The sequence below is a fragment of the Heterodontus francisci genome, chromosome 25, assembly GCF_036365525.1.
Source record: "Heterodontus francisci isolate sHetFra1 chromosome 25, sHetFra1.hap1, whole genome shotgun sequence".
NCBI classification, from domain to species: Eukaryota; Metazoa; Chordata; class Chondrichthyes; order Heterodontiformes; family Heterodontidae; genus Heterodontus; species Heterodontus francisci.
In genome coordinates this window covers 36487096-36612164 of record NC_090395.1, presented here as the reverse complement: position 1 = coordinate 36612164, position 125069 = coordinate 36487096, and the positions used below count along the sequence as shown (strand labels likewise).

General features: G+C 42.9%; 1 protein-coding gene across 1 annotated transcript; it reads right to left on the bottom strand.

The window, feature by feature from the left end:
* Positions 1-18476: 18476 nt before the first annotated feature.
* Positions 18477-105814, bottom strand: LOC137383823 (zinc finger protein 76-like). The gene is made up of 15 exons (XM_068057093.1): positions 105713-105814; positions 71746-71831; positions 67248-67328; positions 64670-64750; positions 59051-59250; positions 50477-50551; positions 49150-49266; positions 37657-37732; positions 33868-33993; positions 31953-32132; positions 30298-30534; positions 28556-28707; positions 27075-27239; positions 25143-25277; positions 18477-20651 (listed from the first exon to the last, which is right to left on the bottom strand). The coding sequence occupies exons 2-15, from the start codon at positions 71819-71821 to the stop codon at positions 20547-20549; spliced, it is 1806 nt and encodes a 601-aa protein (XP_067913194.1). The 5' UTR covers positions 71822-71831; positions 105713-105814; the 3' UTR covers positions 18477-20546.
* Positions 105815-125069: the final 19255 nt, after the last annotated feature.

The window sequence follows — 125069 nt, the reverse complement described above, 5'->3', positions numbered from 1 at the left end:
GAAATAAAAACAAGAAATGCTGGAACCACTCAGCAGGTCTGGCAGCATCTGTGAAAAGAGAAGCAGAGTTAACGTTTCGGGTCAGTGACGCTTCTTCCGAAGAAGGGTCACTGACCCGAAATGTTAACTCTGCTTCTCTTTTCACAGATGTTGCCAGACCTGCTGAGTGGTTCCAGCATTTCTTGTTTCCATGATTTCCATGATCTTTGTTCCTGCTGAGGTCTGCAAGGTGGGGGCATGGGGGTGGTGGGGGTGAGTGTTAGATTTAATTAGTCCTAAGTTGGAATTTTTTTCTCTCTGGAGATTCAGTAGTTGGCAGGTCTATCCTGAACTCTCTCTCAGTGCTTTGCTGAGTCATGCAAAGGCTTTTGACTTCAGGGGATGGGTGGTTCTCTTTTTTTCGGACTGTCGGGGAGGATTCTTTGCTAATCTCCCCTTTGTCTTCTGGGATACTCCTGCCTGCAGGTATTTGTGCAGACTCTACTCCACTCCCCTGTGGCACATTGACTCAGTGAGGCATCACCCTCACAGTTTCATTGCCCCCTAGAGGTCTTTCTTTGTCTCTGCAAGTTCTTGTAAATGCTGTTAGCAACTCTGGTGGGGTGCTTCTAGTGTCTGCATTTACATAGGAGGATGTGGGGTCTACCTTTTCAAATTTTTCTGGTTTAGCTGACCGCGCAGTAGGGGTTTTCATCTGGGATTCCTCCCAGAATCCTTTAACCTGCCCTCTTGGTCGCTTTTTCCCCTTCCCTTTCTAACCTTTTGCCAGCCTTGTTCCTGCACGTCCCCTTTTGTTCTCGGCGGGGCTCCCTTTTAGTTCACCAGCTCTCTGCTGGAGGATCCTCCAATCACCAGTACAGAATGTAGGGGTACCGGTTTCCCTGTAGGTTGGGATTTCCCCTCAACCTGGCACATGTGGCAACTCCTACAGTAGTCCACCACATCTTTGTGGAGTTTTGGCCAGTCAAACCGCTATCTTATGCGGGCTTTGGTCTTTCATATACCGATATGTGCAGCCACTGTAGCCTCATGGGCCCTTCTTACTGTTTCTCTCTGGTACCTCTGTGGCACCACGAGCTGGTGAACCACTGTCCACTCCTCTCAGGTCTATGAGGAGAATTCCATTTCCTTATCAATATTTCATTCTTTAATTAGTAGCAATCAAGGACTCCCTGTGCTTCACTTTCAGACTGGCTAGCCTGTGCTAACTCTTGCAATACTGGATCGGCTCGCTAAGCCTCAGCGAGGGAAGTCTTATTGAACTCATTCCCTGGGTCTCAAAGAAAGTCTCAGGCAGGCAGACCTCATGGTAATCTTCCTGCAGTGCCAATGCAGTCTGCTCTGGGGGAGCTGGTTTGATCATGGCCTGAGCCACGACACATTCAGGGAAACTGCAGGGGTCCGTCTCCTGCCACTGCCCTGTCTCTCTGACCTCCTGCGGTCTTTCTTTCACTATTGCGGGGGCTACCACCTTCACCCTTGCCAGATCATTACCTAGGAGCAGGTCAACCCCGTCCACAAGCTAGGGACAATCCCTACAGTCATCGGTCCCGAAACTAGATCACACTCCAGGTGCACCCAGTGTACAGGTACAGGCATACACTGCCCTCCAATACCATTCACCACCATTCTGGTGTTCACTGCACTCTCTGGGGGAAAGGTCAGGCCTTTTCCCAGTAAAAGGGATCTAGTGGCCCCTGTGTCCCTGAGAATTACTATGGGCTTGCTTGCCCCACTTGAGGGGTATGGGGTTACTTTCCCTTCAAACACAAAACCCTGATAACCTTCAGGAACCCTATTAACTTTTCCTGCACTTGCAGTCGTAAGCTTCTTGGGTCTGCAGTTAAATCCACAGCTTGCTCTGTTGTGCTCTCCTTCAGGATTCCTTCTTCAGTGAGCAGATGTGACCTGATTAACCCTACAGGTTTTACCTTTCATTTCCAGCAGTCAGCTCTTAAATGCCCTATTTTATAACAATGGAAGCACACAGGTCTCCGGGTCTCACGCCTGCTCACCGCACCTTCCTTTTTGGCTGGAGGAGGACCCCCTGTGTCTCCTGCTTTCCTTTTTCTCCCAGGACTGCTTGGGCTCCTATCACCTTCCCACCCTTTGTCCCTTTCGGATTTGTGGGGGTGATTAGAGCAAATTAAAGCAAACTCATCAGCCAGCACGACCACTTGCTGAGCTCTCTGGACCCACTGCTTCTCTACAGGGGTCTTTATGGAAAGTGGGAGACAGTGTTTAAATTCCTCTAACAGAATTACTTCTCTGAGGTTCTCATAGCTGAGCTGAGCTGTACTTTAAGAGCCCTTAGCCATTGTTGAAAAGCCAGAGGCTTACTTTCAAACTTCAGATAAGTTTGATTAGCTTGCTTCTTGAGGGTTCTAAACTTTTGGCCATAGGCTTCAGGTACTAATTCATATGCCCCAAGGATAGAACTTTTTGTTAGTTCATTATTTGATGAACTCTCATCTGGCAACAGGGAATAAACCTCATGGGCTTTTCCAGTTAGTTTGCTTTGTTGTAAAAGATGCCAGGTCTCAGCTGCCCATTTTAGCTGCCTTGCCAGCTTCTCAAAGGACACAAAAAATCTTCTACAGCTTCCTCATTGAATTTTAGAATTAATTGAGCTGTTTTTAACAATTCTGTACCCAGCCCAGAATTATGCTCCTCCATATTGGCTATGCTTTCACTGGGGTTAACTCAAGCCCCCTGAGCTCTCTTTCTTTGCATTCTTTCTGGCATATTCTTTCTCTCTCTCTCATTCCTTCTCCTGTCTTTGTTTTTCTTCACGTTCCTCCTGGAAGGCTCTCTCTTTCTCCCTCTCCTGAATCTCTCTTTCTCTTTCCCTGTCTTCTAATTCAAGTTTCCTTTGTTCCAATTGTATCTTTAATTTTAAACACACCATGTTTTTTAGCTCCCCCTTGGTGAATCCTTGTTCATCGCTTTCCAATTATAAGGCAAAGACACCAGCACAAACAGGCTTTCTTAGGTTTAAAGAAGAAAAGTTGAAATTTATTAAACTTAAACTCTAATTCGGTTAACGCCTATGGATACACGTTGCACCCCACGCTTGCACGCGTACGCAATACACACATGCAAATTGAGACAGAAAAGAGCAGAAGAAAAATAAAGTGGTAAAATTTGAGGCAATATCTTAAGAGTTGTTGTTACGGTTCTTTGAGCTCACCGTAGAGTCCTTGATTGTATGTAGATCTTGCTTTTTGTTGGGACCCAGTATTCTTCTTAAACCTTGTTCGCATGTAGGAGACTTTTCTCTCTTGGGGTTCATGTGTCTTCAGTGGATTCAGAGGCTTGTGAGAAAGAGATGAGAGCAGACAGGAGAGAGCTTCTCAGTCCAGGAGCAAACAGACTTTCTGAGTTCAAACTCTCTGTGGCCAGTTCAAAAGAAAATCCTAAAACAGCCAGGTAGTCATGTGACCAAACTATCTAACCAGTCCTGGCCCTTGTGGATTGTATCCTCCTTAGCAGGCCCTGGAATGTGCTTCATCAACTTCGATGTCTGTTAGTATGTAAAAATTTTTTCCAGCCACAGCTGATTTGTTGAACAAGTCATTTCCTCGCTCCAACAAGTTAAAAATCAATGCTCGTGACAAAATTGATGCGCCTCATTCTTGGCAGGTGGGGGCCTAGCATGACATGTCTTCAGCTAAGTAAACAACAGGTGCCTTCTGAGTATGGAAGTGACATGTCAAGATTTATGTTACTCAAGAGTGGGTTTCATTGTTGAATACTGTTTTGAGTTAATTGGGTTTGTATTTTGCGGAAAGAAACACTCAGCTCATCTCGTCTCCACCTCTCTGAGAAACCCTGCAAAAAATCCAGTGTGTGATAGCTGTAACGCCTCAAGCTGCATTTTTCCTGAGAAGCTTTGCAAAGACTTCCTCTCGACATCTCCTGAACAAACTGCTTCTGAAAAGATCCCAGTGACCCATATATGTGTACTCGGACACCAGACTGTATGCCATCTGGAACATAACATATATTATCCTTTTTCTTCAAGAATAAACAAGTACTTTGATGAAAGCATCTTTATTTTTCCTTTAACTGGTGTGTGTGCATGTGTTGGGTATTTAGAAGGGAATATATATACTTACTGCCATATTTCAAACTGTGTATTAAAACTTTGCATCTTTATTGACTAAGCTTTTTTTATTAATAAATTAATACTTTTGTTGTTTGTTTAAGAAAACTGGTGGATTTCATTCTGAAACTACAATAGTTTTAATAGTTCAAAAGTTTTAAATAGCTTAAAATAGTTAACCTGTCCATATCTCTTTGCAGCCTCTCTTTGTCCTCCCCACAGCTTACCTTTCCACCTACCTTTGTATCATCGGAAAACTTAGATACATTACTCTCTGTCTGTTCACCTAAGTCATTAATATAGATTGTAAATAGCCGAGGCCCCAGCACTGACCCTTGCGGCATTCCACTATTTACTGCCTGCCACTTGAAAATGCCCCATTTATGCCCACTCGTTGCTTCCTGTCTGTTAGCCAATCATCTATCTATGCTAATACATTACCCCCAACTCCATGAGCCCTTATCTTGCCTATTAACCTTTTATGTGGCACCTTATTGAATGCCTTTTGGAAATCCAGGTACACTACATCTAGTGCGGCACAGTGGCGCAGTGGTTAGCACTGCAGCCTCACAGCTCCAGCGACCCGGGTTCAATTCCGGGTACTGCCTGTGTGGAGTTTGCAAGTTCTCCCTGTGTCTGTGTGGGTTTCCTCCGGGTGCTCCGGTTTCCTCCCACATGCCAAAGACTTGCAGGTTGATAGGTAAATTGGCCATTAGAAATTGCCCCTAGTATAGATAGGTGGTAGGGAAAATATAGGGACAGGTGGGGATGTGGTAGGAATATGGGATTAGTGTAGGATTAGTATAAATGGGTGGTTGATGGTCGGCACAGATTCGGTGGGCCGAAGGGCCTGTTTCAGTGCTGTATCTCTAAACTAAACTAAACATCTACTGGTTCCCCTTTATCTATCCTATTAGAGTTTTTTGAGGATGTAACTAATACATTTGTCAAACAGGATTTCCCTTTCGTAAAACCATGTTGACTTGTTCTAATCATACTATGCTTTTCTAAGTGCATTGCTAAGACTTCTTTACTAATAAATTCCAGCATTTTTCCAATGACTGATGTTAGACTAACTGGCCTGTAGTTCCTTGTTTTCTCTCTCCCTCCTTTCTTGAAAAGCGTAATATTTGCCAACTTTCAATCTGATGGAACCGTTACAAAATCTAAGGAATTTTGAAAAATCATTGCTAGTGCATCCACTATATCTGCAGCTACCTCTTTTAGAACCTTAGGATGTAGGCCATCAGGTCCTGGTGTTGCCAGATTTGAGTCCCTTAAGTGTCTCCAATACTATTTCTCTGTTGATATAAATTTCCTTAATTTCCTCACTCTTTTTAGCCCCTAGGTTACTGCCTATTTCTGACATGGAACTTGTGTTTTCTACTGTGAAGACAGACACAAAATATTTGTTCAATGCCTCTGCCATTTCCTCATTCCCCTTGATAATTTCAGCTGTCTCTGCTTCCAAGGGACCAATGTTTACTTTAGCTACTCTCTTCCTTTTGCTATACCTATAAAAGCTGTTACAATCTGTTTTTATGTTACTGGCTAGTTTACTCTCATATTCTATTTTTTCCTTTTTTATCAACTTTTTGGTGGCCCTTTTCTGGTTTCTAAATCACTCCCAATCCTCAGACTTGCTACTCTTTTTTGCAACATTATAAGCCATTTCTTTTAATCTATTACTACCCTTAACTTCCTGAGTGTGCCACGGATGGGTCTTTCTGGCTAAGTTTTTATTTTTCAAAGGAATGTATTTTTGTTGAACATTTTGAATTATTTCTTTAAACATTTCCCACTGTTCATTTACCGCCATAGTTTTTAGTCTATTTACCCAATTTACCATAACCAGTTCTCCCCTCATACCTATGTAATTGGCTTTAAGTTTAAGATTCTTGTTTGTGATTGGAGCATGTCACTTTCAAACTTAACATGGAATTCAATGATATTATGATCACATAATGCATGCATTAGGCCTTGGAAATGTTGAATTGCCACTTGTCAAATTCTCTCTAAGTCTTTCTGTGGTCTTCACTAGTTCTGGGATCGCACTCATGAACAAAGTGAATGTGCTTACACTACAATATTAAAAATTAGTGGTGCAGTAATTGTGAATTGTGGATACCCTATGCAGTCTTCAGCCAGAAGTGCCGAGTTGAATATTCATCTCGGCCTCCTCCTGAAGTCCCCAGCATCACAGATGTCAGATGTCAGCCAATTCAATTCACTCTGCGTGATATCATGAAACGACTGAAGGCACTGGATACTGCAAAGGCTATGGGCCCCGACAATATTCCGGTAATAGTACTGAAGACCTGTGCTCCAGAACTTGCCACGCCGCTAGTCAAGCTGTTCCAGTACAGCTGCAACACTGGCATCTACCCTGCAATGTGGAAAATTGCCCAGGTATGTCCTGTACACAAAAAGCAGGACAAGTCCAACCCGGCCAATTACCGCCCCATCAGTCTACTCTCGATCATCAGTAAAGTGATGGAAGGTGTCATCAACAGTGTTATCAAGCGGCACTTGCTTAGCAATAACCTGCTCATTGATGCTCAGTTTGGGTTCTGCCAGGGCCACTCAGCTCCTGACCTCATTACAGCCTTGGTTCAAACATGGACAAAAGAGCTGAACTCAAGAGGTGAGGTGAGAGTGACTGCCATTGACATCAAGGCAGCATTTGACCAAGTATGGCATCAAGGAGCCCTAGCAAAACTGAAGTCAATGGGAAATCAGGAGGAAAACTCTCCGCTGGCTGGAAAGCGCAAAGGAAGATGGTGGTAGTTGTTGGAGGTCAATCATCTGAGCTCCAGGACATCACTGCAGGAGTTCCTCAGGGTAGTGTCCTAGGCCCAACCATCTTCAGCTGCTTCATCAATGACCTACCTTCAATCATAAGGTCAGAAGTGGGGATGTTCGCATCTGATTGCACAATGTTCAGCACCATTCGCGACTCCTCAGAAACTGAACCGGTCCGTGTAGAAATACAGCAAGACCTGGACAATATCCAGGCTTGGGCTGATAAGTGGCAAGTAACATTTGCACCACACAAGTGCCAGGCAATGACCATCTCCAACACGAGAGAATCTAATCATCTCCCCTTGGCATTCAATGGCATTACCATCGCTGAATTCCCCACTATCAACATCTACCAGATGTTGCCATTGACCAGAAACTGAACTGGAATAGCCATATAAATACCTTGGCTACAAGAGCAGGTCAGAGGCTAGGAATCCTGTGGCGAGTAACTCACCTCCTGACTCCCCAAAGCCTGTCCACCTTCTACAAGGCACAAGTCAGGGGCGTGATGGAATACTCTCCACTTGCCTGGATGGATGCAGCTCCAACAACACTCAAGAAGCTCAATCCCATCTAGGACAAAGCAGCCCGCTTGATTGGCACCCCATCCACCACCTTAAACATTCACTCCCTCCACCACCGACGCACAGTGGCAGCAGTGTGTACCATCTACAAGATGCACTGCAGCAACGCACCAAGGCTCCTTAGACAGCACCTTCCAAACCCGCGACCTCTACCAGTGACGCCCACATCCCATGAATGACTTTTAAAAAGTCTTCAAAACATTATATAGCAGGAAAGGGGCTTTGCAATACATTTCCATCATGGACCATATAATACCTGTAGGTAAAACAGGAGTAGTGAATAGTTGGGGGAAAATTCAATCAAGTTACCTCAAATCAATTTTTGAGTCAGCCAGATATCTGATATTTGTGAAAACCTATCAGCATTGTTAAGTTTCCTGACCAAATTACGGAGAAACCAACATTTGCTTGACATTAAAGTTTCTCTCTTTTTTGGCCTTTATCTCAAACTCTGGAATAAAAAGGGGTGCAAATTATGTGACAGTTATGTAAAGACTTGGTTACCCATTTAGAGTTCTAGGTACCATCTCACAGGAAAGATATGTTGGCCTTGCAGGGGGTGCAGTGCAGATTCACTAGAATGATGCTGTTAAAAGGGTTAAATAATGAGGACAGATAGCATAGACAAGGCTTGTGTTCCCTCGACGATTAAGGGGTGACATAATTGAGGTGATTGAAGGAATTGAAAGGGTAGATAGAGAGAAATTATTTCCTCTAGTGGTGGAGTCTAGAACAAAGGACCATAACCTTAGAATTAGAGCTAGGCTGTTCAGGAGTGATGTTAGGAAGCACTTCTTCACACAAAAGGTCGTGGAAATCTCAAACTCTCTCCCCAAAAAGCTGTTAAAAAGGTCAATTGAAAATTTCAAAGCAATAGTTTTTGTTAGGCAAGAGTATTAAGGATTATGGAACCAAGGCAGGTGGAGTTGCTGAATGGCCTGTTCCCGTTCCTATGTTCCTTCCTATGTTTATTTTAAAAATCTTATCCCTGTGTCCAAATCCCTCCATGATCTCACTCCTCCCTCTTTCCATAACCTCCTTCAGTCCTACAACTCTCCGAAAACTCTGCATTCTTCTAATTCTAGGCTCTTGTGCATTTCGCCCTTCTTCGTACCACCATTGAAGGACCATGCCTTCAGCTGCCCAGGATCTAACCCCGAGAATTCCTTCTCTAAATCACTCTGCCTCTCTACCATTCTCCTTTAAGATGCTTCTTAAAACCTGTGACCAACCTCTGCTAATATCTCCTTTGGCTTGGTGTAAATCGTTGTCTTATTACACTCCTTTGAATCGCCATGGGGGATTTTACGACATTAAAGGGACTATGTTATTGTTATTACCTCTTTACTTATGTCCTGAAAACATAGGTGGAGGTTGGCAAGAGGCAAGGTTAAGGGTTCCCTAAGCATATGTTGAGGTATGCTGACATTCTATTGGCTAAAAACAGGTAGCTCACCAGCACAGAGCATTGATGGACTTCCTACAGTTTGTCTACATTGGCTATTGGCTTACAATTGGGTATCTGGAGCTTAGTGAGAAGAACCCCAACCCTGATGACCTGTCCACCTGCTAGGATCTCCTCAATGAGCCGTGCTGACTGGTCAATTATCAACAGTGCCCTGAAGTTCTGTGAACATGACTGACTCAGATATTGGATTACTGAGACTGACACAGGATTGAAACAGTTCCTGTCGCCCATATCATCTTGTAACCAACTTAATGCCAAAGAAATGATGTTTCCCTGTGTGGTAAATAAAAAAAATAGACACAACAAATTTAGTTCAGCTTTCCCCCAAAAATACAAAATCTTATTTTAAAGTGTGTGATATAGTAACTTTATATTTTCTTTAAGGCTGAGTTCAGGTGTTAGGATGTGGGTGTGCACCACCTGGTGGATTACTATTAGAACTACACATCCAAGACTTTTTTCCCTGCTCTTTTAACGACCGCTTGTATTTCTATTGTGCCTTTAACTTAGTAAAATGTCCCGAGGCATTTCATTAGTGTTTTCAAACAAATTTTCACCCTCAGCTGCATAAGGAGATATTAGGATAGGTGGCCAAAAGCTTGCTCAAAGAAGTAGATTTTAAGGAGGGTCTTAAAGGAGGATATTGGGGCAGAGTGGTTTACAGTGGGGATTCCAGAGTTTAGAGCCCAGGCAGCTGAGGCACGACTGCCAAAGGTGGAGCGATAAAAATTAGGGATACGCAAGAAGCCAGAGATTTTGGAGGGTTGCAGGACTGGAGGAGGTTTCAGAGATAAGGAAGGGCACAGAGGGATTTGAAAACAGAGATGAGAATTTTGAAATCGATGTTGCTTCACTGGGCCCAGTGAGTGCAGGGATGATGGGTGAATGAGATTTGGTGTGAGTTCGTATATGGACACCAAGGTTTTGGATTATCTCAAATTTACAGAGGGAGTAAGGTTGGAAATCATTACTTTAAACGTCAAAATCAAAGGTGATCCAGTCAGTACTTTACTAACATTTAAAAAAACTAACATTTTTTTCAGAATCTGTGTTAATCAATACCTGCACAGAGTTCCAATTTGCCATAGTTCTATATACATAAATATATATATGTGCAACCATTTAATTGTTCACTAATGTCCTTCAGGGAGTGGGGCCTGCCACTCCTACCTGGTCTGGCCTACATGTGACTCCAGCAGCACAATATGTGGTGATGGGCTGAATTTTCATTTGGTTGCGGAGTTAGGACCAGAGGGTGATAGGCCTGCAGTTTCCTGCTACCAGCTGGTGTCTCAGTGTCCCTCAGCTTTAGAATCAGGGTCGCAAGAGACAGTGGTGTAGTGGTAATGGCACTGGACCAGTAATCCAGGATAATGCCCTGGGGATACAGGTTCAAATCCCACCATGGCAGCTGGTGGAATTTAAATTCAATGAAATTAACTAAATAAAATCTGGAATTGAAAGCTATTCTCAGTATTGGTGACATGAAACTATCAATAGACGTAAAACCCATCTAGTTCACCAATGAGGGATGCAGTGGCGTAGTGGTAACATCACTGGACATATAATCCAGAGCCCAGGCTCATGCTCTGGGAACATGGGTTCGAATCCCACCATGGCAGATGGTGAAATTTGAATTCAATTAATAAATCTGGAATTAAAAAGCTAGTGAATGAGTGCAAATGAAAGCACTCATTGTTGTAAAAACCCATCTGGTTCACTAATGTCCTTGAGGGAAGGAAATCTGCTGTCCTTACCTGGTCTGGCCTAGATGTGACTCCAGACCCACGGTTGACTCTTACATACCCTCTGAAATGGCCTAGCAAGTCACTCAGTTCAAGGGCAATTAAGGATGGGCAGCAAATAATGGCCTGCCAATGATGCTCACATCCCATGAAAGAATTAAAAAAAAAACAAGCTAGTGAGAGCGCTGCACACATGCCTGTGAGGCTGAGACAGCCAAGGCCTCTGACAGTCGGGGACTGTGGGTGGTGAGGAGCCTCTGGTGGCAACAGCACAGGGCATGCTGGAGTTGCAGAGAGAGGTAAGAAGATGCCAGAGGCAATGTGCAGCCATGAATGCACGATGGAGGAGTCCATCCATGCCATGTCTCTGGCATGTGAGCACATGGCACCCTCTATCGAGAGGTTGGCAGCTCCGATGCCAGATCCCATCAATGCGCACGGACTTACGTACCATTACCTTGGCCATGAGCTCAATGCAGCTGTGGTAAGGTGAGAGGAGGATGAGGTCCCTCGAGTCTTCTCCAGCTCCTCATTCTTCCCTGGTGAGCAGAGAGGTTCAAGGTGAGCCTTGAAAGGACGAGAGGCTGACCTCCACAGCTGGGGACTCCCCTCAGGGTGTTCAAAGTGTGGACAGTGAGCCCAGCTCTGTGTCCTTCTCATCAGTGGAGGACTGGTGATCAATCATGCAAGCGGTGGGCTGCTGCCTGGGAGACCGTACACATGTCTGCAGTGGATCCTTGGAATAATCCAGACAAGTAAAAGTTAAATGCCACAGTGATCGTCATGCAAGGCCTCCCCACTCTGCGGTGCTAGATTGTGCAGAGCACAGCAGACCACCATGTTACACAAGACCCTCTCTTGGGCTTGCTGCAGGGATCCACCAGACCGGTCTAAGCATTGGAATCTCATCTTCAGCAGCCCAATGGCCTGCTTGATGGTTGCTCGGGTGGACCTTTGGCAAGTGTTGTACCTCGGCATTGCTGTAGTGTGAGGGTTCCTCACAGGCATCAGTAGCCATGTCTTCCATGTTTAGCCCTTGGCCCCAGGAACCCTGAAGGCGAGCGGGGGCCTGTAAAGCTGCGGCATCTGGTGCTGTCGAAGTATGTAAGCGTTGTGGCTGCTTCCTTGGAAGCAGGCACACACCGTGCAGGAAATGCTTTTGGAGATCGCAGACCAGTTGAAAGTTGATTGAATGGAAGCCCTTCCTGTTGATGAAGGCGGCTGGCTGGTCTGTTGGAGCCTTACTGGCCGCATGCCTGTAATCTATCACACCTTGCACCTGGGGGAATCCAGCGATGGCCCTGAATCCAATGGCCCTCTCTGCCTGACTGTCCAGGTTGGTCTGGTAGTGCACAGTCGTCGGCTCACTTGGACAGGGCATTGGTCACCTCCTTGATGGAGTGGTGGGCTGCTGCCTGGGAGACCGCACACATGTCCCCAGTGGATCCTTGGAAGTAAAAGTTAAATGCCACAGTGATCTTCAAGGCTGCGAGTATAGGGTCGCAACTTGTCCTGCAACAGGGCACAAAATTCAGTGACAGGCTCCCTGGAGAACCGCTGTCTTCGCTGACATTGCTGCTCTGACATTTGGAGTTAGCTGATTTGAGTCTGGTACATTCTCTGGTGCAGGTGAGCCCTTCTTGGCATGGCTGGCTGCTGTTCTCTCGTCATGGAGCTTCACGGGCAGGCACTGCTGCCTCCTGGCCCTCCCGCCATGGCAGGTGCCACATCATGCCATGGGGGTGCAACAAGACAAGGTGTATGAGACCTAGGCCAGGTGATTAGTGGGCCTCCAGAGCACTGTCCTTGCAGAAATGAATCTGCCTGGGCAGCTTTGCTATTCCTCTCAGCAATCCCACTAATGGTCCTCAGTGCGCATCTTGCTGATAGCCGATTCTGTCACTCAGCAGTATGGGCACCTGTACTGCCACCCGAGACCAAACCCCCCTAGGAGACCTCCTGCCACCAAGCCGCCCCCCAGAACTTTCATCCAACACCAAGCCCATCCATACAGAGCCCACAGCACTGTAGGCTGACAATGGCCTCCGCTCCCCCCTCTTCTGCTATGCAATGCTGGTCATGGCTGCCTACCCTGTCGTGACATTGAGGCCTCACCTCGCAGCTTCCAGCTTTCAACGGCCGGGGATCTGAAGGCACATGAGGGCCGCCCGTCCATTTAATTCTGAGCCCCACCCCATTGAATTGTGATCAATTACATGCAAAAGTATGAAAACTAACAAATTAAATTAAAAATTAATTTAAGTTTCAATCCTGTCACATTGGGGGCAGTGACACTGCCTTGGTGCTTTCCCACCGCTAACTAATTCAGGAACCAAGGACACAGCGTCCAATTTCCAGGTGCACTGATCTGACACTATTCTCTGGCCCCCCCACCCCATGCCTCCATTCCTTCTCCAAACTGGCTCACTAAATTCAGCACTGTGGCTGCAGTGTATAATCTATAGGATATGCTGCAGCAACTCACTGTGGCTTCTTCACCGGCATCTCCCAAACCCCCAACTTCCACCACTTAGAAGGACAAGGGCAGCAACTGCACGGGAACACCACCACCTCCAAGTTCTCCTCCAACTTGGGGTTGGGGAATCTAGCACTTAGGGGACAAAACCTAAAAATTAGAGCCAGGCCTTTCAGGAGTTAAGTTAGGAACCACTTCTACAGATAAAGGCTGGGATTTTACTCAGCTCCTGACGTTGGGTTCTTTGGCTGGGGGGCCGGAAGATCATTCGGGCAGCGGGCGACAGCTTAACATATTTAAATAAGGCTGCGCTTGCTGACAACGCAACCACTATGTGGCACAGTACTTGCACATGTGCAAATGCAGCCTCATGCACTGAAATGACACTGACTGACGTTTTAGGCAGTTGCCAGGATGAAAGATGGCGCCGCTCAATTTATCACAAAAAACAAATTAAATTCAATCGCTATGATCCCACCTCAAACAATATCCGGCTTCTCCCCCCACTTTCCCCCCCCAGCTCCCCCTTGCTTTCTCCCCCCACCACTCCCTCCTGCTTCTCTCCCCCACTGCTCCCTCCCACTTTCCCCCTGCTCCCCCGCACCACTCCCTCTTGCTTCGCCCCCACCCAGCTTCTCCCCTCCCTCTTCTCCCACCCCCCCCCCTCCACCCACCACTCCTGCTCCACACGGGGGAAAGAGAGAGTGGCAAGATAGAGATAAGCAGGGGAGGGGACAGAGCCTGCGAGTAAGAGACTGGTGGTGGGGGCGGGGGGCGAAGCGAGAGTGGGCCAGATGGTGGGGCTGGATGGCGTTCCAATACGGCTGCACGATAACGTGTTTGCCGCATGAGCGATTTAGTCCTCGCAAGAATGTAGGCTGCGTATGTGCAGCACCTTACTGACAGCAAGAGACCGTTGTGTGCATGTGTGCAGTTGGGAGTGCTCTGATGACGTTGGCGCACCGGATGAATTGTCAGGAGTCACTTTGTTTAAATAAAGGCATTGAATAAATTTAAATACTACTCACCGCAATCTTACCTTCCTCCTGAGATCATCTGGCGGCCGGCACTCATGAGCCTTCATTTTCCTTTCCAGGGAAAGCAGGTTACTGGGAGGGGTGTGGGGTGGGGGGGGGGGGGGGGGGGTGTGTGTGCGGGGGAAGGGGCGATAGATTGTTCAGCAGTATGTTCGGTGGGGAAAATTTTAAATTACCCAGCATTGCAGGCTGCCCTTTAAAAATGGCCCCAGTAGCAATTGATGCTGGGTCAATTGTTAATTTTAAATGAAATTGGTAGATTGCTGTTGATCAAAGGTATTCACAGATACGTAAAGATGAGTATATGGAATTAGGTCTCAGACCATCCATGATCTTATTGAATGGCTGATCAGGTTCCAGGGGCTAAATGGCCTACTCCTTTTCCTACGTTGCTAAATCCTGTTGTCATTCTCATGAAACTGCACTGTACTCACACTTCTTTCTGAGGGGTAGTGCATAAACTTGGCTTGTATTTCCTTTAGTTCCCAGTTTCTTGCCATTGAAAACAATTGATTTGTCGTTCTTGGATTCAGAGGATGACTTCATACTTCCCCACAGAGAACTCCATCTGACATAGTTTTACTCATTCACTTAATCTATCCTGTCTCTTCGTAGTTTCCTGCTCTGATCGACACCATTTACTGTGCCTCCTAACTTAGTGTCATCTGCAAACTTAGCTATACAAGTCATTGTACATCCAAGTCATTGATCTATATGGTGAAATGCTAAGGCATCAGTATGGATCCCTGGGGAACACCACTTATTACATTTCACTAAATCAGAATGCACTGCCTTTATCCTTACTCTCTGTCTCCTACCTCCCAACCAATTGTTGACCCATGTCATAGGGTTTTGCCCAATTCCATCAGCTTTTGTTTTTGCTAATAACCTCTTGTACAGGACCTCATCAAATACCTCTGGCACTCCATATAGACAACATCTATAGGCACTTCCTTGTCCACCATGTTTGTGGCCACCTCAGAAAATTCAATGAGATTAGTCAGACATGATTTACCCATCACAAATCTATGCATCAAGTCACTCTGTCCCTGATAAGAAGTTCCAGGAGCTTCCTCATAACTAACAAGTCTATAGCTTCCTGGTCTCTCCCTCCCTCCTGTATTAAATAATGGGCTTACCATTGCAATTTGCTATGCCAAATGGAAGTGGTGGTGTTCTTGCAACATTGTTGCTCTTATCCTCATTGCTGCTCTTGTTCTTCTCAGTTGTAGTGGGTCAGATGGGACAGAGGTGCTGTTGAAGTAACCTTGTTAAGTTGCAGCAGTATATCCTACAGATTATACATATTATAGCCACTGTGCACCAGTGCTGATCTTAGGTCTAGTGACATCCCAAGAACAAATTAAAGTCCAATTTTCACACCTAGAGGACTGAAGGCTGTGGTATGGAGGGAGGCATAATTTCTTTATACATTTTCTGTGATATTGGCGATAAAAATGACAGCAATTCCACTATGTGGGTTGACTCTCATCCTATTTTATATTTTCAACTCCAAACTTGTTCTGATTTAAAAGATTGCCACCCGAATAAATTGCACTAAAGAGTCCCTCAAAAACAACATTAACACACAATGTATTAAAATGGGATCTCAGCTTCCCTGATTGCCCATGGTTAAATGTACCACCCAATGTAGCACTCAGCTTTAAAGATCATGAAGATCAACTCTTGGTCAGAGTCAAGTTAGCTGATGTCTACTAAGATGGTACTGGGGAATAGGCCAATTTGCAACACTGTTTGAGGGCAAGGAGAGGGATGGCAGGGAGGGTGGCAGCTTTAAAATCGAGCTTGGTTCCTGCCCTGCTAGCCGTCCAGTAACCCCTGCTTAGTGTTTATATGTGGGCATTGAATGAGAGGGTTAGCTCAGCTATAACACCTTCCATGAATGAAAGGAATAAACTGTCTTGTAAGGATTATTTGGAAACCCAGCGTACCTTCCTGGCATGAGCCACTGTCTTCACAAAAGGGAGAAAATCAATTAAAAGGTGGGTACGGACCTCTGATAAATCTCACTATCTAAGCCCATAAAGAGCTATTACCACTGTGGCTTAGAAGTCACAAATGATGGAGTTATTGGGTATTTTTTTCTGATTTCTTGTTGAATTTTGCTCGTTACTTTTTCAGGGTTTGACTGGATCAAGTTACTGAGCTGAATTATCACAGCAATTCACCCAGAGTATTTCAGTAACATTGTTTTCACTACGCAAAATGAGCTTCCAATACCAATATAATCTAATCAAGATAATTAATGGGAAAGTAGGCCTAAGTTACCATTTGGTATTAATAATGGCTTACCATTGAGTAAAATGGCACCTATGTGAATAGTTCAAGAGGCCAAGGTCTGTACATAGGAGTTAAATTGATTTTGGAATAGATGCTGAAAAAGCAGATCCCTATTCCTGACAGCACATCAATCCTCAAACCCAGAACCTGGAAGAGGAATGGAAAACAATTGCTCACAATGGAATGTGGTACAATGTTATATTAAAACCATAGAAACATAGAAAATAGGAGCAGGAGTAGGCCATTCGGCCCTTCGAACCTGCTCGCCAATCATTATGATCATGGCTGATCATCCAACTCAGTAACCTGATCCATGAATATCAAACAGATGGCCAAGGAAACTGCTACACAAGGCTGGCAGAGGAACCACAGCTCCGAGACCCCCAGTATCTATTCAGGATTGTACGTCAGAATTTTTCTGCCATTACTGATTTGGAAGGGTTCGGTGGATATAAGTTTGGTGATAACACCACTGATGCTGCCAAGCTGATTTTAATGTTATTCATTTTATTGTATCGCTCAACAGTTTGAAAATATTGACCATCTGTACTTTAATGTAAATAAGTATCAATATACAACACATTAAAACCCATTTGACTTTTAACTTGTTCTTGAAATATGGTTGATACTAGGATGGCAACATTTATTGCTCAATCCTATTTGCTCTGAGAAGGCCTTCTAATAAGAAGGTGGTGAACGGGCCTCTGCTTTGTAGCAATTTTATGTACAACTGAATGACTTGCTAAGCCACATCAAAAGGCATTAAAAGTCAACAATGTAGTGTAGGACTGAAGTCCCGCGTAGACCAGTTAGAGGTATCCAGTTCCCTTTGCTGTATTAGTGAACCAGTACTTTTTTTGTATAACTATCTAAGAATCCAAGAGCTTCCACTTTCCAGGTGCTTTTCCACTAATGGTCATATTTATCGAATTCAATTCCACAATTTGCTGTGGTAGGATTTGAACTCACGACTTCTGGTGGTACCATAACCACCACACTTTTGTACTTGTAATAATGTTCTTGCTCATTTTGTCTGTACTGCAGAAATCTTTATATGTAAAAGTAGAGTTGAGAATAAAAACAACGGTCTTCTCCAAGAATAAGTGAACTCTGCAAATGGTGCAATGGTCCAAAGTTATAAGCTCATAAATCAAATGTTCGTATATTTTCTGTTAATTGATTTACATTTTTATCCACAGCTGACTACTCTTAAAAAGAGCCCTTATCGCATCTCAGAAGGCAGAAGATGAAAATATGGAGGAAATAATGGAAGAGACAGATATCACTGGCACTAGGAAAGGCCAGCCAAAATTCATGAAGCCCAATGTAGGCAATCACAAATAAAACCTGGGAGAGAAAGCCACACTTACCACTTCACAAAAGATAAAGGCATCTCAGTTGCTTGCAGCTGGAAAATATGACAATATCTATCAGCATCAGTAGTCTACTCAATCTTTCCCCATTCTCTACCTCAAGACACCAGGAGACAAAGTTTTGCACAAGTTTTGATGTAGTGGTATCATGCAAGATTCCCATCCTTGTGACCCCGGTTCTACAGGAATTGAGCGGGGGAGTGGCACTGACTGGATAGCTCCATGGCCTTAACAGATGAATGACTCTAAGCTTAAGGCACCAAAATGGCTCAAGTCCAGCAGCTCTTCCCTTTTGATGCTACATTCCCGTTTCATTGTGCAATGGGGGGTGATTCTGTCTGTGTCAGTTTCAAAACTACATAGGACCACAAGCAAACATTCTCCTCCACGCAGTCCAAGGCTGTTACCCATTAGAACTCACTGAGGTCGTGTGATAACTAATGTGACAGGTGGTTGGCCAGTGTTTAATGACACTGTGGCTGATATGTTACTTCTTTTATTCAGCTGATTTTGTGGAGGATCCTCGAGCAATTCCTCCTCCTCAAAATGTATATCAAACAAAAAGGTTAACAAGTACAACAATGATAATTAGTAACTATATTTATTTAATCTTTATTTCTGGCTCTTAAAACATATTAATAATGTATTTTATTGAAGACTTCACAGAATCAGAGTTGTTAGAGCACAGAAGGAGGCATTCAGCTTGCTGTATTGGTGCTGGCTCACCGAAGGAGCAATTTACCTAGTGCAACTCCCCTGCCTTCTCCCCGTAGCCCTGCACATTCTTCTTTTTCAGATAACAATACAATTCCCTTTTGAATGCCTCAATTGAACCTGCCTCCATCACACTCTCAGGCAGTGCATTCCAGATCCTAACCACTTGCTGCATGAAGACGTTTTTCATGTCCCCATTGCTTCTTTTGCCGATTACCTTAAATCTGTGCCCTCTCGTTCTCGATCCTTCCACTAATAGTAACAGTTTTTCCCTATCTACTCTGTCCAAACCCCTCATGATTTTGAATACCTCTATCAGATCTCCTCTCAACCTCGGAAAACGGTCCGAACATCTATCCACGTAACTGAAGTTCCTTATCCCTGGAACCATTCTCGTGAATCTTTTTTGGCACTCTCTCTAATGCCTTCACATCTTTCCTAAAGTGTGGCACCCAGAACTGGATGCAATATTCCAGCTGAGGCCAAACCAGTGTTCCATACAAGTTTAACATAACTTCCTTGCTTTTCTACTCTATGCCCTTAATAATAAAGCCTAGGATGCTTTATTAACCGCTCTCGCAACCTGTCCTACCACTTTCCATGATTTATGCACATATACCCCCAGGTCCCTCTGCTCTTGCACCCCCTTTAGTCTTGTTCAGAAATTTTTTCTTGATGCTGAATAATTGGTTATCATTTCAAATTAAATCAAAATGTAAATGGAACCTGAGATAGTCCTCCGTCCTGCACTTTAATTTTCTAGAATGTTCCCATAAACTTGCTGGGTCTTTTAATGGAACTTATTTCTTCACCAAATCATGTAGATAGTCACTTGTCATGTGCCAGATATTTTATAGAAGCAGCTGGGATGTCCATTTGTGCTGTATTGGCTATAGCCTATTTGTCTCGAACACACTTGTTGCGGCTTTTATCCACAGTTTAAAACCCCCCCCAGAAACCCCTTTGCTATTGCAGTCTGTGTTAACAAATTCCTATAGTTTTATAAACCACAGCTTTGTATCAATGCAGACAGATTTAGGACTAAGAATTGGTCTAACAAACATGTGAGATTAACACCCCAACACATTTTAAGCACACAAAATAATTATGGGGAATGGAAGCTTGACTTATCTCAGCCAGATCGCCCCTAACTTGGCGATTTAATTGTTATTTCCCCGATTCTCTGGCATCCAGTATGGCTACATTTAATTCAATACAAAGATTGCAAATTTTAATTACAGTAAAAGTAGAATTTTGCTGCCAGAATTAGCATATTGGTATGAGCAGTAACATTACTGCAGACAGGAGACATCGGCCTTGATTTTTAATAAATATATGCCAGCATTAACTCTCCCACAGCCCTCATCCCAATAATAAATCATCAAATGCTGCATAACACATTATTAAAAGGAACTCAGAAATCGTCACAGAGGTCATCAACTAAGCACAGTTTTCAAAATTTATTTTCATATATACATATACAGGTTCATATAGCATCAAGTGCGAGACTTCAAAATGCAGTGCATACATTCTGAAAGCTTGTCACTGATTGCCAATAAAATGTCCAGCCTGATGCTTGTTCCAACTCTGCAAGGAAAACAACCCTACACCAGCTTCAGTAAACATTTCATCTTTGATAAAAAGCAAAACTATGGAAATTTCAATAAAACTATATCTTATACTGTACAAGTAAATCCATAAGTCTATCGATCAGCACAGCAGCTCTAAAACTCCTTTTGATCATAAAACCCTTACCATATTGTGTAAAATCACCTGAGTTGAGATCAACATACACACAGTAAATTATTAGTCCTGAGAATAGACTCATTTAGTCTGTGAGTAGTTTATGTTTGGTTCCCAGGATTTCATTGGACAGTACTAGGTAGCAAACCACAGTTCATTCATTTCTGTATGTGGTACTTGTTTCCTGGTCCCCCATTTTCACGGGCCATTATCTGTCAGAACTGTATCCTGTGTCATTCCTTCATGCTGAATTGCTGCTGTTGCCATGCCAATAGCTTCTTCCAACGTCTGCTGTTCCTCCAACTAAAGAGACAAACATTGACGGGGGGGGGGGGGTCACAAAATTAGTAAGTGTGGTGAAGCACTGGGTTTCTGGTGATTTAAACAATACCATGCTGGATAATCTTTCTAAACTGTACAATTCTTTAATGAGAGAGGCTTTATGCTACTACTGAGGTAATCTGTCCTGGTCAAATGTTCTTCTCTCAACTAACTGGCCATAGATCTCATTTATTGTTTGTGAGACCCTGCAGTGCACAAACAACAATGATTGCACTTAAAAATTCATGAAACGTTCTGCAGTTATGATTAAGCAATACACAAGTTTTAAGGTCTTCATAAAGATTGACCCAAACGGGATGATATTAAGGTACAGTCACAGATCTCACATACTTCTCCTGCTTGCAGCCTCTGATAGATCTCAAACCCACTGTACTGTTAGATTAAGTACTTCCATTATTATGGTATCAGATTAGCTGCCCTGGCTCTAATATTTTAAATCTCTTGAATAAATTGGGTACCTTGTACCCAATTACTGTTTTTACTGAAACTGTTGGATTCAATGTCATACAATAGGTTTGACAGCTGTAAAAGCTGTGTGTAACTTTCAAAAAAATTCACCTGCTCTGATCAATCAACCAACCAAAATCATTACCTTCCTTTCAGTTTGGATATCATGCAGGAACCTTGCCCCATAGCAGAAGGCAGCACTCTTTTTTGAACAGTGTTATCAAATGGAAAGTATACCCTCCAACTACTTGTGACAATTATTACTTTAGTTAATGAATCAACCAGTGTGCTTGAATTTACCTGTCCACACAGCAGTCAGTAAATTCTGTGTGGCTATTGGCAATCAGAACGTAGTTCACCAGGGACAGCATAGATTCCCTCTAGCTTTATCTTTAATTAGCAATGGATTATAATTGAGATAGCTCAAAGGAGTAAAGGATATTTTCCAATTAATGGTCAACACAAAAAAAAGGACAGCTTTCATGGAGTTGAGGAATATTTTGATCCAGTGGGTGGTTCCTACACATAAATTGAGAGATGGATACAAAGGGTGATTGATTTAAACCTCCCATTTACCCTTGTTGGAAAGCATACTTTAGTCTACAATCAAACAAGCTACTGCTCAAATATTTTCATTTTTATTGTATGCTTAATGAAGGGTCATCAACCTGAAACGTTAACTTAGTTTATTTCTCCATAGATGCTGCCACCGTTGAATATTTCCAGCATTTTCTGTTTTTATTTCAGATTTCCATCATCTGCAGGTTTTTGATTTTGTTTTCATTTTCATTGTGTAAATGTACTAATATAACAGCATATCACAACCAGCGGTTGTACATTTACTTATTGAACAGATTGAAGGATGCTTTAAAAAAAAAATTAAAACAGCAAACTCAAGACTGAAAGGCAAGCTTTCATATTCCATTCTTTCACATTCATTAAAATAAATGTTCTCATTTACATGTATTTTGTATTATACATTACAGATGCACAAGACTTGTAGCCATGGTAAATTAAAAAGTCATTTGCGTTACTTGCTAGCCCAAAAATGTAAAGTAGAATTGAAGTAATGTTTTTCACATGCGTCAAGATTGTAATTAATCAATGGAACTACATTCCCTGATTTATCAGGATTTCCACATTTAATGGGAGCTGTGACTATCGGTAAGGTCATACCAAGCCTCGCTGATCTGTATAGTTCTGTTCAAAACTGAGGTCATGATAATTACTGTTCCCACTTTTGGCCATCGTAAACCCACCACATCATCCTCCACAGCAAGTACCACAATGGGTGTGGGCAGAACATGACAAGGAGATATTAAAGAAGTTGAAGAAACAGCACCAACAGAGAAACTCTATCCCATTCAAGAAAAGATAACCAACAAACAAAAGTGTACAAAACAATTTTGAAGTGTTGTACCGAATTTACTTCTTCTGTACAAACTTATCTGCTCTACTTCCTTGATGATTCTTTGTTTACATACAACCCTGGATCAAAACATATAAATTGCTTGTTTTATATTTTGCTTGGGACAGTTCCACCTGCACGTATGCAAGTAAATCAGGAAGGAAAAATAAAGTGAGAAAGTACTTAGTCTACAGGAAAAGTGTAAGCATCATATGTGAACTCTTACTGCAAATGTAACATATTTTGTAGGAGTAATTCTAGGATCAAATAATATTGGGATTCAGTCATTTCCCACATTATATGCTCTCCCCTGCGGCGAGTTTGGAAGCAGGGACAGCATTTAATCAGATGGGATGATGGCGGGTTGAGGGGTGGGGATCCCCTCCGCTTTCCGCCTCCACCCAATTAAGTCCGTGGAGGAAGGCCTGTGGACGGCCTTCCTGCCCCGCCACCAATTGAGGCCTTTAAGCAGGCAATTAATGCCCAATTAAGTGCCTCATTCTGCCTCCACCAGTATTAGGCCAGTGGCGGGTGGGCCTGTTACCAAACAGGGAGCACAGCAAGCAAACCCGTGCAGGTTGCTTGCCTGCTCCTGGTGGGGTTGGGGTGGTGTTCCTTTGTTCAAATGCACTTAGTGCTTGATCGAGGGATCTGGCATCAGGAAGGGGGAGGGGATTTGCTGAGAGCCACACACCCCATTCTTGCTACCGATCCCCCTCCCCTGCAACCCCCAGCCTGCGAAATCCCTCCCGCCATGACTCACCTGTGGCCTGGGTCCCTTGACGATCCTCGTCTACCGGTGGGTGCATTACCGGCAGCAGCTAACACCTCCACAATGGTGCTGCTCAGTAAAAGAGCTGCTGACCTCTGATTGCTTGGCAGCTCTCAGCAGGCGGGACTTCCGTCACCAGGGAAGGCTGTCCACTTAATGCCTAATTGGCATGTAATGCTGCTGGCCTTCTCACAAAGAGGCGACGCAGGGCTCTTGTTAGCTCGTCAGCCACTGGTCGAGACTTCTGTCGCCTACATAAAATTCCCCCCACTGTTTTTGATTTTAACTTCCGTCACCCTCTTTAGGAGCAGTTATGCTGTTACTTTGGGAACAATATGAAACAAGGTGGTTCATGTGTGCACTGATGCAGAAGTGGCAGGAAAGTGGGAGTTAGGTCGTTGGCCTGACCTTCGAGTGCACAAAAGTAAGAGAAACAAGATCAACTCGAGTAAGTAGTCTTACACTGCTTCAAGCCAATAGTCACTGTGGAAATCTCCATGGTTGCTAAGCTCAATACAGTGCAGAGTTAGTGGATTAATTCATCTGTTTAGACTGAGAATCTCATTCTACATGTACCCGTCTCGGATTGGTAGCTGCAATATAATGATACCCTTAGAATCTTTAACTTCCTCTGGAGCGTAAGGATGTAGTTTCACTTTTCTACTTTAATGCAAAAGTGACACATGTAACTCCAGAGTCAAGTCATGACCTGAAGTTTCACACTGCTTTGGCTTGGTGTATACCTCCAGTTCAATGTCAGCCAGAGTATTTAGGAAAGGCCTACTGAGCACTTCATAAACAAATCTCATTTAATTTAAATGTGATGAGTATGTGGATGCTCTCACATTGGCCTTCAGTATAGTTAAACTTGCCACCTGGGAGCAGAGCTTTGTGCATGGCAGAGTCAAATTTGCAACAGGCAGCATTGCTCAAGTTGATACTGAAGCAAATAGTCTGAGATCAATTGCTATAGTATACTGCAGCCTAAAAGCATTGGAACAGAAAGCATCTGCCCAATTTATGCGGTGACTACTAGTTTGGCCTCAATTTTAGTGACAACACAGCTATTTTATCAGTGCATCTCTGCCAATGTTAGTTTTCTCTCTTTTCCCTCTTACCCCATTTATGTACACTACTTGCTTACTGAAAGATGCAGAGAATTGAATCATTGTCACAGGAAATTAATGGTGCAATGCTCTTAATGAGACAACCCCCAAAAATCTGGCTTACTGCCACTGACATCATGAATAGAGCCAGACTCCCAAACTGTAATCTTAGACACTCAGTACACTAACAAATACGGTAGATGAGAAAGACGACAGTTTTTCTAAACTTTCTGTTGAGTAAATGTGACCCAGCAGCAAAAAAATAAGCATTTAGCAACTGTTATCCAACAGTTTATGGCAAAATTAACAAATTCCCACGTAGCCATGTTAACATAGCTTACACTTCGTGTTGTAGTTTGATTTATTCTGTTCCTCAAATAATGTTAATTCAGTTGCCCTAGTCCTGTTCTAACTATGGAGATGTCCTAAGTGGAATGTTAGATTGAGGTTTATTTCTTTGTTGTTCCAATTTCCTTGGCGTCTAGGAAGAACTCTTTCTTGGGACTTTTGCCTGTAGTTGTTCAACCCCATCAGGAGTTAAAAGAAGGTTAGGGGGTACTATGGCAGTGCTAATCATACATGGCCTCCAAAGAGTGGATTAATTGGATGAAACAGCCTTCAATTGTTTCATGGCTTATTATGTCTTTGCCTTTTTTTTTACATGGTATTACAGTCTTTGATACAGAAGTATAGTTTGAAGCATCATTACACTTATTCACCTGTACTGCTATCTGTGTACCATTAGCAGTTGCTACTAATGCTACTTGCTGATGGTGCTGTACCACCTCGGCTGCATGAAGAGCTGCTAAAGCAGAGTCCCCAGTTACCATTCCGTCTGATGTCACTATAGCGACCTGGCAAAATAAGGTTCACAAATGAAGGTAATTAAAGGCCGTCCAATGTATAAACATCACCAATCCATTAGTTTCATTCTATTTTATGGAAACTGCTTGTATATGCTGTGCATACAGAATTTTAAAATCTATTATAAATAAGCTGCTAATATGTACAAAAGAAATGTGTTGTTTTGGCTACTAACATTTGATTGATTGAGGGGTTCCAGCCCGTGACCATCTCCATGAAGACTGTCAACAGGAGATGTATTTGAGTAGAAGAAGAAAGGTACCCCCTTCAATTCAGCTACTTCTTCCCAACATTCCAAGTGACACAGTTGAAACCCACCTGCTAAAGGCAGAACCAAGTGCGCCCTGCCATGGAATCTGTGGTCTGAGGGACCCAAAGAGCATGTGCGAGCTGTCCTCTGAATAGATGACTTGTTGAATGTTCTGTTAGGTGCACTGATTGCAAAGGTTGTTTTTTTTTTGGAACAGACTGTGAGGTACTGGAACAGACTGTTCTAACACAAATTGAAACCAAAAACTTCAGGTTTCTGGGGGAACTGAAAACTGGTTGGAACCAGATAAAAAGGAGACAGAGTCATCCTCAGATGGCAAAAGGTGCATTTTACATGCAGGTTGAAGAAAGTGAAGGCTGGATCTAGGAGCAGTTTCTTTTATTTAGAGGAACTGCTTAACCAGACCTGGCCATATAGCGCACAGGGTTGTCACTGAAGGGCACAAATAAAGGTAATACTGGTGGATCCACGTTCAAGCCAGTCGTGAGCAGAACTGAGAAAGTTCTGGAGAAATACATCATTTTTTTGGTGAAGACTGTACCTGTGGAGTTAGGGATTAAAGGCAGACAGCTGTCAGTTTGGAATTGGTGGCTGCATCTTGGAAGACAGGATCTAGAGACCCACCTGAGGAATTTTAGAGTTTTGAAGAACTGTGACTGTAATTAGGTGCCATACATGGTGAATGAACTGCCCACTAATTCTGAGAGATCCATCTTTGCTGTATCTGATACTAAATGTGTAATTTGCAATATCTTGACTGTGATTTGTCTGATAATTCATGTTTAATTTATGTTGGCTTTGGTTTGATTGTTAAGATAAAAGTTATAAATGTGAAATCTTGTCCAGTTCTTTTTTATTGGGATTGTTTAGTAAATTTGTTTTATTTTGGTTTGTTGGTCTCCACGGGGATCAAAGCACCACATCAGAATGACCTACTGCTGTTCCTATGTTAGATGCAAAGTAAAGCTCCCACTACACTGCTTAGGCATCATAAAATCTCTGGGTGAAGCTGCCAATTTACCATTGAACTGGGGTCATTTTTGTGCTATAACTAAAGACTGGTTTGAGATATTCCAGACTCACTGGCAGTGAGGATAGTCTTTCATCCCAGTAGCTTGAGCTGGTTTCAACCCCAATTTGCTGAGGTGAATGGGCAGCCAGCCCACCAATTCTTTAATTCTTTGGAATTTTTAGACGTCATACAGCATACTGAACATCAAATAAGTCAATCACACTTTAGAAAATCTGAAAAACATTGCTAAGCATTTTTATGAATGGTTAGCAATAGTTTATTTTGATTCTCAAAAGTTAAGCTCTTACTAATATCAATGTAAGTGACATTCCCTCTTTTCATACTGCTTTCCATAAAAAAAAACTTGTAACAATGCTTAGTGTTTTCCCCATTAAAGATAAAATTGATCAGCAGGATTAACAATTAATTACAATACATATTTTCAACATTTTTGATTATGTGCATTCTCAATTAATGAAAGTAATGATTGAAGCCACGACATACCTGTTGTGCTTCTGTACCATCTGCTGTCACCATGGTAACTGTATGAGCACCCGGTGACCCTGTGAGGTCACCTTCATGTGTGGGTACAGCAATTGTAGTACCATCCTGAGTTACCATGGTGATAGCTGTTCCCAGAGCCTGCAAGTCTTCATGTGATAGGCTAACCTGCAATTAATAATGTTATTCTTTTAGGAAAATCTTGGAATGGTTACTGCTAGATAATAATAAACATTTCAAACTTACAAAAATGTTTCCATATTGGCTCTACCAAGTAGTATTAATTGCTAATCAGCAGGTACTCCGTTATCAAGTTGTTGATTGATGTGGAAAAAGGGATTAATTTTAGTGGAACAATACAGCAGTCTATTTTTCACCCTGCCAAAAAAAATGTTTTTAAATCTATTTGCCCAGCATTTCAATAATGATTTTACAACCCTCATCCACATGTACAATTTTGCTACCATTAGTATTAAGCATCCTAGGGAAAAAAGCTTGAAAGACTTGCATTTACATAGCACCTTTTGAGACCATTGATGTCTCAAAGTGCTTTTCAGCCAATGAAGTACCTTGGAAGTGGAGTCACTGTTGTAATACAGGAAACATGGCAATGAATTTGCACACAGCAAACATCCACAAACAGCGATGTGATAATGACCAGATAATCTATTCTTGTGATGTTGATTGAGGGATAAATATTGGTCAGGACACTGGGGATAACTCCCCTGCTGTTCTTCAAAATAGCGCCATGGAATCTTTTATGTCCACTTGAGAGTGCAGACAGAGCCTTGGTTTAACGTCCCATCCTAAAGATGGCACCTCCAACAGTACAGCACTTCCACTGTACTGCATTAGAGTGTTAGCCTAAACTTTTGTGCTCAAGTCCTGCAGTAGGACTTGAACCTACAAACTTCTGACTCAGAGGTGAGAGTGCTACCAACTGAACCACAACTCCAAATTTCTAACAGAACGAAACAACCTTAAAAATGTTTATTTTTCTCCTTCGATGTATTTGTGCGTAAAACCACCACCTGCTGTGGTACTGAGCTACACAGAACAGGTCTGAGGGTTAATCCCCAGTCTATGCTAAGTTAGTGGTAACAGTTGGAGAAGCTGAAGGAGATACAGTTGGTCTTAGTCTGATGAATTAAGGAGTAATATATTAGGCAGCTTTCCTGCTTTTGATTGCTATTAAATGACACCCCTGATAAATGCAAGTATGGTGGTATCAAACAGAACTCAGATTTGGCTCACTACTCAGGCTCACAGATGAGCAAGGTACAAGAGGACAGGCAGCACTAGTAGAAACATACCCCCTAATTAGGCAAAAGCTTGAGGGGGAGAAAGTTTGTAAAAATCTTTTAAAAAAAAGTTTATTTTCTTCTTGTATTCTGTGCTAACTCAGTATTGAATCTCACTGAATTGATATTAGGGGTAAGAGAATAAATCACCATATAGCCCAACCACCCAGGATTTATTCATACCTGCTGAGTGCCATCCTGTGATATAAGGGCTACCTGAGATCCCAGCCCATCTTGGGTTACCATGGTAACCTGGGTAGGAATTCCACCATCACCTTCAACCCCCGAAAGGTATGTGATGCGCGGCCTTTTCAATGCAGGTTCAATAACTGTTGCTAAGGTTGAATGAAATATATGGAATTAAAGAGCCCGAGTTAAACACATTTTTTAAAAAGCACATCATGCGCACATACATTCAGAAAACCTAAAGCTGCAGTTAAAACTGGTAAATATAAGATGTTAATTTTGTTGATTTTCACTCAGGATTCGACCACAGAATTGTAGTGTACTGTTTCCATTCATGCCAATTAGATAAGTTTGACCCAAGTGGGTGTACATGTCAACTTCCATTTAAATGACATCCATCTAAAGGAGTGACTGCATCGGAAGCTGAGACTGTAGCCAGGCACAGCTTGTGGGGCAGAAGGTATGGAATTATACAGCAGCCAATGGATGAGATCTATAAAACATTTGTGTATTTATTAAAATTAAAGGTTAATTGTTGATATTCTTTTGTCTTTGTTAGGGGCTCTCAATGGACCTTATGTCTGTAATCAATAGGTCACGTAACATTATCTTTACAGAGCAACCTACGGATGCATTTTTGCAGGACCCTGAGACCAGTCACCATTTTAAGCGTACAACAGCAAGCAATATATATGTTACATACAGTGGTAGTTCTCCTAATGCATTGCTTTCATTGAATCCTCTCCTCATCTATGTTTGCAAATTGCTAATTCTGTTGCCATGACTTCTTTGAGTCAGTGTCTCTTCTTTCCCTCCACATACTCTCTTTTGTCTCACATATCTCACTTTAACACAATGGGCTGAATCTCCCATGATGACTATATCTTTGTCTGTCACGTGATCTTTCACCCACTGTTGACATATGTACCTCTCCGTGCTCTCCTGATCACCCAACTCTACATACAAAATGCTCTCCATCGAGCATGTCTCAAACAGTAATGATGTCACTAAGCACCATGAGCCTCAGAGTTTACTCCCACCATCAGCCATGTAATCTTCTGGGGAGGCAAAAAAATATTAAAACCCTAAGCCAATTCAAAATAAAATGTGGGAAATTCCTCTCCAACTCCATAAGGTGAGTAAAACGAGTTCAGGAGGTGCATACCTAATATCCCACCTATCCTTTATAAACAGTGATATTAACCACAGCAGGAAACGTGTCCAGCTTCTTTGTGAACTGTTGCTGAAAATCTGCACTCAACACACAAGCCAGTAACTTATTCCAAATGTCGAAAAACCTTCTGCATGAAGAAAAACATCCTGAGATCAAACCTACTTCTTTGCTTCCATAACTTATGATTCTGACCACTTGTTTTCCCCATCATGTCTAGTTCAAAGAGACTATCCACATTGACACAGTCTAGTTTCTTCAATACTTTAAATACGTCATGAGAGAACAGTAGGTGTTATGTGAAAAGCAAGGTGTAGCACTTCTAACATTGGAAGTCCTTTTACAGGGACAACTAATGGAGTTACAGGTAATTACAAATCCATGAATACTTTTACTGTCCACAACAGCAAAGACTGAGATCTGGCCAATGATTTTCCAAGTATTTAAATGCTCCATTGTTACAGCTAATGGATCACTTCAGTTGTAGTGATCACTTTTCACGGGAAGATTTCTTAAACCATCAAAACACTACCAGAGAGACTGCATTGACTATACTTAAGGTACCTACCTTGCTGTTGTTGTTGCTGTTCGAACAAGGCCTGCTCACTTTCCTCTGTTGCTTCCATGTCACCATGTGCACTGCGTTTGTGTGTAGCTAATGTGGAAGTCTGCCGATATGTCTTTCCACAGTGGTTACAGTTATATGGCTTGGAATGTGTGTGGACCACATGGTGCTTATACAGGCTGGAGTATTCTGTGAAACGTTTCCCACAGCCTGGTACTGTACAAACATAGGGTTTCTCTCCTGAGGGTAAGTAAAGTTAATCAGACAAGATCAAAACTTCCCAACCACAATCAAAACACAAGAGTCTTTATTTCTTGTCTTTTTAACAATTTACAATCTGTAGCAAATAAAATGTTATGTGCCAAATTGCTCATAAATCCCTCAAGCTCATTGAAGATGAAGGATAAAAACAAACTGCACAGCTTAGTTCTAATTTAGAAAAAAATGCTTCACGTTCCATGCAAATTCCCTCTAGACTTACCTTTCTTACCCCAGTTTTCTGTCCTCCTGGACTGTTGCTGGGTTGTGCTTCCACAGGGGGTGCTCGGAGCTGAAATATGTGCACATTTCTACCACTTCCAGCAATAATTTCTGAACAGCAGTCAAAAGGTGGAATGCTGGCTGATTCTCCCTACCTCTTTTAGTGCCTCTGTTCAGATCAGCTAACTCAGCCATACCAGGAACTGAACCTGGAATCTTCTAGATCATATAGCTTGGTGCTCTACCAGATGGTGCCTTCACTAAACTCAACTTCAAATACATAGTGCAATAAATTCCCTTTTTCAACTATCAAACTCAAGCAGTTTATGTCTGTTTCTAAAGCAAAATCGGAAAGGGGGAAGCCAGAGTACATCTCAATTAGCAGAGTCCTGACAATCTACAACAGTATTTGTTCGAAACTGGAATGATGTGATAAAAGCAGCTTCTGATGGTTCAAAGCACTTCAATTTCACTAAAATGCCATTATATTTTAAAACAGCTTCATCAATCAACCAAATTTTAAACATTATGTCCATGTTTTTGTCAAACCAGCTATGAACATCTAAAACCCTAGATGACAACAAACATTTTCTAGATATGGCACAATAAAGGCCAAATTAGACAAACAAAAAAATGCTTAACACTTGTTTTAATGTCAGTGTGGCTGAGGGCACAATAGTTATATTGGTGGGAAATATCATTAATGCATGGATACTGGATTCCTTAAATTCTTTATTAAACATCAGGTTTGTAATATTTGAATCTGAATCAAAATGCTCAGCCTTTTCATTTGGAACAAGCACAGATGCCAACATACCACAAAAACATTTATAATGCAGTGAAATTGCATTGTGCAACATTAGCATGCCAACATGTTATCACATGCATATGAAATTCATCTGTGTCTTGTTCTAGCAAAAGGTGCTGATCCATTAAAGTGGGTTCCATTACACGATTCCATTAAAACAGCAAAGGAATTTCATACAAAAATGCACTAATGCAATTGTGTCCTGTCGCACATTTCAATTTCACCTCATAATCTAACAGTTTAAGCAAAAATACAACCTCATGAGAAACTATCTATCTATTCACTCAATTCAATCTGCTACACGCTCCATCAGCATTGGCTGCATAAATTACTTTAGCTTTAGTGCTTTGTGTTCAACACTGCAGTTTACCTGTGTGAATTCTCATGTGGTTCTTGTAGTTAGTAGCACTGGCAAACCCTCGACCACAGCCCGGTTCACAGCAGATGTACGGCCTTTCTCCTGTATGTGTTCTGATGTGAACTTTACGGATATTGGAAGTGGTAAAAGAGCGACCACAGCCCTCAAACGGACACTTAAAAGGTCGTTCGCCTGTTAGAAAAGCAAACACAATGTCACTTGGGGGAAAAACCCCTAGATTTTTCAATTTATTGCCAAATTAAGTGCATAGCAGCCATTTCAGTGATTTACTCAGGGCACCCTGAAGGCTCAGTGAGTAAATATCCAGTATGGTGTGGTATGGAATCATACAACGTCCTAGATTTGATCTTTGAATGAGTTGATCTTAGCTGGGACAACAAAGGGGGCATGGCAGTTAGCCTCAATCACTTCAGAGTATGAATGGAGAATATCAAGAAAGGTCATCACTCCTGATCACTATGCAGCGTGACCTTTTCAAATACTGAACCATATTCAGTCACTAATATGCAATGGCATGGTTCCTCCCCATAACTTCCCATTCTTTCCCAACAGTTTACAATTCCTGACCCAGCATATTGCAGAATTATAGAATATGTGATTATAACCCCAGTGATTTTCCATATAGTGAGTTCATTGCCACAATAAAGAAATACAGGGCAAAAGCGGGGTTCTTCCTCTTGAGGGTGGGGATAAAGAAAGGACAAGTCACGATCAGTTGTTTTATACATATCTAAGTGACATAACCACAGGCTGCCTTCCTGCCTGTGTTCAATGTTCAAGTCCAGCGTATGGACTCAGAGGGACAACTTCCATTTATATAGCACCTTTCACAGCCTCATGTTGTCCCAAATTGCTTCATAACCAATGATGTACTTTTGAACTGTAGTCACGGTCACAATGCAAGCAAAATGAAGAAAAGTGGACAAATATATCTGTAGAATTCCTATTTCAAGTTGAATCCTAATCTAAGTAAATAATACTCAAGTATTTAAATTTTCACTGATCAGCATATTAATTGTTTTCAATAAACTTATGGCACATTTTAGAAATATAACTGCTTTTGAGTAGAATATTGCTTTTGTTAGTACATGTGCTATTTTTCCACTGAATAATTGAATACATAATTCAAGGAGCTGCAAGACAACTATTCACAAATTGGTTACATTTTATCTGAAGTTTATACAAATATACCACATCTCTTGGCAAACTATTTATTGGCTTTATCAGAATCCAACTCCAAATAATAATAAATAATGTCAAATAAAGCAATTACTCGCACCATCTTTTAGCACCACATCTTAACTAATACCAGTAAGAAATTTGGACATTATTAACACTTGGCCAATGTTTCTAGATAATTTGCTCCAAAAGTCATGTAAGCAGTTTGCTGATCTGTATCTAAACAAAGAGATGAGTTACAGAAAAGCTCCTGTATATCATCAAAATTATTTTTTTCTTACCAAATATCTTTTTAATTCCATATCCCACAAAAATATTCTCCCATTTTCCTTCTCCTTCTGCAGAAGGTGATACTGAATGGAGTGGTATGATAGTGTCCCTGTCCACAACTTTCCAGTACCTCACACTACTAACTGATTGTTCTTTATATGTAAAGCTGCGCAATGGGTGTTGGAAAGCTATTCAGCTGCGGGGCCTCACCGTCAAACCGGACCCTGATCTCCACACTTACAGACTTTACATCATGAATTCACTAGGAAGTGATCAGGAGTGAGCCACAGCCAGCTTAGGCACAGTAAGACCAATTGTAACAAATAATGACAGGCTATCATATGTTCTATTTTAAATCAAGTCCAACTACAAATACAAACAAAAAGATGGTTCACATTACAATCCATACACTGAAGATATAACAATCTATGTAGGTGCTATAGAGCCATTACTCAACCTGTGTGAGTTCTAATATGTTTCTGTAAGTCTCCTGATGTTTTGAATGCTTTATTACACGTGTCTTCAGGGCATTTGTACGGTTTTTCTCCTGTGTGCGTTCTGGTGTGACTTTTCAATCCATAACCTGAAATTGAACAAAAATCACACTGAGTTTAAATTTCAGTGAAATATTTCTCTCATCCGAACTAAAATTAAATACCAGCAGAACATACAGAATGTATCATACAAACTGACCAGTAGTGTGGTACCACAGGTGGAACGATGGAAGTAAGACAGAAGGACAGAAGAAGAAAAAGAAAATAGGTCCAAAAGAAAGAATGCAACTGTGCAGAACCCAAAGGAGGGAAGCAAGCGGGGGTCTGCAACGTGCCCATACACGGACACCAGTGTCTGTGGTAAACAATTTTGGGGGTCCGTGACTGGTAATTTCACAAATGAGAAATTTCCCATTGGCTTCTTCAGTCCAGCTTTTTTAAAAATCCCAAGTGTCAATTTCACAGCTGACAGGTGCTGAAGCAGAACAGTGCTTTTGAACTTTGGACAGATTTGGGATTTTCTGGCGGGTTCTGATTTTTTAAAAAAAGTTCGCCGGAAAATCATGAAGCTGTCCAAAGTTCAAAAGTGCTGTTCCCGCTCTCAGCAATGGTCAGAGAGAAAGGTGAGAGGGGGAGCGAGAGAGATGGGATAGAGGTAGAGTGAGAGAGAGTGGGGGCGCGAGAGAGAAAGTGTGGGAGAGGGAGAGAGTGGGGGGTACAGACAGAGTGGGGGGTACAGACAGAGTGGGGGGTACAGGGAAAGAGAGAGAGAGAGAGAGAGAGAGAGAGAGAGAGAGAGAGAGAGAGAGAGAGAGAGAGAGAGAGAGAGAGAGAGAGAGAGAGAGAGAGAGAGAGATACAAACATAGAGAGGAGGGAGAGAGAGCAATTAAGATCACTCCTGACAGATGGACATCTATCCAGAATACTCCACATTAAAGGCCTGCTCAGGGCGGGAAAAAGAATCCGACCTGAACCCGACTGTTCCACAGCGGACCTGAGCCCGACCCGGCCCGAGTCCCTCCAATTTTGCCCCGAGCCCGACCTGACCCGAGCCCCCGACTCGACCCGACCATCCCTTTACTTACCTTCCGACTGGGAAGCTCCAGTGCATGCGTGATGACGTCATAGTGACGTCACTCGCTCACTGCGCAGATTCAGATTCGCCCCAGACTCCCAGCTCAGATAAGTTTTTTATTTTTAATACTTACCAGCAGAGCACTTACCTTGTGTATCTGGCCCGACTCGGCCTGACCCGAGTCCGAAAGCCGGACCCAGAAGAGGGGCCCTACCTGACCCAAACCCGACGCATGTTGTTGGGTCCCGTCGGGTTCGGGTCAGGTAGCAAGCCTTTACTCCACATCGCTACACAAGTGTGAGGGCAGAAATTGTCTACTTGTGCAAGCAAATACAACACTAGGTATCTGACTAAATCAATGTCCAACATAGCGACGAGAACATAAGTCAATAAATTAGTCTTCTCATTTAAAGCTTCTTCACAAAATGCACATTTGTTGTTGTTTTAATTAATAGCAAGATAAAATTTTAATGCCTTGATCTTTCCGAAATTGTCTCACTGGCCCCAGATGTGAGACAAAAATTGTAATGTGACCGCCCTCACGCAAAAAGGTTGGACACCCCTGCTCCGAGCCTTTAACCTTGTGTTTTAATATAACTTAGCAGCTAAGTTATTTTAAAACACAAGTTTAAAGGTTTCTGTTATGTAAACTCATTTTAAAATGGCAAAAGTCACTTAGGGGATGTCTCCATTTCTATGCTCTGGCACACATTACTTTAATTTGGGATATAAGCTCAGTGACATGTTGAAAGTTATACTTCTATATAAATGTCACAATTCCGCTGCTATCTATTTGGAATCACATTGTTCCAGAACTTGTATTGAGGGGAAAACAGGCAAGAAAATCCAAGGAATCTCCAGAGGTCAGCACTGTATGTTCTTCATGAATACAAGAGTACGGTTTATTGGGGCTTTGATATTGGTGAAATCAGGATGCTGCTGAACCATATACAATAGTTAGTAAAGACAATGTAACGGATAGCTTTAATAACCCTGAATCTATGATGAACTGTCTACGATTCCTTAACAAAATCCATGCTGCATTTGCAGTTTTAAAAACTGTCGGAGAAGACATAATAAAAATTTATTATGTTTCAATGACCATGTTAGAAAGTCATTAACTGATTGTCAAAGATCAGTAACTGCAATGCGCATCATTTACTATCCAGTTTGAGGGCAGATAACCTGAGTGGCCAATGTCATTTGAAAGCTGTCTGTATCATATAATTACATTACGTTATAAGTGCACCTTTGCCAATAGGTAAAAAATGTGGCTTGGACATAAAATTCTTAATCTGGAGTACAATCTAGATTCTGTTGTTTCTGTATTTTAGAATCCAAGACCTATTTTAACAGCCTGTCAAGATGAATAGTCTTGGCAATCTATCATTAATCTCTCTGTCCCTTCCTGTCCCACTCTGCTTTTCTGTTTTACATGACTGTTCTGAGAAGTACTATCTGCTCCATATTATAAAATTCTCCTGATTTGGAGATCACTGCCGTTTTGTTGGCTGCGCTGTCTTCAGACACATATTACAAGCAAGTGAAGAAGTTGCACAAACATTGACCACGGGTTAAATTGTCTTGTGACCTCAGCGGTGTGAGAAATGGTCCGTCTTCCTATTGCTGATTTTTCTACTGCCTCACCTCAATGACCACAATAACAATCCATTCTTTGCATTTTATGGTTTATTGGATGAATTTGCACTCCTGACACAGTGTGAATCCACAGAGGTCATCCGATAAGGTCCATCTACCACCCAGTGACATGGTGTAGCTAGGTGCACTCTGTCAACAAAAGTAATTCACATTGGCATTGCATACTATTTTGCTTACTAGCTAGCTATTACAGTTATGCTGCTCTCCATTGATGTGTGTATGCTTAGCTACTTTATTTATAGGGAGAGATGTGTTTTAAATAGGACTATATTTTGAAGGCATTAGATTGGCTGTACACTTTATATACAGATTAATTGCCCCCATGTCGGTGACTGACTCAATAATTTTATCAAATGTCCGTGATGTGACATATTGGTGCCTATCCCTGAAAGCAAGCAAGGCTGCCTTATTCTGCTAAATTTTCAGAAGTTTCAAGTTCAAATATATTCACGCAAATCATTAATTAATTTAAAAAATATTTCAGGGAGTCCAGTGACCTACTGCATGAACATATTTGTCCATAAATTCATCACAACTTACTCATCTGGATAAGATGTTAGAGGAGATGACAACAGGGTGACAAGACACGTACTGATCGGAAGGAAAGGAGACAAAATGGATTCAGAGGGCAGGAATAGGTCTCTCTTGACAGGTGAAGATGACACATATATTTTAGGAATGGCAAACAATTTAATTTGATAGGAAAAAATCCAAACATTTTAAAGACATTGAGATCACTTGCAGTACCCTGTTGAAATTAAGTAACTCAGCACAAACCAGTCATCAAACCTGCGAACTTCTTCATCTGATGACTCAGCTGCTCACTGGATAAACCCATTAAGCACGAGGGAAGTCAAAACCATCTCATTTTAACTGAAAATTGAGATTCACACCATTTATGTCTCAATCTCATTATCAACAGTCTAAATACCAATCCAAGACAATTTTCCCAGTTTGTTTGCTTTACGTTGTCTTGATAAACTTGATTTTCCATATAATAAATGCTTCTGCCATTACCTGTAGCAAATGCTTTTCCACAGCCTGGTTGCTCACACCGATATGGCCGATCCCCTGTATGGGCCCGTTCATGAACCTGCAATGTGACACAAAGAAACAGTGATTAAAACTCATCATACTTTTACACATATTTCACTGTGTTATATAAAAACTAACCACTAGTTTTACAGATTAACAGTGTTGCTCTAAATTGATATCAAATGCCCTTCTTATAGAATCATAGAAAGTTTACGGCACAGAAAAAGGCCACTTGGCCCATCATGTGTACACTGGCCAAAAATCGGGCCACCCAGCCTAATCCCACCTTCCAGCATTTGGTGCATAGCCCTGCAGGCTATAGCACTTGAGGTGCATATCCAGTCGCCTTTTAAATAAGTTGCAGACAGTGAGCTCCAGACCCTAGCACCCTCTGGGTGAAAACATTTTTCCTCATCTCCCTTCTAATCTTTCTACCAATCACTTTAAATCTATATCCCCTAATTACTGACTTCTCTGCGAAGGTAAATAGGCCCTTCATATTAACTCTATCCAGGCCCCTCATAATTTTGTCCATTTCAATCAAATCTCCCCTCAGCCTTCTCCGTTCCAAGGAGAACAACCCCAGCCTATCCAACCTTTCATCATAGCTGCACTTTTCCAGTCCTGGAAAATTCCTTGTAAACCTCCTCTGTATCCTCTCTAGTGCAATTACATCCTTTTTGTAATGAGGTGACCAGAACTGCACACAGTACTCAAGTTATGGTCGAACTAATGATTCATACAGTTCCAGCATAACCTCTCTGCTCTTATACTCTATACTTTGGCTAAGGAAAGAATTCCATATGTCTTCTTAACCACCTTATCGACCTGTCCTGCTACCTTCAGGGATCTGTGGACATTCACTCCAAGGTCCCTCACTTACTCTACACCTCTCAGTATTTTCCAATTAATTGTGTAGTCCTTTGCCTTGTTTGACCTCCCCAAAAGCATCACCTCACACTTCTCCCGGTTGAATTCCATTTGCCACTTTTCTGCACACCTGACCAGTCCATCGCTATCTTCCTGCAGTCTAAAGCGGTCCTCCTCACGATCAACCACACGGCCAATTTTTGTGCCGTCTGCAAACTTCTTGGTCATGCCCCCTACATTTACATCCAAAACCTTAAATTTATACCGCAAAAAGCAGAGGACCTAGTACTGAGCCCTGTGGAACCCCACTTGGAACAGCCTTCCAGTTGCAAAAACACCCATCAACAATTACCCTTTGTTTCCTGCCACTGAGCCAATTTTGTATCCAGCTTGCTACGTTTCCCTGGATCCAATGGGCATTTTTTTTTTTTAACCAGTCTGCCATGTGGGACCTTGTCAAAAGTCTTGCTAAAATCCATGTAGACCACATCAACTGCACAACCCTGATCAATCCTCCTTGTCACTTCTTCAAAAAATTCAATCAAGTTAGTCAGACAAGATCTTCCCTTAACAAATCCATGCTGACTATCCTTGATTAATCCGTGTCCTTCGAAGTGACAGTTTATCCTGTCTCTCAGAGTTGATTCCAATAATTTGCCCACTACTGAGATTAGACTGACTGGCCTGCAATTATTGTCTATCACGCGCTCCCTTTTTAAACAAAAGTACAAAGTTAGCAGTCCTCCAATCCTACGACAGAACACCTGTATCCAGCGAGGACTGGAAAACGATGGACAGATCCTCCACCATTTCCTCCCTGGCTTCTTTTAACAGCCTGTGGTACATTTCATCCGGCCCTGGTGATTTATCCACTTTCAAGGATGTTAGTCCCATTAATACTTCCTCTCTCCCTATGTTTATCATATCCAATACTTCACAGTCTTCCTCCTTAACTACAATATTTGCATCGTCCTCCTCTTTCGTGAAGACAGATGCAACGTATTCATTCAGAACCATACCAACATCTTATGCCACTACATATAAGTTATCTTTTTGCTCTTTTATGGGCTCCACTCTTTCCTTAGTTATCCTCTTACTCTTAATGTCACCTTGATTTTGTTTGCCAATATTCTTTCATTCCCTCTCTTAGCTTTCCTAATTTCATTTTTGATTTCATTCCTCCACTTTCCATACTCCTCTCGGCTTTCTGTAGTATTGAGTTCTCGGTGTTGGACATAAGCTTTCCTTTTTTGCCTTATCTTACCCTGTAAGCTCCTTGACATCCATGAGGCTCTAGATTTGGCCATCCCACACTTTTTCTTTGTGGGAACATGTTTACTCTGAACTTTTTGAACCGCCTCTTTGAATGCCCCCCACTGCTCGACACTGATTTACCTTCAAGTAGCTGTTTCCAGTCCACTTTTGCTAAATCACTTCTCAGCTTAGTAAAATTAGCCTTGCCCCAATTGAGAACTCTAACCCCTGTTCTATCCTTGTCCTTTTCCATAATCATGTTAAAACTGAATTATGATCACTACCATCAAAATGCTCTCCCACTCCTTCCAGCTGCCCAACTTCATTTTCTAAAATTAAGCCCAAAACTGCACCCTCTCTTGTTGGACTTGCTGCATACTGGACAAAAAAGTTCCCTCGAATGCACCTCAATTCTGCTCCTTCAATTCCTTGCACACTAAAACTACCCCAGTTAATATGGGGGTAGTTAAAATCCCCTACCATTACCGCCCTATTGTTTTGGCACTTTTCTGAGATTCGCCTACATATCTGCTCTTCCATCTCCCTCTGGCTGTTTGGGGGTCTATAGTACACTCCCAGCAGTGTGATTGCCCCTTTTTTGTTCCTTGGCTCAATCCATATGGCCTCATTTGATGAACCTTCCAACATATCATCCCTCCTCACAGCTGTAATTGTTTCTTTGAGCAAAATTGCCACCCCCCCCCCTCTTTTTTATCCCCCTCTCTATTGCATCCGAAAACCCTATAACTCGGAACGTTGAGCTGCCATTCCTGTCTCTCCTTAAGCCATGTTTCTGTAATAGTTATGATATCATACTGCCATGTGTCTATCTGTGCCTTCAGCTTGTCTGCTTTATTTGCTTTACTCCTTGCATTGAAGTTGATACCATTGAGCACTGCCAAACTTTTTTTTATTTTCTAACCTTTGTTTCCTCTGCCTTCCCGACTCATGCACTAATTTTCTGCCTTCCATTTTCATTTCTGATTTTGTCCCAACTGAGTCTACCCTCAGGTCCCCATCCCCCTGCCAAGCTAGTTTAAACCCTCCCCAACAGCACGAGCAAAACATCCCACAAGGAAATCAGTCCCGGCTCCGTTTAGGTGCAACCTATCTGGCCTGTACAAAGCCAGTACTAAAGTCCCAAGAATCTAAAGTCCTCCCTCCTGCACCAACTTTTCAGCCACGTATTCATCTATCTTATCCTTCTATTCTTGTACTCACCTGTGCGTGCCACTGGGAGTAATCCGGAGATTACTACTTTTGAAGTCCTGCTTGCTAATTTCTTACCTAGCTCAGTAAACTCTTTCTGCAGGACCACATCTCTCTTTTTACCTGTCTTTGGTACCAATGTGGACCATGACTGCTGGCTGTTCACCATCCCCACTCAGGATGCTCTGCAGTCATTCAGTGACCCTGGCACCAGGGAGGCAACATACAAACTTGGATTCATGTTTGCGGTCACAGAAAAGCGGGTCTGTTCCCCTGACTATCGAATCGCCTATCACTATCGCTCTTCTAGTCTTCAACCTCACAGATGCCAGTCTTTAGCCAATCCAATTCACTCCACGTGATATCAAGAAATGGCTGAAGGTACTGGATGTTGCAAAGGCTATGGGCCCTGACAAAATTCTGGCAATAGTACTGAAGACCTGTGCTCCAGAACCAGCCACGGCCCGAGCCAAGCTGTTCCAGTACAGTTACAACATTAGCAGCTACTGGGCAACGTGGAAAATTGCCCAGGTGTATCCTGTGCACAAAAGGCAGGACAAATCCAACCCACCCAATTACCGCCCTATCAAGTCTACTCCCGACCATCAGCAATATGGAAGGGGTTGTCGATAGTGCTATCAAGCAGCATTGGCTTAGCAATAACCTGCTCACTGATGCACAATTTGGGTTCTGCCAGGGCCACTCAGCTGCTGACCTCATTACAGCCTTGATCCAAACATGGACAAAAGAGCTGAACTCCAGAGATGAGGTGAGAGTGATTGCCCTTGACATCAAAGTAGCATTTGACTGTGTATGGCATTAAGGAGCTCTAGCACAACTGGAGTCAATGGGAATCAGCCATTCCCACAACTGGAAATTACTGTGCCTCTATTATTTAAATTGGGGTGAGCGGAGGCAGGAACCTGTCCAGTGTGCAGGATACAGGACATTACTGAATAGTGCGAAAGCAGCAGGGGCGGCCGATACCATGGTGCCTGCACCAAATTCCACCAATCAGCGCGAACGCTGTCTGGGCAGCCCCCGTCAGTCATGGAGTGACCAATCACAGACAGGGTCCCCCTGCCCGTCAGACACTGGTCCCGCCTACACCCTCCACCTGACGTACTTGGGAGCCGTCAATCAGAGCTGAGCCACAGGCAGATTCGTGAACCGGATGGAAACCTTCAGCGGGCCAGATTCTGGCTCGTAGACCATATGTTGGACAACCCTGATATACAATATGCACTGCAGCAACTCACCTAGGCTCCTTCGACAGCACCTTCCAAACCCGCGACCTCTACTACCCGGAAGGACAAGAGCAGCTGCAAGTTCCCCTCCAAGCCACCCACCATCCTGATTTGAAACTATATCGCTGTTCCTTCGCTGTTGCTGGGTTAAAATCCTGGAACTCCCTTCCTAACAGCACTATTGGTTCACCTACACCCCAATGACTGCAGCGGTTCAACAAGGTAGCTCACCACCACCTTCTCAAGGGCAATTAGGGATGGGCAATAAATGCTGGCCTAGCCAGCGACGCCCACATCCCCCGAACAATTTTAAAAAATCACAGCTCACCAGGCAGCAAGCTGGAGTGGAAGCCCGGTTAATATTATTCCACTTAGCAACATCTGCTGAGAACAGAGAAGCAACACAGATTAGGGATGGAACAAGACACCTTCCAGGTTTGAATGGCTCACTCACATACCAAGCCAATGGGTCTAGTTATTGTGTATTAGGTATAAATCATTACTGGTTTTCGGTAGTGTTTTATTACTTCCTTTCTGAAATGTGTTCTGCAGAACTTCCTTGACCAGTACGTTCTCAGTCCATCTAGGAAGGACGCATTGCTGGATCTGGTGCTGGGGATTGAGGTGGGCCAAGTGTCTGTGGGGGAACTTTGGATATGAGTGATCATTGTATCATAAAGGTTTAGATTAGTAATGGAGAAGAGCAAGGAACAATCTAAAGTAGAACATCTAAATTGTAAGAGGGCTAACCTCAATGTGATGAGAGGTAAAGGCCTGCTGCCCAACGGGACTCAACGACATGTGTTGGGTTCGGGTCGGGCCGGGTCGCACTTCCGGGTCTGGCATTCGGGCTCTGGTCGGGCCGGGTCGCACACGCTCTATCACAGGTAAGTGGCTCCACTGTTAATTTAATTTTTGGACTAGAAAGGTAGTTTTGTTACAGTTATTTTAAGCTTGTGCAGATCAGCAAGAAAGTGAAAAACGGAAGGTAAGTTAACTGATGGTTGGGTCGGGTGCAGGAAAAAATGGAAGGACTTGGGCCAGGTCGGGCTCAAGTCGGATGTGGTTCTGTCGGGCTCGGGTTGGGTTTTTTTTTTGCAGACCCGAGCAGGCCTTTAATGAGAGGGGATCTAGCCAGGGTAAAATGGAATCAAAGACTGACAAGAAAAATGGTAATGGAACAAAGGGTGATCTTTAAAAGAGGAGACGTTTCAGGTACAGGCTAGGTTCATTCCAACAAGGGCGAGAGATAGGGAACCCAAAGCCAGGGCTCCTTGAATGACGAGGGAGATAGAGAATATGATAAAACAAAGAAAGAGGATGTATTATGCATGTCAGATGAATTCTTCAAGTCAGAACCAGGCCAAATACAATAAATTGAGAGGGTAAGTGAAGAGGAAAATAAGACTAGCAAGGCCGGCATTTATTGCCCAGCTTTAGCTGAACTGAGAAGGCGATGGAAGGCCTTCTTCCTGAACCATTGCAGTCCATGAGGTGAAGCTGTTCCCACTGTACTGTTAGCATGAACTGTGATCACAACAAGGTCCAATTTTGTCTTCAAGTGATATCCACAGATAGCAAAGGTTTCTGTATAATAGTCAGGTACCTTTGTTGTGGGATGACCTTAAGAGAGGACCACCTTAAGAGTCTGTAAGTGAGGATCACCAGAGGAAGTGATGTCGCGTCACACATGACCGGGGGTTGTGGGTGTAGCCCAACACAGTAAGATGTTGTTGGTGTGGCTCATGTCGTAGCTATATATATATATGTTCTAGTTTAAGTTATAATAAAAACCCATGTTTTCTTTGGATATTACTTGCCGTCTTGTGAATCTTAGAATAGTTCACATACCAAGGGAACAAGTAATATTACAACCTTAATCGTCCTCTTTGCCCCAGGAACACGATCATCAGCTGCAACAACTCACTATTGCATTAGTTGAAATCTTCCAACTTTGCACACAATGAGAACTGGAGCTGCAGCCTTCATAAACCTATCCATTAAAGACTATCCATTTTTGCATTTAACCAACAAGGAACTCGTCAATTTAACTTATTCAATGGATATTATATATATATTTATGCCCACGTTAAAGCTGTTCTTGCTAAGAGATGCTCCATATAAAATGTTGATAGAAGGTGAGGGGTAGGGTGGTGGAGCCTGAGAGCGGCTGGCTAAACCAACTCCAGTCGTTCGGTGTAAGAGTACAAAAATGACAGGAACAAGGGAACAGGAGTAGGCCATTCAGCCACTCGAGCTGGTTCTGCCATTTAATGAGATCATGGCTGATCTGTATCTTAACTCTATCAACCTGCCTTGGTTCTGTATCACTTAATATCTTTTCCTAACAAAAATCTATCAATTTCCATTTTGAAATGTTCAACTGATCCTCAGCTAAAACAGCTTTTGTTGGGGTGGGGGAATGGGAAAGAATTCCAGATTTCCACTAGCCTTGTGATCCATCCCTGATGGATATGATTGGAAAACCACGGATAAAATCTTTTTCACATTAAATGTAAACTTTTTTTTGTTATTGCTGGGGTATAATATTTGAGGAAACTGGTTATTCCTTTAACAATTTTAGGCAATAAAATAAACTGCTAAAATTTGTATGTGAGCACACAGTGCAATTACAGTACCCGCTGTTGTTACTAGATGGTAACATGAGCTCCTCCATTGAGAGAGTGGCCAAACTCATGGAAAGCCATATGCAGCAGCACTAAATGGATGCGGGAACAGCGCACTGACGTGCACAGAACGCATGCCACACTCTGTCGCATTGACCGGTCAGTGGCGTTGGTGGCACAGAGATGCATGGAGTGGATGCCAGTTACACCCCTGCTTATGCTCCCCTCCATCCATCTGGAGTGACATCCAAGTGCTGAGGCAGTGAGGAGGATGAATGTGCCACCCCTCATGGGGCACATCATCGGCCTCCTTGGCCCCTCTGCAGCAGGGCCCAGTGACTGAGGCTGCTCCTGCATTGACGCCATGCAGCAGCCTCTGGAGGTGCCCCCAAAGGCACCTCCACGATGAGGGCGACCGCCACGTGTATCTCAGCCACAAGCAGAGACAAGCGAGCAGGCTGCTTCCACCTCAGCCGAGACCACAAAGGGAGCACTGTGTAGAAGTGGCTGAGAGTGTCGGGCAGAGTACTGAGTGGTGCACTGGGGTTTATTTCATCTCTAAATGTGAACTTTTTCTCTTTTTCAATACAATGTAAATATTGGCACATGACAACAGACATGTGAGCTTCCATTCTTTAATGGCGACACTGGAAAAGAGGGAAAAGGTGGTGAAGCAAAGCCAGCATCCTTGAAGGGGGGCAGTAAACCGATGAACAGATGTGGATTATTCATTTACGGTAAGAGTTGATCCATTCCAGGCTGCGCTTCAATGGAAGTGCTCTCACAGGCAGCTCAAAGTGAGCTCCAGACCATGCCGTCCTCCTGGGTTAGAAGGGCTCAGTTGAAACGTGCCTGGATCAGATGATCCCTGACATTGATGGCATTCTGAAGAGGCCAGTGAGCCTTATGCTGGCCCCAGCCATCTCCCTCTGCAGCTGGGGCACCTGTGTTCTGTATCTCCCTCCTCCTCTTCCACATCCTGCTCCTCCGATGAGCTGTGTCGTTCCAGGGCAGCACCCTCTTCAAGGTTCTCTCTGGAGTGCCATGTTATGGAGAGTACAGCAGGCCACCACAATGCAGGAGACCCTTGAAGCAGAGTACTGCAGGGCGCCACCCAACCAGTACAGGCACCAGAACCACATCTTCAGAAGCTGAACAGCCTGCTCAATGGTGGTCTTTGCGAGCAGATGGCTTCGGCTGTAGAGCCTCTGTTTTCCATCTTGGGCTGTCATAATGGGGTGAGTAGTCATTTTTTCAGGGCATAACCCTTGTCCCCTAGAATCCATCCACGGTGTTTGGGGAGCGGAATGAAGAGCTGTGGCACCCAGGACCTTTGGAGGATGAAGGAGTCATGGCAGCGGTCAGGACAGCAAGTGCACACTTGCAGGTAGCTCTTGCTGTGGTTGCAGTCCAGCTGAAGGTTGAGGAAGTAGAAGTTGTTCCTGTTGATGAATCTTACTGAGGGGCCAGTTGGCACCTTGATGCCACATGGGTGCATTCAGTGATGCCCTGCATCGGTGGAAATCCAGCGATGGAGGCAAAACCCACTGTCCTTTGTGCCTGCGAGGCCCCATCTCCGTGGAATTGAATGTACTGCCCAGATCTCACAAATAGTGCATCAGTGACATGCGAGATGAAATTGGGTGCAGCCTTTTTCGCGATGCCACCAAAGTCCACTGCTGATCCTTGGAAGGAGCCAGAGGCGAAGAAGTTCAAGATCACAGTGATTTTCACGGCTACTGGCAGTGCATGGCGAGCAATGCTGCGATGTGAGAGGGCCTCTGCGACGAGGGCACAAATCTCAGGGACCATCGACTTGGAAAGGCACAGGCTCCTTCAGCACTGGCTCTCCGGCATGTCCAGGTAGCTCCGTCTTCAGCGGTAGTTCCTATGATGAGGGTATGGCCTCCCTTGCCCCTCATCCCTCTCTGCTGCCCTCCTCATACCTGGGGCCCTGCCTCTCCTGATGAGGATGTTGCTCCTCATCGCCACTGGACCCAGAATCTGAGTCATACTGCCATTGCCAGCTGTTGCCTTTCTTGTGTCTGGAAGCCTTAAACCTTTCTCTTATGCCTCCCCAATTCCAGGAGGGTGATGACCCCCATACTGCCTGAGCACATACAGACCACCCTCCCTGCAACTGTGCACACCCGATAGCACCTGTTTGCCAATTGCTGAGTGTCCCTCTCAGCCGTGCTCCCTTTTATGAGCCCACCTAAGTTGATGGTGCAGCCATTACTTTCTCCCCATGACTGCCACCTCCATGTATCTAATCTTCCCCTGATCCAGCATGCAACCTGTGTGCCCCCACCAAAATCCCAAACTGGCCCTCAACAAGCTCCATAACTACTTTAACTGGCCTCACTGCAGAATTGGGCAGGTTGCTAGGGCCCACCTGCCCCCCTCCTGATGAAACTCGCCAGCGGCAGGAACAGCAATAGGAAACCAGCATGCTGGCTGGTGGTGCAATTTTTAGCGCACACCTACCTCCGTTCCCACTCCTGGTGGGACTGAAAAACCTTGCACAACTATTCCAATGCACTCCTGGCCTCCTACATTGTACCCTTCGTAAACCTGAGGCCACCCAACACTCTGCCACCTGTGTCCCAATTCACACCAAGTTCTTTTCACCCATCATCCCTGTGCTTGCTAGCATACTTTGGCTCCCAGTTAAGAAATGCCTCAATTTTAAAATTCTCATCCATGTTGTCAAATCCCGCCAAGGCCTCGCCCCTCCTATCTCTGTAATCTCCTCCAGCTGCACAAGTCTCCGAAAGATCTGCGTGCCTCTAATTCTAGCCTCTTGAGCATCCCTGATTTTAATTGGACCACCATTGGTGGCCATGTCTTCAGCTGCCCAGGTCCTAAGCTCTGTAATTCCCTTCCGAAACCTTTCACTTCTCTACCTCTCCCTCCTCCTTCAAGAAGCTCCTTAAAATCTACCTCTTTGACCCAGCTTCTAGTCATCTGTTCTAAAATTTCCTTATGTGGCTCAGTGACAAATTCTGTAAATTTATAATGCTATTGTGAAATGCTTTGGGACATTTTATTACGTTTAAGGCGCTATATAAATATAAGTTGTTGCTGGATCCCTGAATACACTAGTGTATCATGGAACATGTAGACCATGGTAAAGGAAAAGAGAGAAAAACGAGACAACAGATCACCATGTAATCAGACTTTCATATATGTTATATATGAATATCCTGCTCACAGCAAGTTTGCATCAATTTGGGCGGCGCAGTGGTTAGCACCGCAGCCTCACAGCTCCAGCGACCCGGGTTCAATTCTGGGTACTGCCTGTGTGGAGTTTACAAGTTCTCCCTGTGTCTGCGTGGGTTTCCTCCGGGTGCTCCGGTTTCCTCCCACATGCCAAAGACTTACAGGTTGATAGGTAAATTGGCCGTTATAAAGTGCCCCTAGTAGAGGTAGGTGGTAGGGAAATGTAGGGACAGGTGTGGATGTGGTAGGAATATGGGATTAGTGTAGGATTAGTATAAATGGGTGGTTGATGGTCGGCACAGACTCGGTGGGCCGAAGGGCCTGTTTCAGTGCTGTATCTCTAAACGTTACTTTCATACATATATATATATATATATATATATATATATAGATGCACATTTATAACAACTCCAGTTGAAGAGGTTAAATCCTGCACGAGGACACTTCTGTTCTGTGTCAACAAGTTCCAACTGCAGAAAGGCAGTGAGGTGTGCTAGGTGGCTACAGTGATGTTTCACTGCAGGACATGCACTATTTTGGAGACTGAGAGAGAAAGAATGCTGCATAAGATTTTTTTTTTTCTACAGATTTTTTTGTGTTCATGAAAATGAGAGGTGTCAGTGGGCAATGGAAGACTGTTTCACTTTTGATCACACCTAGTGCACATACTAGAAATAGCAATGCTCCCTCTACTTTGCTCACAAAACTCAGAATATCGCTCTTTACTGCAGCAGTGTGATACTTCCATTTCTCACACCAGCCATTATTATGGCCCTTCTGAATAAAACTGTTAATTAGTGTCAAATTATGGACAGTTCCATGGATAAGTATCCTGTAGGGTTAAGTCTGTGACTACCCATAATCATTTCATGTTGGATTCCAACAGTCTATACTGGAATCGTTCAAGTGCCAAAGGTCAAGGGACATTGAACAAAGCCCATCCCCAATACTTTATTTTTCAAATTGATGCAACATGCATGTAAATTAATTAGGTGAAGACTCAAGTGCCAAAATGAAACACAAGCCGTGTCAACACAGTTATCTACCTTTAAATGGTGTGCAGTTGTATACAGTCGGCCGCAGCCCTCGAACCCACAGCGGAATGCCTTTTCCCCCACCTGCTGGCCCTTACCACTGACTCGCACTTCACCGTCAATCACTAGCTGTATATGAAAAAGGGGGGAAAAAAATTAATTTTAATGTTAAAGCACTTTGGGTGGCATGGCTCATTAATCCACCTCATGTATGCCTCAGATAACACTGCTGCTTCAGATAACATTCACTCCTCAGCAGCAGCCAGATGGTAAATAAACTTCTGGTCTCAAGATTGCACTCAGATGAGACAACTCACCAGTGGAAAGCAAACTGAAATGGTAATCTGACCCTTATGAGTGAAACACACATGCTGGCAGCTAAGCGAAGGTAGTTTAGGTAAAACTAGAAAACCTGCCATAGTAATTTTATACATTACATTACTACTATAAAGCAAAATGACTTTTGAATTGCACTAAAAGATAAGTGAAATGATACAAATCAGATAATGGGCACAGTCAGAAATACTGGGCATTGGAATAGTTACATCAACAATAATATGCACTTCAGTAACTTTTAATTAAATGCAAATATGAAATGCCTGCAGAGATAAAATTAGTTGGATAACTCAAATTTGCACGTTTGTTTATTAAATTTTAACTGGAATCTAACTATTGACCCTACACAGAAACTGCCGAGTAAAGGATTGACTCAGCTCAATCACTTTCTTTTTAAAAAAAGAACTGCTCTCTGAAATGAATGAGAGTATCCAAGTCTTGGAATATTTCAACCAGAACAATTCACAGATGCGTTCATGAAAGTTTTCATTGAAACTTTAATCTCAATGATGACTAGTTAATGGATCAAACTACCGGGAGTATTGTTTTAATCTTGATAAATTAATGCATTTAAATAGGAGACTTTTACTTACGTTTTTAGAATGCTGAGAGAGATGTGTAATGTAGAGTTAACGCTAGAATTAGAGCAATTTGGTAGAAGTGTATGAAATATGGAGTAATATATAAGTATGTGCAATGTGTTAGTTAATTGTTAAGATAAGGTGTCCCACAGGTGAAATCAGTATCCTCAGAGGAAGGCTGTAATTATTTCAACATAGCAGTTAAACTGCTCCTGATCAAAACCAGATAACAGCATCGTCCAAACAGGAAGTGTTTAACTGCTACTGGTTCTGCTGTAATATCAACTGCAAAATGTCACCTTTGCCACTAATCAGGAAAGGTGTGCCATATTCACCACTTCCCAAGGATTTATTTGTGTACCCCAAGAGGTCTCACACTGATCCTGCATTGGTATGAAATTACGAACAAAATAAAGTGATACCTGCACAGGCTTGTCCTTGCTTATATCTGAAGGCAGTCCAGTAGTACTGCTGACCCCTTCATCTTCCTCAGACACCTGAAAAAACATATGACTATTACCATTTCAAATAAAAATACGTTAAAAGTATTTTAAAACAAAAAGGTTCAAATACTACAAATATAACGTTTATCTCAGATTGCACATGTTCGAAAAATACTATGCTGATCTCCTGTGGCAATGTTTAATGAGTCAGAGGATACATTGTTTTATGCCATCCAGGGGATGACCTCGGGATCAGAGACAAATTAAATTTTTATTAAACCATATTCTGGGATATTTACTGATGCTTTGGATTGAATTGCACAATTCTGTTCATTGTTCTGTGAACATAACCCTTAGTTATGTTCATCCTGTACTTTTAAAGCTGAAAATACACAGCAAAATAGTGTATCTGGTGGAAATGGATACCTGATATTCACCAACACTGGGTAGAGAGATAGGGCCTAGTTGAAATTTGGCTACCGTGCAGCTTGGTATCACTGGGGTCGATCATGGGCTTTGATGGCCTGGGGAGCTGGTCACTGGCCTGGAGATGGGGGGGAACAAAGGCCTTGGGGAGGACAGCAGTCAGGGATCAGATGCCAGGAGGGGTGGGACTGGAGGCCTGGTTGGGAGGAGAGGTGGGATCGGAAGCCTGGTGGGGTAAATCAGGAAGTGGGGGTGAAGGGGGTGGAGAATTAGATGCCCAATCACAATAGTTCCTCAGGCAGGCACACTGGATGCAGGCACACACTTCTTGGATCCACCAAGTCCTCGCCTGGATGTAGCTGCCAGGCTCCCTGCAGATTGGGAAACGCAACCAACCAAAAGTTAGTTGAAAAGCTGAATGACAATGTGGATCACAGCCTCATTATCATATTCAAAGTACTAACCCACCTCCTTGGAGTGGGTTGGCTGCCCGCCCACCTTTCGGTCTCAATTAAAGCTGGAGGCGGGTTTCAGTTGGAAATAAGATTTTTTAAGACTTTAAGCCACCACACCCTGCCCACCCCACCCACCCATTCAACCTAAACCCTTCCATTGTTTTAGCTTAAGATTCCCCTCATGATGTCTGTTAGCAGTGAGAGGAGGGCATCCTAGTCATGGTAGCAATGGCGTGGAATTTTTTTTAAAGAGATCTCCGCAAAAATTTAATTTGGCATTTGTGATTAGTTCTTAGAAATGTACGAGTCCATTTGGTCTCTTTCTTCATGGCTATCTTGCTCTCCATAGCTCACGAAACATCAACAACTAGAATGTTTACATTTTCTTATTATCAATAAAATGCAAGTGATAGAGACAATTAGCAGTTTTCTATTCACTTTCAAAGTTCAACACACTTTAAAAAAAAATCCAAATTAGATCAAGAAAAGAAACTCTTTGCTTCTCTCCTTTCTCTCATAGATATCAAACTATCACCACAAGACAGGTGATACACAAATTATAATTTGTGATTTCATTGACATTTAATTTATCGAATTTCTTTATACAAAAAAACTATAATCAAGATGAGAAAGACAGTCTGTTTATCTTTCTCAACAGCAACTTATATTTATATAGTGTCTTTAACATAGTTAAAAATGTTTCAAGGAGCTTCACAAGAGAGTTATCAAACAAAATTTGACACCAAATCACAAAGAGCTATTAGGACAGGCGACCAACATCTTGCTCAAAGAGGTAGCTTTTAAGGAGCAACTTAAAGGAGGATAGAGAGGTGGAGAGATTTAAAAAGGGATTTCCAGAGCATAGGGCATTGGCAGCTGACTCTTGGGGTTGAATTTTATGTTTTGAATTCCGGTCCCACCATTCGGCGCGGAGTCAGATACACGGGAGATGAAACGGCCAGCCACACACAATTCAGTGGCAGTCGGTCAATTAAGACTAAAGAACTGTGCACTCTGATCAATTGCGTGGTCGGAGTCGGGCCCGGAGGTGGGAGCATGGCGTCAGGTGATGCCTCGGCAGGGTCTGGCGCTATTTTTAAAGGGCTACCAGCCCTGCATTGAACTCTACATTGGGAAGGCCTGGAAGAGGAGTTGGTGACATCAGATGATTAGAGATGGCTGACAGGAGACTCCATGTGACCTCACGCTTTCCTGATGTCTCCCTCCAGGTGCTATTACAGGCTGTCAGGGAGAGGAAGGGCATTTTCTTCCCAAGAGATGGGAGGAGATGACCAGCGAGCCATATCAAGCAGGCCTGGCTCCAGATCGCTGAAGGTCAGCAGCCATGGCATAACCCTGCGCACACGGATACAGTGCCACAAGTGGCTCAATGACCTCATCCAGGTTGCAAATGTGAGTATCATTTAATCCCTTCATCCTCTTGAGACTTGCATCTGTTGAAGTAGGATGTTGCATTGGAACAAGAGTGATCTACCCCCCAGACGTCGGCAAAGGGACCGGGGATGCAACATGTCTGTCAACTTCCTGTCAAGGTGGCCCTGAAAATAGGCCCCTGTCATATTTGAATCTCACGAGATCCCTGGGAAGTGAACACATGTAGGAAGTGTCGGTGTGCCTATGTGTTGGGATTGACATTGCGAGGAATCCAACATTTCGTTTTCCTCTGTCTGCAGGAGAAGATAGTACATTAGCGTAGGGTGAAGACCAGAGGTGGGCTGCCATTGCTGCATATCTTTACACCGATGAAGTAGAAGGTCATGGAGCTTGCTGGACCGCAGGATGGAAGGAGTGTTGTGGACGGAGAGACAGGGGTACCCTCCCAAGATAGTAAGTAGATTTACATGGGGCACAACGCTGTATCTGCAACGATGGAGCCACGCTGCTCATCGGGCATTTGGTGCACACAGGGGTCAGCATTGAAGGGGTGTCTGCAAATGGAGGAATGGCAGGTCCTTGACCCTAAACATGCCTTTATTCTGTCATGCAGGGCAAGCTGTGCCAAATTGGACATCAGTAGAAAATGCTGCAGATTCTGCCACCTCTGAGCAGGAGGAAGGATCCTCAGAGAATCCAAAGGCACCTCATATTCCTCCACCCTCCACCATGCACTCGGTGGGTTTGCGTGTAGGTTTAGATCTGGGCACAGAATCTGGTGATCACAGCACACACACACCCGAGCAGCTGATGGAGGCGGTGACAGCCCATGCCTCTGAGAGTTGGAGGACTGTGGGAGGCCCGGCCCATGCTGAACTCCAGGCTCATGACGTACCTCTAGTTTCAGCAGCAACAAGGGAAATGATGGAGCTGCACTGAGAGGTATGGCAACATCTGGCAGGGATGCCAGCACCTACTCATGTCCAAGCGCAGTCAATGGAGGAGTCCATTGTCTGACTGGTGCACAAGTGGCCTCCTCCATCGAGAGGTTGGCAGATCTGATGGAGAGTCACATCCAGCAGAGCACTCAGTGTTGCTGGATATTCGTACAGCCATCCATATCCTCGTCCTCACCATGGGCGCAAGGCAACAGTGGCAAGGCGTGAGGGAAACTGGGGATCTCGAGTCACCACCAGGTCCTCTTAGGTCAGCATCGAGGCAGAAGTCTACCTTGATAGGAAGTAGGAGTGTTTGCCTCCCGCAGCTGAGGGCTCCAAGCAGGGTGATCTTGGTGCAGACAGCAGCTCCTCTGCCTCACTGCCAGTGTCATCAGTATATCCTTCCCAGCTGAAAGACGGTGGTACTGTTTCTTTGCAGGAGGCCCACAGCATGCAGGGGCTCTCCAGGCCCAAGGCACCCTGAGAACAGCCAAGGTCAGCCGTAGCCACAGGGCTCCAAGGTCAGCAGGCAGCCTCTACCTCAGCTGACAGCGCAGGGGCAGCACCACATAGGAGTTCATGTAAGTGAATTAAGAAATGACTTAGAATCACTGGGTTTTCACGGGTGAGCATTTGTCTATCATTACACTGTCTGCCTCCGTTATAACTGTAAATAAATCTTTACGGCTAGGCATGGATTCCCTCCCTTTTGCTTCCATCAAGGACTTGACCCTTCACTGCATCCCAGCCTCTGGTAAGAAGCTGGAGGCAATCACTGATGCTGCGAGGGCTTAACTCTACAGCTTTACTAGATCAGCTATGTCTGAATGTTCAATAAGACAACGCATCATTAAAGAAGGAATGGTGAAAGATGGCTGCACAAAGGAAGGTCTTTATTGGATAAGGTACAAGGGCTATAAAGGATCAAGTGAAACGTGAATGTATAAGGGCCTCCCTTGCGCGTCTAGAGTACTGTGTACAGTATTAGTCTCCTTATTTAAGGAAGGATGTATAATGCATTGGAAGTAGATCAGAGAAGGTTTACTAGACTAATACCTGGAATGGGCGGGTTGTCTTGTGAAGTAAGGTTGGACAGGCTAGGCTTGTATCTGCTGGACTTCAGGAGAGTAAGAGGCGTCTTTTAAAGGGTGGATGTGGAAAGGATGTTTCCTCTTGTGGGAGAATCTGGAAGTAAGGTCACTGTTTAAAAATAAAGGGTTGGTCATTTAAGACAGAGACGAGGAAAAAATCTTTCTCTCAAAGGGTCCTGAGTCTTTGGCACTCTCTTCCTCAAAAGGCAGTTGAAGCAGAGTCTTTAAATATTTTTAAGGCAGAGGTAGATTGATTCTTGATAAGCAAGGGGGTGAAAGGTTACCAGGGATAGGCGGGAATGTGGAGATAAGGTTACAATCAGATCAGCCATGATCTTATTGAATGGCAGAGCAGGTTTGAGGGGTCAAGTGGCCTCCTCCTGCTCCTAATTCGTATGTTCATATGTCTCTTATGTCCAATGCCATGTTGCCCCTGGGGTTCTTCATTTGGCCTAACTTGCCCATCTTCCACCTCCACATCATCTTCGTCCAAGGAGGCAGTCTGCTCCTCACTTTTCTCATTGCTTACCGGCTCTTCCCTCTGCAAGGCAAGATTGTGTAGCACAAAGCAAACCACAACAATACAGAAGACCCTCACCAGGGCATACTGAAGAGCTCACCTAGACCATTCTAAGCACCTGAAACTCATCTTCAGCAGACCAATGGCCTGTTCAATGGTAACTTGTGCTGTCTTGTGGCAGGCGTTGTACCTCTTCTCTGCATCCATGCGCGGGTTCCTCACAGGAGTCAGCAGCCATGTCCTCCGTGGGTAACCCTTGTTTCCAAGGATCCATCCCTGAAGGCGGGAGGGCGGAAAAGTTCAGGCGCCTTTGACTGTCTCAAAATGTAGGCATCGTGGCAACTTCCCGGGAAGCGTGCACAGACTGCAGGATCTATTTATGGTGGTTGCACACCAGTTGAGGGAATGGAAGCCCTTGCTGTTAATGAAGGTTGCTGGCTGGTGTTCTGGAGCCTTGATGGCTACATGTGGCAGTCAATGACCCCCCTGCACCTGGGGGAATCCAACGATGGCCAAGAACCAATGGCCCTCTCAGCTTATGATTTGGACTCTGTGCGGATGCGCACATAATCTCCGTCCCTCTTGAACAGGGCATTGGTGACCTCCTTGATGCACCAATGTGCGACTGCCAGATTCCGCGAATGTCCCCTGTGGATCCCTGGAATGATCCAATGACACAGAAGTTGAGCCCCACAGTGACCTTCAGGGCCACTGGCATTGGATTGCCACCCAGTCCTCTGGGCACAGCTCATTATGCATCATTGCACACAGGTCAGTGATGGCCCCCCCTGGAGAGCCTTAGTCTTTGTGGCACTGCCTCGCTGACATCTGCAGGTAGTTGAGCTTCGACCTACACACAAATTGGCTTAGTGGCAGGAGGCAGAGGGTAATGGTCGAGGGCTGTTTTTGCGATTGGAAGCCTGTGACTAGTGGTGTACCACAGGGATCGGTGCTGGGACCCTTGCTGTTTGTAGTGTACATTAATGATTTAGACATGAATATAGGAGGTATGATCAGTAAGTTCGCAGACGACACGAAAATTGGTGGTGTTTAGATTAGATTAGATTAGAGATACAGCACTGAAACAGGCCCTTCGGCCCACCGAGTCTGTGCCGAACATCAACCACCCATTTATACTAATCCTACACTAATCCCATATTCCTACCAAACATCCCCACCTGTCCCTACATTTCCCTACCACCTACCTATACTAGGGACAATTTATAATGGCCAATTTACCTATCGACCTGCAAGTCTTTTTTGGCTTGTGGGAGGAAACCGGAGCACCCGGAGAAAACCCACGCAGACACAGGGAGAACTTGCAAACTCTACACAGGCAGTACCCGGAATCGAACCCGGGTCCCTGGAGCTGTGAGGCTGCGGTGCTAACCACTGCGCCACTGTGCCGCCCGTTGTAAATAGTGAGGAGGAAATCTTTAGATTACAGGGAGATACAGATGGGCTGGTAAGATGGGCGGAGCAGTGGCAAACTGAATTGAATCCTAAAAAGTGTGAGGTTATGCATTTTGGGAGGACTCACAAGGCAAGGGAATATACAATGGATGGTAGGACCCTAGGAAGTACAGAAGGTCAGAAGGACCTTAGTGTACTTGTCCACAGATCAGTGAAGGCAGCAGCACAGGTAGATAAGGTGGTTAGGAAGGCATATGGGATACTTGCCGTTATTAGCCGAGGCATAGAATATAAGAGCAGAGAGGTTATGATGGAGCTATATAAAATGCTAGTTAGGCCACAGCTGGAGTTCTGTGTACAGTTCTGGTTACCACACTATAGGAAGGATGTGATCGCAGTGGAGAGGGTGCAGAGGAGATTCACCAGGACGTTGCCTGGGTTGGAGCATTTCAGCTATGAAGAGAGTGAAAAGGCTAGGGTTGTTTTCCTTGGAGCAGAGAAGGCTGATGGGGGACATGATTGAGGTGTACAAGATTATGAGGGGCATTGATAGGCTAGATAGGAAGAAACGTTTTCCCTTAGCAGAGGGGTCAAGAACCAGGGGGTATAGATTTAGGGTAAGGGGCAGGAGGTTTAGAGGGGATTTGAGGAAATTTTTTTTCACCCAGAGCATGGTTGGAATCTGAAAAGCATTGCCTGAAGAGGTGGTGGAGGCAGGAATGCTCACAACAGTTAATAAGTATTTAGATGAGCACTTGAAACGCCATAGCATACAAACCTACGGGCCAAGTGCAGGAATATGGGATTAGAATAGTTGGGTGCTGGATGGCCAGCACAGACACGATGGGCTGAAGGGCCTGTTTCTGTGCTGTATAACTCTATGGCTCTTTCTGGAGTTACTTCCCTCTCTCTCCTCCTTCTCATCCTGCTGCTGCGTTGTTGGCTGCTGAGGTCCCTCCTGTGGATTTAGTCTGTTGTGGTACTGCTGAAGGTACATAAAATCGCTTTCAACTGGCCATTTAACTAGCTTACTTACCTGCCTGCCGCGTCGCCATTAGATCGTCACCCTTCCTGTTTGCTGCCATAGACAATTTCGGGATGGGACGTCACAACGTCAGACCTCCTATCCAACATGTGCTGCCCCAATTTAATGTCTCCCATGCCTCCATACCCATCCACATCGTTCGCTTAAAATTCAGCTCCTGGTTTAATATGCTTACTGAAGTTTCTCGAGTATAATTCGAACACCAACTATATCTATAATTTAGACCAATATGGTTTTTCTCTTTCACTCACAGTTAAAAAAATTAATACAAATGTTACTTCTGTAAAGCTTTATAAATGCCTTCCAGCCTTTCTTCAAATAATTTTGAAAAACAACCAAATTAATGTTGCTAATGACTGAGAGTAAAGCATTCTTCTGATCTTTCGTTTGGCTAGCTTAAATACGACTAATGCATCTTGAGAAATTGTATACACTACATATGCTCAGACTGGAGGGCCTTCTCTCTACTATCAAATCACAGCTATGGGCAAAAACATTAATTCCAATTTAATTGGAAGAGTTTGAGGTCTTCAAGGAAAAACTTTAATGAAGGTATTAAAAGACAAAGGAACAGTTTGCCAAATTTAATCAAGTTTTCAATTTTTAAAATTTTTTCTTGAAACCTCATGTCGGGCATAAGAAATCTCAGTTGGAAAAAAAGATGGCATTATTTAAAAATGCATTTTGAGTAATTGGATTGGTATATCAACAAACTGTGAAAAGTGACATAGGAAAGTCGAATAGAAAATGTGAACATAGAAATTTACAATGGGTATAAGTGAGATAAATTGTGGCCAAAAAAATTAAATATATGCAGATGTAAGATTTTTAATTTAATACTAGTTGATATCCTGTGGTGCTGCATACAGAAATTGAAGACTGAGCATAGTCTTCAGGTGTAAGGTAATTAAAAGGCAGGTGATGATTGGATAAAGGCATGCAGATTCAATTCCTATTTTAAAGTCATACATTCTGCATGTATTTATTTTTATATAATAGTTTGACCAAGTTTACCTCAGTCTGAGAAGTAGAGACGTTGGCTGGATTAGGAGTTTCAGTGCAGTACTGGGTGAGGAGCTGGCTGATGCAAAACTAACGCACTATAATAAATCTTGATGCTCTAAGTTTGTTTTAACAGCACTGTAAACCTCCCAGCCGCAGAAAGATCGTTGCATGTCTGGATTGTGAACCACTGACCAATTAACACTTTAGGAGCAATTTTTCAATTGAATGAGCCAAAGGTTGTTCCAGATCATGGACAATAACCTACCTTGTTGGCATAATGCTCAAGAGCACTAATGGTCTCATGGTCAACTGTGCCGTCTGTTGTTGCCTGTAGTGCTTCCAAGCCTGCTTCTGTCTGCACAGCCAGGATAGTGTTGGAACCCTGCATGGAGACTGGGTGGTGAATATAAGCTGTTGTACCATCCTCCAGTTGTACAGCTTGTACTGCATCTGGGTCAAAGTCATCTGGGGAAAATAATTTGACATGTGTCAAGGTAAAATAACAGCCAGCTTTGCAGGACAATTTTTATACAACTATAGTAACTACATCATAAGACAGCATGGCAACATTAATACCTAAACAATTTCCAGCATGGTCCATTATTGATGGCAATTTTTATTTAGAGTTGCAAATAAATAATGTAGCAATCTCAGTCCAATCATTGGATCATTTCCCAGCTTCAGTACAAACAGGCTTGGAACTGGCGTATCATGTCGTAAAAGGTGTTACCCCAAAGGCTTGGGGGTTTCACAAGGTGCATATCACTGGGCTTACATCCACTCCTCCAACATCAACATATTTCTTGTTTCCAACTACATTGTAAACTATCTTTTAAAAAAGATTGACCTGAAAAACCATTAGAAAACGCTCTCCAGCTTAAGTGCTAAGATGCATACACATGCGGTCACAGGCGGAAGGGAGCGCACAGCTAGGGCAACTCCCAGTAGCAGATGCCAACTATAGCAGCATAAATTGTTGGTCTGGAAAAGGGTGGGGTAGGGCAGAAGGAGAGTTGCTCTCCGCCACTTCCCGAGCAGAAACAAAGATAACAGATCCCTTTGTAAAGGGATTTTAAACTAACTGCGTTTAAATCAGTGGTTCTCAAACATTTTTGGCTGAAGGACCCCTTTTCAAATGGATTAGTAATTATGGAAACCTCTCCCACCACCAATGCCCCCCCCCACCCCTCCCCAAATTAAACTACAATACTGTATAATACTCAATGCTGCATGTAGGGAATGTTTTCATCATGCACTAGCAGAGCAGAAAAACAGCAGGAGCACTGTGGGAGCACAGCATAGAGAGAGAGCAGGAGCCAGAAGAGAATGAGAGGAAGAGGGGAAGAGCAGGAGCACGGGGGGAGCAGAAAATTCATCCGGCTGCCGCTCACTTGCTTACTCTTGACCAGTCACCCACCTCTAAGGCCGAACCTGCATCGTGGACCCCATGGTGCTCAGCCCTTTGGAGGTCCAGACCTCACAATGATCTGCCACCATTGGTGAGTCTTACTTATGCTGGGTGTTGGGAGTTACCTCTAGCAAGGTTGTAGCGGATCTTGATTGAGTGCCTCCCAAAATCTCTTTCCCTGGCCCCCAACATCAATGTCTTTGTAGTGGCAGGTGGACAGCCCACCCCTATTAGGACATCCTGGAATCGCTGACTTAATTAAGGCTGGGACCCAGATCTGGCCCCAGTAAACTTTGCGCTAGACCTCAGCCAAACTGAGGGAAAGAATGTTCCAGAAAGACTGCAGATTTTGGGGGCATGATGATTGCAATATCGCTACACATTATGAACAGAACAATTCTTCTCCCAAGGTTGACAATCCTGTTTTTTTGTTTTCCTACAAGACTCTGTAATGTGTACTTTCACTTCAGTGCATGTGATTTAATCTGTCCCACTTCAACAAGTGTGAAAAATATATTCTTACAAACTTAAATTAACATAGAAACATGCACATTACCTCAATCACAGCTACTGTTGTGTTACCACGTTAAGGGCAAAATTTTAACCAAAAATATGGGCAGGCTTGGGTCTGCTATCAGGAGGAGATTCCTGAACCAAACCCACCTCCAACCTGCCCACTTCCAACTTTAACTGAGGCGGGAAGATGGATGGGCAATCAACTCACTCCAAGGAGATGGTTTGGCTCTTTAAATATGATAATGAGGCAGTGACCTCATTGTTATTCAGCTTTTCAACTGTGCTGGGGTGGGTTTCCTGAGCCTCGAGAAACAAGGCAGCTACATCCAGGCAAGGGTTTTCTGGATCCAGGAGGCAAGTGCCTTTACACCTATCTCCTGGATTCAGCGTGCCTGTCTGGGCAACTCCCTGTTTGGCCAGCCCCGTGTGACCTTCCCCAGGAGGCGTCCGACTCATCACCCCCGCCACCCCTCAGAGGCCTCCAACCACCCCCACCACGGTCTCAGTTCTCCCCCCATCACAGAACCCCAGGCTTCCAATCTCCACCCCGCCCTCACTAAGGCCGCTGAACTCCCACCCACCCCGCAACCTCTTCTCCCCCCCCCCCCCCCCTCCAGATATCAACCATCCCTCCTCCTCCAAAAGATCTCCTTTCCCCACAAGGTCAACTCCTTTTCCTCCCCGACGGACTCCCTCTCTGTTCTCCCCACCCTAATCCCCATGGTAAAACCCGCAATGCGCACTGCCAGTAAGGACCCACCCGGTCATGCGGCCTCCAACAACCAGTTCCTTGTCCAACTGGAGGTCAAGCCTGTCAATCAGGCTGGCTTCCGCATGGAGAACCGATCATTGACATCACGCATACACTGTCTAGTTAAAACCCCACAGGGTGCGGGGGAATCCTGACTTCCGGGTTCCCCATACCTTTCCGACTTCTCTTCCCCTACACTTCCGGTGCGTCAGGTAAATAAAAATCCAGTCCTAAGAGTCACTGCACCAACACTATAACTCACATCTACTTAATTAAAATTCTTGTATCTAGCCCACATGGGAAAGAGACCATTATATGAAAGGGCAAAGTCTCGATGCGCTCAAATATCATTTTGGTTAAAACAAATCATAATAAATTAACAGAATGACACTGATTGCTTCAAACATAACGAAAGAAAGAGTGTTCATTTATATAGCTCCTTTTCACGACCTAGGATGTCTCACGGGACTTCACAGCTAACTAAGTACTTTTGAATTGTAGTCACTGTTGTAATGTAGAGAAACAACTAAGAAATAAGCACTGCCAAATCTACTGATCAAACTGTTTTAATTGCTGGATTCTCAATGACTGTAGGGACATTTTTATATATATATATATTTTATTGATATATATATATATATATATATATATAAAACTTGCATAATCACGAAGCATAATTTTCCTCCTTTGGAGAATTTGTTACCTCCCGCAATTACGTGAAAGGTAATTTAAAAAACAAAGTGATTCCCGACCATGCAGCAGCCCGCTGACATCATCTGAGTGCACCAAGCTGCACACATGCGCAGCTACATCTTGCCAGGACTAAGTGGCGCATGCGCAGGATTACGTCATCGCATAGCTGGGCCTGGTCCATCTTCGCACATGCGCGATAAAGTGTCATCAGGTATCCAGCCCACCACTCAGCTGGAGGAAACGGCTGAATGGGAGACTTTGAGAATGGAGCTCGATCCCAGTCGCTTGCTGCCCCCCCCCCCCCTTGGCAACTCACTCCAGAACTCACTGCTCCCCTCCACTCCCCTGGCCGACTGTTCCTAGCTTTGTGCCACCCTGCTCTCCGGCCACTCACTCCCGCTTGTCGCCCCATCACCCCTTGCGGCCCGCCTTGCTTCTTCAGGCGGCGAGTGGTGACTGATCAAACGTGGGAGCGAGTGGCCGAGAGGAGGGAAGCAGCGTGGCCTATAACTAACGGTTGGGTGGGGGGGGTGGTGGTGTGGGGTGCGGCCCACCAACCGGTGGCGCGAGCGGGGAACAGTCAGTCGGTCAGGAAAGTGAGGGGGAGCAGCGAGGCCTGGAGCTAGCGGCGGAGGGGGGTAACGGCCAGTAGGGAGGAGGGGGAGAAAGCAAGTTGCCGAGGGGGGAGAGCGGCCAATGGAGCGGGAGCTAGTAGCTGCGTTCGGGTGAAATCAGTCCTGGTCAGTCATATAAACGAATCACGACAATGAATTGGCAGCACATTTTATACCCAGCCAGATTTTCTTTTCCATCGATCAGGGTCCTAGTTCACTATCTTCCAATGGAAATTCAATCATAAAATTCCTTTTGTATTTAATAGGATTACTGGAATATTAAATGGATCTGAGGATTACAGTTAGTATCCTATAACTACACAGTAGCATATTACTGGGCTTCCATCCAACTTAATGTAAGGTTAGTTTGCTAGAACGATCCAGTCATAAGCATTTCCTGTGATAAATTGGGCAGCGCCATCTTTAATCCTGGCAGCAGCCTGAACGTCACAGACACTGATGTTCCAGTTGAAGAGGCTGCATTTGCGCATGTGCAAGTACTGCGCCACCTAGTGGCTGCGTTGTCAGTGACTGCAGCCTTTAAAAAACAATGAAAGTCTGATTCGGATTACTGAAGTTAAAACAAGCTGTTTGTTATGGTACTTAGTGACTTAATTATATCTATTGGTATAGCCCAAGGTGGTAGGTTAGAGCCTGTACCACGACTAAGGAGAATATGAAACCAGGGTGTGGGAAGGAGTGTAAATGCCAATCTTAATTCTAGAATCAGGTCAGGACAAGTGACCCTAATATCAACCCACTAATAGAAAGAAAATCAAGTGGGTAGGTTGCAGGCAGTTGTAAGAATTGAGTAGCTGCATATGGGTTGGACAGGTAGTGGCTGTGAGGCCTAACTATCTTGAATAATAGGAGGGAGAATCCCCAAAATTGTGATAAACAAACAAAATAGTGAACCCATGCATTAGTACCATCTAGCAGTCGGAGGCCTGCAATTAAGGCAAGACAGCCAAATGTTGACATAGCCATTGTAAAATATCGATTTAAGATTTTCCTATCATAAATGTTGACATAACAAGCGTAACTCAAAAATTATGACACAGGAAGCGAGGGAAATTTTACAGCTGTTTATTAAGTACAGAAGGTACTTGGGCCTAATGGAAACAAGTGGTACCTATTCAGCGCTATTTAGCACTTTCAAGCCTCATAAAAATGACCTTATTGTTATATCGCTTACTGCTAATGATCCAGCATAGTGTAATTTAATGGATGAAACAATCTATTATGTATAAATTAATAGTATTATTTCCCAAACTATCAACCGTAGATTAAGTGAGAAGTCTGGAGTACTAATTTTCCAAGTCTTACTTCTCCAGGATGACCATCACATAACAACATGTGGCATCCTAAGCACCAGCATGCACAATGCCACCAGAGATAATGCTGAATATTTTGGTAAATACGATGTACTCTGTTAATTCTAACACTGTTTCTCTCTCCATAGATGCTGCCTGACCTGTTGACTGTTTTCTATTTTTATGTTTGTTTTATCAGGCTTGCTTGATTTCCTGAGCTAAATGATCTGACAGGAGACAGCAGAGCAGAGCACAGCAAATAATTTTCCAAAAAGCAAATGCCAAAACTACAGAAACAAAATCAACTGAGTACTTAATGATATACTCTTTCAGTACTTGGTGCTCTTTTCTTTCACCCTGAGAAATAATAGACTAAATGCAGAACCTTCAATTTTTTATCTAATGTAATTGTAATAAGTGCTGATTAGTCACAATGGGGAATCATTAATTCCATCACTTATTTAATTCACTTAAAGTATTCAATTCCATCATTACATAATTGACACTGGATATCTGGATCTGCTCCAGCTTGATGCTATCTTGCATAGAAATAAGATTTCAAAGAGCACTTTATGAGAATCACAGCTACCTTTAGGGGTGTGATGGATGTATGCAGTGCTGCCATCTTCAAGCTGTACAGCCTGGCCATCTTCAAAAGGCAGAGAGTCACCTGTAGATGTAAACACATTAAAATGCTTGAAATGCAGGAAAAAAATAAGGATTTCAAGCTTACAATTTCAGAAGTGCACACTAAACACTTGCATTTTTTCTAACCTCATTAAAATGATTCTCTCCCCTCTTGAGGTTCTCCTTCCCCCTCCACTGAAAGATTGGGCAAATATCTCCTTCCCTCCAGTTTTCCCTGTGATGTTCTGTAACAAATGACTATGGGAAGCACAAAAGCAGTCAGCACACATTTATCTGTTGATTATTCTTCCCTCTGCTAGCGGTGGCCTCTGTTCAACTGACTAACTAATCAAGAGCTCTACTGATTATCTGTTAAAACTTGGTGGAGTAAGAGCAGACAAGATAGGAGCACATGGGGTAGTAGGGAGTAACATATCAGCATGGATAAAGGACTGGTTAGCTAACAGGAAGCAGAGAGTAGGGATAAATGGGTCTTTTTCGGGTTGGCAAGCTGTAACTAGTGGAGTGCCACAGAGATCAGTGCTGGGCCTCAACTATTTACAATATACATCAATGACTTGGATGAAGGGACCGAATGTATGTTAGCCAAATTTGCCGATGACACCAAGATAGGAAGGAAAGTAAGTTGTCAACAGGAGGATAAGAGTCTACAAAGGGATATAGATAGGTTAAGTGAGTGGACAAAAATTTGGCAGATGGAGTTCAATGTAGGAAAATGTGAACTTGTCCACTTTGGCAAGAAGAATAGAAAAGCTGTATACTATTTAAATGGAGCGAGATTGCAGAACTCAGTCGTACAGAGGGATTTGGGTATTCTGGTATATGAATCACAAAAGTTTAGCATGTAGGTACGGCAAGTGATTAGGAAGACAAATGGAATGTTGGTGTTTATTGCAAGGGGAAGTGAGTATAGAAGTAGGGAAATTTTGCTGCAGCTGTACAGGACCTTGGTGAAACCACATCTAGTCTCCTTATCTGAAAAAGGATATAAGTGCATTAGAAGCAGTTCAGAGTAGGTTCACTTTGGGGATGAAGGGCTTATCATATGAAGAAAGGCTTCATAAGTTGGGCCGATACCCATTGGAGTTTAGAAGAATGAGAGGCGATCTTTTATTGAAACATATAAGATCCTGAGGGGACTTGGTAGAGTGGATACCAAGAGGATGTCTTCTCTTATGGGAGAGACTAGAACTAGAGAACATAGCTTAAGTATGAGGTCTCCCTTATAAGATGGAGATGAAAATTTTTTTTTCCAGAGGATTGTTAGTCTGTGGAATTTTCTTCCCCAGAAAGCAGTGGAGGCTGGGTCATTGAATTTATTCAAGGCTGGGTTAGATAAATTTTTGATAGACAAGGGAGTCAAGGTTTATAGGGAGCAGACAGGAAAGTGGAGTTGAGACCACAACCAGATCAGCCATGATCTTATAAAATGGCGGAGCAGGCTCGAAGGGCTGAATGGCCTACTCCTGCTCCTAAGTCCTATGGTGAACTGGATATACACCCATAGCAGCATTTAAATACACCTGGGATGAATGGAGAGATGTGATAGGGTGCTATATCAATATGAGTTTGTCATTCTTGCTTTATATTGTCCACAGTATAATACATTCTGCTTGCTAAAAGAAAAGTGCTAATTACTGCAACTCTGGCACTAACCGTATGGTGCTTCTGTGCATTCAGCAGGATATTGTTATGCTCCTGCTAAAATTCAAGGGCTTCAGCTTTGATTTTTTTTGTGATCATAATCTCACCATCGCACTTTAATGAAACTGCAGATTACAATCTAGTTAAATTTTGTGACTTTGTTTAAAGCAAAGCTATTTTTTTCTGATTTGTCCATGGACCTTTCCTTACCATACAGCCCCCGTAGACAAAAGGGTGGGTTGAACAGATACTGGTACCAAGGCCTGCTGTGCGTGGAACTCTATAACCAGCTGCTAAGAACTGCATGAGAGTTACTCGGATATCTTCGCCTAGCACTGCCTTACCTTTTCTGTAAGGAAGTGTCTGGTCTCTATTCAGCACCTCCCCATAGCGAAGTGGCTGGGATTAAAATTCAGCAGCATGGGAGAACATACACAAATACCTTCTGCATCCCATTGTGCATTAGTGTTACAAATAGCTCTATCTCTGTACTTTCTTTGCAACACATTAACATTTCAGCAAGTTTTATCAATGTGATATTTATATATAAAGGAGGCATTACTTTGTGGGGATAATATTAGTTGAACTCTTTCTATTGTGTCAAACTCTATTAGGCTCCAAAATATAAACCTGATCTCCATACATTTGTCAGTAACTTACTATTAAAACCAATACATATTAGCAATTACTTCATGCAGAAGGAGGACAATGACAGGTACATTCCTACTGAAAACACAAAGGTTGACATGCCTAATAAAGTAGACTTTACAGTGTAGAAAATGCACTCTACTCTTCTAAATCACACTGACTCTCATTCATAACATGGACATATGTTTAGAATTAATGGACGATCTGTCTGTAATTGCCATTATTACCTTTATGTACTGTAACTTGTTGGATGTAGGCTGTTGTGCCGTCTTCCAGCTGAATAGTTTGCCCCTCAACCAACTTTGCATCTGTTAAATATATTCAGATATCAATATATTGTCAGGATAAAAAGTTCGGAAATAATGTACTCATCAAACACTCTTAACACGAATGTACTGAAGTTGAATTATGCAATTCTTGTCCTGAACGTATTTATATAAACTTCCTCTGCCTCCTTCTTTAACAAAAAATTATCATCGCTTTTTTAAAAAAAGATGAAATAATTTCACATGACCGTGTTACATTAATTATTAATATTGCATAGTTCAGTTTCTACCCCCAAAATGTATCTAATATCTTACAGTTTATGTACACAATGATACATATTGGACTGTGATAATTTAGCTTAATGTTCATCTCCAGGATCCAAGCACAAATCCATGTAGTATGAAATGAGAATAATAATACTATAAGTTTATCATCTACATGGATTGAAGAAACTATGCTACAATGAAACTAATATAATAAAGGGCAACAGTATTTTTTGTATTAAAAGTGGAATTTCTGATTTGCAGTACATCAGAATGGACAAACAAATTGGCTTCCAAATCAGACTTGCAAACAACAGTTCTGGTGATACAAGTATTCCCTACACAACAAACAAACTTACTTAATAATTAGTTATCAGGAACAAATTTGACCTCATTGTTAAAAAGGCCAATTTACCATGGCACACGACAAAGTATTTAAAAATCTATCAACTTCAGTTTGCATAAGAACATAAGAAATAGGAGGAGTACGCCATATGGCCTATCGATCATGGCTGATCTTTGACCTCAACTCCACTTTCCCTCCTGATCTCCATATGCCTCGATACCCCTGAAGTCCAAAAATCTATCGATCTTAGCCTTGAATATATGCATTGATGGAACGTCCACAGCCTTCTGGGATAGAGAATTCCAAAGATTAAACCCTCTGAGTAAAGAAATTTCTCCTCATCTCTGCGAAATGGTCAACCCCTTTTCCTGAGTATACGACCCCCAGATCTAGACTTTCCAGCCAAGGAAACTATTTTTCTGCATCTACCCTGTCAATCCCTCCCAGAATCCTATATGTTTCAACCTCTCCTAAACTCGAGAGTGTACAGGGCCATTCTACTCAATCTCTCTTCATAGGACAATTCTCTCATCCCAGGAATCAATCTAGTGAACCTTCACTGCACCCCCTTTCAGGCAAGTATATACTTCCTTGTGTAAGACCACCAAAACTAGACACAGTACATGAGATGTGGACTCACCAAAGCCCTATTGAATTGCAGCAAGACTTCCTTTTGTACTCCAATCCTCTTGCAATAAAGGCTAACATACCATTTGCGACCTAATTGTTAGCTGTACTTGCATGTTAACTTGTTGGCCAGAATTTTACATTGGGCAGGAGGACCAATGTTTGGAAACATTCCAGCCAATAATAACGTTTACATTCTATTATTCTGAGAGACTGATTATAAATAGCCGTTTGGTAGTACAGAACTTGAGTATTGCTGAAAATAGAGACATGTTGTCAAAGCTTTTTGTCTTGCACTCATCAGGACAATCCGCTAGAATACCAAGGTAAGAAAAAACGACATTATACTATATGAGAAGAGAGTGCTGACTGGTAGAGGCATTGCCATGGAGAACGCACCAGTTTATGGTGACCGACAGTTAACTGCCAAGCTTTGTTTGAAATTTAAACCAGGCAGCTTGACTCTGATTGGTCAAGGTATTGCCCTGAGGAATGAACCAGCAAATGGCTATCACTTATTTTGTTTAGCTGAAACAGGTGCAATGTTTGTACATGAACTTCTTTCTGGACTTGTGTAAGAGCAATGAGCTGCCGGGTGACATATATGACAGGGTTCGTCCTCATGGCTCGCTACGTCCGCGTATGTATGGGCTGCCCAAGACACACAAAAGTGATGTCCCTCTACGCCTATCTTATCCATGACTCATTGTGCACAACATGAATTGGCCAAATGGTTGGGCGAAGTGTTACAACCAGTTTTGAGCAAGTTCTTCACATACAAGGTGAAGGATTCCTTCACATTTGCGAAGACCATACGGGACTTGCATATCAATAGCAATGCCGTGTCCATGTGCTCATTTGACATTGCTAGCCTATTCACCAATGTGCCACTTAAGGAAGCCATAGATATTTGTGCTGTAGCACTATTTCATGGCAATCTAGACCCGCCACCATTGCGTGAATCATTATCCAATGAACTTAAGAACTCGGCAACTCACGCAGCTGAGTTCAGTTTTAACGACACCATGTACACCCAAATAGATGGTGTTGCCACGGGATCCCCTCTAGGCCCTACTCTCTCAAACATCTTTGCTGGGTTCCATGAGAAACGTGTCCCTTTCCTTGACGTACTAGTTGAGAAATCTGCTAGGGGGTTCTCTGCAACGATCTACCCCAAACCTACCTTCACTGGTCAATACACGCGTTGGGATTCTTACAGTTCCACGCGCTATAAGATTGGCCTATTGGCAACCTCGTAAATAGGCCCCAAGCTCTATGCTCACTATGCAAGCTTGATGCTGAAATAGGGCGAATCAAAGACATCCTGCGTGACAATGGCTACCCTGATCAGATCATTTCTCGCTGTATATTGCGCAAACTTATCAACGGGCCTCAGGCCGTCATTTTCGGCCCTGAAAAGTGCCCAGTCTACCTCACATTGCCCTGGAAGGGTAATGTTTCCCAAAAATTTGAGCAACAGGTGAAACTAGCTGTTTCATGCTACTACTATGCAGTAAGCAACATATGTGGTGTTCGCCACTAACAGGATGCTGCCATCGAGCCAAAAAGACATCCTGCCTATCACACAAATGAGTAATGTGATATATGAATTTCAATGCCAGTGTGATGCTAGGTATATAGGCCGTACGTCCCAAAGACTGGCCGATTGTATCAAAAAACATGTCCCTTCTGCTGTTCGCAACGGGCAAGGTACAGGCCGTACCCAACCAGCCTGTGCTTGCAAAACTCAAATGATTCATCCTATTTCAGCATCAAGCTTGCATGGTGAGCAAATAGCTCGGGCCCTATTTACGAGGTTGCCAACAGGCCAATCTTAAAGTGCGTGGAACTGTAAGAGTCCTAACATTAGATGTGATTCCGTGATTGGAGAACATTTGCTAGATAATCCTCAGTGTGCTAAGAATTACGCTGACAACTAATTTAAGATTGTCAGTAGGGCTCGCAGTGTGACACATGTGCGCATACTGGAAGCTACATATATTAACACACAGGACCCTGTTCTTTGCAGACAGAAAGAACATGTACAAACATTGCACCTGTTTCAGCTAAACAAAATAAGTGACAGCCATTTGCTGGTTCATTCCTCAGGGCAATGCCTTGACCAGAGTCAAGCTGCCTGGTTTAAATTTCAAACAAAGCTTGGCAGTTAACGGTCAGTCACCGTAAACTGGTGCATTCACCATGGAAATGCATCTACCAATCAGAGTTCACTTGCCAACCAGTCAGCACTCTCTTTCCATACAGTATAAAGTTGTTGTTTTCCCTTACATTGGTATTCTTGCAGATTGTCCTGATGGGGGCAAGACGAAAAGCTTCAACTACACATCTCTAGTTTCAGATTGATTATAGATTTTGTTTGTTTGGCTTAGCCAATTTTTACATCCCAGTTATGCCATAACAACTAAAAATATGTAAATTATATTTAATAAACAATACATAAATTATTAACAGTAGTGCAGATGTTGGAACTCAGTAGGTGCTGCTGGGAGATGTAATAAACGGAATAAATAATGTGGCAGTGCATTGTCTTCAGTCTTTCACTTCACCTACTCTACAGCAAATCTGGTAAAACGTGACCCAGTATTTAATGTAGTAAAGTATAATGAAGTAAAGGAGCTCCGGAAGAAGATTTCTTCTCCATAAGTCATGCTACTTGCTTTAACAGCTCTGTTTAAAGCTTAGGATTGGCATGTTCCTTTCATTTCAAAATAGAATTAGACTTTCCGTGTGGGTGGGCAAGCATGCAAGTCGAATCTGAAATTGATTTTATATAAAAGACTTTTGACAAAGTTCAGATACTGTCCATCGCTGATTCCCCTCCCCCCTGCCCCACTTTCATGTGCTTATCTTTCTCCAGAAATGGTACAACTTAAAATTAACATATATACTTTGGAAAATGCATATCCAGTATATATGAATGTTAATTCCCCGATATATTATTCACACCTTTATCCCAGCTTCACCTCAATTTGGCAATCTTGGCCATGAACAGTTCAGCCACTCCAGGTCTTCATCTATGATGCTCTTTAGTCTGGATGATTTGCCAGCTGATTCACTCAGCTACGGAGAGATGCCTGGTCTCGAGAAGGAATGATACTAACAACTTAGAGCAGTGAGAAATTGAATCTCCATCCCAACACTCCATGGTTCGATATATTTGACCACAGTTATCTAAATAATAATTCATCACTGGATGCTCACCTTTCAGTGTATGCTGGATGTAGGCTGTCGATCCATCTGTAAGGGTCACTGCCTGTAGGCTCAAGCTCTCCATCATCTACTGTAATCTAAAACAATGACAAAACACTAGTATCAATTACTACTGAATGTAAACAACTAACATGTGTATAGTGTTTTCAGCATAACAAATCATCCCAAGATTTCACACCACAATACTATAAGTATGCAGAGAAGATCCTTAAACTATATAAAACAATACATATGGGCAGGATGTATAGGAATTGGAAACTTAGTGCTGGTTATAATGCATATCTTTTTGGGCGCAGAGGCCATGGTACACAGCATCCCTCACACCTGTCAGAAATGAGGTGGGTAAGATGGAAACTTTGTCCACCCACCTCATTTTCATGGTTGTGGCATGGAAAGCTGCAGCCCCCAGATAGCCCTGCTCTCCATTTTCAGCCCTGCAAACTCCAAGGAGCTGAGTAGTGTTTTGTAAAAAGCACATGTTCCGGGCAGCCTCCCCTATTTACAGGCACAGTAATTATGAAAGGGAAGTTGCAGCAATGCACTGCCGGCTGCTGAATAATTGTCTTTGGCCCCTCACAGGGAAGCCATATCGCAGCAATGGAGACAGAGGTATCCCAGATTCAGCGACGTGCATTGGATGCACTCTGCTGGGAGGCTGAAGCCAGGAGGGAGACTATGTTTTCAGTGGAGGCAAGAAGCCCTCCAGAGTGACCAAGAAGGGAGTGGGAGCATGTCACAAGAATAGTCAATGTCGAGAGTGTAGGACCACGGACCTGGCAGCAGTGCCAAAAAACTTTTAATATCCTCATCTGGGTGGTCAAAGTGAGTGAATACATCTGAACATCATATCTCTCAACCACCACACCAGCCACCTCTCACACTGCTCAATGCCCCACACCCCCATTACACACCCTCTGACACTCAGGACTCACCCTTAAAATCCTTATACAACACCTCGCCCACACATACCTGTGAAGCATATCAGCTGTACACACACCTCTCACTGCCTCCACATACCTCCAGCTAATCATCTATGACGGGCATCACTCAAACACACTGATTCACAGGAGAAGGTGGCACACAGCAGGAAGGAAAGCCAGAGGACTGGAGGAAGACTAGCATGTCTGCATCTTGTCAGCGCCCTAGAGGAAATGGTCCTGATAAACAGGGGTAGCTCTGTAATGGAGCCAGTGACATCTGGTGCAGTAGAGACCAACCTGCATGATGGTAAGTTGCTGCTTAATGCACCTTTTGCACTAACTTCTAACCATTCTCCTGAAAGGTGCCATGAAATGGAAACTATAGATGGAGTGATGGTGGACCTCCTGATTTTCTCCCCACCCCCATTCCCTTATGTTCTTGTGCTTTCAGATAGCCAGGAACTGCTGGCTGCTCAGCCCCTCCAAAAGCAAGTCGAAGGGTAATAGGAGAAGGATAGCCTGGAAGAAGAAGCATCGTCATTTGACCCAGCCAACTTACTGGCACAAAGTGTATCTTAGAGGCTAGTTTCGAGTTTGGACCTGAACATGGTGAGTCACCAGATGTGAGTGGATTGCAGCCAGGACAGGGGGAAAGGTCATCTCGTACCTGAACTCCCCAGAGGGTGAGGTCACAGACAGGTTCTGCTGCAGGGGACTCAGTTGAGGACCTCGCTGGGGCAGCCAATAGGAGAAGAGCTGATGAACATGCACACCAAGATGCTTGGTGCATTTGCAGGCCTGCCAGACAGCCTCCACTCACTGGCTAGAGAATGGAGGAGTCCAGCTTCACCATGGCATAAGGCACTGTGCAGAGCTTGAAGCCCATCCTTTTTGCTAGACTGGCCCATGATGGAGCACCTGATGGCCACTGTCTCAGCTTCCCCTGCAGCACAGGCAGAGTCCTGCCGATGTATCAGTGCTTCAGTGGAAACTCAGACAGAAGTCATAAAATCCAGAGATCCTGGCCTGCAGGCTCAGACTGCTGCCGTCGTGGCTGCAGATCTCAGTGCTCGACAGGACATGCAGGCTCTCACAGCAATCCAGCACTCTGTTCTCCAGAAAATTACAAGGATTAGGGGAGGCGGTGGCGTAGTGGTATTGTCACTGGACTAGTAACCCAGAGACCCAGGGGTATTGCTCTGGGGACATGGGTTCAAATCCCACCGCAGCAGAAGGTGGTATTTGAATTCAATTAATAAATCTGGAATTAAAGCTCGTCTAATGATGGCCATGAAACCATTGTCGACTGTTGTAAAAACCCATCTGGTTCACTAATGTCCTTTAGGGAAGGAAATCTGCTGTCCTTACCTGGTCTGGCCTCCATGTGACTCCAGACCCACAGCAATGTGGTTGACTCTTACATGCCCTCTGAAATGGCCTAGCAAGCCACTCAGTTTGGGCAATTACGGATGGGCAATAAATGCTGGCTTAGCCAGCGATGCCCACATCCCATGAATGAATAAAAAGAAAAGATTGCTGAGGTGCTGCCCTGAGGGAGTGGCAGTGGCTCTGTGGAGCACGAACCTGTTTTCCTCTCTCAGGATGACAGCAATTGTGCTCCCATCACTGCCACCTTGCCAGTGCCCTTGCTGGCAACTCTCAGCCAGCCTGCTGCTACCCATGCCTAGGTGGTGCAGTCAAAAGCCAAGCCATAAAGGTGCAGAGTTGTTCGAGGGCATCCTCCAAGGCCATGTGAAGTTTCCACCAATGAAAGACAGCATCCTTCCACCAGCCATGCTACTGCCACTGGAGTGCACTGCATAGGAGAACTAGGACAGGCAAAGACACCTGCAAGACAGGCAGTGAGGGATGCACAATAGTGATTAGTTTGGTTGTTTTTGTACTATTGGTATTGCTGGATATAGTTGTTGTGTTAAAGTTATTGCCGTTGGTCGACATCACTTAATAATGGCTAAGGACATTTTGTCATGGGGAGTCTGAAATGGATGTATTGTAAGGCGATGATAGGTCAATATTGGGGGTGGGGAAGTTCCATTCAATTGAAGCCTTAGTATGCAGTCCCTCTCAGTCCAGTTGCAGCTGATGCATGTGGTCTCCTCCCTTCTTCCTCCTCCTACCCGAGGTGGCCTCCAGATCCCAGGAGGTAGTGGTTGGGCCCTCATAATAGCAAGGTTGTGGAGGACACAGCACACTACCACAAACATGGAGACCCTTTTTGGTGTCTATGGCAGAGATTCCCCCTGATTGAACTAGACAGCAATATCTCTGCTATCCGATGGCTTGCTCCACAGTGTTGTGTGGCTCCATGGTTCTCATTGAAGGCCCTCTGACCCTGTGTGGTGTGAGGATAGAAGGGGGTCATGAGCCATGCCTGAGTGGGGTAGCCCTCGAGTCCAAGCAGCCATCCTGTTGTCTATCTTGGAGTCCCGAAGACAGTGCAAACTGTTGAAGGACGAAAGCATCGTGGCTGCTTCAAGGCTAGTGGGCATTCACCAAGATAAATTTCTTGGTGTGGTTGTATGCAACTACCCGTTGAGAGTGGTAGCCCTTGCAGTTGCAGCATTGCTCCCCATTGATGTGGGGAACCCACAGAGCACATGTGCAGTCGATGGTACCCAGTACCATTGGGAAGCCCGGGATCCTGGCAAATCCACATGCCCTTTCATCATGATCTTCCCTCCTCAGGGAGAAGAGGATGAAGTCCTCTCTGTTCCTATAGAGCTCCTCTGTTATTTCCCAATTACTTCTGTGGACAACAAACTGTAGCACGTTGCTAATGTCGCCAGCTCCTGCCTGGAAGGAACCAGCTATGAAGGATGAGAGGGCGACAAAGGTCTTCATTGGCACAGGGAGGGTCATCCTTGCCTGGTTTGTCATGAAGAGGGTGACACAACTCTGTCCTTGTAAAGACAGGCCTCCTGAGACACTGCTCCTGGTTCATCCCAATGCAGGACTGGTGCTTTCGGAAGACCCTCTCAGGGTAGAGCCTTCTAAGGAGAGCCATCCTTCTCCTCCCAGAAGTTCCCCTCTCTGCCTCCTCATCTGCCTGTCCTGCTCTATATGTCTTGGAGATCAATTTTTGATATGTTAATTTATATTTTCTCCATTTCACTTCATTGACCTCCCTGGACCTGACTGCAGCTGAGGAAGGGTTGGTGAAAATGTTGCCAATTTGTGCATGAATCCAACTAGAACCATTCAGACCCTATTTTCAATTAATCTGTATAGATTTCTCTGGGACGGATGGTGGACCCTAATTTCAATGGAACTTCCGACAAAGCTTTCCAATCTCTTCTTCGAACAATAATAAACTAGAATGCCAGTTGATTCACAGAATCTTTGTATACTGGAGGCAGGGTTACTGGTTTTGATTCTCACAAAACGAAATTACAGAACACAATCTCCAAAAACCCAGTAAGAATGTTGGCATTCCATGTAAAATTAAAGTCAATGGGAATGAGAGGAAAAACTCTCCACTGGTTGGAGTCATACCTCGCACAAAGGAAGATGTTTGTGGTTGTAGAGGTCAATAATCTCAGCCTCAGGACATCACTGCAGGAGTTCTTTAGAGCAGTGTCCTAGGCCCAACCATTTTCAGCTGCTTCATCAATGATCCTCCTTCCATCATAAGGTCAGAAGTAGGGATGTTCACTGACGACTGCACAGTGTTCAGTTCCAATTACAACTCATCCAATAATGAAGCTGTCGCTGCCTGCATGCAGCAAAACTTGGACAACATTCTGGGCTGATAAGTGGAAAATAATACTCATGCCACACATGTGCCAGGTAATTACCATCTCCAACAATAGAGTGTCAAACAATCTCCCTTCGATATTCAACAGCATTACCATTGCTCAATCCTCCAACATTAACATGCTAGGGGTCACCACTGGTCAGAAACTTAACTGGACCAGCTACATCAATACTGTGGCTATAACAGCAGGTCAGAGGCAACTCCTACATTTCAGGAACGAATAAAAAAGATCAACAATTCAATTTAGATTTACATGGCCAATTGGATATTTATATTTCAACACAACTACTGTCAGGTTAAGCTTTGACAAGATATGGTGTCCAGCCTAAGAATTGATCAAATCGATGCCAATTTACACTGTCCCAAAACTGTACTTTAACAGTAGAAATGCAATCCTCTCACTTTTTTAAAATCTAGACAATTCCCATTTTTGTTAAAAGCTGTCGGTTGTAATACTAGAGTGATTACATTTGACATACTCCATTAGCTGCATGAGCAACGTTAAATGCTGTACTGTTGATTCATAATTCCCTAATAATTGGACTAAAACTTTGAAGTATGTTTCATGTGGGCCTTTTGCATCCTTTAACCTGTTGGTCTGGCTGGGTGCATGAAGCCATGAACCGAGCTCCTCCCCTCTCCCATCCCCAGACAAGAACAGTGCTGTCATAGAACTCATTCTTTCAACAACTTACAATTAATATTCTATATATAAACATCTTCCAATGCTTTGTTCGAATTTGAAATTAATTACTTAATTGCAGTCTCTGTGATAAGTACTCTTGGCAGATGTTACTCAAGTATTATAGTAAGAGTATTATACTATATTATATTGAGTGAAAAGTAAGAAATGCTGACCTAAATTACTGATGTGAAAAAGGCAGCAAGTAGAAATAACAAGATTAGTGTTATGTGTGTGTGTGATGACAGACATTAAGTAAATTTTTCAAACCTCAACATATATTAACCTAGAAAGGACTGTTGGTGATATTTGCTGAAGAGGATCATATAACACTCCCTAATCATTATAGGCATTAACCCATTTATTTTAAGAGTTAGCAAGAAAGAAATGTCGAAATCTCATTCATATGCTAACATCACAATCATTTCTTGGCTATACAAATGTTAAGGTGGACAAACTTATATTATTATTCAAAAAGGAAAACTCATCAAAAAACTTGTAAAACGCAGTACTGGACGATTAAAGTCATGTCAATTTTGTGTTTTTGCTACATTGCTCATAATCATACATTATACTCTGCTGGAAGATACATCACAAATATATTATATGGTAGATAAGTGAAGGCACAGAAAGTGAAATTGCAGATGTATGGGCGGCACAGTGGTTAGCACCGCAGCCTCACAGCTCCAGGGACCCGGGTTCGATTCTGGGTACTGCCTGTGCAGAGTTTGCAAGTTCTCCCTGTGTCTGCGTGGGTTTTCGCCGGGTGCTCCGGTTTCCTCCCACAGCCAAAGACTTGCAGGTAGTAGGTAAATTGGCCATTGTAAATTGCCCCTAGTGTAGGTAGGTGATAGGGAATATGGGATTACTGTAGGGTTAGTATAAATGGGTGGTTGTTGGTCGGCACAGACTCGGTGGGCCGAAGGGCCTGTTTCAGTGCTGTATCTCTAAATAAAAAAATAAATAAATACAAGTAACGTTGCTGAAGAAAACAGAGGAGGAATTTGAGCTGTGATTCTTCTATTTTCCTCATATTAAACATTCTTCCCATTTATTGTTCACTGTTTTCTTATTTAAACAAAACATTATTGCAGTATTAAACAATACTTTTATTTAGCTTGCAAAGGGAAAAATATAATTGAAGTTTTACGAATCACACAAAACTTCAAAATATTGTGAACTGTGAAAAGGATAGTGATAAACTTCAAGTGGACATAGACAGGATGGTAGAATGGGCGAACAAGTAGATGAAATGTATTGCTGAAAAGTGTGAAGTGATTCATTTTGGTAGGAAGAATGAGGAGAGGCAATATAAATTAAAGCGTGCAATTCTAAAGGGGGTGCAGGAGCAGAGGGACCTGGGGGTATATGTGCACAAATCAGTGAAGGTGGCAGGGCAGGTTGAGAAAGTGGTTAATAAAGCATATGGAATCCTTGGCTTTATAAATAGAGGCATAGAGTACAAAAACAAGGAAGTTATAATAACAGTAATGAAAACAGTTGTTTGGCCTCAACTGGATTATTGTGTCCATTTCTGGACACCACACTTTCGGAAAGATGTGAAGGCACAGAATGTGAAATTGCAGATGTACTAGGGGGTGCAGAAAAAATTCATGAGAATGGTTCCAGGGATGAGGAACTTCAGTTATGTGGATAGATTGGAGAAGGTGGGGCTGTTCTCCTTGGATAAGAGAAGGTTAAGAGATTTGATAGAGGTGTTCAAAATCACGACGGGTCTGGACAGAGTTAATAGGGAGAAACTGTTCCCATTGACAGAAGGATCCAAAACCAGAAGCCACTGATTTAAAGTGACTGGCAAAAGAAGCAACAGCGACATGAGGGAATACTTTTTTTTTTACACAGCAAATGGTTAGGATCTGGAATGCACTGCCTGAGAGTGTGATGAAGGCAGATTCAATCAAGGCCTTCAAAAAAGGGTTGGATAATTATCTGAAGAGAAAAAATTTGCAGGGCTACAAGGAAAAGGCAGGGGAGTGGGACTAAGCGAGTTGCTTTTGCAGAAAGCTGGTATGGACACGATGGGCCGAATGGCCTCCTTCTATGCTGTTATGATTCTAAGTGTTAAATTTCATGTACATAAAATGCCCCTGAACTTTTTAAATATCTGAACTCATTATTTGATAGTATACAGTAAAGGCATGACTGCCACTAATTATGTTTCGACTATTATATAGAAGTCCTCAAGGCGGCCAACATCCCCAGCTTATACACACTACTGAGTCAGCGGCGCTTGAGATGGCTTGGCCATGTGAGCCGCATGGAAGATGGCAGGGTCCCCAAAGACACATTGCACAGCGAGCTCGCCACTGGTATCAGACCCACCGGCTATCCATGTCTCCGCTATAAAGACGTTTGCAAACGCGACATGAAATCCTGTGACCATGATCACAAGTCGTGGGAGTCAGTTGCCAGCGCTCGCCAGAGCTGGCGGGCAGCCATAAAGATGGGGCTAAAGTGTGGCAAGTTGAAGAGACTTAGTAGTTGGCAGGAAAAAAGACAGAGGCGCAAGGGGAGAGCCAACTGTGTAACAGCCCCGACAAACAAATTTCTCTGCAGCACCTGTGGAAGAGCCTGTCACTCTAGAATTGGCCTTTATAGTCACTCCAGGCGCTGCTTCGCAAACCACTGACCACCTCCAGGCGCTTATCCATTGTCTCTCGAGATAAGGAGGCCAAAGATGATTATAGGTCCTAGGCAACTTTGTTATTTTTGTAGCATCTATAGAAATGCTATAAAACATGGATTTAAGTAAACTACCATCAAACTTTAAAAAGTACAAAGCTCAGCTTGAAAACATTAAGCGCTAAAATAGTCTAGATGTGGCATATGTGATATTTTAAGTGAACACACAAAGAGGAAATCTTAATCTATGAAGGAGCACATTATGGACATTAATAGAGATGCTTAAACCCATTAAATCTGCTTGTGCGTCAGACAAATGATTGTGCCCAGGCATAACTGGCTGCCAGCTTTGCTGAAGAGATAACTCATCTTGCAACAGTGGGTCTCCACTTAATGTTAGAAAATCACATCAAGGATTGATCTCACCATGCTTATGATTAGATAATCTGCAGAGTTCTAGGTCTCAAATGATTCAAAAACAAACCTTCTGGGCCTGTTTTCAGTTAAACAGGAGCTTTTTTTTTCTTTTCAGAAGTGGGGCCCAGGAGACATTAATTAAAAGACTGAATAAAAAACTCTTAAGGAAACATAAAGCTTAAACAGTTTCTATTAATTATGGGGGGAAACTATCTTACACAACAAAAATAGAAGAGAGAAGTCAGAGTAAGCTGGTGTAAGGTTTTTCAATTAAAAAACAATTTAATCGCATAAGTTTATTACAGTTACAAAAGCTACACCTTCATGAGTACTTGCTTCTGTATCAATTTGTGAGCTGTAATTTTTTTTTAATAAAGGCCTGGCCTGGGTAGAATGGAATTTCCCTGTCCAGTCAGCAATCACAAAGGCTGTGTGAATAAATGCAACACTGAGCCACACAGTCCAGGAAGGAACCTGTTTCAATCCTCAATCAGTTCTGACAGAAAAAAATCTGATTTAACAAAAAAATAACAATGAGGTCAGTACTATCAGCCTTTTTTTGTTCCCAGGTTAAGGAGAGAAATATCAGCCAACATTCCCACTGTTGACTAATATCTAGTGACCCCTGCTGGAAAGCATGTGTTTGTGTGCATGCCAGGTCAAGACTGGGCTCGCCTGTGTGGCAAACCCCCTCACTTATCATGGTATCTCATGAAGGCTGGTCATCAAGGCAATCAACTGGAGGACTTTAAATGCTCATGGAACCATATTCCAACATGTCAACACCTTCAGGAGAGAAAAAAGAACTAGAAAAGGATCCAGCTAGAAAAACCTCTGAGAAATTTAGCTAACATCACTATTTCCTCTTAAAGAATAATAACAGGTCTTGAAACAATGCCAGTGTCCTGATTTTCAGTCAATGTTCAAAATTTGCAGATGACACTATATTGGTTGTATAGTTAATGCTGAGGAAGGCTGCAACAAAATACAAGATGACATTAATAAACTTGCCAAATGGGTCTGTGAACGGCAACTGAATTGAAATATAGATTTATCTATAGGTCACCTAATTGTGGAAGGGAGGTGGAGGAAGAAATATGCAAACAAAATTACGGAAATGAGAAACAAACATAAAATAATGATCATGGCGGTGGGGGTTTTCAACAACCAAAATTAATTAGCCAGAAGAGGTAGATAAAGGGGTAAAGGAATGAAGTTCCTACAATGTGTACAGGACTCCTTTCTAAGCCGGTATGTAAGCAGCCCAACAAGGGAGGATTCACAACTGGATCTAGTAACGGGGAATGAACCACAGCAGGTAAGACAAGTAAAAGTAGAGCAACATCTAGCAAATAGTGACAATAATATAATACAGTTTAAGATAATTGAGAAGGACATAAGCATGAAAAAGATTAGGGTAACATATTGGAGAAAAGCTGATTTTGAGGGGTTGTGAATAGAACTTGGGAAAATAAAATGGACAATATAAGCAAAGAATGATGTATATCAGGAATGGGAGACATGCAAAATGATATTCAACAGAGCCCAGGAAGAATATATTATGCTAAAAAATTAAGAATAAACTAAACACTAATGAAACACCATATATCAATAAAGACACGTGAAAATTTGAGGGTAAGTACATGAATAGCAGGGAACAGCAAAACAAGGGAGAGAAGTCAAAAAACAATAAGGAAGGCAAAGAGGAACTAAAAAATTTAATTATCAAGGAATATAAAACGAAATAGTAAAATATTCTACAGGTACATAAATAAAAAGGAAAATCGGAAGGGGAATGGGGTCATTAAGGGATTCTCAGGATAAAACCACAGGCAGCAATAGCAAAATGGTAGGAATATTAAATAATGATTTTGCTTCAATATTTACCAGAGAGATGGATCAAGTGGACATGACACCAGAAGATTAGATTAGAGATGATATAATCCTACTTAAAAAGAGACTAAGCAAACTCAAAAAGAGGATAGAACTCCTGGCTGGGATGGATTGCACCCGTGCATTTAAAAGAATCTAGGGAAGATATAGCACAGGTATTATCACCCATTTTAAAAATTCATTAGAAACAAGTGTAATGCCAGAGAGACTGCTGGATAGCTAACGCTATATTCAAGAATGAGGATAAACCATGTGCGGAGAACTATAGACAAGTCAGCTTAATATTGGTGGTAGGAAAAATAATGGAATTCCTAGTATAGGAGAAAACAGAAAAGCATCTAGAAAGTAAAAATATAACAATGAATAATCAACATGGAATTCAAAGTCTTGCTCGATCAACCTCATTGAATTATTTGATGAGGTAACAGAGTAGACAAGGGCAATGCAGTAAATGTACTATACCTAGATTCTCAAAAGACCTTCGATAAGGAACCACATAACAGACTAATGAATAAGGTCAGAGCATGTGGAGCAAGGGAACAAACAGCAGAATGGAAAGACAGAAAGCACAAGTTCGGGTAAAGGATAGCTATTCAGAGTGACAGAAGGTGGGAACACTGTTGTTCACAATTTGTATTAACGATTTAGACTTTGGAATCAAAAGCACAACTTCTAAATTTGTGGATGACACCAAATTGGGAGGGATAGTCAACACTGAGGAGGACTGCAACAAATTACAAGAAAACATTAATTTAAATAGGAGCAAAGGGATCTGGCAGTACAAATACACAATTCAATAAAAGTGGCAATGCAAGTTAACAAGGCCACAAGAAATGCACATAAACCACTGTGGTTCATTTCTAGAGGATTAGAATTGAAAAACAGGGAAGTTATGTTAAACTTGTATAGAACCTTGGTTAGACCACACGGAGTACTGTCAACAGTTCTGGCCCCCATATTATAAGAAGGATATACAGACACTGGTAAAGATGCAAAAAAGATATACAAGAATAATACCAGAACTGAGAGGTTTCTTATGTTCTTATAAACATCAAGGGATATGGGGATAGTGTAGGAAAATGGTGTTGAAGTAAAAATCAGCCATGATTTCACTGAATGGCAGAGCAGGCTCAAAGGACTGACCCTTATGCTCTTATAACAACTATCAGGCTGGGTGAGGAGAGATGATGTTTCCACTTATGGGGAGTCCAAAACTAGGTGGTATAACAATAAGATGGTCACTAATAAATCCAATAAGGAATTCAGAAGAAACCTCTTTACTCGGAGAGTAGCTAAATGTAGAATTTGCATAGATACTTTAAGGGAAGCTAGAAAAGCACACGAGGGAGAAAGGAATAGAAAGATATGTAAATAGAGTTAGATGAAGTAGGGTGGGAGGTGGCTCATGTGGAGCATAAACTGACTGCAAGAGACCAGCTGGGCTAAATGGCTGCTTTCTGTGCTGTAAATTCAATGTAATTCCCAGCATTATGCCATAAATCCAGCTTCTCTTTACTGAAGTTTCAAGTGCACCAGGTTAAAAAAAAGCTGCCTGCCTTCTCAGGTGAAGCACGTACATGTTGCGACAGGAATAGTTTTCAAAACTTATTTCTGACTTACATAGGCCAAGTTTTCCTCATCTGCAGTGACAGACATTACAGCTCAAATATTGCACCAAAAATACAGCTTTACATTTTGAGAGATGTTTTAACTTCAGTATATTAAAATGTGCCTATTTAAATATGAATACATGAATAAAACTGAACGATATGGATAATCACTCATATTTTACAGGCATGTTAAAATTGACAGCCCAATGTGGATAAGTGATAGAAATCAAACTTTCTGAACAAGCTGGTCACTTCCCCCAAAAACCCATTTCCAATCATTTTTCCTATCTGCAAATTTCAATAAAATGAATTGGAGGGATTCCCTTCCCCCATAACATTTTAACTTTCATATAGGTGCAAGCTATGCGCAAAGAAATAAAAACTAAATTTAAATCCAAATAAATTAACAAAGTTAGTTGGCTCCAGAACAAAACTGTATGCAGCACCAACTTCCAGAATAAACTTCCATAACATCTCATTATTTGTTACAGAACAATACTTTATTATTGTATTCGTGTAATTTAAAAGGTATGTATAAAATGTATTTTCAGACAATCCGGTTCTGAAGCAGGGAGAAGACAAGAGTTTGAATCACTGCCTCAGCTGACACTCACACTAAGGCATCCGTCAGATGGTGATTTATAGATCACGGCTGAATCGACCAGGAAACCACTGAGCATAAATAAGCAGTAAACAACAGAAAGAGAAATTCCCAGAGATTCCAATATTAGATTGCATCTTCATATTCCCTACCAACAAGCCACAGAACATCACTGGTGGAAAACAATGAGATTTCTGATTACTCATTTGTTTTTGTAAACCAAACCACAGTATTCAGGAATACCACAAAAGGGATTTTCTTCTCAATTAATTATTTCCAATAATTTTGAAAATATGAAGTCATAGGCATATAATAAATGCCTTTCAAATTCTATAAGCCACCGGTACTCAAAAAACAATCATCTGCCTACGCACCAAATAGGGGCAACATTAGGCTTAATGTTCCACCCACTGACTTTGAATGCTCATTTTCTTATAGACGCATATAAAATGTTATAGCAGAGGAACAGGTTATTTCATCCATCAGGTCTGCGCTGGTATTTTTTTCTCCACACGAGTCATCTTATCTAATCCCACTCCCATGCTCACAGCCCATACCCTTTAACATTTACTCTTTTCCAGCAACTACCCCTAATTCCCTGTTAAAAGAATCTATGGTCTCTGCTTCAACAGCTTGCAACAGAGTTCCACATTCTAATCAACCTCTGTATAAAAGATACTTTTAAAAATAGCTTGGAAAATTAAGCGAATAATGTTAAACAAACTAAATTAACTACCTGAAGCTTGCACCACAAATGTAATCAACAGTACTGCAGTAAAGACCGGCTTGCCTGTGACTTGAGATGGTGACCATTCAATCTGTTATTAAATTGTTCTGTGCAATTGATGCAACTTCAGTTGTAACTGGGAAGTGGCAGAATTTTATTGGGATAAAGTGCTTCCTAATACCTATTCCTGTTCCCAAGGACAAATGAGATTTTTCAAATTACTTCTGTGCCTACAGCATGGTATTCTGTTGGGAGTCACACAAACATGTTTGTCACACTGAACATTGTTAAAAAGCAATACTGTTGAATACTGATCAATGCACATTGCATGGTTTTGAATGAATTTTGAAATAAGATGTTGGCCTCCTAGAAATAGGGTTTTATTTAAAAAGAAACATTGAATATTCAAATAGAATATTTCAGAAGTTCAGAGGCCAGAGAATCAATAGGTGGCTTTAAATACCTTTTGTCCATTTGGGAGAACACCAATCCTTACTATAAGCAAAAGTGGATGAATTGCTGTACAATAGTAAAATTCAGCAACAATTTTCCAATAGCATTGTATCTGAACATTCAGAAAGAAGCTTTACTGAAAAAATTACAAAGTTTAAACCCTTTCAACTGAATGGGTGTTGTAAAGATCAGAATGACTATGGAACAATATTGTTTACAATGACAATGCACCCAGTAAATTTATTTGAAAATACAGTAATGCTACAGTGAACCAGTGGTTGAAAAACATATTTTTCCCTACTGCTAATTTTTGGTAGCTGTGCTCCAATGCTACAATGGTATTTACACAAAGCATCTCAGCTGTAACAGACTTCTGTGCTGAAACACTGGCTGCCACGCTCCTGTTAAACTCAATCATTGAAATAATATATTTAAGCTTCCATATTTTGGATAGTCAAATGAGAAAATTATCAAACTTTTTCTATTGCATATAAAAACAAAAAACAATTGGTCTGTTAATTTCTGCCTCGATAATGTAAAAAATGCAACAACAAAGGTATTGGATAGGGGTTGTGTGAAAAGCAGAGCTGAAACAATACAAAAGCAAATTCCACAAATGCTGGAAATCTGAGATAAAAACAGAAAATGCTGGAAATATTCAGCAGGTTTAGCAGCATCTGTGGAGAGAGAAGCAAAGCTAGTGTTTCAGGTCTGTGACCTTTCGTCAGAACTTCCAGCATTTTCTGTTTTTATTGCAGATTTCTAGCATCCACAGTACTTTGCATTTGTAAATCAAACCCAAAGTTGGAAACTAACACGTTGTGGGTGAGGGATGGAAGTGGCGTGTGGAAGAGCTGATCATCTACTTACCAGACCTGCAGCTAACATGAACAAGTTAAGATGGAAGGGGGTTTGGTCTAGCTAGTCCATATTAGTTTTCAAACTTGGCTCAGATGCCCTCCTTGGTTCAGTGATAGCATTCTTTCCTCTGAGCAATAAGCTCATCGGTTCAAGTCCCACTCCAGGAACTTGAGCACAAAATCTAGGCAGACACTTTAATGCAGTACTGAAGGTGTGCTGTATTGATGGAGGTGCTATCTTTCAGTTGAAAATTAAACCCAGGCCCCTTCTGCTCTCTGTTAGATGTAGAAGATCTCATGACACTATCTGTGTAGCATTCAATTTGTTTAACAAAGCACTCCATTCTCACACAGAGAGCTCTATTTAGCAACTGAATGTGTTTTAATGTTTTTAAATTTCAGCAATTCTTATGAAATAATTTTTTAAACCTGGAAGATTCATCTTTTTGCCAATGCAATGATTGTTCTCACTTAAAATTGCAAACAATGCAAAACAACTTCCATCTACCTGAATACAAATTAACCAGTGATCATTCTGAACACAGTATACCGTTATGAATGAGACGTTGATTACATTTTGCACAATTTATATACAATCAACAATTTCAATTACATACCTTTTGTTAAATGTTTGGCAATTTTTTGGCTCTTATTTAGAAAATGTTATATGCAGCATATAAATTGTCTTGAACTGGCATCATTTGATTACAATATTATATCAAAAATAATGAATGGTTCTCTACAACCCAAATAAAATAGTCTTTTAACACTTTGTAATGAAAATAGGCACAACAGTAAGTGCTTGTAGCCAAAAGATCAGAAATTAGTGTTTTATTCTATGGCTTTGATTCTTCGCCCCTTTGCAACTTTTGTATTTTAGAATATAAAATGACAACTCCGTATTCCACATCAACAGTTTTGAAACACAATCAATCACTGGAAAATGTTCAGCAGTTGAAGGGCTGCTCCATAGACACATCCAAGCAATTCATTCACACCAGAACAAACTGTGTGGAACTCACTAGAAAGTTCCATTACAGTTCAACATGTCTCACAAAAAAAACTGCTGAGTAACAGACTGTTCGGACAGTCCGTATTGTTTATTAATTCCATATGCCTGCTCTGTTCCCGTATCTCTTTAATCACTTATCTAACCTATTATAAAATGTTGACAAGGCCTCGGGTTCAATCACCATCTCCGGTAGTGCATTCGAGCCTCACAATCCTCTGTGTAATGAAATTTCTCCTGCTCTCTGTCCTGACTCTAAACATTTAACTTCATATTTATGTGCCCTCATTCCAGATCCCTCAATCACTGGAAACCGCCTGTTTCTACTTACCCTGCCTTATCCCTTCATATCTATAACACCCCTGTCAAAGCACCTTTAATATCCCCTGTTATAATGAAAATAGACCCAATTGTTCAAGTATTTCTTTGTATTTTCTCATATCAGCAGCATCAGAGTGAATCTGCATCTTTTCTATTGCCTCAACATCATTCTTAGGGTTGGATTTTGTTCCCAGCCCGACGTCGGGTTCCGTGGTGGGGGGGGGGAAAAACGGAAAATCGGAGCAGCAGCGGCCACCACAGAACCCAACTCTGCACTTTCTGTACAGGGAAGGGGGTGAAGGGGTCAATTCTGCACTTTCTGTACAGGGAATGGGGGTAGAAAGGGGGTCAGCTCTGCCCTTCGTTGAACTATCTGCAGAGCTGGCAGCCTTTTAAAAATGGCGCTAGCACCTGCTTCTGCATCCGTGATGCCATGAACGCCATTGCCAATGCCACCCCCGTCATGTGATTGGGGTGGGGGGCAGCTACCATGAAAATGTAAAGTGGCCACCCGCTGCAGAATTGTAACGGCGCGGGTCCCATGTGGGGCAGCCGCCATTTTCCATGCCCGCCACTGAGAGCAGTGGCGGGACCACAAAATCCAGCCCTTATACTGTCCAGCCCAAAATAGTACAGAATATTTTCTGTTTTGATTTCAGAATTCCAGCATCAGCAGTATTTTCCTTTTCCACTGTTTTAACTGGATAAATGTTAATTACTACCAATCAACTTCTCAAACACTGAAAATTAACTATTACAAGCATGGAGTCTCATTCCTTCATGCAGTAATTATTGGAGATTTTAAAAATGTAAAAGTTTAAACTTTTTCTCTCAATCCAATCTATCCTGCCCTCTCTTTATTTCTTTCTGATTTGATATTGAATTCACCCTCCCTAATTTACATTTCCTTCTCAGTCCTTGCACTGTTAATTTCAGAAGCCTTCGCTCTGATTGCTTATGATGATACACAATTGCTTGCCTTCTCACTCAAGCCCCAAATGCCCTGTTTCCCCTATTATCAGCTCGCACTTGCAGCAACTCGACACACAATGTTTTTTGAAAAACCTAAACGTTCAGGGCAAGTCTAACTCACAGCAGACGTGGTTAGATGTCCTGCAGCAGAAAATTCTGGTCCATTATCTTCCTCATTTTGCTCTCAACCATCTGAAACAGTGGATCATCTGAAATTATCTGAAACACTGGACCTTTTTGCTTTGGACTAGAATTACAATGATCAGGAGCAATTCTTCAGTCAGCAGTATACTAATTAAGTGTAAAACAGATCTGTATTATTACTAGAGGGTTTTTTTATTGTTGATGGTATAATGTCCCAGTAGGGAAATGATTATATCTATGCAAAAAAGTAGGAAGTAGGTATGAAGAAAATATATAAATTAAAATGTGCAAATATTTAGATTTGTGAACACTTGTGGCTATTATTTTAACAGTTTGTTTTCATGCAACATTTTTCTATCAACTCTATTTCCATTGCTTATGTGCATTTCCTGATTCCAGCATAAGACCCAACACATCCAAGAAAACAGTTACTGAATCCTAATTACTGAATATTTGTCTCTTCCTCTCTTTTCTCAATTGTTTTTACCTCTCCACGTCCACCAAATCATCTTTGTTCCTTCTCTCCTGTTTCAGTTTCTTCCATTCCCATTCTGTTGTCCCTTTTCATACATATCAGTATTTTTCCCATTCATCCCTTACATCCTTCATTTTTCGACTGAACATTTTCTCTCTTTCATTCAGTTATATTTGGGGTCTTTCAGGCCAGGAACTATTACAGGGAAATGTGCCATGATTTGTTTTTTTTCCAAATGTAGTTGCGTTCATACTAGACTTTTGTAACCAGAATGGCACTGAACTCAACAAAATATTCTGCATCAAAATGGTACAGTAACTGCCTTGGAACACACAGAATTAGAATATTTGCATAATGTAGCAGTTCCACTTCTGTGCCTAGGAGAACTGACTACAACTGCAAACTAATGGATTTTGACATAAATAAATGTAAAGCAATACAAATTGTGTGCACATGATGAAGGCTCATCCATTAGAAGAGCTCTAGATATGATTGTTACGAATTTTCCATCAACATGAAGCTGTTAACAAAACTAATCAGATACTAAGATGCATCTCAAGTCAAGATGAAAAAAGTTACTCAAATTTATATAGATCAGCACTGAGTTGACCTTTAGAACATTGTGTGAAGATTGGACCACCTGCCTTCCACATGATATTGATTGCTAGAGTTGACATGGAAAAGCAATATGATTTTGGAACTGACTACTCTTAAGGATGCATTCATACTGCATTTATAATGGTAGTATTGGTGCAGAGCAGCTTCACTCTGCATTGATGCTGCAGTTGTAGCGTAAAAGCAATCGGATTCCAGTATCAGGACTAAACTTGACCAGAACAAAGTGAAGAGGGATGTCCTGGAGGAAGGTATCTCACTCTGCTTCACTCTAGAGTAAGTTTGGGCCACGACACCTCATTTAACTTACAGAAGTTCAAAACCACTTCGCATCAACCCTGAACTTGTAAGAGGTGCCCTACCTGTGGAACCAGAACCATATGCCTCCAGCCCAGCTAATCTGACCCTTGAAGCCCCACTTGAACTTACATGTTTTATTTACTAGCTGACCCTGTTTGAATTGTGTGGACCTGGAGGTTCTAAAGGGCAATTTTTAACGGATAGATCCTAAAACAGAATCCAATGACCTATTAGAATCAGCAATTTGGTATATATGTAAATGAATGCAAACATGGACCTAAACTTTACAAGTGACCCCTGAGGCTCCATGATGTACACCCATACAACTATGAAGATAAATGATTGGTGGCCGCTGTTCGAAGTTATGAGAGTCTTAGAGGTTATTTTTGTTGGACCCGTAGAGGGAAACCGCCCAGAAATAAATTAAAGGCAACATTAACTCCATCAAAGTCATTGCCGAACCATCCTTGTACAGCTATCTCATTTGAGAATACAACTGTTTTGCTTTCCTGTCTTGAAAGGAGTGGAAAGCTACAGGACCAGAACATCCAGGGTCTGCCATTAACTGACATTAAATATTTAATCAATCAGTTGCAGCACAAATGAAAATGAGCAATTAGTTGCCTTGTCACTGAACCTGTTAATATTGGAACATTACTGTACTCGGTCAACCTGACCCTGAGCTATAAATGGCAATTGGCATTATGATGGTAACAAAATTATTAAAAATGTATTTTGAATTAAATACTTGGAATGAAGAGTGAGTGGAGACAGCCAGATTCAAAATGACATTGCCAAAAGTCTAGAAGCACATAGTGTGGGGTACAAAGTGTGGAAAAAGAAAAATGAATGAAAAATATTAAACAGAAATATTTTTATTCTCCTCATCCTCCATTAGTCATATTCAAATAGAAAACTTGCTTTTCCTACAATGTGCCAGAACAGTGTGTTAACAACTTAGCAAATTACAATCATGCTTGCAAAGTACAATACACAATAGCAGTACAACATTATATTTCAATGGAAAATCTTTCAGAGAAAGGAAAGCTACAAAATTGACAGCATAGAAAATACAGATAACTGGAACAACACTGTCAAGGTTGAGATTATTATTAAATTGCTTAAATTTTGATTCTTGCTTGTGATCCAAACTCTTCTGAATGTTATAGCCTTGTAACATATTTACCATTTATTCTCCACATACTTTATGGTAAGGAACGCAATACCTAAGTAAAACACATGGTATTCCTTTTCGGTAAAGCTGTTCCACCTGTTAAGACTACACATTTTAGTTGCTTGTTAAAAGTCCTGTTGGTGGCAAGCACCCAGAAGCAAAACTCAGCAACCACTACAGTGGCTGCTAAGGGTAAAAACCAACAATGGTAACATGATACAAACTTGAACGGGAAACCTCAACAATGGCAAACCAGAGTTCTACATCTTGGCAAGAACACAAGCTATGCCGAATGATGATTTTTTTATTCCATCTGCTGGAAACCTGAATTAAATTTTTAAAAAGGTGACTGCTAGCAGCTACAATGGCCACCAAAATTTGCATCAAAATCCCCTACATTCCAATGCATCGAGAGGGAGTTGAATTGTCTGGCCAGTCCCCTTCAGAACAATGACTTGAGAAGATTGGAGTTAATCACCTGGTCAGTCCCCATTAACAAGACATTTAAAGGCAATCTTGGGACATTAAACTGGTGGAGACGAACCACTCAAAAGTAATCACTTGAACAATGGGACCGTGATTGAGAGATGGGAATTCCTAGACGAGCTAATTAAGCTGCAAGAGGAAATACACACTGAGCCATCATGTGACAGGCCCATATCTATGTGTTTTAAAACTGGGCATTTTTCTCTCTGTAGCAGACAAGCAACTGGACACTGATCAGAAGAGACCCAGGTTGGGTCCCTCTCTCTCCTCTGTTCACCTGGCAAGTTTCATACCTGCCTGCTGGTCATAACCACCTAAGTCTATCACTGCGACAGACAGAGACCCCATGAAGGAGCTCATCCACATCGTCATTTCCAGGAGGATCACCGAACATGCTGGCCACATCTACTAGCCGGAAGCATCAGGACCACTGAGTTCAGCTGGAAGATAACCAAGCCACCACCCTCCACAGACTGTGTACCCTCTGTATTGCTCCGGACTCTAATCCAACCAATCCATCCTTCCCCACTCTGTAACCTATTTGTCTGTGTGTGAAAGTTGCAGCGTAATTTATTATTTTACTTAGATCAGTTTAAGTACAGTAAAGCTAATCTCTTTCTTTGTTAAACTTAAGAAAACCTGTCCAATTGGTTCTTTTATGATCATAGCACGTAAATAGTTAAACACTCACTGAACTGGCAAGCACATTTACTTTAAAAAAGAAATAAACCATGTTACAGTCAAACAAGGAGAGGGACAAGAGGGGAGCCCTTCGACCCCTCCTCACCTGATCACAAAAATGTATTTCTTTCAAATCATTGTCAGCGCACCATTACAAAAAGTAAACAAATGGCAAATAAGTTATTGGCCTTTATCTCAAGAGGGTTGGAATATAAAAGAGGAGAAACCTTTGCTTAGCTGTACAGAGCACTGGCCAGACTCGATGTGAAGTATTGCATTTAGTGGCCACAGCACCTCAGGAAGGATATATTGGTATTAGAGGCGGTACAGCGCACTTACCAAACTGATATCAGGGTCTAAAGGGTTAAATACGAGGTCAGATTGCATAAACTTGGGTTATATTTCCTTGAGTTTAGAAAGTTGATGGGGTGATCTGACGGAGATGTTTAAATGATAAAATCGATTCTATACACAAGAACACAAGAAATAGGAGCAAGAGTAAACCATATGCCCTGTCGAGCCTGCTCCATCATTCAACACGATCATGGCTGATCTTGGGCTTCAAATCCACTTTCCCATATCCCTTGATTCCGTAAGACCAAAAATCTATCCATCCCAGCCTTAAATGTATTCAATGATGAGGCATCCACTACACTCTGGGGTAGAGAATTCCATAGATTCACAAACCTTTGAGTGTAGTAATTCTCCTCATCTCAGTCCTAAATGACCGACCCCTTATCCTGAGACTGTGTCCCCGTGTTTCAGATTCCCTGACCAGTGGAAACAATCTCTCAGCGTCTACCCTATCAAGCCGTTTCAGAATCTTCTTTGTTTCAATAAGTTCGCCTCTCATTCTTCTAAATGCCTAAGAATATAGGTCCAATTTACTCAGCCTCTCATCACAGGACAACCCCCTCGCCCCAGGGACCAATCTAGTGAACCTTCGCTGGACCGCCTCCAATGCAAGTATATCCTTCCTAAGATATGGAGACCAAAACTACACACAGTATTCTAGATGTGGTCTCACCAAAGCCCTGTACGATTGTAGCCAGACTTCTTTATTCCTGTACTTCAATCCCCTTGCAAGAAAGGTCAACATGCCATTTGCATAGATACAGAGAAGCAATTTTCTCAATGGGGAACCCAGAACAAGGTGGCACAATCTTAAAATTAGAGCAAGGAGTAAAATCAGAAAGCAGTTTTTCACACTAAGGGCAGTAGCAATGTGGAATTGTGTCTCCAAAAATACTATGGATGCTAGGCCACTTCAAATTTCCAAGACAAAGATCAACAGATTTTTTGCTAGGTAAAGCCATCAAGGGATATGGATCAACAGCAGGTAAATTTTTAAAAAATTGTTCTTGGTTTGTGAGCATCGCTGGCAAGGCCAGCTGGACTAGTCTGTGGGACAGCTCCCCCAATTTTGGCACAAGTCCCCAGATGTTAGTGGGGAGGACTTTGCAGAGGCAACTGGGCAGCATGTGCCTTTGTCATTTACAGTGTTTAGGTCGATGCTGGACTATACGTAGCTTTTATTCTTCTTTGACTTTTCTGTAGTGGTTTGATACAACTGAGTGGGTTTGCTAGGCCATTTCAGAGGGCAGTTGGGAGTCAATCACATTGCTGTGTGTCTGGAGTCACATGTAGGCCAGAGCAGGCTAGGAGGGTAGATTTCCGCCCCGAAGGCCATTAATGAACCAGATGGGTTTTTATAACAATCTGGTAGTTTTATTATTAATGAAACTAGCATTTTATTCCAGATTTATTAATTAATTGAATTTAAATTCCCCCAATTGCCCTGGTGGGATTTGAACTCATCTCTAGAACATTAGTCCAGTAACATTGCCACTATGCTACCGTCCATGGTAAACAGAGTTGAGGAACAAATCAGCCATGATCGAATTAAATATCAGCCTCAAGAAGCTGAAAGGCCTATGTTTCATAATGTAATGGCTTTAGTGACTATAAAAATTACATAAAAGTTCACTTTTCTTCATCTTCTTAAACCCATCTCTCCGTCTTCTCCACCCACACCTCAAACAATAACTGCAAGGAGCTAATGGTCTAGATCTCAGTGACAAGTCTATCTGCTGGGCTACTTCTGTCACATTCCTCCTTTCCACTAGCCACTGGGTCAAACTTCCTCTAAAGCTCCCCCGCCCTAGCCCGAACTCACATCTTTCTCTAGTTTTTCTCCTACCTCCCCTCATGCCCACTCCAAGCTCATCTTCTCCGTGAGACTCACCTCCAGCTCCCTCGACCCGATTCCTAATAAACCACTGACCACCCAACCTCCACTCCTCGTCCTCACATTAACCAATATTGTTAATGGTTCTCTCTCTTCAGGCTTGCCCTGTTCTCCTTTAAATCTGCCATCAACACCCTTCTCCTCAAAAAAAAACCTTTGACCCCACCATCCAAGCAAACTATCGCACCATCTAAAACCTCCCTTTTCTCTCCAAAGTCCTTGAACGTGTTGTCACTTCCCAAATCTGTGCCCATCATTCCCAGAACTCCATGTATGAATCTCTCCAATCAGGTTTCCTCCTTTGCCACAGTAACGAAACAGCTATCAAAATCACAAATGACAACCTACGTGACTATGACAAAGGTCTTTCCCGACCTGCCTACAGCCTCTGAAATGGTTGACCACACCATCCTCCACCTATACCTCTTCTCTGTTGTCCAGCTGGGTGGGACTGCTCTCACCTGGTTCCATTCTTATCTATCTAATCATAGCTAACCACTTAAATGGCTTCCCTTCCTGTTCCTATACCATTACCTCTGGTGCCCCCCCAAGGATCTATCCTTGGCCCCCTCCTATTTCTCATCTGCATGCTGCCCCTCAGCGACATCATCCAACTCACCACCAACTCTCTCAACTCCTCCACTGTTGCTAAATTATTAGACTGCTTATCCGACATCCAGTACTGGATGAGCAGAAATTTCCTTCAATTAAATATTGGGAACACAGAAGCCATTCTTTTCAGTCCCCACTTCGAACTTCATTCCCTAGCTGCCGACACCATCCCTCTCCCTGGCATCAGTCTGAAACTAAACCAACTGTATACAACTTAGGGGTCATATTTGACCGCGAGATGAACTTCTGACCACATATTAATGCCATCACTAAGATCGTCTATTTCCACCTCGTTAACATCGCCTGTCTCAGCTCATCTACTGCTGAAACCCTCATTCCGGCCTTTGTCACCTCTCAACTTGCCTATTCCAATGCACTCCTGGCTGGTCTCCCACATTTTACCTTCTGTAATCTTGGTCATCCAAAATTCTGCTGCTTGTGCCTTAACTCACATGAAGTCCCGTACAGTTATCACTCTTGTGCTCACTGACCTACATTGACTTCCAGTCAAGCAACATCTTATTTTTAAAATTCTCACCCTTGTTTTCAAATCCTTTCATGGTGTCACCCCTCCCTACCTCTAATCTCCTCCAGCTTCATAACTACCAGAGATATCCGCACTCATCTAATTCCGGCCTCTCAAGCATCCCCAATTTTAATCGCTCCACCATTGGTGGCTGCGCCTTCAGTTGCCTAGGTCCTAAGCTCCAGAATTCCCTCCCCACACCTCTCCGCCCCTCTAAGTGGCTTTCCTCCTTTAAGACACTCCTTAAAACCCATCACTTTGAACAAGCTTTTGGTCATCTGACCTAATATAGCCATATTTTGTTTTAAAATGATCCTGTGAAGTGCCTTGAGACGTTTTATTATGTTAAACGTGTGGCTGGCAACACTGTTTGATGCTGATGCTGATTCTGAAAGATTTCATATGTCTAATGAGAAGAAAATGATTCTGGAACTGTTAGAGAATGTGAAAGGGTTGTTTTCTCAAGCTGTGCAATCACTGGATGAACAAGATATCAAAGAGGTTATGAACATAAGACAATGATGCTCCCATTGTTCACACACTCACAGATGGTGAAATTGTGGAAATGGTTTTATGTCCAGAGGAGAAAGATAAAAACAGTGAAGATGACCATGATGACATTGGTGATCAAGTAGAGAAAGTGTCCACAGACAAATGTAGAAATATATGTGAAGATTTATTAATGCTCTAGAGAAATGTAGCTTCATAATGGAGCATGAGATAATGCAGATTTACAAGAGTCAAGAAACAAATAATCAAAGAGAAGCCCAAGTTCATGAAGCAAATGAAATGAACCGACCTCTTTAACAAGGCATCCCAGCAGAGTGCTATTGACTTGACTTCAACTTTGAATGCAATTTCCACGCTGGAAAATCCTATTGCTGGCTATTATCAACCCCAGACATCCCAGCAGAGCCCTATCCCTCAAACTCTACTTTGTAGAACAGGGCCCTCTAGAGGGGAGACTGAAGAACAACTAGTTGGTCAAGCCAGTTCATCAGTGAACCTGTGGTCACTTTTGCGATCGCTGAACTTACCGTTAAGAGTGTTATTTAAATTGTCACACTCATGGAAGGGACAGTAATGAAAAATAAAATGAACTGGAGAAATTATGAAGTCAACTGTTTGAAACTGAGCTACAAGAAAATGGACACATATAGGCTACAGACTAGATGGAGGATAGGTCAGGTGACCCCCCCCTCCTGTACTGTCAATAAACAAGCCTGTCTACAACTCAGTAACTACAACTGAATTAGCTTAGGGGAAAATACATTAAACTGGATACAAGCCCATTTCATATTAATGACTCCTACCTACAAGAATGGGTCTAACAAAGGTTCTGTAGACAGACTGACTCCACAGGGCAGTTCTCAAGGGCAATTAGGGATGGGCAATAAATGCTGGCCTGGCCAGCAACGCCCACATCCCATGAATGAATTTTTAAAAAAACAGCCCAAATCAAGATGTGAAGTAGCACCATTGTAACAGAATGGTTCTCATTCAAACACCAACAGATATCAATACTTTCCATATTCTGGACCACTGTATGGTCACACCAGGGGAGAGGGCCCTTTGACACCTTACAGAGACTCAAATGTGATGAGTTTTTAACCTTAAAAGGCAGCCCTCTAGAGAGAAAGGGGAAATCAAACAAAGACCACAGAAAACCATTCCAGCCAGAGACTGCGAGATACGGTCCAGCTAAGCAGAAGAACCCTGCTGAATAAAAACTTGAACAACCACTGCAGCAGAGAAACTGCAAGGTGACTTTGAGATTCTCCATCTCTGAAGGTAAGCCAGGATTCACACCACCAACCTTGGGCTGAGTTTTAACCACAGAAGACTACAACACTTCAGCAACTCTAAGACAAGGAACATTTAGGCCTGCAACACTGTTATAAATTTTCTTCTCAAAAGAAACTCAAGATTTTTTTCACAACAGACTCTGGTACAGTAATTTGGACTTTAATTGCATCCTACCCTTTTCTCTCTATGTATTCTTGTGTATGCATGTGTGTGAGAATGCATTTGTGGGTGAGGTTGCGACCATTTCAGGAACTGTTTAAAAAGTTACCTTTCTTTTTTCAATCTATGACAAAACCTGTCGTTTGTCTGTTTATTAGTCCCTGAGTGTTTTAGGGCCAAACGCACCATTTTTAACAAAACACTATCTGTGATCAGCTGGCAGGTGAAAATTGGAAGCCAGCCCACCACTTATCACCTGTCCGTAATAAAATTTTCAAACCACCTGCATATGGTGCTTTTCTATACAGCTGCAAGATACTGAATAAAAATCCTGAACCATTGAAATTCCTTGGGTCAAGGATACTTCCTTTTGCATCAATTCATTCATCAATACATTATTTATTCTTTTTCATACTTTATTTCATGTACAGGTATCTCATTCTTTGAATTTGGCCTAGAGTAAGCAACTGATTTTATTGTCCAAAATTCAGGAAAATCCAGAATCTGGCACGATTTCAGTTCCGAAGGTGCTGGATTTTGGACATCGAACCTGTATATGTCTTTTTTGTATAGTTAAAAGCATATTTTGTAGTTCGTATGCAAACCTACAGTTGTGTGTTATTGCTTTGTAACAGCTCAGCACTTACCACTGGCTTGGATATTAAAGCCTGGGACTGATTCATGATTTGCAAGCCTCTTGACTTCTCTGCTATAGTGTTAAAGATTCTTCTTTGATGCTGTATCCAAGTGAAATGCTTATAAGCTGGTTTACTGTACACTTGGCATGGTAAACGATTCCAACAATTTTTTGCAAGGTCCCAGCTTTTTACCAGCCTTTGCTTTCCTGAAGGAAAATACAGGACTTTGTTTTTTTAAATGGCAGCAACAGATTTATTTTAGCAATCATGTGCACCGACTGAAGAAAATCACAATGTTTTAACAATAAAAACTAAATTTTCTGGGAAAGGATTAGTCTGTTACAACACTTAGTGCAGGGCCATTTTGGTGCACGCAGTTTGGTGCAGAAAGTGAATCTGGCAGAGTCTACTTTTCCATGAAGAATTTATAGTCTAAAATTATATGTAGAGAAAAATGACAAGAATGTTAGATGAATAGATCAAGCAAAAATGCTGAATTTTCAATTTCCCTCTGATCTTTGCTTATATGGATAGCGTGACTTTGTCTGACGGAAAACTCTATGATAAAGTATTAAGTACTGTCTACCCAACCCATCCATTGCATACTTTAGTTTGAAACCTTCCTATTTACTCACTTGGACAGTGACAAGTGTCTTTCTTCTCTCTTCCACCATTTACTTACTACCTCCCACTATTTTGTTCTCCATCCTTCCCTACTTGATACGGCAAACAGCCAGCTCCCAAGCATGTGACAATGTAATTCTGTAAATAGCCACTTAAAGGTGCACCCCCACTACTTTCTCATGCTTTTCCTCTGAAGCCAGTTTCTTGTCTCCACTCGACAGGCCATTCAAGATCAAAACTCTGTCATGTGGAAAAGTTGCATTTCAAACATGTGCTTCCATGGCTTTGTGATATTAACATATGGTTCTGTACTGACTGCTCCACTGTTGGTTTCGCAGATTTTAGTGTAACCTTGCATGAGATATCCCAAAGACAATCAGCAGCAGCCATTCACTACCGCGAAGAAATTACCAGCTATTCTAGTATTGATGTTATCTACTTAACAGCAATACACACAGCCTCAGAGTTTACTCATTGATGGCACATTTATTAAAATTTTCTAGGCATTTATTTTTGTTCATGATATTTTAGCAGTTGATTGACATCTTACACCACATTTTAGCTTCCAACTCCAGACCAGCTCCTCATTCAATGCACAACCTTGGTGCCTTGTTTAGCCCTGTGATGAGCTTCAAAGCCCACATGCTGTCCAGTGCCAAGACTGGCTCATACAGTCATTACAGCACATGAGGAGTTCGTTTGGCCCATCAAGTCCAAGCCTTGTTCCAACTTGCCTATTTTCAGCTCTGGTGCCACTGAAACCATTATGCATATCCTCACAACCAGCAACTTTTATTTCTCTACGCTCCTATTTGGTCAATCAAACTCCACCCTATTCCAACTCCAACACACACAAAAATCCATTGCCCTCCCCCACCATCCTATACTAACATCTACTCAGCTATTACCACGTCCTCATCAACCTCCACTGATTCTCAGTCCCAGTCTACCGATTACAAAATCATTTACACCTACCTCCCTCTATGGCCTTGCTACACCATGCTTCTGCAATCTCCTCCAGTTTGACTCACTATCTTAAACTCTCTTCCCTCATGACTTTGGTCTATTATGCAGTACCTCACCATGCCCCTGCATTCTGACATCTTCTTCCTAAACTCTTCTATATCTCTCCCCAATTCTAGAAGTTTCATCATAACCTACCTCTGCAGCCACACCTTCATTCACCTCCCATAGCTGCTCTCCAATTTCAATCCCCACTTGTAAAGCACTATTAACATAATGTACCTTTTCTTTGCATTGAATGTTTCATTTCTATTTCTTATTACTAGAAACAGTGGATGTGGAAGGGGTTATCACAGATCATACAAGGTTAAGATTAATATATCTGTCTTTCCACTCTATAAAACCATAGAGAAATGACGGCACGGAAGGAGGCCATTCAGCCCATTAGCCAAAGAAACTAGCCGCCCAATCTAATCCCATCTTCCAGCACTTGGTCCATAGCCTTGCAAGTTACAGCACTTCAGCTGCATGTCTAGATACTTTTTAAAAGAATTGAGGGTTTCTGCCTCCACCACCCTTCCTGGCACTGAATTCCAAACACTCACCACCCTCTGGGTGAAAAAGTTTTTCCTCAAATCCCCTCTAATCCTTCTATCAATCACCTTAATTCTATGTCCCCTGGTAATTGACCTCTCCGCTAAAGGAGACAGGTTCTTTCTGTCTACTCTATCTAGGCCCCTCATAACTTTGTATACCTCAATTAACACACCCCTCAGCCTCCTCTGTTCTAAGGAAAACAACCCTAGCCTATCCAATCTTTCTTCATAGCTGCAACTTTCAAGCCCTGGCAAAATTCTTGTAAATCTTCTCTGTACTCTCTCCAGAGCAATTATGTCCTTCCTGCAATGCGGTGACCAGAACTGTACGCAAATCTCCAGCTGCGGCCTAATCAGCATTTCATACAGTTCCATCATTACATCCCTACTTTTGTATTCTATACCTCAGCCAATAAAGGAAAGCATTCCATATGCCTTCTTCACCAATCTATCTACCTGTCCTGCCACCTTCAGGGACCTGTGGACATGCACTCCAAGGCCTCTCACTTCTTCTACCCCTCTCAATATCCTCCCATTTATTGTGTATTCCCTCACCCTCCCCAAATACATTACCTCACACTTTTCTGGATTGAATTCCATTTGCTACTTTTCCACCACTCCACCAAACCATTGATATCTAATTGGAATAGTGTAGGTCAGATGGTCGGCGCAACATCGAGGGCCGAAGGGCCTGTACTGCGCTGTAATGTTCTAATGTTATTCTGGAGTCTACAGCTATCCTCTTCACTATCGACTACACAGTCAATTTTTGTGTCATCAGCAAATTTCCCAATCATGTGTCCCACATTTTAGTCCAAATCATGAACATATACTGGAAACAGCAAGGGTCCCAACACAGCCCTGTGGAACGCCACTGGAAACCGCATTCCACTTGCAGAAACATCCTTCGATTACTACTCTTTGTTTTCTATCACTGAGCTGATTTTGGATCCAACCTGCCACATTTCCCTGTATTCCATGGGCTTTCATTTTACTGTCTAATCTGCCATGTGGGACCATGTCAAATGCATTACGAAAATCCATGTAGACCACATCCACTGCACTACCCTCATCAATCCTCCTTGTTACTTCCTCAAAAAACTCAATCAAGTTAGTAAGGCATGACCTTCCCTTAACAAATCCAAGCTGACTATCCCTGTGCCTAAGTGGCAGTTTATCCTGTCACTCAGATAAGATTCTAATAATTTACCCACCACCGAGGTCAGACTGATCAGCCTATAATTTTGTGGCCTATACCTCGCACTGTTTTTAAACAATGTTTGTAGACCTCCAATCTTCTGGTACCTTGTCTGTATCCAGTGAGGATTTGTAGATGATCCTCAGCGCATCCGCCATTTCCTCCCTGGCTTCCTTTAACAACCTGGGACACAATCCATCCAGCCCTGGTGATTTATCCACTTTCAAGGATGTCAGACCCTCTAGTACTTCCTCTCTCATTATGCTTATCGTATCTAATATTTCACAGTCCTCTTTAACTACAATGTCTGCATCAACCTTCTCCTCTGTGAAGACAGAGACAAAAACTCATTAAGAACCCTGCCCACATCTTCTGCATCCACGCATAAGTTCCCTTGTACATCTCTGATAGGCCCTACCCTTTCCTTCGTTATCCTCTTGCTCTTAATTTACTGATAAAACATCTTCAGGTTTTCCTTGATTTTACCTGCCAATAATTTTTCATATCCTCTCTTGGCTTTTCTGATTTTCTTTTTTACTTCATCCCTACACTTTCTATACTCCTCTAGGCTTTCTAAAGCATTAAGTTTTTTGTGACCGTCATAAGCTTTCTTTTTCTGCTTTAACTTGCTCTGTACGCTTACAGATAACCAGGGAGCTCTAGATTTGGCAGTACTACGCTTTATCTTTGTGGGGATATGCCTACACTGTGCCTGTAGTATCACACTTTTGAATGCCTCCCACTGGTTTGCCACCGATTTTCCTTCAAGTAGCTGTATCCAGTCCACTTTCGCCAGGTCACCTCTCATTTTTGTAAAATTTGCCTTCCCCCAATTTAGAACTTTTACTCCTGTTTTATCTTTGTCCTTTTCCCCGATTATGCTAAAACTAACTGTTATGGTCACCAGCTCCAAAATGGTCACCCACTGTTACTTCATCCACTTGCCCAGCTTCATTACCGAAGACTAAATCTAGAATTGTGCCCCCTCTTGTTGGGCTTATGTGCTGGCTAAAAAAGTTCTCTTGAATGCAGTTCAAGAATGTTGTGCCCACTGTGCCCTTCACACGGTTTGTATCCCAGTTGAGGGTAGTTGAAATCTCCAACTATTATTACCCTATAGTTTTTGCACTCAGAAATTTGCCTACATATTTTTTCTTCTATCTCCCTCTCACTATTTGGGGGTTTATAGTACACTCCTAGCAGTGTGGCTGCCTCTTTTTTATTTCTGAGCTCCACCCATATGGCCTCATTTTATGATTAATTTAGCATATCATCCCTCCTCAAAGCTGTTATTGATACCTTAACTAATAATGCCACCCCCCTCCTTTTTTTAATCCCCCTCTCCATCCCACCTGAAAACTCTATTTCCAGGGATGTTGAGCTGCCATCCTTGCCCCTCTTTAAGCCAAGTTTCCATTATAGCAATGACATTGCTTTGCCATGTGTCTGTCTGTGCCCTCAGCTCATCAGCTTTATTTACTATACTCTAAAATCTCATCCAAGCTTTCAGTCACACCTCCTTATCTTCCCGTCACACCTATTTATAAAATGCTCCAGGACATTTCTTTACATTAAAGGAAATACATAAATGCAAGTAGCTGTTGGTCACAATGCAGACTTTCAAGATCAAATCAGAAAGATCTGCATCTTTTTATTTTCCTCTCAATGTTACTCAAAAAGGAAAACGAAGTACAGCATATATTAAAAAAGTGCGAAACAGCAATAGTTTATTTTGAGTACTGTAATGAGAATAATGCAACCGGTCTGTGCTAATCTGTACATATTGGTCTTTGGTGAACCAGAGAAAATATTTAGTATTAAAAAAACTGATAAATCCCATGGTTTGTTCTGACAAGCTAGAATACGCACAAATTGTACTTTTTCTAATGTAAATATAAATGTAAGTAGTTTTGTATATTTCCCAAATTTGGAAAAAACCCATAAGATCCTAATCTGATAGTGTTTTGAAATCGGATTGAATCCTTCCCTTCCCCCAGTCAACAGATTCTGATATAATTGGTCTCAAGTTGCTTTTTTGATATTTAAAGCTTTTGCAGCAGTTATTTGTACTTGCAGTTTGTGTACTTACAATTTTTACCTATATCCCGAGTTTCTATCAATTGGAGAAACAAAGCTCAGGCGTAACAACTAAAGGCCGGCTCGGATCTGCAAATGAAACTCAACCCAAGCCCGACAGAACCACATCCGACCTCGACCCGGCTAGGGTCCTTCCATTTTTCCCTGCATCCGACCTGACCCGACCATCAGTTAACCGACCTTCCGTTTTTCACTTTGTTGCATATCTGCTAAAGCTTAAAATAACTGTAACAAAACCACCTTTCCAAGTCCAACAAGTACATTAACATGGCAGCCACTTACCTGAGGTGATGATAGACTGCATCCGACCTAACCCGAGCCTGAATGCCGGACCCGCAAGTGTGACCCAAACCCGACACATGTTGTCAGGCCCGGTCGGGTTCGGATCGGGTAGCCGGGCGATAGTAACAACTACCTTGCCAAGTCTCATTCATTGGGACTGACAATCAATTTGGTTCAGAAATATGACATTTACTGTTTACTATTTACTGTTAAAACAAAATGTTTCATTTTAAAATATTTGTAACCTATATTATTTAATTAGAAATAATATTCTTTAATAATTCCCAAATGTTAGATCACTGGATAACTAGCAGCAACAGAACACGTTAAACTGTGCTGTCAGAACCACAGAACAAAATTTGATTGTAAATGCTTGTATAAAAATTTACTTATGAAGTTCAGATCAATAAAGATCTATTGCAGAAATGTTTAGGCATTGCAACTTTATTGCAAATAAAACTTGACAATATTGACACAGGTACTTTCACTTGACTTTTTTTCCCCCAAGGACACCTCTTTTCAAATGCTAGCCTCTTACAACAGGCCAAGAAACTTTTATTAACTAAATCTGAGTAAAATACTAAAAGATTAAAGAAGAGGAAAAATTGAAAAAATATAAATGTCTGATGGAACAAAATAAGCACATTTTGCAATATCCCATTCCAGATTCATACAGTGGATCAGCACCATGAAAACAACAACTTATTTTACTGGCTTTAAACACCCACGTCAACAGATGATTCATGAACAAGTGTGCATTTTGAATGTTAAAGAGGTCGGAACCCAAATCTCACAACCATCAAATCACTTAGGCTGAAAAAGGTGATATATTTTTGATGATACATAATAACTTCTATTCAAAGGCTCGTTTCCACAGGTATCAGATGCTGGAGGGATAAAAGAGAAGAACACCGAAAAGTACACAGGCAGACACATCAACATCTGAAGCAAGGAAACGGTTAAAGTTTGGAGACCACCCCCTCGCCCCTCCCCTTAAATCAGGTGCAGGCTGCACCCTCCAAATATTAACGCTGCCCCCAGCTCTGCACAGCTGCTGTGCATTGCCAGCACTCTCTAGTTATATTTCAGCCCCTTAACCCGCCCCCCCTATGGCTCAGCGCAGTTCCAGCATATTGTGGTTAATATATTCCCTGGCCCATGCCTCCAGCCCCAGTGACGCACTTTACTTGCTGGTTGGGGGATGGGGTGGGGGGCATTTAGGAAGGTTTCATCCATTAGCGCAGGAGCACGGGGCGGGACCGGCAGACTAAAAGCCTGCGGTAGGCCGGGAGCAGCCCGCTGTTTGGATTAGGAGGCGAGAGGAAGGGAAGAGCCGCCCCATGCCGCCTGTGGCCGAGCTGCTTGGCCGCACCTCCCCCCCCGCCTCTCAGTGCGACTCCTCTACGGGCCGGCAGCTGCTGCAACGCAGACTGGGAAAAATTTTTACTAACCTTTTTTTCCAACAATTCCTCCGTGCGACCGCCATGCACCAGGGCAGGAAACGCTGTGGCGGGAATCGCCGCCCCCGAACAGGCATCGGCGAATGCTGCCCGCGCTGCGGCAATACTAGAGAACATGGGTATTCAGAGTCCGGGGCTCTGCCCCTCCCGCCACCATCACCACTGAACATGCATGAAGCGACCGTTGAAAGCGCGGCGCTCTTCGCATAGCGAGGCAATATTCAGGGTCCGGGGCCCCCCACATTGTCGCTTCGCCCCTAAACCAGCATTTCGGAAATGCCACAGGCGCTGCGCCGATGCAGGAGATTGGACATATTCAGGGTCCCAGGTACCCAAAGCGCCACAAATCCCGAATGTTGACATTCTCCGCCCCTGAACGTGTATATATAAATCGACACCTAGACGGTGGGGATTTTTTTCACCTGATAATCAGAGGCCGGGGTAGAGTTCATTCTCCCCGAAGGAGAATTAAAAAGTTGAATGAAATGCGCGATTGGGTAGGGACAATGGTACACTTGTAGAGTGATCTGTAGTTAAGAACACAATAGGGCCCAATGAAATGGGTAGTCAGTATTGATAAAATGCCTCAGCAGCTGGATCCTCGACTGGACTGCTATTTGTCAAGTACTAAATGGCCACAGAGACTATGTGGGAAATGGCTGGAATTTCACTGCTTTGCTGATGACAGTTAACTGTTAACATCAAGCATAATCACTCCACAGGAAAAAAAGGAACTTGCATTTCTATAGCATCTTCACAACCTCAGTTCGTTCCCAAAGTGCATTACAGCCAATGAAGTCCTTTAGAGGTGAAGTCACTGTTGTAGGACTTAAGTGCAGGGATGGTTGGAACTGGAACCTGCAGTTGGGAGGTGATCCAACTGGAGCCGGTGATAAATTTAAACATTGATATCAATCTTGACTTTAATCAATCATTAGCGGCTTTCCATCTTCAGAAACTTATTTGCCTGCAATAATTGAACATTTCTGTTAGCCTACTTTATGATGACGCTTTGGTTTGTTCTGCTCTTGGCTATCATATTGAGATGCATACCATAAAAATAAATGAAATCGATTACTCTTCAATCACATGCAATGGTGATAATAGGACAGTTCACACTATGCTCCTTTCTGCTGATGAAGGTATAAGCAAAAGCTGCATAATAAGACAACCTTACCCTTGTGCTTCTTTGGCCTCCTTGTCTTGAGAGACAATGGGTAAGCGCCTGGAGGTGGTCAGTGGTTTGTGAAGCAGCGCCTGGAATGGCTATAAAGGCCCATTCTAGAGTGACAGACTCTTCCACAGGTGCTGCAGATAAAAGTTTTTGTTGGGGCTGTTACACAGTTGGCTCTCTCCTTGCGCTTCTGTCTTTTTTCCTGCCAACTGCCAAGTCTCTTCGAATCGCCACATTTTAGCCCTGTCTTTATGGCTGCCCGCCAGCTCTGGCGATCACTGGCAACTGACTCCCACGACTTGTGATCGATGTCACAGGACTTCATGTCGCATTTGCAGACGTCTTTAAAGCGGAGACATGGACAGCTGGTGGGTCTGATACCAGTGACGAGCTCGCTGTACAATGTGTCCTTGGGGATCCTGCCATCTTCCATGCGGCTCACATGACCTAGCCTTCTCAAGCGCTGCTGGCTCAGTAGGATGTATATGCTGGGGATGTTGGCCGCCTCGAGGACTTCTGTGTTGGAGATACGGTCCTGCCACCTAATGCCGAGGATTCTCCGGAGGCAGCAAAGATGGAATGAATTGAGACGTCGCTCTTGGCTGACATACGTTGTCCAGGCCTCGCTGCCGTAGAGCAAGGTACTGAGGACACAGGCTTGATACACTCGGACTTTTGTGTTCCGTGTCAGTGCCCCATTTTCCCACACTCTCTTGGCCAGTCTGGACATAGCAGTGGAAGCCTTTCCCATGCGCTTGTTGATTTCTGCATCGAGAGACAGGTTACTGGTGATAGTTGAGCCTAGGTAGGTGAACTCTTGAACCACTTCCAGATCATGGGCGCTGGTATTGATGGATGGAGCATTTCTGATGTCCTGTCCCGTGATGTTCGTTTTCTTGAGGCTGCTGGTTAGGCTAAATTCATTGCAGGCAGCCACAATCCTGTCGATGAGTCTCTGCAGACACTCTTCAGTGTGTGATGTTAATGCAGCATCGTCAGCAAAGAGAAGTTCCCTGATGAGGACTTTCCGTACTTAGGTCTTCGCTCTTAGATGGGCAAGGTTGAGAGCAGTCGGGAGAAGAAGATCCCAAACAGTGTAGGTGTGAGAAGTGTAGCCCTGTTTCACGCCACTCAGGATATGAAAGGGGTCTGATGAGGCGCTGCTATACTGAATTGTGCCTTTCATATTGTCATGGAATGAGGTGATGATACTTAGTAGCTTTGGTGGACATCCGATCTTTTCTAGTAGTCTGAAGAGACCACGTCTGCTGACGAGGTCAAAGGCTTTGGTGAGACCAATGAAAGCAACGTAGAGGGGCATCTGTTGTTTACAGCATTTCTCCTGTAGCTGGCAAAGGGAGAACAGCATGTCAATGTTGGATCACTCTGCTCGAAAGCCACACTGTGCCTCAGGGTAGACGCGCTCAGCCAGCTTCTGGAGCCTGTTTAAAGCGACTTCAGCAAAGACTTTCCCCACTATGCTGAGCAGGGAGATTCCATTGTAGTTGTTGCAGTCACCGCGGTCACCCTTGTTCTTATAGAGGGTGATGATATTGGCATCGCGCATGTCCTGTGGTACTGCTCCCTCGTCCCAGCACAGTCAAAACAGTTTGTAGAGTGCTGAAAGTATAGCAGGCTTGGCACTCTTGATTATTTCAGGGGTAATGCCGTCCTTCCCAGGGGCTTTTCCGCTGGCTAGAGAATCAATGGCATCACTGAGTTCCGATATTGTTGGCTGTACGTCCAGCTCATCCATGACTGGCAGAGCGTGCGCTGCATTGAGGGCGGTCTCAGTGACAACATTTTCCCTGGAGTGCAGTTCTAGGTAGTGCTCCACCCAGCGGTCCATTTGCTTGCGTTGGTCAGTGATTGTGTCCCCTGATTTAGATTTGAGGAGGGTGATCTTCTTGATGGTTGGCCCAAAAGCTCTCTTAATGCCATCATACATTCCTCTGATGTTTCGAGTGTCGGAGGTCAGCTGAATATGACTGCATAGGTGTTGCCAGTAGTCATTTGCGCAGTGCCTGGCTGTTCTTTGTGCAGTGCTTCTGGCTGCTTTAAGTGCTTGTGATGTTAACTCGCTGGGGGCTTTCTTGTAGTTCAGCAGTGTGATGCGCTTAGCAGCTATGACAGGTTCCAGCCCTTCAAAGTGAGACTGAAACCAGTCTGCATTCTGCTTCACACGTTTGCCATAGGTGGGGGTCATTGCTGAGTCATAGATGGCGTCTCTGATGTGGGCCCACTTGGTCTCTGCATCCCCTGTAGGAGTGTTTTGAAGGGCTTTTTCAAGTGAATTTAGAAACTTATGTAACAGCTGTGGATAAGAAATTCTGCTCGTGTTGATGCGCGGGCGGCCCTTCTGCTTGGAGTGATGCAGCTTCTTTGGTTTAAGTCTAACCTTGCTGCACACCAGGGAGTGGTCGGTGTCGCAGTCCGCACTCTGGAAGCTGCGTGTGATTTGAACGCTGTTTAAAGAGGCTCACCTTGTGACGATGAGGTCCAGCTGGTACCAACGACGTGATCTTGGGTGCCTCCAAGAAACCTGGTGACAGGGTTTCGTGTGAAAGAATGAGTTGGTGATGCAGAGGTTATGATAGGTACACAACTCAAGCAGTCTCTGTCCATTCTCATTCATCCTCCCAATGCCATAGCGCCCAAGGCAGGAGGGCCACGAGTCATGGTCGGCCCCTCCCCTGGCAATAAAGACCCCAGCAGGGACAGATGTTCGGTATTGGGGATGCTACTAATGATATTATGGAGTTCCTTGTAGAACTAGTCTTTAGCTTCAGGTGGGGAGCAGAGTGTTGGAGCATAGATGCTGAGTAGGTGTACTGGACCAGAGGCGGTGAGCAATCGGATGGACAATATGCGTTCCGAGCCATTTGAGGGTGGCTCTATCATGCTGAGCAAAGAGTTTCTGATGGCGAAGCCCACTCCATGCTGTCTTGGTTCTTCAGGATCCCTACCCTGCCAGTAGAAGGTGTAGTCTTGCTCTCTCAGGGATCCGCTCGCAGGGAGGCGTGTCTCCTGAAGTGCTGCAATGTCCACATTGAGTCTACTGAGCTTGTTGTTAATGATGGCGGTCTTCCGAGAATCGTTGATTTGTGTAAGGTCTTCCAACCAGCTAGGACACATAGTTCTGACATTCCATCTTGCAAAACGAAGGGCTGGTACCTTCTTTCCTTTTTTTGTCGTGCTGTTTGGTGTGGTGTTGCAGTCCACTTGTCAGGCAATGACCCCGAGCTCCAAGCACCCATTGAAGCAGGTGGACTGTGACGGGTTAGAACCGTACTGACCAGGGGCTGCCCGGTTTGAGGCGGGCGGTAGCTGTCCAGTGAGATGCGATAACCTCTCCCACCGACAAAGGCAACCCGTGGCGCCCAATCTCTACGCTAATTGAACTGGACTTATAACCTGTAACTGCTGCCTTCCGTGTTGTTTTGGTCGCTGTGAGGCGACTATGGAGTGACCTCTCCATGGCGCATGCCTGGGCGGATGTATGGAGGTTGTGAGTTGCCCAAGCGTCAAAACCCTTCTCTCGGCCTTCCTGTTGGGGTCCAAAGGAGTGCAGAGCATGATGTTTGGCACCGGTATGGCTGCAGGAACTGCCGGAAACATGCCAAAGGTGACACATGACTGCCTTCGGCGTTCCGCTCTGGATTTTCTGTTCGGGTTTACTCCCTTAGCCTTGGTCTCTCCCGAGATGACCACAAGGCAGTGGGGTTGTTAGGGCCCCTGCTCAGGGATAGGTGGATGCCGGTGGGGGAGAGGGTGCGAGGGGGAGGGGTGGAGGGAAAGGGGTGCGAGGGGGAGCTGGGAAGGGGGCTGCAGGGGGTTAGGGGAGGGGTGCAGGGGAAGGGGGTGAGGGGGAAGATGGTGCGAGGGGGGAGCTGGGAAGGGAGTGCGAGGGGGGGGAGCTGGGAAGAGGGAGCGGGGGATGGAGGAAGGGGGTGCAGGTGATAAAACATTTCATCAGCTCCCACCATTGTCCTCTAGTGATCTGAATGCTGGTGGGGTACCTTCATTAATTGGTTAGTAGTAATGTACTTAAGAAAGGACCTCATCAGGGTAATCGGGCTCTCGGTGAACCTGTCCGTTTCCATCTGCATCGTCTTCATCAACAAGTGGATCGCGACTTTGGCGAGCACGCCAGCCCACAGCCTGCACAGCCTCCTCGATATCCTCGAAAAATGTATTTAACCAAAATATATAGAGGGCACTTGAAAATATAGTACGTTTTGCAAGCAGCATACATAAGGATACATGTTAGAGAAAGAGAGAAAAACACAATTAGACTGATAGAGCAACGCAGAAATGTAACATGACAGATAAAACAAACAGACAGAAGCTAAAAGATGCAAAGGCAGCAAACGCATGGCATCAAACCACAAGCGCACATAGTTTTTCACACCAGTTTGTAATGAATTACATACAATATACAGCACAGAAATAGGCCATTCGGCTTAACAGATCCATGCTGGTCCCACGAGCCTCCTCCCACCCTCTTCATCCAACCCTTTCATAGGAACAGGAGTAGGCCTTTTTGCCCTTCGAGACTGCTGCCATTCGATAAGTTCATGGCTGATCTGATTGTGGTCTCAACTCCACTTTCCTGTCTGCCCCCCACAACTCTTGACTCCCTTGTCTATTAAAAATCTATCTAACTCAGCCTTGAATAAATTCAGTGACCCAGCCTCCATTGCTTTCTGGGGGGAAAAAAATTACACAGACTCACAACCCTCAGAGAATAAATTTCTACTCATCTCTGTCTTAAAAGGGAGACCTCTTATTTTTAAACTGTGACCCCTAGTTCTAGTCTCCCCCACAAGAGGGAACATCTTCCCTATCAAGTCCCCTCAGGATTTGATATGTTTCAATAAGATCACCTCTCATTCTTCTAAACGCCAATGGGTAAAGGCCAACCCTGTTCAACCTTTCTTTATAAGGCAAGCCCTTCATTCCAGGAATAAGTTGAATGAAGCTTCTCTGAACTGCTTCTAATGCAATTATATTATTTTTCAAATAAGGAGACCAAAACTGTACACACTACTCCAGATGTGGTCTCACCAAGGCCCTGTAAAGCTGCAGTAAAACTTCCCTACTTTTATATTCCATTCTCCTCACAATAAGTGGCAACATTCCACTTGCCTTCTGTACCTGCATACTAACCTTTTGTGATTCATGTACCAGGACCCCCAGATCCCTCTGTACCACTGAGTTCTGCAATCTCCCTCCATTTAAATAGTGCACAGCTTTTCTATTCTTTCTGCCAAAGTGAACAAGTTCACATTTTCCCACATTATACTCCATTTGCCACATTTTTACCCACTCATTTAACTTATCCATCTCCCTTTGTAGACTCTTTACCTCCTCTTGACAACTTACTTTCCTACTCATTTTGGTGTCATCGGCAAATTTAGCTACCATACATTCAGTCCCTTCATCTAAGTCATTTATATTGTTACGATCAGGTGAGAAAGGGGTCTAGGGCTCCCCTCTCAGCCTCTTCCTGATTTGGCTGTAACAGGGTTTAACTTTTAAAACACTGTTTTTAGCTTCCCCTCAATGAGTCCTTGCTCACTGCTTTCTAATTGTGATTGCAAATAAATCAACCAGACATGTTTTCCTAGATTTAAACAAGAAAAGTGTAAGTTTATTAACCTTAAAACTCTAATTCAGTTAAACTAAAATACGCGACGCGACCACGCCAGCATGCATACATGATAAACACACATACAAATAGAGACAGAGGAGGAGAAAGAAGGGGGAAGGTTTGAAGTAATAGCTGGAGTTCAGTTACTAGTTTTGGATTGGATGTAAAGTCTTTATTTGAAGTTAAGTCTTGCAGTTCTCGCTGGGGCCCAGTGCATACTTTCAAACGTGTTTCAGTGATCTTCTGTCTTGAGGCTTAAGTTACTTTCTTGGGTCCCTGGAACTTTGCGTGAGAGAGAGAAAGAGATGCTCTCTTGAAGTTCAGTTGCAGTCTCTTCCCAAAACTGTTCTGTGTCAGGCACAATTCAAAAAACCCCCAGGTTGGCCAGCAGCTCCTTATTTGGAACAGCCTCTTCTGCGAGGTTGATGGATTCCTTAAAGCTTAGCAGACACTCTCAGTGGGGGAGGAGTGGAATGCTGGCTCAATGACTTTCAATGTCTCTTGATCATCACTATTGACAAAAATCCATCTGGCTAATTGAATCAGGGAATACTCCCATTGTCTTCTTCATACAACTGTTTTTTAGAATGCAAATGTGCAGCCATGTTTTCAGCCACTGTTGTGATCTTTTTAAACAAGTTATTTCAAGTCCAGTAACAGTTCAAAAATAATGTTCCCTATCACAAAATTAATATGTCTCATTTTGGCAGGTGTGGTTTCCGTCACAATATAGATTGTAAATAGTTGAGGCCCCAGCTCTGATTCCTGTGGCATTCTTCTAGTTACAGCTTGCCAACCCATAAAAGACACATTTATCCCTACCTTTTGCTTCCTGTTAGCTAACCAGTCCTTTATCCATGCTAATATGTTACCCCCTACACTATGTGGTCTTATTTTGTGTAGTAACCTTTGATGTGGCACCTTATCAAATGCCTTTTGGAAACCCAAATACACCACATCTACAGGTTCTTCTTTATCCACCTTGCTTGTTACTTCCTCAAAGAACTCTAAAAAATTAGTTAAACCTGATTTTTCTTTCACAAAACCATGTTGACTCTGCCTGATCCCATTATGATTTTCTAAGTATCCTACTATAACTTCGTTAATAATGGATTCTAGAAAGTTTCCTATGATAGATGTTAGACTAACTGGCCTATAGTTTCCTGCTTTCTGTCTCCTGCCTTTCTTGAAAAAAGGTGTCACAGTTGTGATTTTCCAATCTGCTGGGACCCTTCCAGAATCTAAGGAATTTTGGAAGATTATAACTAATGCCTCTACTATCTCTGCAGCCACTTCTTTTAAGACCCTAGGATGCAAGCCATCAGGTCCTGGGGACTTGTCAGCCTTTAGGTGTAATAGTTTTCCCAGTACCTTTTCCCTGGTGATGGTAATTATTTTAAGTTCTTCCCTCCCTTTTGCCTCTTGATTTTCTGGTACCTTTGGGAAGTTTTTAAAAATCTTCTACAGTGAAGAGAGACACAAAATACCTGTTCAACGCTTCCGCCATTTCTTTGTTTCCCATTATTCCCCAGTGTTATGCCACTGTGTTCTGTTGAATGATAATTTTCTTTAATTCACTGACTGGAGATCTGAATTTATATTTTTTTTCTAAGACATTTTTAAAAGGCAGTTAAAATAGGATGACTGCTAGCAGCTTAAGATGATCACCTGGTTTGTACCACTTTATGTTACATTGCAAAGAACTGTGAGGAGGGAGGCGAAATGGCTGCATTTCCCAGCAAAAACCAAGACCCAGAAAGTTTAAAGGAACTATCTGTTCTTTCAGTAAGCAAAGAAATACTGCTAACTGCTACGTTTGAATTATTGAATGACTGTCATGTGACACGCCCCTCCCCTTCTGGTTTTTAAACTGGTGTTTTTCCCTACAGGAGAGAAGAAGCAACTGGACTCTGACATGAGGAGATCCTAAGTGGGGGTCCCTCTCTCTCTCTGTCTCCATTCCAGCTTGAAAGCTTTCAAATCCTGCTTGTTGACTGACCACCTTTGCATACTCTGGCTACAATCAGAAACCCTGTTGGACGAAATCCACATCGCAGTCTCCAAGAGATCCATCAAACCAGTCATCCACCTCTTCAAACTAAAAGCCTCAGGACCACTGAATTCAGCTAGAAGGCAGCCGAATCACCAAATGCCATCGACTGTATACCCCTTTTTTCTATGGACTCTAACTCAACCAATCTACCTTTCCCCACTCTGTAACCTATTTGTGTGTATAAACCTCTAGTGTGCGTGAGAGAGTGAAAGTTGGCACATTGTTTATTATTTTATTAGTTTGGTTTAGGTACAATAAGGTTAACCTGGCCAGTACATCCACTTTAAGAAAGAATTAAACCTGTTGCGGTCTAACAAGGAGAGGGAAAAGAGGGACGCCCTCCCAACCCCTCCTCACTTGACCGTAACATCAGACTCGCTCTCTAGAGGACTAACACTCACTTTAGTTACTCTTTTCCATTTTAAATGCTTGTAGAAACTCTTAATATCTGTTTTTATATTTTCTAGCTAGCTTCTTCTCATACTCTAATTTCTCCTTTTTTATTGTATTTTAGTCATCCTTTGCTGGTTCTTAAAATCTGTCCAATCTTCTGACTTGCTAATTGTCACTGAATTGTCCAGTGTTTCTTTGAATTTGATACTATCCTTTACTTCCTTATTTAACCACAGATGATGCATCCTTCTCAAAGAGTCTTTCTTTCTCACTGAGATAAATCTTTGCTGAGGGTGGTTAAATATATCCTTCAGCATAACCATCTACTCCTTTCTCCCTCGTGTTTATCAAACTTACCTTAAATGTATCTATGCTATTTGGCTCAACTACTCCTTGTGGTAGTGAATTCCCCATTCTAACCACTGCCTTATTGTATTTATTAGTGACTATCTTATATTTATCACCCCTAGTTTTGGTCTCTTGCTTAAGTCGAAACTTCTTCTCAACATCCACCCTGTCAAACCCTTTTCATTATCATAAAGATCTCTATCAGGTCTGTCTCAGCGTTCTCATTTTTAGAGAATCCTATTCAATCTTTCCTGATAGCTATAACCTCTCAGTTCTTCATCCCTGTAAATCTTTATTGCACCTTCTCCAGTGCCTCTATATTCTTTTTATAATACGGAGACCAGATGGTACACAGTCTAACCAAGGTTCTATGCAAGTTTAACATAACTTCTCTGCTTCTCAATTCTATCCCTCTAGGAAATCAGCTCCAGTGCTTTGTTTACTTTTTTAATGGCTTTATTAACCTGTATCACTACTTTTATTGATTTGTGTATCTGTACCCCGAGATCCCTTTGCTCTTCTATCGTATTTAGATTCTTATCTTCCAAGGAGTTTGTAGCTTCCTTATTCTTCCTACCAAAATGCACCACCTCACACTTATTGAAGTTAATTTGTCAATTACATGCCCAGTCTGCAAGTTTATTAATGTCTTTTATTTTGACTCAGTCCTGGTCTCGACTATCTATACCCTCCAAATATGTTTTGTCCACATGCACATTACTTTCAATGGGACAACCTGTTAGTGTCCTGCATGTTTCCTGCACATTCTGCACATCCGCACATGCCCGCAGCTTAGAGGGAACATCGGTCCCAGCACTGATCCTTGCAGAACATCACTTCCCACCTTTGATTAACCACCCTTAACCCCTACTCGCTTTTTTCTGTTTTGTAGCCAGCTTGCTACCCGTTCTGCTACGTGTCCCCTGACTCCACATGTTCTGATCTTTTGAAAATGCAAATATATAAGATTGACTGCATTATCCTTGTCTACTCTTTCTGTTACTCCTTCAAAGAATTCAGTAAGATTGGTTAAGCATGACCTTCCTTTTTGAAATCTGTGCTGACTATTATATTTTCCGTTTCTAGATGTTTATTACATCTTTGAGTAAAGATGTAATATCACTGATATGAAGCTAACTGGTCTATAGTTCCCTGGACTTGTTCGTTCTCCTTTTTTAAATAAAGGAATCGCATTAGCTGTCAACTAGTCTGCTGCCACTATTCCCTCTTCTAATAAATTCTTATATATATTTACCTGTGTTATTTCTTCCCTAATGTCTTTTAAGATGCGTGAATGCAATCCATCTGAACCAGAGATTTTTATCCTCTCTAAGTTTGATTAGTTTATCACTTGTTTTCTCTCTTTCTATCTTAAATGCTTTTATATCCTTTTAACCTCCTAATGTCATGCCCACATTGTTAGCCTCCCTGATAGATACTGAGGCAAAGTAATTATTAAATATTTCTACCATTTCACTCTCATTGCCCATGAGTTTATCTTGTGCATCCCTTATTGGCTTTATCCCTATACTGATTTTTCTTTTGCTATTTATGTGTCTGTAGAATGCTCTGCTATTTCTTTTTATATTTATTGATAATTTAATTTTGTGGTTCCTCTTTGCACTCCTATTTTTTGTTACTTATTTCCTAACTACATATTCCTTTTCCTCTCCTTGTATTAACTATATTTATGGAGATCCCTGTAAGCCTGCACATACAGAAACTGTATCTAAAGCAAACATATGTAACACGGAAGGCTGGCAGAATCTCAGTTTGGGAATAAGCTACAAAACCACTGCTGACCAGGTCACTAGGAAACTGATACTGCTCGAAGAGCAAGCTGTATTGAAAATCTGTTTTGATACGACTTATCACCGATGTTTGTCACCTTGTTCAACAAAAACTTGCTTTCTCTGCGAAAACAGGTAAACATCTTGATCTACATAATGGAAAGACTTTGGCCAGATTGAATTGCTCACTAAAACTAAAACAAAATACTGCATATGCTGTAAATCTGAAATAAAAATAGAAAATGCTGGAAATACTCAGCAGGTCTGGCAGCATCTGGACAGAAAAACAGTTTAACATTTCAGCTCAATGACCTTTCGTCAGAACTGGAAGATGTAGCAGGTTTTAAGCAAGTATAGGAGCAAGAAAGGACGGAGGGAGGAGGAGGAGGGCGGAAAATCCAAAGGGAAGGTCAGTGATGGGATGGAAGACTAGAGTGATTTAAATGACAAAAAGGGGTACAAGGCACAAGGTAGTGGTAATGGGACAAGAAACAAAAAACGGGTCTAGAGCTGCTATAAATGGCAACAGCAGAACCATTACCAGTACCTGCAGTCCAAAAAATAGGAGCAGTGGTTATGATCTGAAGTAACTGGAAATCAGTGTTGAGTCTGGAAGTGCTCGGCCTAGGCACAATACAACCTTTCGGACTCTAATGATGGAAATGGTTAGTGCCATTTGCCCAACATTGGCAGCTGCCTGTGATAAGTATGGATAGCGTCAGTAGGGTGGGGGAGTCTGCATTTTTATATTGCCTATGGCAAACATTCCTTTTCATGAAGGTGCATGAGTGCCTTTGACACTCGATTCAGTAGATAGTACCATTGACTAATAAAATGTATGTGCTCCAAATGGATTCTGAGCACAGGGCCACTGCAAAGCAGTGGAAAACTGGCTTCTGTGTAATTCATTAGTTAATTCATTAAATATTTTTGGTGATCAGTTTACATTTTAGAAATTTTCAGATGCACCACTCAAAAACTAAGAATTGGCGATGTTCTCTAGAGTTTCGAAGAATGAGAGGTGATCTCATTGAAGCATACAAAATTCTTACAGGCCTTGACAGGGTAGATGCAGGAAGGATGTTTCCCCTGGCTGGGGTGGGGAGGTGTGGTCTAGAACCAGGGGGCACAGTCTCAGAATAAGAGGTAGCCCATTTTGATCTGAGATGAGGAGGAATTTCTTTACTCAGAGGGTCGTGAATCTTTGGAATTCTCTAACCCAGAGGGCTGTTTAGGCTCAGTCATTGAATATATTCAAGACAGAGATCGATGGATTTCTGGATATTAAATATATCAAGGGATATGGGGATAGAGCGGGAAAATGGCGTTGAGTTAGAAGATCTAGTTGAATGGCAGAGCAGGCTTAAGGTGTTGAATGGCCTAATCCTGTTCCTATTTCCAAAAATTATCATGTCAAAACATCTGCCAAGGGCTTCACTTTTCAAGTGCAGTAACTGCTATGAAGGGAAACAATTGGCTGCCCTGTTTGCCTGCATTACAGCAGTGACTAGGGGCCCAATATCATGAGCAGTTAACAATACTTGAAGGTAGCCTGCACCCTTTAAAGGGGAAGTGCATTGTGGCTGCTGGAAGTGTTAAGGGGTTAATTGATTTTGAAGATTTTTATCAAGATGGCTCAATCTATGACTGAGCAAACAGTAAGGTGTTCTGATAATGTACTGGAGGCCTTCGAGAGACATCCTGTATCCACAGTGGGGCTGGAAGCCTTCCAGACATATGCCCAGTGTTGTATGATTGCCTTTAAGAGTGAGGTCCCTTTGAGATCTTAGTATGCTAATGAGCTAAGTACCAGGATGCAGTCATGTGACTACGAGCCTGAGTCATCATGCTACTGTAACACCTAGGGACAGGTTCTGTAAATAGTTAACTCTGTACTGTATATTTACTTAGCTGTAAGTAAACCTGTTTGAGATCTTCAACCAACTGAACTCCAAGCATCTCATTTATGTTACATCAGACAACATTAAAGGAACTCTTTACTAGGTGGCAGCTCCTCATTACACTCAGGAGGCAGCATGAAGAAGTAGTGGTGGAGGTCAGTTCCAGGACTGTTTCTCCAACTACATGAATGCAGTGCAGGAAGAAATTTGATGCTTTCATAAAGTTGTCAAGGTAAGTGAGTTCAATCTTAAAGTGGCATATCCTACAATCTGCACAATTAGCTTCATCCACTGCTCAAATCGCTACGTCCCCATTACTCACCTTCCAACAATCTCAGTCAATCAGTACTCAACTCTTCAATTCATATGCTTTACCTCACCCTCACTGCTTTCACACACTGGCAGCTAGTCAACCTTGACAACCTCACTACCCAAACATATTGCAGGACACTTACTGATGCAGGAGAAGGTGGTGCATAGCAGGAAGCAGTGAAAGCTCAGGCTGTTTACTTGCAAGTTCAGACTACTGCAATCATGGCCCAGGATTCCAGGGCATCACAGCAGTCTGTTTTTCAAGAGATCACCAGGATTGCTGATGCCCCTGGAGCGTGACAGTGGGTCCATGGAACAGAAATCCACTGTCCTTTCTCAGGATGACAGCATTCCTGCACCCACCACTGCCACTCTGCCAATGCCATTGCTGTTGCTATTCAGTTAGCCAGCCCAGACTGCTGCATTCCAGGCCAAGATGGTGCAGTATGAAACCAGGCCCTCTAGGCCCAGAGCTGCTCAATGTCCAGAGCTGTTTGAGGTCCATCCTGCAGTTTCCCCAATTAAAGGTCAGCAGCCTTCCATCACCCATGCTGCAGCCACTGGGGAAACAGGAGCTCTTGGAACAGTAAGGGCACATGGAAGAGAGGCATTAAAGGAATGCAGAAGGGTGGTTATTATTTTTGTGTTGTTGGAAGGAGGACTATGCAATGGTCAATGATACAGGAACGGTAAGGAGTGTGGGACTATTGGTGAATGGGAAGGTGTGGTTGAGGTTACTGGTATCACTCATGAATAAACTGATCATGTAGAGCACCCATGACTGAGAGCAAGTGGTCATTGCGCACCCTCCCAACGCACTAACAACCTCACCAAAATGGTGTCCAACATGGCCAACACCAGATATGTGTGACAAAAACAAGAAATGCTGGAATCACTCAGCAGGTCTGGCAGCATCTGTGGAAAGAGAAGCAGAGTTAACGTTTCGGGTCAGTGACCCTTCTTCGGAACTCCAGATATGTGTGTGTGTGTGTGTGTGCAGCAGACTCCATTTTGGACCCAAAATGGCACGCACAATGCCGTAAATATGCGTGCTATGCATCCAGATTTTGGGGCCTCCATTCTTCCAGTCGAATCCCCATGAAAGTCCTCGCAGGCTACCCAGGTCTGGAATCAAATTATTACAGCACAACTTTTTATATGACAAAGCAGCCAGACCACTAACTGATAGTATTCAAACTTCAGCCAAGTAGAAGAAACTTCCAAAAAGGTGTATAGCTGCACCAGCAGCCAGAAGAAATAATCCAGCAATTAACCAGTAAGTACTTCATGATCCCTTTAAATAGTTGGTGGGGTTCCTTCATTCCATTTAACGTTGTATTCAGCTGTGCGAGGTTAAGATGGCTGGAGTGTGAAATTGGAAATGGCTGCGCTGGCTTCAAATCAGCATTGCTCACTTATTCACATCATCATTTCACTGCTCTGCATGCTGCTGCTGGTCTCTATACAAGCATGTGCAAACACCTTTCCCAAGCTGGCGAATTGCACACTTCTCATCAGAAGTGGCGCCCACATCTCAGATGCCAGTTTTGAGTCTCGTGTGGTTGTGTAGAACCTAACAAGTGGGTGCTACACAGTCCAACCTAGCCTGCCATATCTTTAACACAGACGCATTCCTCCTCTTGTCCACAGCAGAGCTACTGCTTCCATGCAGCTCTGGATCTTCCTGCAAGGCCTGCCCAGCTGTGCCTGAGCTGGAATTCTATGTTGTTCCCACTCTCCTTACTTTCCAGCATAAAAGAGACAAAGGAATGCTATTAAGAGGCAGGGTTTAACACAATTGATGTAATTGAAACTTGCAGGTCATGGTGTAAAGCTACAATTACAACCACCATTCCATGGTGCAGCATTGCTGAGAGTGTCCCTCCAGCAAAATAGTGCGTACAAAAATGTAATACAAGCAAACAAACAGATATCCATGAACTTTGACTAACAGAATTTGAGATCTTGGCAAAAAGCTACTGACTAACATTAATCTACACTTATACGTCCACAATTTATATGCTGACTCTTGGTTTTTGCAAAAGGCATTTCCGTGGTTCCAGCAACGTAGTCACCATCATTTTATATGGAGCATTTGTTTACTTACTTGACAGGTCTGACTGGAATGAGTTGTCAATTTTTAATTTCAACTAAGAACTCTTAATTATCGTTCATCAAAGTGGAATTTACTTTGCCTTCCCCCACTCCCAGTCTGACAGGTTACAGATGAGTTTGGACATTGGGAAGAGCAGAAAAGCCTTTGAAAATGAAGTGGGATATGGCCTGAATCTGATGAAGTATTCTCCATACAGAAACTTCTTGCTTCATCATAAAAAAAAACAAGGCCTACTGGTGATCATGATCCGAAAGTTAATTGCCTAGTGCTTTGCGAAGTGAATTCCTAGCTGCCACACTTTGACTGAAGTAAATTCATTCCTTTGCTTTTAGCACTCTAATGCGAGGCCCTCAAATAGTTGTCTTTCCACTTCAGTTCAAAGAGCCTTTGGGGGCAATTTTTGCTGGCTTTCTTAGGCACTAAGCACCTTTGAGGTGGCTAAGATGTGGTCCTGAGCTGAAATGCTGGTTTAGCCTGTGTTTAGCGCAAGATACCATCTTGATAAAAGAGCTGAAGCACGTGCTAGGAACGGCCTCCCAAATGATTGTTAAGGGGCTAATTGCCACTTAAACTGCTTGCTGGTGCTCATTAATGAGGCTGCATGGCACTTGGATGGCTAGTGCTAACACCCTTTCCTAAAAGCAATCAGCTGATTGGGAGTAAACAAGTCATTGCTGTGGATTTTGAGCACTACTTAAAGGCATGTTTATCTATCACTGTTTCATTGCTGCTGAATGTTTGAAGAGGACTTTCTAAGGCAGTTTGTCAAGACTTCACCAATACGCTATCAACATTTATTCCAGAAGGGTGTGTATGACAGATGTCAGGTTAAAAATACAAGTGAGACCAGGTTGAATATAGAAAGTTCAGGCAATGAAAAAAAATGAGAAGCAAAGGAAGAGTATGAGAAAAGATAGGCAGTTAACATAAGAGGGAATCCAAAAGTCTTCTATAGATACATAAATAATAAAAAAGAAGGAATAGGGCCAATTAGGGAGCAAAAAGGGGATTTGCACATGGAGGCAGAGGGCATAGCTGATGTATTAAATGAGTACTTTGCACCTGTCTTTACCAAGTATGAATGTGCTGCCGAAGTCACAGTGAAAGAGGAGGTAGTTGAGACACTGGATGGGTTAAAATTGATAAAGAGGAGGTATTAGAAAGGTTGATAAGTCATGGGAATCAGATCAGACGCATTCGAGAATACTGAGGGAAGGAAGGGTGGAAATTGTAGAGGTTCTGGCTGCAATCTTCCAATCTTCCTTAGATACAGGATTGCTGCCAGAGGAGTGGAGATTTGCAAATGTTCCATCCTTGTTCAAAAAAGGGTGTAAGGATAAACCCAGCAACTCCAGGCCAGTTAGTTTAACCTTAGTGTTGGGAAAGCTTTTAGAAATGATAATCCAGGACAAAATTAACAATCACTTGGACAAATGTGGATTCAATAAGGAAAGCAAGCATAGATTTGTTAAAGGCAACTTTTAATTAGTTTAACTAATTTGATTGAGTTCTTTGATGAGGTAACAAAGAGGGTTGATGAAGATAATGTAGTTGATGTGGTGTACATGGACTTCCAAAAGGAATTTGATAAAGTGCCAGGTAACAGGCTTGTCAGCAAAGTTGAAGCCCAAGGAATAAAAGGGACAGTGACAGCACCGATACAAAGTTGGCCAAATGACCAGAAAGCAGCGGTGAATGGACTGGAGGAAGGTATATAGTGGAATTCCCCAAGGGTTGGTATTGGGACCACTGTTTTTCTTGATCGATATTAATGATCTGGACTTGAGTGTACAGGGCATAAATTCAAAATTTGCAGATGACACAAAACTTGGAAGCATTGTGAACTGTGAGAAAGACAGACTTCAAGAGGACATAGGCTGGTGGAATGGGCAGACATATGGCAGATGAAATTTAATGAAGAGAAGTGTGAAGTGATACATTTTGGTAGGAAGAATGAGGAGAGGCAAAATAAACAAAGGATACAATTCTAAAGGGGGTGCAGGAGCAGAGGGACCTGGGGGTATATGTGTGCAAATTGTTGAAGGTGGCAGGGCAGATTGAGAAAGTAGTTAATAAGGCATATGGAATCCTGGGTTTTATAAATAGAGGCATAGAGTACAAAAACGAGGAAGTTATGGTGAACCTTTATAAGACACCTGTTTGGCCTCAATTGGAGTAAGGTGTACACCGCTGAGACAACATTTTAGGAAGGATGTGAAGGCATTAGAGAGGGTGCAGGAAAGATTTGAGAATGGTTCCAGGGATCAGGGACTTCAGTTACGTGGATTGATTGGAGCAGCTGGGACAGTTCTTAGAGAAGAAAAGATTGAGAGGAGATTTGATAGAGATGCTCAAAATTGAGGGGTCTGGACAGAGTAGATAGGGAGAAACTGTTCCCATTGGCAGAAGGGTCGGGAACCAGAGGACAGCGATTTTAAGGGGAATGGCATAAGAGCCAAAGGTGACATGAGGAAAAACTTTTTTTTTTACAGTGAGTGGTTAGGGTCTGGAATGCACTGTCTGAGTGTGGTGGAGGCAGATTCAATCGAGGCCTTCAAAAGAGAATTGGTTAATTATCAGAAGTGAAATATATTGCAGGTCTATGGGGAAAAGGCAGGGAAGTGGGATTAGGTGAGTTGCTCTTGCAGGGAGCTGGCATGGACATGATGGGCAGAATGGACTCCCTCTACTGTAACCATTTTAGGATTCATTCTATTAGACTGATTCAAATTTCTCTGAGGAGTTTACAAAAAAGAGTTCTGCACTGTTCCACCTTATTGGACACCTTTTAGGAGTCACTAGGATGAAGGGAATGCTTGGTTCTGGGCATCTTGGGCTGGATAAGGAATAGGAGGACAACAGAAAGCCAGGCAGAGCAGCATCAGCTGCAGCAGGAGAGAGGGACAGATGGAAGAGATGGACTTCTTCCCCCTGAAGGGAAAAGGATATCCCCCCTCCTCGGACCTCCTCCACCAGGACTCCAGTGCCTCATCTGAGAACTTGTTTGCCTCCTTGTGTGGTCGAGCAGCCAGCCTGAAACCTGCCCTTGTATGTCAGTGGAAGTTGGTGCATGGAGCCCACATACACTGCTCCACAAAAATTGCTTCTAATCAGTGCTTGAGTGCTAAACCTGCAAGTGTCTATTTTAGTACCTCCAGGCATGTTCAAATTATGGTAAACAGTAATTAGGTCCAAACTAGCATGTTAAAAGCAGACTTTCAAGCTGGTGTGTTTTATTAGCACAGCACCCATGTAACGACTCTTTTAACCCAGTCACCAAAATCACCCCGTTTGTTTAGAGTCATGGGCCTTACTTTTACAGTGGGTGGACGGGAGTTGGCCACCGACATAAAAGTCAGTGGCGAACCCCCTTCCGCCTCACCTGGGGATCTGTTCCATATTTTACGGGTCCCCGGGCTTTAATTGTTCCAAGGCGGGACTTCCACCTACTTGAGGGAGGAAGTCTTGCCTCATTGAGCTGCTGGCCAATCAGCGGGCAGGCAGCTCTTAGTCCCAGCAGTGCCACTGGGAGCGGTGGCCACTGCTGGGACTGCAGCCCCAGCCGAAGATAGAATAAGACGTGGAGCCGGGAGGAAAGGTAAGTTTTG

Bases quoted from the DNA above. Each gene is read 5' to 3' on its own strand.
- LOC137383823 (XM_068057093.1), bottom strand. From the start codon at position 71,821: ATGATGGAGAGCTTGAGCCTACAGGCAGTGACCCTTACAGATGGATCG. The intron at 67,329-71,745 runs GTGAGCATCCAG...TATATTTAACAG, and splicing joins CATCCAGCATACACTGAAAG to ATGCAAAGTTGGTTGAGGGG. The intron at 64,751-67,247 runs GTAATAATGGCA...TTACATCTACAG, and splicing joins ACAAGTTACAGTACATAAAG to GTGACTCTCTGCCTTTTGAA.